The sequence below is a fragment of the Anopheles cruzii genome, chromosome 3, assembly GCF_943734635.1.
Source record: "Anopheles cruzii chromosome 3, idAnoCruzAS_RS32_06, whole genome shotgun sequence".
NCBI lineage: Eukaryota > Metazoa > Arthropoda > Insecta > Diptera > Culicidae > Anopheles > Anopheles cruzii.
The window spans coordinates 17,163,920-17,303,291 of record NC_069145.1 but is presented as its reverse complement, the minus strand read 5'-3'; the positions used below and the strand labels follow the sequence as shown (position 1 = coordinate 17,303,291).

Genomic DNA, 139,372 nt, shown 5'->3' with positions numbered 1-139,372 from the left:
TGTTCTTAGTTTAGTATTCTAACCGATCTCCTTTCCGCTTTATGATTCTTTTGTTGATGTTAAAAACGATCTAGTAGCTGTTGTTTGGGTGAAGTTTAGTATTAGACGACCCAACCACAGCTACCCTCAATTTATTGGTTAAATTACGGTCATTTCTCACACTTTGTGTTCTTTACTGTCTAAACCCAAGCCATCGTGTGCCTAAAAGTCCTTATAAAGTAACAGCATCCAATGCAGGCAGAAGAAAGTGGCAGATTTTAAAATGCTGATCAATTCCGAGCTGCCGACCGTAATCTGAGTCGAATGACGCATGCCGGCACCTGATTCGTGATAAAAAGCCGTAAAACGCCGAGAGAGCTGAAAGTGGCCGTTTAGAACATTTTCTGAACGCGTAATATCGTGTCCCACCATTGTGTTCGCGCGCTGGGAAAACTGCGAGCTCGGATCTTGCCAGGAACGCGGACGCGGGCTCGAAGTGGCACTTTCGGAGATGGCGGTGCACCAGCGCACGGAGCGATTCGATGGCGTAAATCAATATTGATGGGTGCATAAATTGCGATGTTGCAAGATAGGGCAGATCGGTTGGCCAACGGTGGGGTAATGTTGGGCGAAGCGAAGCAAACTTTCCATTCGCGCGTCCCGATTGTGTTGCTAGCATCCAGCGCCCGCCCCGCTAATGGGAACTCATTCCTCCGAATGACCCATTATATTGTGTGTAGAAAGAATGTGTAATTGCTTTAGGGAAGACGCGGGCGCGCAACTACCCGACAGGCAAAGGTTGATGACAGTGTTCGCCGGTGCATCCGGTTGCAGCGCTTAATTAGAAAAAACTGCGCGGAAAGGAGGCACAGAATTTGTAAAGAAAACCTCCGAATCTCGCAAAGATTGAGCTGTTTGTTAAAAAATAACCATTCTCTTCAACTCTGAGGTCCCAACTCATTTAACTTTATCGATAACAGAAAGTTAGTTTGGTTTCCCGGTTTTTTTGCCGACCCCTTATTGCCGCAAGTATCATCGCCGATAAGATGATGTAACGCGAATTTTGCTTATGCAGTTTGCAGTCGGGTCGGGTAGTTCCTCCATGGGAGGAAAAAGTGCCGACCGAGAGGTGGCTCCGAATTCGGTTTCCGTTACAACCACCAATCGCCGGCCGAAAACGGAACGTTGGCGGAAACTGTGCACTTCATCTTCTCATCACAATGGTGTGCCATTTTCCTATTGCTTTCGGCTGCAAACGAGTTGGGAGAAACCACAGAAAACGTTCGCGGTGGCGAAAGAAAAGGAAATTGCCAAAGAGAGAGAGACGGCGAGAGTCAAGCGACCACCGAGTTCCGGTGCACGCGGTGCAGATGAAATAACTCTTTCGGTTACGTTTGGGTGGGTGGCTCGGTGGGAAAGTTGGTAAAAGCGATGAAAAGCGCGCCCGCGCCCGTCGATGCTCCAGTCGAACCGAACCGAACCGCCGGCTGTTTGGGACCGCTTCTTGTGGTGCTTTTTTGTGAACTGCTCTAGAAGCGTGACGAGATCATGACGTAATGGGTGATGTAGCGGGAAGTTGGAAAATGGCCATTGGCCGTTGAATGGATGTTCTCGATTAATCGCATCGTTTCGGGGCATCTGGGCGCGCTTCGACGGAAGAACGGAAGAATAGTTCCATCCAAATCGTTTTCAGTCGATCAGACGAACGTCATTGTCGGTAAGTTCTGGTTCAATGATGTACGGAGCAGTGAGCAAGTCTTTAATGCTTATGGTGTAATATTCCACTTGAAGTTCAGCTTGCACTTGGCAATCGAACAGATTAGATGGAATAAAGCAATACGATTATTCAGCCAAACAGCCAAAGATTATGCACCAAAGATGGCAGCACTCTCTAAAACATGATCAACCTGTCTTTAGCTTCTTTGCATCCTCTTCCGGAATGGAATCCAATAAACCATCCTGAATTCAATTCCAACCACAAAAACCACTAACGAACAACAATAAACGTGAACGGGACGTTTCTTTCTCCGCAATTAAGCCCACATGCTGCCGCATGGAATCGCGACGCGGTCGCAGTGGCCATGTGTCAGTGATCTCTGCGCGTGCCGGGATGCCGACGCGATCGATGTCCTCCGACGTTGGGGACCGCAATTTCCGGAACCGGTTTGCCGATCTGGAGCCACATTGCAGCATTGGCCTTGGGGAACATTGGTGCGCCCTGCATCTAGGGCCGCTGGGTCGGACTAAATCATTTACGCAAATCGAGCGTGTGGTCACGATCGGCTTCGCGTTTTGGGTGAGATGTGTCGAAACAGGTTCCGGCGATGATTCCGAGATCGTTTGACGCAATTTCACCGCTTAGTGACTCACCAGCCTCCAAGTTGGGGGCCAACGATTGCTAATTCTTTCTGGTTTTAGGTTGCGGAATCGGATCAGAAATCAAGCGTTATAGCTGCCCGCTCTCGAATGTCTTTCATCGGTAAGCCGAAAGAATGTTTGGTCTCAGGCTCAGGTCTCAGTCATGTGATTCGTGCCTTCGCTTCGTTCTTTCGCAACCTCGAACCTTTTTTTTCGGGCGGCAGGACGGTGACGCTCAGCTTCCAGAACAGGTTCCGTTTCGATCGGAGCCGGAGTTTTACCGTGTTAAGGGGTCATCCATCGAAAGTACCGACGCGATTGGCGTATAAATCTACGGCTACGATCCGACGTGCCCACTATCTGGGGGGGCCCGTCGTCGTCGTCGTCGATGATGACGCGCGCTTGGAACAGTTGGGGCCGCGAGTCACATGACTTTTGGGGAACCGAATATTGGCCCATCACATGACATCCCCTCCGCGATGCGATGATTCATGCGGGAGAGAATTCGGAGCTGCCGTTCAATGGCTCTTTAGCGTCGTTGGGTTCAAGCCGAAGCATAACTGGCGCGGACCGGTTTTTGACTGGTTGCGGGACGATTTGCGGGATTGGCCGGGAATAAATTAAAGTTAACAAGGTGTACCGACTGCTGTCCACGCGTTGAGTGCGGATGCGAGTGCGTGTTTCCGCTAGCTAACGATCACTGAACTCACGCGATCGTGGGTCAGAGATTTGAGTTTTGATTCGACGAACTGGGAGTCGAAGTCTCGAAGGGATGTAGTTTTTTTTCATGTTTCAGAGAACAGTTTCCACTACTTCCAAGAATAACCTTGATTTTAATTGCGTTTAATTTGCATCACCTATGGCAAGTCCGTATCATTCTATGCCATATTTCAATCATCAAGAGCAACCAGAATCACGAACCAGTAAAAGGCAACCGTCCTAAAGCAGGTGACGTTGTTTACATTAGGAAGAGAAAAAGAGAGAGCGTCAGTCGAAAAAAACAGGCGCATGTGGGAGGAAATCTCGGAGGTCTTAAAAAATGGAAGATCGTTTACATCTTCTCACTGAATAACATACGCACCGAGCACCTTTTATCGTTGAAGTAGGTTGAAGGTTTTTTCCCGGCTAGTCTGCCAATGATTGGCCGACCAAGAGCATTACGACGATCGGGTGAATTGTTTATTTGCTAACCCGACGCTTCCACTCAATCTGGTGCTCGCTCTGTGGTAAGACTCGTACAGCACAGTGCAGGGCATTGATAAATGGCAATCGCAATAGCGTTCTCCGGTGTTTTTTTTTGCGAGTGTTGGATGAAAAAATTTTCGCTTCACCCACAGCATATGGCGGCGAGCAGCGCCCAAAAAAAAACCATGCTCCCAGAGCTCGCCGGCGGCATCTGGATTGGATCAAGCGCCTCTGACAGCCGGTCGTAGTATATATGATCTGCATCTGGCAAACCGCGGCCCGTATATTTCATGCTCCAGCGAGCGGTATGAGTCAATTAGTTGCTAATTTGTTTATTTAGCCAAAGATTTGCTCGGCGGAGATTGCGGATCCGCCTGGCGTTACCGGGTTTCGGTGAAGATGGAAGGGTTGCAGTGACGATCGCACTCAAGAAGCTCTCGGGCGGTTATCGCGGCTGAAAGCGGTCTTTAAATAGGTCTACCCATTTTGCATCAAAGACCTTGCCTTGTATCAACACTTCGTATCGAAAGTAGAGAAAGGCGAACGGTATTCAAACACCAATCGGGCGAGCATTCGGAACACTGACACCAACATGTTGGCGGCTTCTTTGCCTGTCGGCAGCATTTGGTTGATTAGCTACCCACAATAATATTGCATTTTTTATTGAGTTTCCGAAGCCGAGTGCCGCTTCTGTGGCTTCTTCTTCCCTTGAAGATCATGGCGCAAAACGTGTTCATTCGGGATACGAAACGAACTTAATAACTGGCCGACAGCAAGCACTACGCTGGTGGCCTTATTGCTGTATGTGTGTCTCCTGAATGATGAATGACTTTTCGGGACTAGACACGAGGACGCCGAAACCCACCAGATGGGTCGGCGAAAGGTTGCTTCAAGGTTCCTGGAACGATGGGACATGCAACCGTGCAACAAACCCAGTAGCTTGGCGCAATAATTCAAAAACACTTCAAGTCGACGAACGTCCTGTCCGGTCACTTCTATCCGGCTCTAGTTCTCTCATACTGCACCACGCACTGAACCGACTGATTAATGAAGTGCAAATGAAGGCACCAAAGTTTGGCCACCGCCACTGGCCTTATGTTGCGTGTCCTGCGATCCAGGTCTGCGAGTGGCGATGGCGGAAAATGTGTGAAAACGAAACGTTTCATCAAACTCCGCCCCGGCAGGCCCACCGAACGGACCTTGGGTGGACGATTGATTTGTGGTGGCGACAGCTACGGCGGCAAGCATCTTTGGCAAGCTAAATAAACTGCGAATAAATTGGCCGTTTGCCGTAAACTCACCACAAAATTTTTCTGCCAGTCGTTTTCGGCGGTGCGGCACGAAGTTGAGTCAATAAACAGAGCCGTGTTTCGATTCTTCGCAGACCTTTAAACTTTGCTTTTAAAAGTTAATGAATCTCAATTGTGGCCAGTGGAGGAAAGTTAGCAACAGAGAGACGACATGTTACGAGGAAAGGCCACCAACAGAAAAAGGCACCGGCAAGGTGATGCTTAATAATCCGTGTAGGCACACGACTCCAAACCGTGACCTTATCCCATCCTGGGTTGCCTGGAACGTTGCCTCCTCAATCACCTTGCCATTCCGACGGCAGCGCGCGTCGGTTGCCCCACTTACGCAAGATTGAAGGCCGACGCGAATAAACGGAAAAATGGTTCAATATCTCGCCCCCGATCGGCATCCGTCGAAAACCGGCCGGCCGAATCACGGGCCGGCCGGATCACGGGCCGGCCGAAACTGGGTTACCATTGCTCAACCCACCAACGACTACGACGACTACGTCTTCGCGGTGCCCGAGAATCGGAAATTTGTCACTCAACTGCTCAACGACCCACCGAGAACGACGAAATGCGACGCACGTAAACCATAAATCACTTGCACCTCTCGCGGGGAAGGTCGGTGGCAAGATTTACTCCTCACCCGCGTGTACTTTAGGGCGAGCAACGGATTACGGCCATCCCGCGCACATCCCCGTTTTTGGGAACGGAAGTGTAGTAATTTTATTTTGAAAAAATGGACCAACTTCGCGATGTGTGAATTTTCACGTCAATCGGCGTTGCGTCTACGCGATCAACGACCTTCAACCGTGCGGAGAACCGTTTTCCAGTTCAGCACCCGGAGGCCGCTTTGGGGCTCCGTCCACCCAAGCGAAACTGTCACCGAAGGCGCCGTCAAGTAAATCCTTTCCGATGCCATCCTTAACTCATGGTTTATAAATAAATGCACGCCATGTTTACGTGGCGGGCGGCCATTTTATCGGAGGATTTTCTCGTCCAACCAACCGGCTTGCGGAGTGGCTTCCGGGTTCCGTGCGCCACTCGGACCTCCGTGTGGGCTCCTCGGCGTGGGCTTTGCACTACACGATCCGCCGGTCCGCTATCGGTACTGAGTTGGCGAATTCCATCGCTTCTTTTTTTTCGGTGCCATTTGTAGTACGTGGCAATGTAAACATCAGTGGAACGGGGTGTAAAAAACATTGGTCAATGGTTTATGTATACACAGACCTGCACACATCACAAGCATGGCCGAAGCCCAACCTTGCGCACTATCGACGCCATGCGTTCGACCGGAACTCGGGTCGGGCGGCTGAGTGCGTCTGACTATTGACTCACGCCGTGCCGTGTGTGTTTACACTCTTCAATTGAACGATTCCGTTCCACTATTGGCACCCGGTGCTGCGGTGCTCGTCTGCCCATTTCCTCGGTTCAACGTTTCCAGGAAGGTGACGCGGTTCCGCTGTTCCACACGTAGCGTTTTTGGCGAGCGTGGAGCGGGGACCGTTTACGTTCATTCATCAATCGGAGGCCACCAGACGCGTGGCAGTGCTCGAGCTCGAGGGATCTCTTCCGTTTTTCGTAGCGCCAGCTTCTAATGTCTATACACGCCACACGTCCGTGTTTTGAATGGATTTGAAACCCCCAAAAACCGGGCTTTCCGGGACATTTCGGGACATCATTGATAAAGTGGCGTCAAAGTGTTGAAACGTGATCTGAAAGTATCGCATCGTTGTTGGATCCGCGATGACTCGCGATTTTTGGTATCATACGCAAAGTCCATGTCCCGCGTGATGTCACCGCGGCGACCCGCTGTCACTTTGTGGAGATGAAAATAATTGGCCGTGCCAGATGGGCGGTGTTGTTGACATTGCTTCCGTTTTGGATGTCGGACTCTGTCCTTTGGTTGGTGGGCTTCTTGGGTCGCACAAAAACACGCCACACTGACGCAAGTTCGAACGGCAGCATCGTCGAGGATCGGTTAGATTTTAAGTGCGTCGGCAGCGTTGTCCAAAAACCAATCACCCGGATGACACTTTGGCGACGAACTCGGCGCACGTGGGTGACGCGCCGATAAACGCGTCCGGGGCGCGTCAAGTCAAGCCCGTCGTTGCCTTGGGCGGGAAGTTTGCCGACAGATTACCACGCGGTTTTCGCGTTATGGAGACGATGAGTTTTACTTTTACTGGCTCCAGGGTCAATCGGGCAGAGAGCGCGGGGTATTTTTGGATGGCACGGTCACGGACTTGCATGGGTGGACGATCGATGAACGGACCGTGCGTGACTGAGAGAGGGAGAGAGTGCAGAGTCCTAAAACGAAAATAACAATTAGCACTTTATCGTGCCGCTGGCTAGCGATAGTCGAAGTGCCGTTCCCGGAAGCAGAAGCCATTCATCGGATGCCATGTGGTCGCCATCAACAGGAAGTCCGCCGAAGGTCACTTGTTTGCTTGTTGATGTTGGCGGAGTGCAAATAAACCAGGAATAGAAGTCACATTCTGGAAGAGCAGTAACGGATGGCCTTCCTTTTTGTTAAACTTTATTCAACAAATCTAAGGACACTGTCAACGATCCGGGACGGGTTGGTTGTCCAAAAAATAAAAATCCATAAAAAGGTTGAGAAAAAGGTCAACCGCATAGCGATTACAATTAATCCTGTTCGAAGAAACGTACACCCGAATGAGGCCAGCCGGCGGGAGGGCTCGACAAAAAGCATCTTTCTTGGACCAGTGGCCAAAGCCAGCCGCAGCCAGCCGGGACTGGATACGTTTCTTTCCCATCCGATCCGTCATTTTCCCGGGCCGTTTGCGGAAGGCAATTTGTTTGACTTTACCACCCCGGGAGGGCGCGCCGACGCGCCGAGACGTTGATTGGCCTTTTCAGTCGGCGCATCTCATCCTTTATAAATGTCATCCACTTCGTCATCATCGTGTCATTACTATCTCCGGTGACCCAGCGGTACGCAGCCACCGGAAGCACCGGAATCCAACCGGGACTGCCGGTGGACGCACCCCGCGGGCGGTTGGGTGGCAGCGTGGAATGAAAATAATTGTTCATTTTCCGTCTGAGCGCCGCTCGGACAGTGTCGGACAGTTTTCTTTCGGCCATGGGAGATGGGTCGGTGGCTTTTCACGTCGCCGTCGTCGTTGTGGATTTGGTGCTTTAATTTTAAGGCGAAAGCACGTGACATGCAGTCAGACGTCGGGACGCCGGGAGACACGGGCTCAAGGAATGCTCACCGAAAGGGCCCATTATGTTCCGGACAAGGGTCCAGCAAAGACAGCCGACAAGCAGCGGTAATTGAACACCAAAGTGGCCAATTCGAATGAATAATGGAATATTGTGGAATGCGCCAATGGATTGGTGCTTACGATTAAATGAGGTTTTGTTAGTAATAATAACTTTACGTGGTGTCTTCCGCACAAATTTACGAATTCCTCACACTTCACGTTTGATTAAGAATCATAAGTTCACTAACGACGTTAAATTCAGGGTAAATCGATTTCAGGTTTGATTCCACCGTTCGCCCCGTAATCTAATCGCCACGATTTCGATTTCTGCTTCTTCGGCAGCCCAGTATCATCAAATCCGCGTGACGATTCCTCACTCCAGTCCAAAAGCTGTTCATGGAACTCGCTCCTCTCGGCGTCAATTGACACTTTCCAATTCGGTGTCACGTTTTCACGAAATTGCTCGTAGCCCGAACGGTGGTGCCAAACCGTAGACGTCGCTAGGAATCAATAGGAAGACAATTTCCCGTTCAATGCCATAGCAGCCGGCGGGTTCTATTCAGAGCGCCCTGCATCCGTAGATCGCCCAGACCAATTTGTTTGTCTTAGTTCGCTGTGCGAAGGCATAAATTAATTACTCCTGAAGAATTCAATTAGGATTTACAGACCGAGTAGCGCGCGCCGGTGGCGATGAATTCTTTGGTCGAAGGTGGGCCACAAGATTCAAGGACTCCAGCCCAGGGTCACTTCTACGGGTGGGAAGACGATTCATGATGCTAATAAATCAGCGATGCACCTTCCGAGAGTGGGCCTGAATAGTGGTGCCCGTCTGCGCCCTTCCGTTACACCGTTCGAAGGCCGAGCAAACCGTTTTGAAACTCTCAGAAAGACCGACAAAGTGCATCGGTGGCCATCCCTTATTCTTGGGTGTCGTTAGAACTCTCGATTCAATCCGTTTCGAGTTTCGAGGCCGGTTTTTCTAGCTATTCCCGGGATTGGTTAGTTTATGGACTGCGAGAAGAAGCTAAAATCAACACTTTCCAAGTCTTTGTAAAAGGGAATTGAATGAAGAGCGGCGAACGAACAGTTTGAGCGATGGCATAACTTTTCGAAAGGACTGCGAGCGAGTGCTATTCGCTTCCTTCCAATCGGTCCCATCGGTCCAAAACCCCGGCTTAACCGGGATCAGTCGCGTTCGCCCTCGGACCTGAATCGGCTGCAAGAGAAACTAAAAATTAACGAAAATACGATGAGCGACTTTAGTTTATCTCTACACTTCGTTCACACCTGTCCTGGGGGACTGTCCAGCAAAAGGGTGCCCCAGCCTCAGGAAACCCGTAGCTGTCACCGAAGTAAAAAGGGCAAAACGGAAAAACTTTCTCATAGAAATGGAACCCCGTTCCGATCTTTTTCCATCGCGGGAGAACTGTCGTTAAAGGTAGTGACACTTTTCGGTCCCGAATGGTGGCGTCACTTCCATGAACCGGGTCCCGGGGTATTAGTTATGAGATTTCCACTCCACTCGAAGCATTTCGCACCTTCTTAATCCTACCAGCAAATAGCTATTCGGTGGCCGGCCATTCTTGGCACCTTCACGCCGCCTGCAGGAATCAATGGAAGCGGCTTAGCGATAATATCCACTTCATCAAACCGATTCCGTCGGTTCGCTCAGGTGTTTAGATTCCCGCTGAGAACCTATTTGCATATCAATCGAATTAGTTCTGGGTCGTTTTGTGCTTTAGCTTTAAGATTGGATCATAAATTCAAGAAATTATTGGTTCAAAAGGGTGAATATTTGGATTTTATTCCGTTGATTCAATTAACTCTTAATTCTGCTTCAAATAAAGTGGTCCGAGTAAATTTTTTTAGGATTACGAATGTAAGTTGTTGAAATGTCACAATCGTAACGGTTTATTTTGCGCCTCGGGGCTGACAGTCGCAGCTGTCTCGTGCGTCCTTCAGTTCAGCTGATTTTTGTTGATCTACCAGGCTGTTCAGTGGCTCCCATATTTGTCCCACAATAGTGGCAAACGGTGGTAGGTGGTGCACTCGTGGTCGTCCACCCTCCAGTGCGACGCACTGATTTTTTACGCAAGATCCCCAACATCGACAGCCGTGTTTTCCCCGAAGCACTACAAAAGTCGCACCGATAGCTGGCTGTAGTTGGCTCGCACTTGTAAAAGTAAAAAGAAAAAAATGGTACTTCGCATTAACGCATCGCACTGGCTGGGCGTCCTTGAGCGAACCTGTTCCAGTAAGGTTCGCAAGAAACGCCTTTGCGTCACGCCGCCGGCCCCGCTGCCAGGTGAATGGCTGCCTCCCCAGAGAACCGCGAACTGGTCCACAATGGTCCACAGAATGCAGCTACTCCGGGCGCGCCGGCCGCGGAGCTATTTCCTGTCACTAACCTGTGGCCGATCGTGGCGAAAAAGAAAACCGTTTTCGTTGCTTGCCTTTAAGTTCTACCCAGGAGCCCTAGAGGAAATCTGACAGTCGAACTCGCATTGATCGAAACCGAGCGATTGATCGAAAACCGTACCGCAACCCGTACAGTTTCCCGGTGGTGCAGGAGTTTGACGGCCATAAGTGAGTTTCAAAAGTTCCGAACGGGAAGGTGTCAATCATTGGCGGACAGGTTATGATTTGTTGAAACCAGTTCGCAACTCCACATTGTTTTACCTCCGGTGGCTGCCGGATTGATCGACTCATCACAAGACTGAACTGGTTGGGTACCTTAATAGAGATGTGAGCCGTGTGAAGAATTCGCTTTTGATGACCTTCAGAGTATGTGAACTAAATCGTGAGGCAAAACATGGCAAAAACATTAGTGTGCCCTTCTACAGCACTGTATTTAACACGTTCGGCCTCAGCTCAGTTATTTCTGTGCCGAACCGGTTTATTCCGGATTCTGGAACCCATGATCGGTAGAGTGCGAAATGGAGTAGAGTTCTGTTTCACAAATCTTTATGATTGTTAGACGTTAATTACCAGACAGAGCAGCATTTAAAATGCCTCAATTCTTGGTCCGACCCCCATCACAGGTTGGCTGCCAAAAAGTTTACCGAAATTAGTTTCCAATCATTGCATAACGATACATATTTCGATTAAATTCTACAGAATTGGAAAGCAAACACCCGATCCGGCCATTGATACCATTAAGGGTTGCGTCCGCCTAGTCGAATTGGGTGTGAAAAAGTATTGACTTAATTGGCACACTAATAACGTTTCCAAAAACGATGACATGTATTCAAATAACCTCACGTGGCCTCATACCACGGCGGAAACTCTCAATCCGATTTCCAGCGAGAAGGCCAGTGTTCGTTGAATTAAACTAATTACACCGCAGCTCCACTAAGGCACGGAATGGGCCACGAAAAAAGGGCCACTCTCAGTTCGGGACGTGCCTTGGAAGGCAAATTCAATTTGCACTGCACCGGTGTTATTGTGACCGGTGTTATTGGTCCCCAAAAAGCGATGGTGCCCCAAAAATGTTCACAAACATTTTGTGCGCAAATGTTTCAAATGAAATTATCTTGTCGTCGACGTTAAAAACGATGTCACATTGTTCCGCCATTGCTTCTCCGTTACAGCACCGTAGTCGTTCAAAAAGTGAGTCAATACTTTTCACACACCACCATTGTGCACTTCACGAGGACCCCGCCGGCAAAATGGGGCCAAAAATCGTGAGCGCGGCGTGCGTACCGCCGAACGGTTATGAAAAGTAAATTATATTTTATTTTTAGCGCGATCATCCGGTGCAAAATGGTGCGTCGCCGATTTTTTGTTCATAGTTCCGCTCCGAGTGTGCGTCATCTAGCCGCGCTTGAGCAATCGTTTGTGGTGGGGTGGGGTCGGAAAAAGCGGCCAAAGAAAAACTGAACCGGATGATCAGTTTCAATCGTTTTCGAATAGAAAATCCAAAAACGGGGTCAGTCACGGGTTCAAGGGAATTGAGCTTCGTCCGAGGGGGAAAACCCTTTCGCCATTTCGCCGCTCGCTGCGGTTGCGTAAATTTCCGGTCAGGAAATGCAGTTGTGGCTTGATGAAGTGCTTCGCGGTCCATGAGCGAAGCCGTCAGGGCCGTACTCGCCGTCCATCTTCGGAGGTACTTCGAAGCATTAAGCAATTACAGAGAGAACACACATCCGGTTAATGTTGGCGCAATGTCTTGCATTTCTATTTAAATTTAGTTCTCCAATGTAGTGAGAAATATTTGTTTTACTTTTAAATTCTTAACTCGATCCTTATGTTGTAACACATGCAAACCAGCAAACTTCCGGCGACCAACGGGCTAGGAAGCTGCCCTTAATGTGACTTAAAATGAACCCCTTCCGGAACGGGGAAAAAAAATCGGATTCTTTCACAAAATTCGCCTTCGGCTTTTGGAACTTGCATAAGCCGAGCCGAGCATAAACCACAACAAAACACTCACCGTCGTGCTGCAGGTCAACTTTTCAACCCCGTCTTCCGGGCGCTGGGTTGAATTTCCGGCACCACCACCACCTTCCGGAACCACTCGGCACGTGCACAAAGTTGTCGTCTTCGGTACAGCCCTTTTTTGTACTCCCAAACACGCACACACAGAGAGGGAGACGAATTTTTTAATACCTCACCGGGAACTTGGGAACTTCAAACACTTTGGGTCCAGGGCGTGACCACGGATCGCTCCACTCACTTCCTGTTGCGGCGACCGGGCCAACTTGCACCACCTTTTTGGCGCGTACGTCTGACTCTGTGGCTCACTGCTGCTGCTGCTGCTGCTGGTCGGTCTGTACTAAGCCGGAGGTGGTAAACGACCCTAAGCGCAGCTGTATCTCCGTTACACTGTATATCACTAACGCAAAGAAATTCAAAGCAAGAGAAAAGAGGGAGTTAAAGCCCAACATCAAACATAATCCGGACACAAAGGGGACCGGCGGAGAGAAAGTGCCCGCATTCCGCATATCCTGCAGAGCAGAATGCTTAGCGCTCCCGGTTCCACAAAGCCACCGAGACTGTCCACCGTTGCATGCTGTTGAACTTTCGAAGAGGAGCAACAATTCCCCGCCGTACCGGCACCCCGCTTCGTCGCTGCCATGCCGAGGATTAATGCAATTTTAACTGCAACTGCGCTCCGCAGATCCGATTATCCTTCCCGATCCGGCGTATGCACTGGCGCTTGATTGATTTTATGCTCACCGCAACGCAACAACAGCATCCGAACTGAATGGCGCGAACCGTTTGGATGCAAATGGAGCCACGGACACATTCTTAGCAGCTTCACACTTCAACGTCCGAGTTGCCGTAGGATTCCTTGACGCTCCATTTTTTTTTGCTGTGCTGTTGCCTTTCGCCTTTCGCAACGAGCACATTTCGTCCCACGCGAAACTTTTCATCGCCCAGAACGTGGCACATGAGCGTGGCAACATAAGCCACCCACAGACCACACCACAGGCTGGTGCTGGTTTGATACGACGTTCCAACATTTAATTTCCATCCCGCGGAGTGACACATTTCGGTGTCTGGGTGCCCTGCGTGGTGGCGGCCGACGAGTTGCCGGGTTATGTTCTGTCCCGGCCCCCGGTGTATGTGTGGGCGCTATTAATAGCCCTCGTCTAGTGTGCGAACGAAGGAACGACAGGATGTGCCAAGCGCACCGCCATTAACATCATCATGATCACCATCGTGAAGAAGCGGAACCCTGCCAATCCATGGGCCACGTCTTCTAAGACCACCCGGGGGCCACTTCTCGTCCAGCGTCCGTTCGCCGAGACGTCTTCGCTGGCAAGGCCGTCCTTGGGCCCTATGGGGAAGATTTCCACTGCCCATTGGCACTTTGGAAATTATTATATTTAGTCCGGACCTCCGGCGGGGGGTGGGGGGAGTGAATATTTTTCACTCTACTGCAAGCAACCCGCGGAAAACCGCGTACCCTGCGTAACCCTGCGTGGACGGCCGCTCTTGACCCGTATTTTAATTTCTCTGATTGATTGATAGCCCCGGGGCTGAATATTTTGGTCCCAAGTGCACCGCTGCTGCTGCCGATGGCGAGTTGCACTTGAAGAGAATTTCCCGGACTTTTCTTTCAGTGAGTGGCGTGGCACGGACGTGTGTGGCATTGTGGCGGAATGGCGATCGCAACCGCGGAAGGACACGGCCGCGACGTACGATTTGGCATGCAACTCGCGGCTGTCAATTACGATGCAAATGGGCGCGTTGACGAAATCGGTGTGCCCCATTTCAAGAGACAGTGTCGAGCGGCTTGTCGCTTGGGCGCTTCTTTGATAAAAGCCACCTTTACGGGGGGCCGCCACCACCGTTCAAACAATCATAAACCAGTGGCCAGAATGCACGTTGCCACGTTGCATGCACCGCGAACGAACGAACCACCCAACAGTAAATACAGCAAAATAGGTCTCGCTGCGCCAAGCGTCGTAACCAAAACAAACAACAACACAACCCCGCAAACGTCAAAGAATAAAAAACAACAAACGAAACATGGCATAACAGCAAACTGACCCGTTCCCCCCCGTGAGATCGCGAGTGCTACCTGGCTCTGGACGATGCTTATGCGAAGGTTGATCGTACGCACCACGATCCAAGCGTGACCACCGGCACGAACACACTCACTCAGCCACACAAACGCGCACGCACCGAAAGGGCCACATCGCCACATCTAATCGTGCCAACCACCGGTGCGGCCCCATTTCGGTGGCCCCACCGTGTTGTTGTTTATTTTTGGCTCACTCACTGTGGCTCACTATCGGGTGCGCATCTCACTGCATGGCGCGGCTCTCATCTCACGCTGAGCGTAGCTAAGCAACGGTCGCGGGAGAAAAAGAGCCGTCCGATTCCTTCTGATGCAACGCACACCACGCTCGCTTGGAAACGGGGCCACCAACGGGATGGGAGTCCCGGTAGGGTCCGAAAATTCGACTACTTGACAGACCCAGATCCAATCTCGAGACCCTCAATTCACTACACACCTGACATTCACCACGGTGGCTGGGCCGTTTCTCACTCAGCTCAGCTCACCGCTCACTGATCACTGCTCACTAGTGCGTCTTCGTAGCTCTGTCTTTCTCCGCGCGGACACAACGCGCACCGTTTGCTGCTGCTGCTGATCGTGGGGCTTCTTCCACGGTTGCGACGAAAACGCAGACTGACGACGGTGCGCGGTCGTTGGAGTTTTCTTCGCGCGCGCGTTTCGGGAGAGTGCAGTGCGGAAAATCCCCTTCTTCTGGCCACACTCTGTCGGTGTGTTGGTTGGTTGGGTGCAATCGCTGCGTCGCTGAGCCACGATCGCGTGACCGAGATCGCGGTGGCACGTGCGTGTGGCACCGTCGACGGTGATCTCTTTCACCGGCCAACGGTGATGGTGATGCTGCTGCTGGGCGACACAGAAATGGCCGTAAGCCTGGAGCTAATGGAGAGAGCAAATAGTGCCACCTACCACCACCACCACCACGAACGTGTCGCTGCTCTCGATCACGGTGGTCGGCACGATCGGCACGATCCGCCGGAGAAAGGGACGCCTTTCGTGCGGTGCGCGAAAGAGATCGTGAGCGCGTTAATAACAGATTTCTGGCCACAAAAAATCGCACCAACGCCGGGTACTACAAAGGCGCGAGAAAGAGAAAGATGGATGGCCAAAGAAAGGGAAAGCGATTGGCCGTTCCGATTCGATCCGATCGTGGCACAACCGTGCGTGCAATGGAAAGAGAGGACCGAGTTGCCTCGAGGTCACCTTTCGCCGATTACGATGGTGGCCAACGTTACTACTACTAATACTACTAGCAGCCTAGTGGCCAAACGGGGGAAAAAATGTGATAAAATTGCACGAAGGCCCGTGGGGGTCCGTGAGAAATCACGGCATGGAACGCGACACGCGACATTGCCGCGATCTTCGGTGATGGTGTGACTTTTGACACACACACACACACCTGGCTTATTGCTTCACTTTATCGATCGTTGTTTGTCAGCATTTAAGTTTATTTACAAATGCTTTGGAATGGCACTAAATAAGGGTAAGGCCGACTTTAGAGTTGAATCGATTTCATGGCACGATTTTTGCATTTTAGCAGAAACATTTGACTATTGAACCCATTTCGAACCGAGGCACGGTTTACCGTAACACGAAAGGAGAAAACAGAGCAAACCGGAACCGGCTGTGTGGGCAAAAACGTTACATCAAAAACGTGGAATCGGCCGCATTAAAAAGTGAGCTCAATCGGAACCATCACCCTATTAGCTGGCGCTGGGCGAAAGCCAAGAAATAGGCCAGGAGGCCGCATCCGACTACCTGTGCTCGGTTCGTTTGAAGTGGCCACCGTGAGACAAGTTTACGTGTAGGTGATGAAAGATTTATAACTTATCTCCCCGGTCGATGAAAAATTCATCGGATTTCTAAATAGTTAAGGTTGGAATTTAATTTAAGTTTTTCTTCGATGTCTTCCTTTTTAGGTAAACCTTAGAATGAGGGAACGTCAACTCTCACCAAACATGGTGGACCTCCGCTAGCTTTAAACCTCATTAGCCGCGAAACGGTGCACCGTTTGTGAATCTTTTTACGTGCACAAAGCACGACGGTCGTCTTCGCCCGTGCAGGCATCACGACTTTAGCACGTGCACCGTAGCGGAAGGATCAGTGTGACAGGCGCAATTACCGCGCCATCCCTAAAACTGCATTTGGCTGCGTTCGGCTGCATGCGGCACGATGTTTACATTAATTTTCATCAACCGCCGGGCAAACGCGGGCGAGACAGCCAGGCGAGTGCATCTTTGCCGTTTTTCCCGCTTCCATCACCGGGGCGCATTCAGGATCCACGGAGAGGAGAACAGCAAAAGACGTGGTCGTGACTTGTGCAATTTTTCTCTCTTTGGCCCCGCATCGCCAACCGAACCAACCAACACCCCGGAACGTGTCAGCCGAGAGCCGGAATGGAGTCGCCGGCCGGGTGTCCTTCGGCCGACACGTGGCGACCCGGGAGTCCGGGAGTCAGAAGTCAACCCGGAGTCGGAGGGTGTCAGTAATGAGATGGAAACCGGGTGGGAACCCTATCGTCGGCCATCTTTTTTTTTTGCTGTTGTTGAAACTTTCGTTGAGCACGTTGGTGGCCGCGGGTACGGCACACTCGTACGGCTGCGATTTGTTGGCAGCGGGCCCCGGAAAGACCACGAGTCCGCGGTCCGTCCCGGTCGATTCGGACGGCCAGATTTTTCTGGGTCAAGTTCGACCGCTTTCTCGTGCACGCGAATCGTGAGCCCGCGGCGGGCTTGCGTACGCTAGGCAAGGCGCCCTCTTGGGCTACCTCTTGGGTTCTGGTTTTGTACCGGGCCCGCCATCGCTTGGCGTTGGTCCGATGTGTGTACGGCGGGCCAGTGCTTCCTTATTACCTTTCAAGGAGTGTGAAGTCTTGGTCGGCTGGCTTTTACACGAATCATTCATTGTGAACGCGCCGGACTTCCACAAACCGGTGGCTTATGGTTCGGATAGTGTCCCGTAAGCTAATTTCTTTTTTACATTCGAATGGCCTTTGTTTATCGGACAAAACGTAAAAAAGGCTGAAAAGGTTATGCTAAGATAACCAAGGTTAATAATCTACTGATAAACTGATATGATAAACAATGCATTATGAATCCAACGAGCTGCAGGAATAACTCAACAATTTTAAGTGCCTTTCAAATGTTCATGAAGCGGCACAGATCTTCGTCGCTTTCTGGTCTGAGAATCGACGAACATCTCACTCGTCTGCGGCCCAGAAACACAACTTTAGGCCGATGTTTGCGCGGTCGGGTAGCAATAATGATTATGGAAAAGGCCTTCCAGTTCGCCTCGTCACCCGTGCCCGACGTGGAGACAAATTATCTACTTCCTACATACATACGCCCGCAACGGCCACAGCCGCTGGGCGTTTCTTTATTTCCTGCGCCCCAACAAATAGATAGAATCGTAAAGCATTCTCCTGCACTTACATCATCCGAGCGATCGATCGATCGACCTGACACCTTTTCTACGATTGGTGTGTCGGAACCCGAGCCGGGAACCTCGGCTGTGACCGCAATTGCAACAGATGCCATCGAAACTGGAATGTACGCCCCGAGGGGGCCCGGCGAGTGGCGAACAGCGCCTCGATGACTCCTTCGAATACGTATGAGGTGCTGAGGTTGAAACGATACCACTCGATCGGCCGCGGGCCGGTTGAATTTGATTAACGTTCGATTCGGTACCGCGCGGTTCTACCGGCTCTGAAGTGGTAATCGGTGGCCATCGAGAGTGGAATTTGTGTGTTAGTGGTGCCTCCGATAACCGCCTTCGTTCTAATCGATGCGGTGAACAAATGTCACCGCTGATGAATGCTGATTAGAGGGCCGGCTACACGTACGCACCGGTTGTTGAGGTTACCGTGCTGAGGGGTACGCCACCGCCGGTGACGCTGATGACGCAAATCGACCCCAATAAAGGTACTGCACTGGGCACGGCACGGGACAGTTTTCTGCTTTACTTTTGTGCTTTACCGGATCAAAACGTTAAAGGGGATCGTTAAAGGTCGGGATGAACGGTCGAATGCTTTTGCAACCAATAAAAATAATTCGTAGCGATCTCTAGTCAACGTCGTTAAAGAATTAAACGTCAACTGTCACTTGTTCACCCGCCCTTCGAAACGAACCATTATGTCACCTGACCAAAGCGTGCTCATCAGTAACATCTGTACCAGGCCCTGCTTCCGGCGGAAGAAGAAAAGACGCCAAACAACGCCAACGAGCTGTGATCGTGTTCAAGGCGGCCAGAAAAAGCCGTTGTAAAGTGAATCCCAGGATGACCGCCCCTTGGCGTCTGTCTACGCCAGCTCTACGCTCGACAAGGTGCATCCCACACTTGAACCAGCTCGAAAACATGGCACACAAAACAACAAATTAAAGCATGCGCCCAGCGCGCCGGCCATCGAGTGCCGGCACATCGCAAGTGCACGCCAGCAAGTGAACAAAGCAATCAATGTTGATGTTTTTCTTTCATAACTTTCAAGAAAACACCGGTTACGGCTACGGCAGCCATCAGGGGCCCTGCCAGACGGGCAGCTGGTGGCTGGTGGTCGAGCGCCTCACGGAGCGTGTCAATGTCCAGGGTTAACCCAGGCAAAAAACAACAAAGTACCAGCGTAGCTCCGTATCGAGCCGTTCGATTACTTACGATGTAGTCTCAAGTTGAGCAAACTTTGGTGGCCGTGCTCTTTACTTCGTCGTAGTCCCCACGCCGTTACAGTGTGCTACTCGAAACAGCGACACGCGCCGTGGGCTGCGGCAACGGATCCTGGAGGGTTTCTGGAAAAGCCTGGTACGATATGCATCTGGTCATTGGATTTATGGAGTTTTTGAATTGTTTTCTTAAAAAAAAAGCTCACAGCCACCGAAACTGCTCGAATTTATTCTTGCAGCATGATTGCAAAACGAGGAAAAAGGTAACAATATACTAAAGAAATGTGTAAAGTACATTTCAACAAAAAAAGAATGTATAAAGACAGTATTAAGGAGCAAAAGGCCAATTGTGCAGCCAGCAGTGTGCGCGTGGGTCTTTGCAACAGCTGAGAACCGCACGATCTCACTTTCCCGAAGGACACCGGTCTTCCTGGCCCTGCGCCGGTCATCCATCCAGCCATGCCGCACCCACCTGGTTCCTCGGCCGGTCACGGAATCCAACGGATGCGCCAAACATAAACCAGCCAGCGAGTCTGTTTACAAACCCTCGAGTCACTTCGTCGGTCACTCGCCGGCCGCTGGCTCACCGGCTCGATATTGATTCGCCCGGTTGTTGTTGTCACTCCGGCACCGTGTTGCTCACTTTTTTTTCTCACACGCCTGAAGGTCTAGTGCACGGTCCCGGAAACACGTACCGGAACTCGCCGGCGTCTCGCTGATGCAGCGCCCGCCCGGCTAGACCCCAAAACCCCCTTCGATTCGCTAGAAAAAAGCCGGGAGCAGGGTAAAAACACTCCACGGGAACGGCTCTGGAGTGGACTGGAGCGCCGGCCGGAGGATGCGACTGTTTCCGGTTTCGGTGCCGAAGCCGCGTTGGCACCGATCCGATTCTGCGCAGCCCACCGCGGCTGCATTTGAAAATCCATTCATATTAGCTCATCGTTACGTAAAACGGAAGGCGCCCGAAACGGTGCCTCCGATCCGACGGTCTCTTCCGGATGGTGGCGGTTAAGACTGCTTGGCTTGCCTAACACCATCTTGGCGCGTGTCTTGTACCCCAAAGGGGGCTTTTCTCACGCATTTGGAGATTATGCAATCCACCCCAACCACGTGGGATCGGCTTCGGTATGGCACCCCGACACAGGTGTCGGTTGTTGTGGCCCTAGGTGGCGGGCCAACACCCCACCGCGGGAAGTGACGACCGCGAACGGCGAAAACATGTTTCCATCAGTCACGGAATCGGAAGAAGCCGCATGGCCGGCCAACGGCATTACCTAAACTCGGTCGGTTGCGGTTGACATTCAAAATACGACCTAAACCGGTTTGTGCGCCACAGTGGATTCCATTCCGAACCATTCCGTCGATCGATCGGAATGGGTGCACGCTTCCGCGGTTGCCTTCGGCGTTCCCAACAGCTGTCGTCTGCTGTTGTGTCGGTTACAAAATAACCGAGCGCATGGCGATGATCGTGATGCTGGGGTGACACTGTTATGTAGCCGCGTGCGGTGGCGCATAACAAATCGATTATTATGTGATTAATCTGTTGTTCGGTCGGTTGGACTGTACGCTTTGTTTGATTGCTCTCAAATTATCGCTGAATAACAATAACAATAATCAATTTGTAGCCAACGGTTAATGCTGTCCGAATTCGTTTTCCTGTTTCTCCTACACCGTCATGTTTTACATGTAAATCGAAAACGTCAATCATCAAATTGTGCCTCAATTATCTCGATCGATCAATACTGTCTCTACAGTCGTGAGGGCTGGACTTTCATCATGTAGGATTAATGTTACGTTCACGATGCGAGGGATTCGATCTCTTTCTGGTCGGTTGCCATTTCCTCCAATGGCAGCTGATGATTTAATGCCTCATGTCAGATGAAGTGTAGTGCTTCACCGAAGCGTTCGCTTGGCATTGTTACCGAAAGCCTACCCCAAATGATAAGCATGAAACGACAATAAACATTTGTACAAAAGTCGTGTAGATTTTATTAACGAATGAGGATTAGCATCTTCATCGCAGGATGTCGCGTGTGTTGCGACTCACAACTTCCCAAGTGACAACATTATCGTTAATGATTGGACAATTTTCGAACCGAGCGCCGTTTTTTCTGTCAATTTAACTCCACAAGTAATTTTCCATCAGCCCCGCCCGGCATTATCCCAGATCGCACCATTAGCCGCGCTAATGGCCGAAACATAATGGAATGTCAAGTAGCGAGATCGCAGAAGTAAGCTGAGTTATTACTCCCGAAGCCGGCCCTTGCACCACTCACGAGGCGGCTTCGCTTGAAGTGTGTGTACGGATGAGTTAATGCTTCCCGGTATCCCCGCGGCTATGTGCGGGTAGATGTGCGACCCGGACCAGGACCTTCGCTAGCATACTTTCCCTGTCACAGCAGATTACTCTCCACTCTTCCCTGCCGACACCTTGCCGCCTGGCGTGGCGATGGCACAGTCTTGAACCATCAGCGCAGACCGACAAAATTGGATACCGCCATCGTACCCAAAGTGATTTCCGATAATCTGGCCGCTCGACAACGGCGTGGCCGGTTGCTCGCTCGGCAAAATAAACCACCCGTCAGTAAAGTATCACACCCTCTTGACATCTTGAAGGTATTGCCCTGCGAGCTGCGACAATCGACGTTTCACGAAGGGCTCACGAGCGAACGGGGGCAGAAATTGGCACAACCTTCCTCGCAAACCGACCATTAAAACTCGATAATTCATCTGTTGCGCCACGCCAGCCAGCAGTGTTCGTCGGCGACAAAACACCTTCTCGGTGCTGGAACTAAATTTAGCACCATGAGAGCGAGCGGAGCGAGTCATGGGCTAAAAATAGGACCAGGTGAGCTGTTGGCTGGGCACAACTATCGCTTTCAAGTCATTGCCCGCTCCAGGAGCATCGGCCCGAGGCATCGCCCCGTTCGGACCCAAGTGAAATGCTGTGTTTTGAATTTTGGCCATCACTTTCTCCACAGTGCTCGGTTTCTAGTAAAGGCGGTCCTACAAGGCGGTTCGTGTGGTTCGCACAGTCCCCCATAAATCCTATTCTTGGTAGTACCAACATACGACTTCATGATTCACGAAGAAAAAGGTTCCACTGGCCCCGGCGTCGTGACACCGACGAACCGTTGCAGAGACGGTTGGAACACCGTTGACCATCAACCGTAACAAATCAGTCTGGGGCAAGCGAACAGGGATCTGTAGAGTACAATTTAATTACGCCATCTTTCTTGAGCTCTAGTTTCGAGGTCCGCGACGCAAGATGGACAACATCCTCGAAACCTTGAACGGGCGCGTTCGAAAGGGCGGTCAATTTTGCTTCCAAGAAAGTTCGCCTCTAACGCCTGGTTGGCTTACTGGCTACTTCTTTCGATGCTCGTGACTGACCCTCATCACTGTATAGACGCGCGACCGCGTTGATAGAGCCAATTAGTGCGAATTTAGTCAACCAACAGTAACCTGCTGACCTGCGATGATACTCCTCTTGGAAAAACAGGGCGCGTAAGTGCAACACAGCCGTGAATCAGGACCAGGTTTTGGGGTCGCTCGTTGGTAGCACATTCAACGCACTCACCCACAGATCCGTTTACTCCTGTCACGTGACGGCAAAGATTAAGGGAGCGGAAAAAGTGAGCCACTCGGTGGTACAGTTCTTGCGTTGCGTGATAGGGAAAACATAACATACAAAAGAACGCTTCCCGGACTGCCAGACTGTGGCGGCGGCCTGGAAGGTTGGCTCCCAAGAGCTCAATTTGCCCGGCGTGTTCAGTGGGAAAAAGAGACCCATTTAACACACCCCCCAGCTTCCCGAAGCAGGCAAATTGAATATGCCAAACCTGGGTTCCTACAACGGCAAGGTACGAATGGTACGGTACATTTCGCAATCGCATCTTTTTTGTGAAGCACCAGGCGTCTCCTTATTGCAAGGAGAAGATTTCGTGGTCGTTTTTGGCTCCGTTACTTCGTTTTTTTTTCGGCTTGCGCCACCGCCCGGAACCACGGTGGATTGTAAGTTTTGCATGCAATTTAATATTTCAACAGCTGCAGGGTGCCGGCACGAGTGCGAGTGCTGGTTTCGGCCCTGAAAATGGCACCCTCCGTCAGGCGGCACCAGGCGTCCCCATCGGCGGAGCACTAAGCGCCGAAAGCCCCCGAAAGTTTACAATCATTGAAGTTAAATGATTTGCCCGCTGGAGGCACCCCGTGTTGCAAGTGTTGTTTACTGTAGTTGTGTGGGTAGACCATTTTGCCAGCACAGCACGCGAACGCGGAGTGGTAATTGCGAGGTAAATGGTTTACCGAAACTTTAACGAAAGCACTTCGCTTCGCGAAAGAAACTCATTATGAGGCGCATAGTTTGATGCTTACCTTTCGCCCCGGATTGGTTCCGGTAAAACTTTGGCTACAAACTACTACTGCGACTCGTAAAGCAAACATCTGTTTGCAAAATCTGTTGAAGCTGTTTTCGGATAAGTCGGCCGGTCGGATGGCCGGTCGCGTTTTCACCGATTTTTGGAGCCAGAATCGTTGATCCCGCCTTACTGCTACATTTGCCTAAACCCACACACACAGGCTTAAGGCTTATCACGCTACCCTGTAGGTAGCAAAGTACGGGAATGCATAATTCATGTATTCATAATTCACCATCATTGCCATCGCCCCGTGACGTGACGTGACGCGGCTTGGAGCATACTCCGGTGTTCCGGTGCGATAAACGAATCCACTATCATGGCGTTCTTGATGATGAAATCGGTGTCATGAACTGGCTAATGCAATTACGAATGGAGTAACACGGCACGTGCGAAAGAACTTCAAAGGCAGAGCTTAATCCAACGACTAGAACGCCGTTTCGGTGAGCGATTCTGCCCCTTAGTAGTTGGATTAAAGTAGCATGTGACTCCCTTTAGTAACGCACTGACATTATTCTGGTTGTAAAATGATTTGTAAATATTCAAATTTAAGCAACAATAAATCTAAGCAAAAGTTTGGTCAATGGAACCATCAATCTGGGCCCGAACTGTCCTTTTCATTGTGCCATTTCCCGACGCTGGGCTAGGCTGGGATGGAATTGATGACCCATCGGTGGTGATGATTGACGTTTGTCGTCCCAAAAAAAAGGATACGAACCCGTAACCGACTGTTTGGCATTCCAGTAAGGCATGGCACGCACGCCCGCCACGCTAACAAATGGTTTCAAATTACATGAGCATGATTGAAAAATCACAATCCCCATCGAGATACGGAGATCGCCACGCGGAATATTAATGACAGCAGGACTCGGATTTCCGGTGCTCGTGTCTCATGCATAGAAAATGTTGCCACTTGCCATGGTTTCATGTACTTAACTCTTTTTGACTAGGAAATTTGACCCAGCAAAATGTTCGGCTCCAAAGGGCTTCATCACGGTGCGTTCAGGTCTAGCTGCATCCACCGTGTAATGATCGCTGGTGTACGTGTGTCAGGAAAGACATTTTCAATGGGTTCCAATTACGTGATGCACTGACGGCCCCAGGATTGACTGGCAACGTGGTTGCGCGAACCTATCACATGCCGGGGGGCTGACCTTTTCACAGCGAACCCACAGCGTTGTGCAATGGCGCTGCTTCACAGTCGGCTGCCGGTTAAATAACCAGCATCCTAACGTGTTGCGCATTGTCTATAATTTGGGACCCAATTTCCATGAACGCCAACAGGCGCTCTCTCTTCATAATGCGGCAGACGTTGAACGAACGTGGCTGCCTGACGTTGAATATTCTAAAGCCAAGACGAACGCAAAGTAAAACATCACACAGTTCCGTGGCTGTCAAGCCAATTTTTTAGCATCGCACAAAATGAGAATGCAAATCAAAACCCACCCAGAAATGGCTGCCGAAGGGCGGGAGCTTGTTGCGTGTACCTCTCGAGGCGCAGCAAGGAAAAGAGCGAGCCGTGACGTGTTCGTGTCCTCCCTCGCTGTCCTCCCGGACCCGGACCATGATGCAAACGCGACGTAGGACGCGACCAAATCACCCCCGCACAGGATTGGGAGATAGAAATAGGAGGCAAATTATATTTACAGAAACCCACATTGCGTTCGCCGTGCGCCGTGGGGCGTCCCTGCGGTACACGCTCGCCGCTCGTCGCAGGAACGAACATTTTCCGATTACATTTTCCTTTCCGCCGCAGCCGGTGCGGGTTATCAAATGAGAAAAATATGATTTGCTTTCGTAACCAGTGCAGTGGACGGTGCAGGACGCGCCATTTTAGGGCCGTCGCTCCTATTGCGCGTTCCTATTGCATATCGACCCACTGCAATCGGGGAATTAATATTTACTGTCCCGGTGTGGCCGTTCACCGTCAAACCGTTACACATCAAAGCCCCCTCGGGAATGATGATCCCGAACGGAACAATCGATAACGGGGGATTTAAATGATTGGTGACGTGGCCGTGGCATGATCCGTGGTCAACTGTACCTTATCCTAGTTTGATTAGAAATCGAAACCATCGTCATCATCGGGGAAGCTAAAGATAGTTAGCGAATATGAGATTTCAATGTCAAAACCCTGGAACAAAGCCACTGGCCGGCAGACTGTACCGTGAGTCCGCGACAGCCCTGCGTCCGTGTAAGTCCCATCAATCATTCAAATGTGAACTTTTGCACACCTTCTGGTGGTGGTGGTCCGGGGCCAGCCGGTGGCGAAGGTTAGCTATTTGCTCGCTCGCCGGTTACAGTCGGACTTCGTTTCACCTCGGCCAGTACAGCGGGCCGGAAGAAGTTCATGGAAAACGGAAAACCACTTTTGAGATTGCTCGCCATTGATGTTGTTGCTCCCAGTCTGTGTGCAGTGCGCAATGAATAATACAGAGCTTCAATGAGGGATCCATTTGTCTTTAAAATTAGTTTTCCGAGACTTCCTTCCTCCTGTACGTGTGTGTGTGTGTGTTGGCCACTGGCGTCTAGCGACGCAAATAATTGGTTTGAAAAACTACATTCCAACTCGTTTGCTGGATGTCACAACGGTTACACTTTGGATCCTGCTTCGATTGTGGAATCCTGAGTTAAGTTGTGACCGCTTAACGGTTAGCCACCTGAACATTCGAATGAGGCAAAACATAAGGATCTAGAACAACATCGAAAGCTTTTTTGATGCTTGTTGCTCTCGGAAATGGTTGCAACTTTTCAATTGCATCTGATTGGGGAAGAATTTTATTGAAATTCGCAAAAACATCGGGTGCGATAATAGGAAAAAGATAGGGTTCAGCCAATTTATCGTAACCAGAAGCATTCTTTTTGTATAGTAATTCGTGTTACGGCTGAGCCTTCTCGCACACCATTGATTGTTCCTGCGAAGTATCAATCATCGCGCCGACCGCGGATTATTTTTCAACAAATTTGTCGCCCACTGGACTGTGAGTTTATAAATATAGCGACCGGTGTATTATCATTAGTTCTACGGCGAAACTGTCAACGTGAATTCCCGTAACGGCGCAGTAGCCTGCAAAAATGATTAATATTATGCAATTACTCTTCGGACTGTCAGGGAGTATCAGTTCGGCCCAGCACGACGTGTGGATTTAAAACAAAGTGGCCGCCTCCGGGAGTCAGCAACGAGCAGTGAATTAAAAACCGGTCCATCTTTCGCCCCACAATTTACTGATCACGCACACCACCACGGTATCAGCTTTCCCGGTTGCCGGTTTGGCATCATCGGTGCAATAATTGGACTCTTAATTTGTCATTGCAATATATCCTAGCTCCAGGAAGGCTTCGAAGCCACCGTTGGCCCGGTGGTAGCGGAATATTTCATCATCATTCACGGCGGACGGTGTTTGAAGTACTCGGTTTTTGTAACCGACCCGAGAACGGGCTGGCTCCCGGAGGTGAATTAATATTTAATTGTTATCGACCCACTGGAAAGTAAAATTAATTTTACATTTTCATCTGTTCACCGGCCATCGCCCTTTGGATTGGGCGCCACGGTTGGGGGGAGCCGTTGTTCGCGTGGCGTAAGTTCATCATCGTTCGTTCGGTAACCTTCGCAATTCTCGTTTCGCAATAAAATAATCATCGTACCTTAATTTGCTTGATCTCAATTACGAATATGTTTGTGCAGTCGCAACACATTGATTGATTGGTTGGGAAACGAACAATTAGTTTCACTCGGTGAATTCCTTTCCGTTTTCGTTCAATTACGTTCATGTTCGGATGAAAGTAAAATTAACTGATAATTAAACAAACACACATATGCAAATGATTTTTTCCCACTATTCTCAAATTACATTTTATTGTAACATTACACGATACGCTTAATTTGCCCACAGTCCACCATCGACTGGTACTGGCGGTTTTAGTTGTGTTGTGTCTGATATCTGCAGTCAGATGATGCAATTAACGGTAACACCACGTGCCACTTCCGTTCTCTTAACGATCCAACGATCCGATTAAACTAGGGCTCTTTAACTTATACAGAACAAATAACACACAGCAACAGACAATTGTAATTTGCGTGTGTTTCGTTTGACGATTGGTTTGACCGGAGCACCGGAGAAGCGTATCGGAGCTCGGCGGTCATCCGCCACCGTCCGGGCAGCAGTCGAAATGCCACAGCTTACTAACCTACGGTGAAGTTGGTAGAAAGCGCCACCCGAAAGCCCCGTACAGGACGACGGAACCGACGAGCCCCAAACGGTGCATCTCCGGTGCGTTGGTACTCTACACATCGCTAGGAAGGTTAGGTCTCCTATGGCTTCAGCTACGCTCTAAACCTTCGATGAATTATCACCCCGCTATGAAGTGTGGGTGTATGTAATATATTTGTATTATACTTTTGTTTGGTTTTTGATTGGTTGCAACAACTTTAGCACGGGAATCTAGCGAAGCCGGGATATAGTGTCTCTAGGATTCAGTTCTTAACGCAACCAAAATGAGAACGGAAGGAAATCAGGAACGTGCCGGAACGTCGGCGGAGGAAACCACACACACATGAAACCATTCGGCCTAGCTTGGGCCTCCGTCCTGGCCTGGGCAAGCGGATCGGAAGCGGAACGACGGTGCGCGGAATCACTTTCGCTGTCCGGTGGTGTTGCTGCTTTGCATCCGCCGCTCCCAATATGGCCGCGAGAGTGTTTCACTGGCGGCGTGCTGGTGGTGGTGGTGGTGTTGGGGACGAGGGCGTACGATGAGGGACGAACGGGGCACTCCGGGGGGTGATGCAAGTTTATGTGGATGCAAGGAGCTCCGCCTTAGTAAGCGTGGTTGGCGACGAACAGACTGCCGGCACCAGCGGCACCCTGGACACCGCCGCCGTACTTGCCGAGAGCGGCATCGCTGTTGGCCTGCAAATGAAACAAAGCACAGGGGAACATTAACATTCGTGCGGGGCTCTTCAATTTGGGAAAGGAATGCAGGAATGCGTCAGAAATGCTGTGGCTTCGTCATTGGTCATTTTTCAAATTGAGTATTTACAGTAGCTGAGTAAAAGTCAATATTTCTAAGGCGATTGCTCTACACGGACAAACAACGTATTTCTAAGTAATTTCAGTCAAAACATCGAGTTCAAAATATTTTGATGGGGAACTTTATGCGATCAAACGATGCGATTTATTATTCATTCTTCGTACCAACGTGCCAGTGGCCGCGTTCCCAGCGTCGTCGATGAGCCGAACTCGTAAATATGAATGGTGCAACAATTTGGCACCCAAACTGCCCCGCGGACGGTTGCGAATTTCGTCGTAAATTGTAACGGCACGATCGGCCTCGCGTGTGTCAACGTGACCCACGCCCCCCGAGGACGTGTGGGTGCGTTGGGCATAAAAATGGGGCACGCTTACACTTTCGCCGGGACCACCAATCCACCGCTATGTCCAGTCAGCGACCGTGAACGTGATCTTTTGGTCAATGGAAAACCCAAACACAGCCGGCCCGGATGGTTCTCCCGGACGGGCAAAGGAGCGTGACACAGAACATGATTGCTGAATGATGCTAACGAACTGTTAATTGCAACCCAACCCGCGGGCACGTACTGGCCGGATCCCGAATTTCGATCCGAGCATTTGGAAACCGTCGTCTGCAAACCGGAAATCCAGTGCTTGCGATGAATGTCAATCGTCAACTACGTCCAGACTGAGACGGGGTTCCGCGGTTCGCACCTTTCTGGACGCGCGTCTGGCCCACGGAGCTCGATTTGGACCGGACGACATATTCAGAACCGTGATTCACCGTGCGACCAAAGAAACCCCAGCGCACGCGGCGTGGAAGTGGCCCTCGCGGCTTGGTTTGGCCGCGTTCTGGGTCGCGATTATGCAACGCACCAGAGAGCGTTGGTGGGGCAAGCGCGCGGTGCTTACCTTGGCCCCCATTTCTGCCGGCAGCGGCTGGCCGTGGGTTCGCACGGATGGTGCTGCCTATTATCGGCCCCCGTCGCTGAGTCTCTCGGAGAAACCATTGATATTGGCAATTCCGACGGCAGATAGAGGAAAGTGCATCGGCGCGTTTCCGGGAACGATCAAACTTCCGTGGGATGTCTTCCCTTTTCGGTAAGGGTATCTGGGCCGCCTGCAGGCTGGATTATTGACACAGCACAACAATCAACCGGCGGGCGGCGAGTGACATCGAGCGAGTTGTGGCTGTCGAAAATGCGATAAGGAGCTCGTGTGTATCACATCATTATGTTCACACAGTCCGCGGCCTAAGCCTATTAGCTTTGTTACTGCCGACACCGGCGAGTCTGTCACGAAACATGATATGTCTATCGGCTTGGCCACATGCTTGCGTGGCCCACCATTCCATTCGTGGAATCTGCCATTACGCGGTTCCCATGCCTCGGATAGGGATGCGGTGCTTGATTAGCATAAGCAGTTCTGCCGCCACACCAAACTTGTTTGCGAAATGTTGGACAGTATCTTCGAGTTTTCTAACCTTGAAAAATGATAAATCACGGGCTACGTAAGCTCCCATTACAACTATTAATTTATCGTTTAACCATCTTAAAGCCACTCGTAATAAGTCCCCCAATAATCTCGTGCCAACTATCTGGTGCTCAGCTTGACAGTTCTTTGTTCCAAAAGCTGCGGCCGATTCGAGTGGGTGTCCACGGGCCACTCTATAAAAGCGGACGGTTGGTGCCTTTTTCGGGTTCGCACAGTGGCAGGAACGGGGAAGCGGACGACTGATTGCAATTTTAATACAATTTAAACAATTCCACTTCCGCCTTTTTGGCGGCCGCACAATCACTCGTCCGGCACAGCACCGGACGTCGTCGTCGTCGTCGTGCGGCACCGATTTATCTCTCCGTTTTCTGGTTGGCTGACTGAATTAATTCCATTCTGCATCCATTTTCATCGGGGGAGAGGGGACTCCGTGTTGTTTCCTGACGTTGCGCCTGAAGAGAAGACGAAAGACACTTCCGGGCCGAACGGGGAAGAGTTCTTGTAATTTTCCCTTCTGTCTGCAAACTGGAAGCTAACCAAAGGACCATCCCGGTGCGATGCTGATGATGACGGCCCGGCGGTTCGTTTGGCAACCGGATGTGCACTAACCGAGAGCGCTCCGAGCGACCGAGATAATGGCGTAGATTAATATTCAAATGCCACCGTTGCACTGGACTGGTCCAGAAGATCAAGAGTCGTACCGTGTAGGACCACCATGTAGAATCGGCAACCAGGTCCGGGTTTGCGGTCAACGAATCGAACAGCATTGGCTTGCACTTCCTGGCGGGTGAACCGGTGCCGATACAACACACCGATGCCACCGAGCATCGTCATTGACCAGTGTCCGGAACCAATAGAGTCCCGGACACGTGGGGAACTTGAAACGATAAGGAGATGTAAGCGGCGGATGAAATCATGGAACACCTGAGGGAAGCTATGGCTTCCCGATGTCCGCTCCGCTGTCACGTAAGTAACTTGTCAATTTTCCCTACAGTCCAGAGCATAGCTTCGGTCTTGCATTATTTGACCATCAAGGTGTGAAGCTTGTTACACACGCCCTGCTTGCCTCAAATCCAAGAATTTCCCGAAAAGAGCAAAAAACTCAAAACTTTCCCATCGGAAAGCACATCAAAGAAACTCTTCACAAGATTCCGATTGCTCCCCGATGACCATAGATGGGCATTGGGTGTGGTGCTTGGCCCAACAGAAACTCGTAAGAAAAGCAATTTTTAAACAATTTGCTGCCCACCAAACTTGCTCACTCGAAGACGTGAACTTGAGCAGACGTGCCAGCCAATTCCGAAGAACTTGCACACGTCTGGTGCAGAAAAGTGTGTTGCGAGTAGCATTTGCTACAGCTCAGGCACGTGCCAGGTGCATCAACGCTTCCCGTGACTTGGACGAACTGGCCACTGACGATTGATGGAAACATGTGTTCCACGAAAGAAAATTCAAAAACTTATTAAATCATTTCAGATCGGTTGCAACGATTTTGGGCAATCGATCAGTGTGTCGGAGGCGAATCTCGGTTTATGGTTTTATTGTGGTCGGAATCGGAACGATTATTGGTTGTTGATAATAAACCGTTCGGCGCAAAACACGAAACACGGGTCCCGTTTAATTGTGCCGATCGATGGGTTCAGTTCGGCCAATTCGGCCAAAACATAACGCCTTGCTGTATGCAATAAAACCTAATCCTCGCACAACGGGAAACTCTGCGGGTTGTTGTTGCTGACCGGCAGGATATTGAACCAAGCCAGCCGGATTAAGGCGCTCTCCGACGGTGCAAAATCCCCCCAAAACCGTAATTGTGATGCAATTTTAATTGGCCGACCAACCTTGAACTTCACACGTCCCAGGGCGCGCGATTCGATTCCAATCACAGCACACACATATTTGAAATTATTCATATTTGCCGTGCCGCGGGGTACATGGCATCTGTGCTGTGGGGGGGTTCGTTAGGTTTTACTGCACCAACAACCTGCCGCCTGCCAAAAAACCGTGATGTGTGCGCTCTGTAACGGGAAAAACACGGCCGCCCAGACGACTTTCCGTCGGCCGCAGCATCGGTCGGTGTCGTTGTGCGGCGCGCGGTTTAATTAACCGGCCGCGTTGTCTTGTTTGTAGCAAGATTTAGGTCTTCCCGCCCGTACCCACGCGCGCACGGTCGTGGACTTTCTTCGCTGGCGATCGACATTCGAGCAACGCCTAGAATAAATCATCAGCAATGATTAATAGGCGACCACGTCCGGGCGAAAACCCGGGCAGCCAGTGAAGGAGACCAGCGGCGAGATGGTTCTAAATCATTCGCAATACTTCGCCACCGGCGGTCCGGTGCGGCTGTACGCAAATAAAACTCCCACGAGGAAACGCACGACGCAACAAACAACTGGAACAACACGGCGGCAACGGTGCCCATCAACAGGTTGCGTCTTGCACGCCCTTCGGTTTGTTCAGCATGGTGCAGCAGAGAAGTTGCGAGAAGTTCGTTTGCACTCACTATCGCATATCGCAACGTTGTCACGATCGTGATCGTGCCATTAATTGCGATGCGTGGCGCCATACCTTTCGCCAAGGCTATTCGCCAATCACCGGGAGGAGCATGATTTCGGACACGCGGGCGTACAGCCAATTAGAAAGCAATCGGATCGGTAGTGTTTACTGGCGCCAGACAGACAGCCTTCAGCAGGTTGCGATGAGGGGGATCGCTCGATTAAGTGCTTTCTTCCTCGAGACGGGCAGCACACGTTACGGATTTAATGGAATTCGGTGAACGGCGCAACTAGACACTGATTGTAAACATCCTGGCGGTGCGCCGATAGGGCCGTAACAGCAAACTACTTTTATCATTCCAACGCAAAAAAACGATCTAAACAATCATGGGAAAGCGAAATTGAAGCTGTGGCAAAATAATCTATGAATGTTAAAAGGTTAACACAACTTACAAACTAAACATACCATCCAAAAGACATAAAGTGTAGGGGAAAATAAAAAAGCAATCGTGCATTCTTCATTCTGGCAGCTCATTCTGGCGTGCGAATTTTGGCAAACGTTGAATTTATTGTTTTATTTTTACACTCCAATCGGTTGTTGTTGGTTCAGTTCTTTTAAGGCACGACGATCGTGGTATCACAGTGGTATCATAGGCCGTCTGAATCGGGTTCACATGGTTCTTGGGTGACTCTATTCAGTTTCGTTGCTGTAACTATTGAACTAGATAGTCTGCTGATACCACGCGCAGTTAATCGACGCAAAGATTAGCCACAAACACGCATAAAATGTGTAAAAAAATAACAAGAATTGGACATTCAAAAACTTTTTACAAATAGCAAATTAAGAACAATGTGTAATAAAAACTGCCCATTAAAACAATAAAATACATTCATAACAGTTGTGGTGTGTGTTGTGTGTGGTCACTAAGAGCATCGTGCCGATCGTGGGTCTCTCTCACGCTTTCTGCTACTACTTGGTGTGGTGTATCTATTGTGTATTGTGCGGATCTGACAATGTCTGCGCGGTTCGGTTATCGAGTCCCTCTTTCTCTCTCCAAGCGCGCGCCCGCGGAATGTCGTAGCTCTTTGCTTGTCGTGATGCGTGTGTGTTGGGCGTTTGTTGTGTTCCGTGCCGCGGTGTTCCTGAGATGATGTTGATGCCCCCGTCTCGTCTTCCGGCATCCCGCCTGACTAGAGGCTTCATATTGTTCCGCGGCAGCAACACCAAACGGCATCAGTGCTTAGTATGCGTGCGATTTCACGAACAAGCTGGCGTTCGCGGCGTACGAGGGAATCGAACCGGGGACATACTTTGCCTGGGAAGCCAATCCGTTTGCCTAGAAGTGTTGGGTGTCGGTGTGTTGGGTTTAATTTAGCATTCAATCAAATAGCGGTGCAAGTGTAACAGTAGTGTAGTGTACGTTAGTAGATAGCAGTTGGTGATGATTACAGTGAATGAAGCATGCGGACAAGCGAAACAACACACACCAGAACACATGCATAGCGAATGTGACAAATTCAAATCGACGAATAAATGATCACAGACCACTGCCTGCCCTCTTCTTGGGTAGACCCCCGGGCGGCCCGATTGGCAGCGGTTCAACTTGCCGCTTCTAAACAGCCGATAAATCAGAGCACAACGCCCTCACAAGGCACGCGGGCGATTTCAAGTGGCTGCTCCTCCACTGGTCAGCGGGTCCACAAGAGCGCAAGAACAACCGGCTGTTGCTGCTGCTGTGCGCAAGAAGGTCGCTCGCGTCGTCGGCGTCACCCTCAGCGAAGGACATTTCGTGGGACGTCGTTAAACGATACGAGCCGCATACGGTCATGTGAGCCGCCCCGCAGCAACAATGCCAATCCACAATGGCGCAACATCGCCGTCTCTCTACGCCATCACCATTAAGAATCGGTGTGTGCCATTGAACTTCACTCGCTCCTACCCCTAATGAGTGACATCAGAGAGCCTGGTTAGTTCGTGCCGTCGGCGCTCTATTATGTCACACTTACGGCCACGAGGCCGGAACTCTGCACAAGGTGGATCGAAAGTTGTCCTATCTTTCTTTGGAAAGGCCACTGACTGACATCGCGACAGTTTTGGCTGAACTTGGCCGCCGTAGGTTAAGCTACGCACTTCGGAAGTCGCAGCACTCAGAAGTTCAAGGTTGTTTGCATCATCGCGTTGTGGCCACCTGTGCAGTGTTGACACCAGAGGCACCCACGTGGACACAGGTGCATTCGAACGCGGATGAAGTCACAAGCCGCAGCAACATACTTCGCTCCGAGGGAGGAATCCCGGAACCGAGAATCTCGGCGCCTCGGCGGGGATCATATTATGGGCAATTTAAGGGAAATAAAAATGAAACAAGTGCCACATTGGGCCGCGAGCCAGGCTCTGGGAAAGTTTTGTTGACACTTGGACATCAGCGCGGAGAGTCCGGATCGTTAGACGACCCCCACACTTGGGGTGCTGGTTGTCACTTGGCACGATTCTCCTTTCGAAAACGATACGGAATGTGGTCGCGCGGAACGCTTTGGTCGCGCCAAACCAACGATCGAAGAGCAGCAGAGTGCACACAGCAGTAATGAGAGATAAATTATTGCAAATAGATTAACCCACGACGTTCGCTGCGCCGCCGGTCGTCGAACGTCGCCCTAGTGGCGACACTGTCTCGTCGTCGTCATCATCGTCGCACACACAAAAAATGCGCTCCTCTACGGCGAGTGAAAGGGGGAACCATTTTTCACTTCCGATAGAATGGAAATCGATACCAAACGTCTGCGGGCCGAGAGTTTCCAGACACAGGCGTCGGGTGACATCAGCCCCCGAGGAGACTGCACCCGAGCGCCATCGAGGTTAGTGAAACGAAGTGAAAGAAAAAATAATGAACGCACGAAAAAACGACGGAGCGACAGCGATTTTATCGATTCTGAGTCGGGCCGGCCCGGGAAAAAGGAAGGAATTATTTAATGATCAACAATTTGATTCATTACAACAGCCCGGTGCAATCTGAGTTGTGGTGGACTTATCAACGCCGAGAACAAGGATGCCGTTAATTAATTGATTACTCGAGTATCGCTATGTGTCCACTCTTTCTAAGCACTGTTTTACAGGAAGGATTCATTGGCCCAGAAAGATGCCCAGAGTGGGAAGCAGTGGTGTAAGCATAGTAAAGATTTACCCATTTGACGCATTTGAACCTCGCACCGAATGGGACACACCGATACAGTGAAGTAAGCGAACACTTACCTTCGCACGCTTAATCAGCTCCTCCTGAGCGGCCTTCACGTTCTCCTTCTTGCCACCCCAGGCACGCAGGACGGAGGCCTGCAGGGCGCGACCGTACGAGAAGGTCAGGGCCCACGGTCTCGTCAGCGGCACCTGGTTGATGACGCTCAGGTTAACGGAGGCTTCCTCCTCCGACTGGCCACCGGACAGGAAGGTGACGCCGGGCACTGCCGGTGGCACGGTACGACGCAGAGCCGTGACGGTGGCCACGGCAATCTCCTGTGCGGACGGCTTCTTGGCGCAGCTCTGACCGGCGGTAACCATGTTCGGCTTCAGCAGCGTTCCCTCCAGGTACACGTGGTGATCGTTCAGCGCCTTGTACACGGCCGCCAGCACCGTCTCCGTGACCTTCTGGCAACGCTCCAGATCGTGATCACCGTCGGGGAGGATCTGTCCGAGAGAAGAATGAAACGGTCGCATTAGTCTGTTTGTCGCCACGGTACGGCTAATGGCAACTTACCTCAGGCTCAACGATCGGGACGATACGCTGCGACTGGCAGACGGAAGCGTAACGGGCCAGCACGTTGGCGTTTTCCAAGATGGACTGGTAGCTCGGGATGTTCTTGCCGATCTTCAGCACGCAACGCCACTTGGCGAAGTCGCAACCATCCTTCTTGTACTGGGCACAACGCGCGCCGAGATCGTCCAGACCTGAAGAAGCAACGGAACGGGTGGTATTGCGGATGATTAGCTTCGAGTGTGGCGTACGATAAGAGCTTAATTACTTTCTGACTTCTTCACCGTCTCAACCGATTGATTCTATTTGCTTCATCCGATCCAAGACACTTGCATTGGGGAGATAAATGCAGCCCTGTAACCGTTCAATAGCAACAGTTCCGTGAAACGCTTTCCCATACAACCTAGAGTACGGGGAAATGCACTTTCTCGCCCCCGTTTTGCTCGTGGTAATCCGATTTACCACCGCTTGGCACAGTTCCAATGCAATAAACTGAAGCAAAATAAATCAATCTTCCACACAGCACAGCACACAATACCATTAGTGGCGCGCTTCGGGACGAACGGCAACTAACCGGGCGGGTGGAGCGCAAAAAAAAAAACTGCACCAGGAAATGCACGGAACCGGAATAACGCTGGGTGGTTACCGATAGAGGCGAGGCCAATGTTGACATCCGAGAGGATCAAGCCCGGAAAGTGTCCCGCACAGAGAGAGCTGTTGCCGCAGATGAAGCGAAACGAGATTTGCAACCCGAACAAACAGCTTTTCACTTTCTGGCGGGCTGCATCTGACCAGGCCACACCGAGGAACAAGTGCACTCGTTCGGAGGGGAGATAAAGCGTTCCTCAAGAAAGTTTCAAGGGTTCAAGGGAATAACGACGTTATTTGCCGCCTGGGGAGCGTTTGATTGCTTCAAAAAACAACAACGAAGATTTGTTATACGCTTCACTGTGTTTATAGAAAGTACCTTCTCCGAAGTACAGTGGCAAAAAAGCGGAACTTTATGTGTGTAACTAGTACTTGCCTCGCTCTCGCAAGACATGTGCCTCGTGCACACGCTGACCCACTTGCAAGCATCGTATCTCATCCGTTGAGATTAATTGCTGTGACACCGCGGAGCCGGACGGAGCGAGCGAGCAAGGCAGATAAGAGAGCCAGATCCAGCATAAACACGCCCCAGCGGCACCGGAAGGCGGAACTCACCCCCTGTTCGTCCGCGACATGGGGTAGCAAGAAATGCAATAAAGGAAACCGTTACGATTACGGTGCGAGGAAATTGCTCCGCAGAAGGAGCTCTCTGGGCCAAAATCCATCGTCCGTGTTTGTGCAGCGCTCGTGGGTGAGACATGTTTTTAATTGAAATTTGAAGATATTCTTCAACACGCAAGATAACGCTCGCGCAACGTTTGCGTAAATCCTCGAGTCGTGGCGTTGAAAATGAAGTTGACGCGCCAGCTAAGCACAGAACTGCAACAGCGGCATTTTACTGCGTTGTGTCTCGACGTCTGGGAGCAGGAAAAAGGATGATCCGCCGAGACCATCCAGTGGAACGGAAAATTCCTCCTCGAACGCGTCGCGGCGGGCAAATGAGCACCATTTCGCAGGCCAACACTGGTTGGTATTCGCTGCGCCATACCGATGCACTTTCGCACTGCGCCACAGTGCACCACAGTGTGTGTGCACAGAGAATTCTCTTTAATTAACCCACTTCTGTTTGCTTCAGTTGCATTTCCCGACCATCGTTAGGGGTTTCCCGTTAGCCGTCCAATCGGGCCACGTTAACACAGTTGCTCGGCTACAACATCCTGACCTCAATAATGTTGATTTCCGCTGCCGCCCTTGCAATTCAATCGTCCGCTGCCTCCGCCGCTCAGACCGCATTTGCTGGTCACTGGGTCGGAAATAAAGCATCGTGTCACCTTCAATGCGCAACACCGGAAAATTGCTCATCCTTTATTCGCGCGCCCTGCTTCCGCCCTGGCCACCGCTCCGGGCTCGAGTGGAAAATCATTTCCAGCGGAAGTGGGATGATGTTGACTCACTTAGCGAGTGTCCTCCTTTTTTTCTTCTTTACTATTTTCTCGCCTCCGCGTTCATTGAGCGTCACTCAAGTGGATAATGGGGTAGAGAGCGTGGGCTTGTATTGGCTTCGCTACACAAACAACTTCTGCCCGGGCTTTCCTTAATAAAGCCTTCCTGACTGACCGCCGGGGCCTGTCCAGGACAGCGAAGGATGGGCCGTTCATTCATCTTAATTAAATTTTGCTGCAAAAGAGAGTGGTGACAACGGGCGGGTCCCGGCGCGTCCAGGCGCCGCGTCTTCCCTCGGCGCCGTTCCGTTGCTGGTTATTGTTTGTAAACGGCAAAGGATACTTTAATTAACGCCGGCCTCGGATTCTGTATCCCGGTGGCACCCGGCTCGAAAGCAGCATGCCGGCGACTAATTTTCCTTTTCCTGCACGCCTTTCGTCCGCAAGCACCCGAATTAGCGCCATCATTTACGCCTTCAAGACTCACCCTGAGTGGTGCATTCGCCTTCCGAGCCCATCAGATCGACGACACCCTTGTCGACCTTGATGCCGGACAGAATGCCCTTGTTGGCCAGCAGCTTCGGCAGCGGCGTACCATCCTCGCCCTTCTGGTACAGCGTCTCGTGGAACAGGATCACACCGGAGATGTGCTCCTGCAGACGCTGGTCGGCGGTGAACAGCAGCTGACGGTAGGCGCGACGGTTGTCCTCGCTGTTCTCAACCCCGATGTCCTGCAAAAAGGAGCAGCGTTCGAGGGGCATTATTGCATCAGAAGGCAGACCAGGTGTGAAGAACTTTGCGTACTTACAGCGAAACGCTTGCCACAGGTGGCCGTGGACTCATCGGCAGCCAAAATACCCTTACCGGGAGCAACAATCTGCTTGGCGATGCGGGCCAGCTCCTCCTGCACATCCTTGGGTGGGTAGTTGAAGTAGGTGGTCATGTTGCTTGAGGTAAGTTGGGTAACGTTCAAGCTGTAAAGCAAAAAAGCATTTATTACACTACTTTTGTCATACACTGTGTTGAAAGCGCACAATGTGTCTCGGCTAAATGAAACAGTGCACTGCTGGCGCCATCTATCGACACCAGACCGAACATCATCGTTGCAAGCAATTGCGTCACAATCTTTCGTCATCGCATGAAAGTTGTCGCAGGGTCGGTTGTTTGTTTTGACCCACCATTTTAAGTGTTTGAGTTTGATAGTTTGCAACTTTCCCTCAATTGGCCATTGTTTTCTACGTCATGGTGCAGAGATTATCCGGACGTGCCCAAGCAATCGTTGCCCAATAAATCTCTACTTGTAGGACGCACTTTACAACGTGACAACTCACTCCGCGCTATCAGTGAACGATGCACGGGGCAGAAGAGCATGATAAGAAGATCAAATTTTGGACCGAGCTCCGTTACCAACAGCCCCGTCACTCGGTGACCGTTATCGGCAGGAGACATGCGGAGACGAGCCTCTCGTAGATTTACGCGCCAGTAATTGCCGCTCACAGCTGATAACTAGCACAGTTGGCGGCCGTTCTCGAGACCCTCTCGAGGTGGCCTTTGAACGGGAAACGGAAAGGTTATCCCGGGGTCACTATCAGGCCATGAGGCACAGCAAGCTTGAACTTGAACGACACATCGTTCGCTTCGTGCGTTGTACAGCGATTTGAGCGGAACACGACATGACGCAAGTGCTGCACTTTGTTGCCGTGTGAGCTGAAATTTCATCAAATTCGAACCGATTACAACGTCTCAGAAAGTGGCCCAAAATGTGACGATTTCAATCAATCAGTTCCACAGTGTGCGCCAGAAGGCTACCCGTTGCTACAGGATCACGCCCTTATCACCCCGCTTTCTCTAGTTCTTTTGCCTGTGAGTTCTATTTTTGTGCAAAACACGCCACACAGCGATCAGAGCCACACGGCGTTCGAGATCGAGAGGCTCATTAAAAATAAGAGAATGAAACACAGGCCACATGCTCGCGGTTACGTAACGGCAAATTGTAAACACTGAAAGCGAAAGCGCCCTTGAACTTGGGCCAAAGATTACTGTCGTGCGTGATAGCGGCCACGCACCGGAATGGGGACGACGTCTGCGCAACTGAAACCAATATAATTGCTCGATGTAACATCCGACGCGAATTGTGCAACTATCGTTTGTCCATGGGGCAAACCACAAAAGCCTCGATTTCAAGTGTCGCGGATTTCGTTGACCCGAGTACGACTACTGCGCAATTGCATCCCCGGCCAGAAGACGGAGTGCATTTAAACGATTCCGAAACGACCGAAAAGAAAATTCGGCTCGCCCACAGCTCCTTGACACGTGAATGACCTTCAGACTCGGCCGCTTTGGGTCAAAGAATTGTGGCGATCGGTGCAAGGATCACATTCCCTGGCGTTCGCGGTATTTGAAAGTCAAAGCACGATGCCGATCGGTGAGTTCTGCGACTGAACCTCACGCGATAAGGCTGCAACATCGCAAGCATTCGTCCCGGCAATGATTAAGGCGTAGCTTGCGCCAAACTACACGTGCTCGGAGGTCACCGGATTACTATGTACGTTTGTCGCTTAATTTTAGCATCGCTCGCTAGCGCCTTCACAAGCCAGTCGGTGTCGATGACTGGTCAAGGCTCAAGGCACGTCCAAAAGTGAAGAGCAGTAGCAAGAAAATAGAAGGAAGCGGATGCATTCAACCGTCATGCGCAGCACAGCCCATGGACAAATGGCGTCCCGAAAGATCATGCAGAGGTCGCAGAGATGGGCTGCCATTTCAGCGCCACCACATTCGAATTCTTGAACGAGAAGAACGAAATTAAAAATGTAAATTGGGAAGAAGTTCCAAACTGGTTTCGTTCCCTCTTCGCCGCACGGACCGAACGATGGAGCGGATGAATGAGGATTCGCGATGGCGGTTCGAGGTCATTTCAAAGATGTGAGGTTACTGACACTTTCACTATCCGTTCGGGCCCCATCTCAGACCCGGCCAATGGCCACGGAAGGAGTCACCCCCGCCTGGCAGTCCTTTCGCAGATCCTGGCCTTTCGTTTTCACTCTGCCCATCAAAACAACGGCAGCTTCTCGGAGCGATATCCATTTCGTGACGGATATCACATGTAGGGAAGAAATTTCTTCCCTCCGCAAAGGTTATTTCAAAGTCGTCCGGACTGGTTGTGCAACTGTTACCGAGCGGCGGCCACTCGCCGGAAGCGCCACACGCGTTTACCGAATTGATGCAGCGGTGCAGGAACAAACTAATGCACCACCTCGATTATTCCTCTTATTCGTACTATGAAGCCGACTATCTATGGCTTTAATCTTATCACCACCCCCGCAAAGAATGGCCACTAACGGAGCAAAAAATCACACACACTAAACACTGCACTTTTCGCCGAAAAAACTCGTGCCACTGGCGAGAAAGGGTACTTTTCCACGCCGCAAACATTGCGCTGATTATTGAACAATATCGGGCAGTGTTGGGTGATAGCAATACTCACTAGAAACCGAACCGGCTTTGGCTGAGAACTTCTGCGACTTTACTGGAAGGCGTGCACACACAATTTAAGCCAACTCGCAGCGCGATTTTGAGACGGTATCGAAACGTCAAAGATTCAATGTTGAATGAAGGTCGAATCGTAACGCTCCCAGTAACGCTCTCAATGACAGCGCAAACGTAACGCTTCGGAAATTCAAAATGAGTTTCGCGGAACAAAATAGCCGTTTGGGAAGGCACAAGAAACACTTTTTGCTGCAAATTGTTGGTTAGTTGTGCGCATTCTTGTGGAAATAATCTGCAAACTATTCGCTTAACGATTTTGCAAGATGGGGAACCTTAAGATACATTTGTGACGCAATAATCAGTCACCATGAAAAGCTGACGGATGACGAAATCGATGGCGAAATTTGACTCAACACAGGTAGACGCACTTTTAACAAGTTCAGTAAAATAGCAATAAATATTGTTTAAAGAGTGAGGATAAAGATGATAATACGTCGGCTTTTAAAGACGAAACTGTGTGTTGTTTGTAAAATTGTTTTAAAAACTGTTCTTTTCATACTTTAATCTGTTCACTCATTCGGCATTTGTAATAAAGAGTCGAGTTACGTTTCTCCATTGTCGTAGCTTTATTTTCATTTGTTTTCGAACCCTACCATTGCTTGATTGATTATAATCGATAACATAGTTTTATCCGTTCTCAGTCGCTTTCTTTCCTTCAAAGTCATGTTCATAACTACACGATGTTTCGCTAACACAATTCATAACTACAGTCGTTCTGCGCTGGCCCGATATCTGGACCAAACAAGAATTCATTAGCATAAGCGGATGGAAAATTAAGTCGACCAGTTAGAGGCAGTACTGGTAGGTTCGAATAATTAGCAAAAGCGATTTGGTTGAGCCACGCATTCCATTGCGCTAGTTTATGCGGGAACACTCGGTCGGAGGCCTTTTGGCTTGCTTGAAGTAGTTCAATTAGTGTTCTTATCACATTTGTTTTGGTGAAACAATGAAATATCTAATTTTTTTTAAAGGGAACAGACGTTACTTTCGGGCACTAATATGTTGATATCTTCTTAGATGGGGAGTGAAATCGCAGTGAGTAAGAAGGAAAGCCTATCTGAAATCACATTAAGTCACTTATGACCAGCTATGCTACCATTTATGTACATGGAAATGCACATTGGTACAACTGCCGACACTAGCAAATTACATCGCTCTAATGCTACCCCGAAACGAACTATCTATCTGGATTCGAACGGCAACCAAACAAGCTCGGCGCATGTATTCAACATAAACAATCGAATCAGCTAACGGCCCGATCCGATCGCCCTAAAAACGTTAACAATGTAAACCTGATGCCTTAGCAACAATTCGGAAATGGTCGGCGCTTCCCGTAACCATCTCAAGTGTGGTGCGCAAGCGAAGCCACTAAAACCAAGCCGAAGCAAAACACTCTATTGTGCAACCGTTAATTGTTTCAGTATTTTGTGAACACATACACACGCCTAGACACCTATAAACTGCCCACCATCAATACCGAGGTGCTACTGTATAACGTTATATTTATTGTCTATTTTGGTTTAAATCACGCTAAACTGTAAGTGTATGTGTCTTTTGTACAACGGATGCAATACGGTCTACTGACGGAGGTCTTAGGTATTTCGAATACGGCTTTGGTAACGGGTTTCCGGTACATTGAGGTTCAGGGGTCGGCGTGCCCGATTCTGGTTTTCTATGGTTAGTAATACACTCGTAGCTGAACACAAGGTTCGTTACTTTCGCAAAGATTCAATAAAATCTCTCTCTCCCTTGAACTCTTCGTGATGCTGCCTCTAGTCCCATGCCACTGATAGGAAAATGTGTCTACTGTGTGCTTATTTTTCCAATTTTAACATCGATACGGTCAGTTAGCCCCATTAGCCAACCACGGTTACGTTCTATTTACAACCCATATATGAACAATGCCCGAGAGACTGGATCATGATGAAGATCTGTTGAGTGTCGCCAAAGTACATCCTCGGCCGGCCCCGAAACCGACTCGAACTGACGGCAATCTAAAGGGTAGAACGGACATGGACTGCAGCCTTCGGACTCTGGACATGATTTCGGCAGTCAGCCGCTTTGGAGGGAACCTCCAGTTCAGCTACTACTAGAGTATTGTGCAACGATTTTTTGACCTAATCGACTGCGAGAACTCTAGCTTCGGAGCGGTCCCACCGACCGGGTAGCCCATCAATTCTTTGAAAATATCACCAATCTTGTAGTTGTATCTGCAAAAAGATAAAGTTGATGGGAAAGGAAATCAAATTAGATGAAATCACCGAGAGCCGCTCGATCGAGTTTGAATTACTTTGCCGAACACTCCACATAGCCACAACGCCAATGCTTCCGGACCAGGGTCGAGATGTCCTTTAGTTCCTGCAGTAAACAGAGGGTTCGTGAGGGTGAGCCTACGGAACACGGAACGGGAACAGCGGGAAACTAACCTGAGTGTGAGGGTTCGATGCCCTGTCGAATTTGTTGCCCACAACCATTATTTTAAAATCACGATGATTGAAACTTTCTAAAATTTGATCACGCATGTTACGACAGTACTGGAAGTAGTGCGAAAGGAAGCTTATAACACGACGGCTCAACAAGTACCTGCCCAGTTCGATATTACCTGGAAGGATTCCAGATTCCCCATATCGTACACCAACACGTACGTGTGCACGGTTCGCAGCCCGAGCGGATGGCCATTATTCCACTCGGCCAGATTATCCACCGGGAAGTACTTCTGCGGAGGCACATCCAACACCATTAGCTCCCGTATGCAGGTATCACAGACCAGGCAGCTTCGGTAGACGTTCCGCTTTGCGGTGCGAATATGTTGCCTCGGGAAGTCGTGCTTGAAGAATTGCTGCGGAGTGAAGATTGCTGGCGTAAGTGGTGGGCTGGTGGCCGGAAGCGGCAGCAGCAGTTACCTGTAGGATACTGGTGCGCCCAACGCCGGAGGCCCCCAGAAACGCCACCTTGAGGGGGCCTTGCATCCAGGGGGGATCCGGGCCTTCCAGAGTGATACGCTATGCTGAAATACACTTATTCTGTATTCGAATTTCCATGTCGATGGACAGAATCTTATTGAGCTTATTGCTAGTGGTGGAGGCGGATTTGGTGGTTTTGGTGGTGGTGGCTGTGGGGGTGATGTTGGTGGTGGTTTTGGCTGTACAGGCGTTTGCAGTGATAGAAGAGTTGGAAGAAAGAGATGAAACTCTAGCGGCGATAGCACCGGAAGTGGAGGCACTAGCTGCACCGGCGATAGCAGCACAAATAGAAGAAGAAGTAGAAGTATTGGTGGTGGTGTTCTTGTTGGGTGGTGACCAGTTTGGGTGGGATCGGGTTGCCGGCGCGCTCGCTCTGGCCGATTTCGACAATCGGCCCTTATCCGAGGACTTACTGTTATGACTGATTTTGTGAGAGTTATTGCAATGATCATTACCATTATCGTGCAACAGTCTATTGGAATTGTTGGGCGAAAGACGGTTCCACATTTTAATGGCTAGCTTGAGCAGACTAATGGCAAACACTTTTCCTTGGCTTAGTTATCCGCGGCTAACCGCGCAATGGTTCAGCCCACTCGACACAGCCTCCGAGCCACTACAGTCCTCCAGTTACTGCCGGTGCCGCTGTGCCTCGATGCCTCGAGTGCTTTACGGCGATGTCCCAGAGACTGTCTGGCAGTGCACACAATGGCTCTCGCCCAGGATTATCTCTGACGACCGGGCGACCGGCTGCGGAACATGTCGTCCTGCAGAAGGCGGCTTATGATGGGGCGGCTCGGACGGGCAATGTGCAACTAAAAATCGTATCAGAGCACAACACACTCGGCAAACTACTCTAATTATCACTAGTCCACTGCAAACACGTTATTGTGCGCCAAAACCATTACTATAGCGCTACATTATGCGCTAGCGTTGGGCACGTCAGTTCGCTTCCCGTCACGATGCATCCGGTGCTGCTGGCCTGCTGGCTGGTCATCCTGCACACGTGGACTCCTCGCGCTGACTGGCTGACGCTGGACGGCCGACGGCTAGAGGGCAAAGAAGAGAGAAGTGTAAGGACGGAAGTGGTTTTTGAAATAGGAGACAGGACAATTTTTATAATGGCCCAAGACTGCTCGCCGACAACCGTCGAGAGGCCACTCCCGACCAAGGATAATACTTTCAAGCTTCCTCGACGCTTCCGAAGGCTCGGCCGAACCCGTGCTCCGTCCGTTCGCAACGGTAAGCCAACCGAACCCCAAAGCTAGCCAGACAGTGTCTGTTAGCTGTAAGCTAAGTAAGTGGTTTGCAAGGCGATGTTAATCTCCGACATTTGTTTACAACAAAAGCAAGAGGAATCCCGTAGCTTCTTTCTTCTATGACTAACTGCAGCTCAGTACGGTTCTATTCTTCTCAGCCAAAACACTACTAAAACCATGCATATGAAGCGCATATTTTTGTTGCGCATTTTAGCAACGACACCGGCAACGGTAATAAACTATCGATTGGAACTGACGTGTAAAATTTTCCCTAGAAATGGAAACATTCTTGTCACGAACCACGTTCGACCGAGACGGTCGAATCAACAGAGTATAAACCTTTCCGAGACAGTCACGGGGTCTGCATGTCCTGCCGTCTGCTAACGCTGCCGGGCGTCGCACCTTCACGAGCAGCGAGACAGCGTGTACGGCTGGAAATATGTTTACGTGCCTGAAAGGACCTGACCACTCCTAGGTCCGTCCCGTAAGTCATCGTCACTCGGCTCGGTAACGAGCTGGTGCACCATTTATGCACCGGTGGCCTAAAAATACGACGTCGGGACGTCCTTCCGACGCTCCCGAAGGAGCGAGACTTCAATAGTGGCCGCCACACGCCCCTTCACCTGCTCTAGTAATCCGCTCCCCAGGAGATGGTACACGGATTGGTTCGTTGAGCCACTCAGGGGTGATAAAATGGTCGAGCTGAGTGCCGGTCCGTGGCTTTCGCTAATGGTGGCTCGAAGCCGTACCGGGCTGCTTGAAAGTGAAAGGAGGTCATTGCGAATCGGTCGTCCTCTGGATGCTCTACGATTGCGAGAGGGCTGACACCAAACCGAACCGGGGATGTAGCTCAGATGGTAGAGCGCTCGCTTAGCATGTGAGAGGTACCGGGATCGATACCCGACATCTCCAATGTTTTTTTTGTATGCTCCACAATAAGCTGCATGGCAACCTAGCAAATTGTTAAAATACGCCAAAAGTACATGAGGTAATTGCGGTACAGATAGTAGCTCCAGCACGAAATAAAAACCTCTTCTGAAACGGTAATGCAAGATCCCGACCGACCTGCGATAACTTTCCTTTTTCTAAAACTCCGTCAAGGGTCGCCGGAACGAGGCGACCGGTAAGTACCGGTAAGTCTAATAAACCGACTAATGAGGCGAATTTCCATATTTCTCATATTTACATATTCGCAAGGTCCTTTTGGTCTCTTTCACTCAACGCTTTCAACTCAACGCGGGTTTTCATATGGATATGGTTCAAAAACCTACACATTTTTCCCACCAACCAATTGAAAGGCGTTCTTCGCTGGTCAATTTTTCGGTCGGTGGCCGGAACAACGGACATTCTCTGCGTCGATGAGCCGAACAGGGTAAAAATAGAATGAGTAATGAAAAATCGATCACCCCTCCGAAAAGTGACTTCATAAAATGTCACAAACGGCTCCGGGGCTTCGGCGGCACTTTTGATCGTGCTTTCGATTGCTACCCCGTGGCAGAGGCAGCCCTAGAGGTTCGTATTTTTGCAAAGGTTTGCAATATTTTATCCACTACGCGTTCCGCGGCGATACGGTAAAAATGATGCCACTCAATAGCTGTTCTATTTGCGGAGCTCGCATAAGTTTTCCTCACTCGGGGGAGAAACTTCTTTCGGTGTGTTTTCGTGCTTTTCAGAGCATTGGGGATATTTTCAGATTGATACTATTTCGTCAAAGTTTCAATAAATCTATTCCCACAGACCATACTCGATCGATAACAATAAAATATATTCTTTATAAACAGTTATATAAAAAGGTGTGAGCTACATCGAGCGAAAACAGCATTGAAAATACGTAGCTGGCATCTTTAACTCAAAGCTTTGGCTGCAAATTGGCCAGCAAATTCTTGATTTCCATGCATCACTAGAATCACTAGAATCAATATCCACGCGCCAAACAGTGAAAAACGATTACCACGATTTTTTAAACGTGCTTCCCCCAGCATCTGATAGTAAAGAAAATTTCAAATTGCTCCTGATTGCTTGACCATTTAGCTGTTTGGAGTACATACTAGAGTCCAGCGCTAATACGTCAGGGTAATTCCAGAGCGTGTGTGTGTGTGTGTGTGTTGCTCCATCAAACGATTATGAATATTGCTCTACAAATATTGATAGTATTGGGTGATTAGATGGAGTGATACCTTCGTCCCGCTCGTGCCAAGGTTTGCAGTGAGGTCTAAAGCAGGGGATTCAATTTTCCTCAAATGTGTCGATGGTACAACCGAGAGCAGGGAGAGCGGGAACACGTGGGTCATTGATTGAGGGGTGAGTTTAGTAAAGTAATCAGCAGGGTACACAGCGCTGATTGCAAAATACATCCGCACGACGATGATTAGATGAAAGGATTTCCTGGCCTTTCCCGGGCGGACATTGATTCGCTTCGCCCCAGTGCGGTCGAGAGCCTGGCCGAGGTACGCTCCTTCGGTTCGCTACCTTTACTTTCCGGTCTGTGAAAACGTTCAACCGATCAGCCCGGCTGCACATGGCTATGTCGGGCAGCATCGTCTGGGACCGGGGTGTTCCACCGACCCGGGTAAGTAGATCATAGCGTATGAAGCCATTGGCATCGGTCAACACACACACACACACTGCAGATAAAGGCGGGTTATTTAATGTACGATGCGAACGTTGCGAAAGTATCTGCATTGCACGTAAAGGATGCACCATCCGCAAGGAGTGGCATGTTAGGTGGCTGCACTTCAAACACGAGACGAACCCGCTCACATTTGCATGAATGAAATGTGGGCGGCGTCCCCGAAGACCGTCGTGCGGGGAATTCTTTTTAGTACACGACGGCGGGCGGTTCAGGTAGGTAAGCTATTTGCGAATTATTCTTAAGCAAGTGCAGTGCAGTGCTAGGAATGCATGAGCTTGCCTTCATCAGAGAAACACTTTGCACATCCATTACGGGGATGAGAATGTTTATTGTTAAATATCCATGGCGCTGTGCTTGCCATTGTATCTGTCACGGTTGTTTAGGATTGCAGCATTCCCCAGAAACTGAGGACTCACTATTGACAGATGTAAATTATGTACTCGTTGTTGAATCGTTACCTTGGCAGCACTGCGATAGGTCTTGGTTCCGGACGAAGAAGATGCTGTGCGCAATTACAAATAAAATTACTTCATTCATGAATAGCAGGATCATTTCCTGTTCCTTTTGCCGTTCCCAGAAACTGTCACTCTGTATACAGTATCTAACTACCTTTTTAGGCAATTTTCAATCGGCCTTTGTTTAATGTTATAATTTTTATGGTCCAAGGAAGGTGGTCCAAAGATAACTCCGGAACAAAACAAGCAGCATAGCACAGAGATAAAACCTGGTTTAAGTGGTTAAATATGAATCATGCAAGTTTACTGGTGATGGTAAACTCACGTTTCACAAAAAAATGTAAAGAGGGTAGCACCGAGCGGGCCGCCAGCTAAATTGATTTGTCATTAACCAAGATGTCGCCGATTCGGAACCGTTCGGTGTTACAATGGTCATCCATGTTTGACCCCACCCCGTTCATCTACATCATTTCCATGTGTTTCCGACGACTTTTAATGAAAAAATGGGCTTTGGGAGGTTGACCCAAAGTTTCGCCCAAAATTGGTTCATAAATACGTTTTCTTTATTAGGATTAACGCATCCCTTTCACGGATTCGCGGAAAAGAGCCAGACACGGAGCAAGGAAAATCACGAAACCTAATCAACCCACGATTATCACCCACCACCGGGGTTTATGATTAATAATGCCAAGCCTGGGCTAGATAATCCCGCCGATCAGCGCTAAAATTTACTTCCCCACCACCGACCGTGGTCAGCTTCCGGTGGACAACGTAGGCGTCGGCAATGCAGTGTTTATGCTTGATTAAAGCCCAATGCGAGTGCGAAGAACGGTAGCGGCAGCGAACGCTGATAATAGACTTTATCATTCGTTACGTTTGTGGCAATTTGCGGCGAAAAAACATTGTGGCCCCAAAAAGCCGCCAGCCGCCCAGGCTGGCGGGCTGGCACACCGCACACCGGCGTACCGAGTGAGGTGGCCGCAAACCCTTACGTGCGGGAACCTCCCTCTACGGAAAACTATCGTTGTGGAAGGTGCTCGAAGGAAGAAAAAAAAGGATTGAAAAAAAAAACACTGCCCCACAATCACAATCCGTGCCGAGACTAGTTTGATTGCATAACACAGTCGGGCGAAACTCTTGCTGCTTAGCTTCGAAGTACACATCCTTTCGCATCGAACATCGGTGAGTGCCGAATCGGGGAACTCACGAAGCTCGTGGAATTTCCCCTTTCGGCCGTTCGGTGGCTTCGGCAGAGCCAGACACCGCCAAGCAACGGCCTTTTGTGTCAACGGCCACCGACCGTGTCGGGAGGCCAAATTTGGCCAACATCCCGAGGACACGTTCCGGCGCCCGGGAGTTTATTGTTGTTCGCTCGCGCCCCACCGCGAGCATAATCTCTGTGACTGGGCCCGGTGGGAAGTGAAAGTGCGTTCGAATGGATGGCGAGAAAAAAAAAGAAAGGCAGAACCACATCAAAGACAGCACGTGTTCCGGGGCGACGATGGCCGTGATTGGCTGGCCATAACGAATAAGCGGATTAGTTCGACTGCACCGCACGCGAATGGCGCTATCAACTGGCGGGGGCTGAACATGATTTCTTGAGCAAAACCATCAACCCATTGTCCGATTAATTAGATTGTTATTCCACCGGCCCCTGGGGAACGTGCACTACGCACGCTTTACTTGCGATGCGACTTCTTCTCAATTTTCCAGCACCGGCCCCGAGACAGTCGCGGGGTGTTTATTTACTTTAGCTTGATCCTCTTTGCGATGGGACGTGCGGCACTCCTTCACGACGGCAAACTCGCTACACCACCTCGCTAGGTCGGAGTATCCTTCCGAACGGCGAACGACTGGCTGGCAAGCGGTTCGCTAGTTCGACGGCGGCACTCCCATGTTGGACTCTTCTCGACAAACAATCACTCCTGGCGAAAACAATAGCACGTGCGAAGTGCACTGTGTCGCGCGGTACACTAACACACACACAGCCAGCACCGAGGGACTCCGGGTCGCCTTACACACCGACACCGCAAACCGGGCGCGCCGTCAAACACCATGCGCCTCCACCGGGCTCGTTGATGCGGTTGACCACGTTCTGGGTTCCGTGGTTTGCATTTGAATCCTACACACACACACACACGCACACTCTAACACGCACCCATCGAACGGCCCTTGGGCCTCCTTTTCGTTTCACTTTTCGCCGGGCACTTTTGGTAGGCAGAGGAAAGTAGTTAATCGGGCCGGGCTTTCGGCAACGGCCGTCACGTTGGTGTGAGTGTGTTTGTTTGGGTGCGTGCGTGCGTAGTGTAGGTGTGTGCTTCGCAAGCGGTCGACTGCACGGGGACTGCGCGGCGGATCAGCTTCCGTTCGGGGTGGAAGTTCCAGTTCGACTGACTCACGCTGCTCACGGCTCACGGTGTTCGGGCCGGTTCTGGGAGAACCGGAAGCGAACGTTTGGTCTCGCTGGCGTGTCGGAGCGTTGTCCAGCATCCGACAGCGACGCGAGAGTGTGCCACGGTGAGTGCGCCCCGTGAATCATTAGTGCCTGGGGCGAAAGCGGCTCACCCGAGCGCGGGAACTCAGCATCCCGAGCCAAGCATAGAAAGAGAGTAAACCAGTGAATTAGAGAGAGAGTGCGCTTATCGGGAAAGCATCGGCTCTCTAGGGGGGAGGCCACATTATCAGGTGAAGATGCTTTCGCAGCGAGTGGTGCTTCGAGATACTGTGTACAAACAAAAAATCCACTCAAACGATTCCCGGAAAACAGCTGAGTAAAGCAAGCGTCTGCGGTCGCCGCGATGATCGGCCGGCGGTTGGCGGCGGTTTGGTTGTGTCCGGTTTGGTCGCTTTGGCAAGTGACGGGCTCAAGTCGTGCTGATTTGACAAAAAATCGACCATAAATATTCGGATGGTGTACGCCCTGACACATCATATTGTTTTTACAACACGCTCCAGGCGATGCGTGCCTTTTAGGAAAGGACTTTCTTTTCTGTATTCCGTATGTTTAGTGGTAGTTCCGAGATGAATATGGAATTTTACCTTTTACCAATAATAGAGTTAACTTCAAAACAGAGAACCTTGTGCTATCCGCGTTGCATACTTCTAGGGGTCTTACGTAAAAGAAAGCAGCCGAAGAAACATTACTTGGAAAAATGTTTGCATAAAGGACGAGGCAAGTAGAATATTTAATCCAGCTCAGATTGCACCGAAATTTTCCAATTCCGAATCCCCAACCAACCAAAGGGTAAAACCAACCAACCCAAGGGTGGTTAAGGGTTAATCAAAGCACTGTTCCTTTGAAGCGTGTCCATTGACCGGCCAACTATCAGCCGGATCCGTCCTGCACGGACCAGCAGCGTGGCAATATGAGTGGCCCCATTAATTGCATCGCGCCATGATTTTCCGCTGCCGCCGTCTGGGAAATCAATGTTGAATTTAATTAAATTGGAACCCTCACCCAAAAGGGTCGCGTAGGGAGGTGCTCCGGGTGCTTGCGTCGTTCCGATTGCCCGCACCTTCCGATTATCTCACCATTCCTTAGCTATTTACCTTAGCTCCGGCGATGCGACTCGGAGAACAGCCTCAAAGAATGATGAAAAACTATAGCGGATGCCTCCTGAGGGAGGCATTCGGGTTCTCAATCATCTTCTAATGGGGCAGAAAGAGTCGAGGCTACGAGGCTAGAGAGAGAGAGAGAGAGTTGGGTACGGGCTCATCCAGCGTAAGCCAGATGAAAGGATAATGCGCTTTGTTGGTGGCAAACGACCGGGAAGACGATAAAGGGACGGTACACCGCGCACCACTTTTGCCTATCCGACGTGTGGTAGTCACGGGTTTAGCGTTCAAGTGTCCCGTAAAACGAATGCGCCCTCGGGCCGTTTATGTGGCCGTTCAACCTGCAGCGGCACGCTCCCCGGGATCCGGGACCGTCGTAGGGAAAGTGAAAGTTGCACTGGAAGCATCCACACGAACGATTTCCACCGGGAAGTTTCTGTGATCTGTGACGCAACATAAAATGCGGGGCGCTTCACTACCAACCCCGGGCCGGATCCGGGCTTTCCACCGGGAAGGTGTATAAAATATGCTTATTTAAGCTCACGACAGCGCCCGGTGTCCGGTGTGAAGCCGGGCGACTGTGAAGGTCCTTTATTTTCTTGTCTCCACACTGTCACCGTCCCTATTGTCGCTCTCTCGGGCGGGTGGATGGGAAATGGTTGCGGGAGATGATAATTTAGTGGTCACGCCGTCAAGAGCTGGCCGGGCACGAGCACGTTGGGATGAATTATTTCAGGAAGTGGGCCCCGGATTTGCAGCATAATTACCATTCTGTCATCGTGGGAGCTTACGTTTGATTTAATTGCACGATGGCTCATCGGTCATCCCTGAAATTTCTCACCACAAATAACTTTTAGTGCATTTTTTTTCGAGAAGCCCTTAACCCAATGAGAGGTTCGAAGACTTTCGAAAATAAGGTCTAGGTTTCCAAGAAGGTTCCCAATGTGAACCAAAACAAATCAAAAGTAGACAAGGACACCGAACGCGTTACGCTTTCGTCCCCTCTGGCGGGTCGTTTACTGATATTAATATTTCATCGTGGGACCTCGAACCGATGACAAACGCAATCAAGCGTGGCAGAGCGAAGCGAAAATAATTGGGAGGAAAGTTTCATCACTTCACCGGTCCCGGTGCCGGTTCCGGTCCGGGAGATGGGCTACCTGCTGCCTGCGAGAATGCTGCACGCTTCAGTTTTACTTTTTTTCCATCTTTCCCCATCGACTCGTTCACTCAGTCTCTCTATCATTCTCTTTCCCTCTCTCTACCGATTATCGGTCAGATTAGGAGCGGTTGCTATCAATCATAATCTGGAAAAAGCATCGAGAAGCATAGTTTTCCGCCGTTCTGCCTGATGCAGCTGTTTCCGATGCAGATTTCATGAAAAGTGGAAATCCCAAAACAGTCTTTTTAATGATGCACTTGTCGTTCGGATGGGTCGTGAAGCGTGGGAAATGTACTGGCGGGGGAAAATCGATACAGTATTTTCATCGTTCGGCCTTCGGCCCGGAACCAATGTCACGCAGGGTGTGGCGTGAAGTCGGGGGTTGTGAAATCTTTTGAATAGAAAATTCTAAGCACACCCCTTCGCTCGCTGCGTGTGTGTGTGTGTGTGACAGTGTATAGTTTTCTTCCACCGCGTGGCACGGATCGTTAGCATAAAAGATTCATATGCTTAAAAACTCCCCACCCGGGGCCACATCTCGGTACGTTACAGCGGGTGCAACGTGTGTACGCGAGTAGGATGGTCGTGGATGGTGGGAAAATGTGTGTATTAGCGTGCGATGCGAAGCAGATGTTCCGCGTTCGGCAAGGCCCCCAAGATAGTCCGAAGACCCGTCGGTACAAGTGTACCGGCGAGCGTTGTGCTGTATGAGGCATCCTGGCGACCTTAGGCCACGTAAGCGCCAAGCGAGGACAATTATGAGCAATAGCCCCCCGGCTAGGGTTCGGACCCGTCACGGCACTACTCTTAAATCCGTTTCACGCGTCGGCCCGAAAGGATTGCTGCCAACCATCGTGTGGTGCTCGCCGTTAAACCAAAGGTCACTCGGTCCAGTGATGTGAGCCACCCAGTTTTTGAACATCTTCTTGGCATTACTACGGAAAAGTTGAAACGTTTTTCTTTCGGTCCAACGAATCGTGTAAATTGTGTGCGCCCGACGCTTAAGAACTTTCTGGAACTAGAACGGAGATAAGCTGGGCTACCGTTTGCCCGTCACCGCGTTCGAGGAGAGGAAAATTTGCTGAACCACGCGGCTTTTGAGGCCACTTCATCGGCAGTTGAGTGTTGGAAGTTTTAAAATTTATCCGCTATCGTTGCGCTTCGCTTCGGTGGATCCAACCGCTGGTTGGTGATTTGTGAAAATTCGTACAAGTTCGCTCTACTACTGCTGACCGTGTGTGCTGAGTTTGAGTGAGCAAGGCGTGGTAAAGGATCGCTTCAAAGTGAGTTATGGATGAGACGGGAACATTCTAGAGTTTGCCCTAATTAGACACTAGTTTTGAATTTGATTTGAGTCACTAAAGAAATAAATTAACCTAAGCCAAAATCAAAAACTCCAAACAGACATGTTGAGTCTCCGAGATTTGGGACAGTATTTAATGTTCTTTCGTTTATTTTAAAATTTACAAATTTTACAAAAAATATTTCACCATTGGATCGAAGGACCAGTTTTGAGCAGTTTTCTAGTTCACTTAAAGAAATAGTTTTTTTCCGCAAACCCATGAATTACGCAACGATTTGTTCGTCCAAGTTTTGGCCAGCTGCCCAGGACCTCTATCTAAAAAACTTACCCGGAGGTCGGCACTGGAACCATCATAAATCATGTTGCCCTGTGTACTGTGCTAAACGGATTTTACTGCCCTTCGGTGGACTATGTTTGAGTTAGGGATTTTCCATAAACTGCGCCAAGTATTTCGTTTTGCTTCCATTCGGCCCGCTTCGGGCCAAAGTCGATAAATCAATTAAAAACATCGAACACCAATGGTTCTATTTGTCCCGCACGCAGATGCAAGTGCAGCCCACCAAGTACGTCGGCCTGGTGGCCGACCTGATGCCAAACATCAAGCTGATGCAGGCGAGCGGCCATTTTCTGTTCCGCTACGTTACCGGGCCGATTCTGATCCGCAAACTGTACTCCTGGTGGACACTCATCATGGTGCTGATGCAGTTCTTCGCCATCCTCGGCAACCTGGCGACCACGGCGGACGACGTGAACGACCTGACGGCCAACACGATCACGGCGCTGTTTTTCACGCACTCGGTCACGAAGTTCATCTACTTCGCGGTGAACGCGGAGAACTTCTACCGGACGCTCGGGATCTGGAACCAGACCAACACGCATCCGCTGTTCGCAGAGTCGGACGCCCGCTACCACTCGATTGCGCTGGCCAAGATGCGGAAGCTGCTGGTGCTCGTCATGGGTACGACCGTGCTGGCGGTGGTCGGTAAGTTGTGGACGTCTTTATGTTACCCGCCCCCCGCCAGTAAAGCGGCGCCTAATCGGAGGGCCGGAACTTCCGTTTGATTAATCGCCTCGACAACGCGCCATCCCGTGGGTTGGATGAGTCGTTATGTTCCGTTTCGTTTCGTTCGCTCGGCCTCTAATCTCGCTCTCTACTCTACGGACCAACAGCCTGGGTCACGATAACGTTCTTCGGTGACAGCGTGAGAAATGTGCTCGATAAGGAAACCAACGAAACGTACACGATCGACATCCCGCGGCTCCCGATCAAGTCCTGGTACCCGTGGAACGCGATGAGTGGGCCGGCGTACATTTTCTCGTTCATCTACCAGGTAAGGCCAGGCCAAGAAGGGGAGAAGCCAGCCCCGAGTGTCATCGAGCGTCGGGTGCACTCGACCGCCCGGGAACGGAAGCAACGGAATTAAGACCACAGTTTGTAATTTGTCCCGATTTTTTGCTTGTTCTTCGGTCTCACCATTCACCATGTCCGACTGCCTAAGTCCCGGATGGGGTCGAGTGGGAGACAAAACGATTACGGAGATGTCGGAACCATCCGTACTTTGGTGGATTACTATTATTTCCGGTGCACAGTGGTTTCTTGTGCCCAACGCAGCCCTTGACGATGGCTTTCGAGAAGACATGTATATTAAAAGTCGTTTCTTTGATCGCTGGAAGCAATTACCGTACGTAGCTGAGGCCGTCGCCGCAAGCGAAGCTGGATACGATGCAGCATAGGACAATACATGAGCGACGGAATGAAACGCGGAATTCATGCGTGACATCTAGAGCACGACATTCGCGAGCAAAAGGACGTCATTATGGAGCTTTTGTTCAGTGTTACTTAGGAGGCGTTTTCTGGAATTCCCATTAAATTCTTTTGTTAAGAAATTGGAAAAAGTCCCAGTCCCTCAAAACATCTTCCTTTAAGTATGCTTAATTTTTCGTATTGAAACGCTTTACTGCAATTATTGTTTTCTCGTCAGTATGGGCTCATCTAGTTAATGTATTTAATCGATGGTGTTCAGTTGCTCCCAGCATCCATTATCGGATAATTCATTTATCAACTACGAAGTAAATTGTAATCGGTCTCTCAATAAGCGCTTAAACAAATGAGCCCATAAACTCAAACGCTTCCGGTGATTGCGTAGCCCCAGACCCCTATCTCGCCTCGCTTCGCCCACTTGGGCCTCCCACGGTTGGCATATTTGGCAAGGCCAAGCGCGTCCATTGCACAAACGGTTCCAATTACTCCGAAAGCCAACCCCAGGGCCAACCAGTTGCCCCGAGTGCACTCGGGAGCAAACCGAAACTTCCGGACGGCGGGCGTAATAAAGTTTGATGGGTGTTTTTAATTTTATCTCCTCTCATAAGCGCTTAATGGACTTTTCATGCTCGAGAAAGCGACCGCCAGCGTGGGCAGGATTCCGGGTTTTCGGGGATTCTTCGGAAGCTTTGCCACCCGATATTGCCTTCATCAATTCCAGAACCGCAGAAACTGTGCCACAATAATCCTGTGGGATGTCGCGTATCCTTAGGGCTTACCGTCGCGCGTTGCGTGCATTAGATGCTTCTCTGACCTTCGCTTTCCAATTCACAGATTTACTTCCTGCTATTCTCGATGGTCCAAAGCAATCTCGTTGATGTGATGTTCTGCTCATGGCTGCTGCTGGCCTGCGAGCAGCTGCAACATTTAAAGGTAATGGGGCGCGAAGCAGGGCACCCTAGTCTCGCCGTCCCGCCTGGACAGTGCCAGTGCAAACAGTCCAATTCTCACAGCAAAACGACGCGATGGCGAATAATTTTTCTTCCATCTTCCATCATCGTTCTTGGTGCTTTCGGTCGGACGCGCTCTGCGTTGGGATCGATTTTAATCGTCCCGTCCCGGTTCCGTTCCCGCGGCCAACGTAATGGTCCTCATCACTCGTCGGCGGCAAACAGGGAATTATGCGGCCCCTGATGGAGCTTTCTGCCTCGCTGGATACCTACCGGCCCAACTCGGCGGCCCTGTTCCGAGCAATTTCAGCCGGCTCCAAATCGGAGCTGATCCTCAACGAAGGTAGGTGATCCGCTGCGGTGTGCATTGATAACAGACAGACTGATGCGAACAGCTAGCCGGGCGGGGGAAAACATGGGAAAGACATTTCCGATGCTAAACTGTCAGGCGTTGATGAAACGACTTGTCTAGCCAGGCTAGCGCGCACGGAGTGGTGTGCTGGCCCCTAGACCCTAGATCCACCATCCCACAGGCTACAGGAACGACGCGAAAAAAGGAAACCGACAATGTAACCAACACTCATCAAACCGGGAAATGAAAACGAGAGCCATAGGAAGGCGCGAGCGATAAAACAACACTGAAGCCAGTCCTCCCCGGAGCCAGGCTCGGGGAAAACTTGAAGCCTGAAGCTAAACAAGCGAAGAAAAACAACCTATAAATTGAAGGTTAAAAATAGACTTTCCATACCGGACCGACGCGGCCCGGTTGCGGCTGTCAGCCACGGGTTGTAGGTTTTACCGTCCGCTCGGTGACAACAAACTCCGCTGTCGGCCACAGTAACGCGAAAGAATGTTGCATGTGAGATTTTTTTTTATCCATTTGGATTTTACTACGTGTGGCATCTGCAAAAAAGGACCACTAAATGATGGAACAAAAATTGTAACACATTTCGTCGCAGCTACCACAAACGTTTGCCGAGCGATGCGAAAGTTATGTTCGGAGGTGTAAAATTATTCAATTCACTCTGAGTACTAGGTCGTTGCGTTGAGATTCGGAATTTTGAAAAGATGGCTGTACCTGCCGATTGGGACTTCCCAGTTTTGTTGTTCATTCATCATTACCTTGTGTTGATATCCGGTAAATGATTTCAGGTCGAAGAAAAAAATATTTCGGTTTGCAACCCATCTTTGAAAGGGTTAAACTATGTCATTTTTTGTGCCTGAAAATGACGGTTTGCGGGGATTATAATTTTTCTGCCCCTGTTGAAGAAAACTACTTCGGAACCGCACCAAATGCTTGTCGGGACTTGTGTTTGGAAGATCGCAGTGCTTTGAGTGGTTTAAAAAGTTTCAAAATGGCGATTTTGACTTAACAAAAAAAAGCGTCGAAGGACTCCAAAAAACGGACTTTCTGGTCGGACAGAAAGGTGTGATGTTTCACAAGCTCCTAAAACCTGATGGAAACGTTAATTCCGATCGCTACTGATAACAAATGATCAATTTGAACCATGCATTGATCGAAAAACGACCAAAATGCAATTCTAGTGGGGGCGCCTGGTGGCCCGTGGCAACAAGCACCAGGCGCCCCAAAAAACAAAACTGTTTCAGGATACTATCAAATCACTTGGATGGGAGCTGCTATCCCTCCCCGCGTTATTCACCAGACTTGGTTCTTTCCGAATATCATTCATTTTCATCGATGGGACACGTATTGGCTGAGCAGCTCTTCGTTTTCTACGAGGAAGTCGAAATGGGAAGACTAATTAGTTTACTTAAAAAGTCGAAGAATTCTTTCATCTGGGAATCCATGATTTAGCAGAGAGATAGGAGAAATGTATAGCTAGCAATGGCACATACTTTGAACAATGTAGAAAATCGCATTCAAATTTTATAAACATTTTTGTGTGTCAAACAAATTCCGAATCTCAACGCAACGACCTAGTAAATCTCGGCTCGCCACGGCACACGACAGGCACCCCGGACGGTCGGGTTTGGGTTTTGCGGATGGTGCTTGGTTAGGAGCACTACGCGAAACGCATATTAAAAACCACCCGCTGCTATCTGCCCGACGGGGCGGAGCACTCCGGTTTCGGGGAGCAACGGGGAGTATTTTTTCCCGTTTCGCCGGCAACATGTGCTCTGTATCTTCCGCTTTGAAGAGCTGGTTGCGGATTTTAGAGTGGTTGTGGGTTGGCATGGGTTTTTTCCCTTCGTTTTGATTTTAATTTGCTTCGATTCGAGCTTAGCCTCCCCCTTTTAGCGTTGTTTGAACTTGTATCCCGCGCTAATAGAGCTAGTTTAACGGTGGCGCCGGTGTCGAACCGCACCAGTTTCGATCACGTAGCGCGTGAGAGGTGCCGGGATCGATACCCGGCCTCTCCAAGACCGCGCGAAAAAAAAGGATAACGTCGTCTCGTGGCCGATAAACAGATTTTTTCTTCACAGAACAGGACAGAGGACACTTCTTCTCATTTGCACCATCAGCACGGCTTTTGGGTGTTTGGCAGCTGGCTTGCTTGTAAATGATCTTCTCCGCTCTCGACTCCGTGTTTCCATTCGCAGAAAAAGAACCCGAGGTGAAGGACTTTGATCTGAGCGGAATCTACAGCTCGAAGGCGGACTGGGGCGCCCAGTTCCGGGCGCCGACGACCCTGCAAACGTTCGACGAGAACGGACGAAACGGAAATCCGAACGGGCTCAGTCGGAACCAGGAAATGATGGTTCGAAGCGCCATCAAGTATTGGGTGGAACGGCACAAGCACGTCGTACGGTAGGTGTTTCCACGCCAGCCAGACAGTCGAGGACTTGTTTTTCCCGCCGTAAGAATGCGACACTTTTGTAACCTTTTCTTTTTGTACTTCAACGTTCTTGAAGAAGCTCAATTGTTTTCAGTGTTTCCATTAAGGTCCTGTTCACTCCTGTTGCTTCCCGTCTTGAGTGTTGCTTCCCCCTTTGCCTTTAAGGACTCTCGCTCCGTAAGGGGCCGTTCACCGGGAAAACGGCAAAAGGACCCTTTTTGCTACATATTTTAATTCGTTTTTCTTTAAAGTAAACTCTTGAAGAATTGCTAAAGAAAAACTTTTAAAGGGAACTGTACGATTATGCGAACCATACTTAACACATCTTGACTTGAGTAATCCTATCGTGGCCCCCCAAAACAGCACAAACAAGGGCTAATGCCCAAAGGGCGAACAAATAATGCCACAAACTGTGTATCATCATGTACGTAAAATCCCCAAATCGTTTCATAAAGACTTCGGAATCCTATCGCTAGCATTCCACCAATCTGAAGTCCCTGCATCTCGACGCTCGACCCAACTCGGCTGGCTCGCAAAAGGGACAATAATCCCATTCCGTTCGATTGCGCCTCGGCACTGGATCGGTTCAAAAATGGATCGAATCAAATAAACGGGTACTCGGGACCGGGGTAGCTCAAACGGTCAAACGGCCGGAAGCGCCGGAAGGATGCTTCCATCGTTGCCCAGCGTTCCATAAATCGTACACGAGCTGGCAGCCGACGATGGGTGGTAATCGCTTAGATTCCCGACGGGCAAATTGAATCATCCGAACGCGTTGACTTGTCCGGGGTGTTATCTGACCCGGGATTACAGGCAACAGAGTCTGTTTCTGCCGATTCGGCTGTAAATTCTTGCCAGCCGTCTCGGGCTTGTCTTGATTTGCCAATATTTGACATGATGGGGCGACACGGGCGCGTTGTATCGCTTTCGAACCGTGACCGTGTGAGAGCCCTGCCTCGTCACTCGGTTTGCTCAAGAAAGACCGTCCGTTCAAATCGTTTTCAATCGCTCCGAAAACGAATTCGGTGTCGTGCCATGTGATACTTTTGCCGCTTCTCGCTGTGCGCCTACGGGGTATGCAATATGTTTGCATTGCTTTATTTTAAAATCATTAAAAACCGTTAGGAAACTCTGCAACTTTTTAGTGACACACTTCAGCCCTATTCATTTTGTTTACCGACGACATAACAAGACGCATCGCACTGGAGTGTCCTCCTCATCGAACAACAACCCGCGACCCGCGGTTCCGTACATTCTTTTTATGGCCCCGTTCAAAGTTCAGCCGCTAACAATACGAAATGTGAAATCAACCATCGACCGGATTCGAGCATGTTTGTCCTCTTCTCCGACCCGTCCCTTCTCCCAATACGCCTGTCACATGACACGTGATCAAACAGGGCGGCCGGAAAATGAGAGCGCTAAATGAAAAGAAAATCCGTCTCGAGTGGTGCCGGCTTTTCTTCTGGTGTCGTGGCGACGTCGACGATGAAGCAAACCGATTCCGACGCACAACGTCTGCGCTCGTGTCACCGACGTTTCCGCGTGTGCCTCCGGTTCCGTGCAGCCATTTCCATTCAAATGCCCGAGGTCCCGAATTTAGTGAAAAACTCACCATCACCAGCACCATTTTTCAGACCGTCAGAGAAAGAGAGAGAGGGAGAGAGAGCGACGAAAAACAGAATCAAATGGACTAGACGAACGTTTGGAAGCAAACATTATTTCATGTGTTTGTTTCCACGAGCCGTCTCTCTCTCTGCGTGGTTGGTTCAACTGTCGCCCGGTGCGGGAACCGTTTAACGGAAACAAGAAATCCGCCTGACGACCCAAAGGCTGACGTGTGACTGGGATTTGAAATGTCGCTTCGGTCGGTGAGTCGTCGGTGGCTGCAGGACGCTCTTCTTGTGTCCAAACGCTCCCAGCTCCTGGAGCGCTGCTCCAGGCATCGGGAGTTTGCCTTTATTTTTGCTCGGTCCTTGGAGCATTCATTCAGCGGTTTGAATTAACTGCTCCGGGCTGGTGTGGAGAAGCATATTCATGCCGCTTCCTATGCAAATCCGATCCCGGCCTCCGGTGGGATTCCTATGACATCTGGTCTCTGGCTGCCGTTGATGCGGGTTGTTTTGCACCGCAAACAGGCATTCAAATCAAACCGCCAGCGTGCCAGCGAGAATCCCGCTCAAGAGGTTTTAAGCACAGCAGACACCTACCGACCATTAGGGTACGAGAAAATGTCCCTTTCCTGTGTCTAATTCTCCAGTGCGTAAAGTGCGGTTCTTAAAGCAATAAATTTAATGTTTAATTACTGTCAACTACCATAAATATAGTAGCCAACAGTCCGATAAGCACACTGAACGCACGTCGATAGGCATTTTGCGTACTGCAGGCTTTCATTCCTTGGCCAAAGTGGAATTCCAATTTCCGCTTTTTAATTGAAATTTCAGTTCCAGTGGTGTGGTCGCAATAAGCTTTCCCAGAAGAGTACAGCGTTTTGTTTGGTACCGCCGAACAAAAGTTTCGCCAAAAGAGAATGCAAATTGGGTGCCCGGTTCCCGAAAATTGCTGGAAACAGATTGCTGGTGGCAGGTCGGACAGCAACGTAACATTCCAACAATGCATCGATTCTTTTATTAAAGAAGTTTTTTTTTTTTGGACGTAAGGACGTAACATAAGAAACGACAAATGGAATGATGGATGGCAGGCCGCCCGTAGTCAAATCCTGTGCATCTCGATTGATGATGCTTATCCCCAGCTGTTTACTTTGTCCTTCCTAAGTTCAATTGTGTTTCAAGTTGGCAGCCTGAAGGACCTATTAGGCAAAATGCAAATTCTCGCCAACTCTCTTGCAGGCTCGTGACGGCTATCGGGGATACGTACGGTCCTGCACTGCTGCTGCACATGTTAACGTCCACCATCAAGCTAACGCTGCTCGCCTATCAGGCCACCAAAATCGACGGCGTCAACGTGTACGGCCTGACGGTGATCGGCTATCTGTGCTACGCTCTGGCCCAAGTGTTCCTGTTCTGCATCTTCGGCAACCGGCTCATCGAGGAGGTAGGTCCGCGAGGACGAACGGCCCACTAGTTGGCCCACATCTGAAATCGCTTTTCGCTTTCGTCCGATTTAATTGCGCCCGTCCACCGGCACCCGCCGGATATCGATTTACACAGAGCTCGTCAGTGATGGAAGCGGCATACTCGTGCCATTGGTATGACGGTTCGGAGGAAGCGAAAACCTTCGTCCAGATCGTTTGTCAGCAGTGCCAGAAGGCGATGACCATATCCGGGGCTAAATTTTTCACCGTTTCGTTGGATCTGTTCGCCTCGGTAAGTGGCCGCCCCGGTGACCGGTCCCGTGCAATTCACCTTGAGTGCTTTCCCATCTGCCACGGGCTGGCCACGTCAATTCAAGTCACCGGGGCAAGCGCTCGGCTGGCAAACGCCATCGACAAATCAGCTTCTTTGAGGTTATGTTTCACATCCTCCGCTCCGGTTTCGTTTCAGGTTCTGGGAGCCGTTGTCACGTACTTTATGGTGTTAGTGCAGCTGAAGTAATCCACTCGAATCCTAGTGAATGCAGCACACAGCCTACCAACACACACACACTCGCAACAGGAACCATCACACATCAATCACCGAGGACGCGCTGTGCAAGGCGGCACACTACGGTTTTTTCGGGAGGGGCGAGCTTTACCTCCCTGGAATGCTGAACGGAAATAGAACCGAACGGCGTAGGACGTACGATAGATTGGCTCACATAAATCTGTACCTTTGAAGCTGTATTGCTGCGTAGTGACAAATAAAGACACGTATTTTTTGCTCGTGCACAAAGCCATGCAGTTCCAAATTCCGGAAGCTCCGGAAATAGCTCTCTAAACGCTAGAGAAACCTGGTTCAGAATAACGTACAACATCACCTGCATCGGCGTGAGTGTTTCCGTTTTTTCTTCCAAGGCCTGAACCCCATTGGCTGGATGGAAATCAATTAAAAGCGCCCAAAACAGCTAATTACGGCATTATTCAGTGCTGTCTCTGGACGAAAAATCCCCAACCCAGAATTCAAATAGTCGACCAGCCGGCCCCCAGCTCCCAGAGAGAAATTTCTTTCTCCGCACACCGAACGCGCGGAAGCGAATGAGGCGAACGGCGAAAATCAAATGCATAAATTAGCAAAATTTCGCTAACCGTAACCGGCGAGCATCGGAACGGGCGCGCGAACACTTCGCCCCAAAGAAACGCCACCACACCCCAAGACACCCCGTGCTCAACCCAAGGAGGAAGAAAACTTTTGGAAATCATTTTCTCACCCGTCCCAGCCGTCGGAGGTTGGCGATGTAATTGCAAAAATGTGCATCACCAATCGCTGCGCGCCAACATTACCAGCGCCATCATCATTGGGCGGCACCTTTTGGTGGCGTTACTTCCGCCGCTTTCGACGTCACCTTGTGAGTGCATTTGTCTCGTGGACTCGATTTTCTTTTCCTCCGCTCAATGTTGTTGGCTCGCGAAAGAAAGCTTCCGGAGATGGCAGCAGCGGCGTAGAGAAAAAGAAAGTGTAGAATAGTTTCCAAATAGAAAGGAACATAAAAGGATTATATGATCTTCATTTGAACGTATCTGAATTTGATCCCACTATATTACTTTAAAACGCTTTCAACGTTCGAATACTTATAAAAGCTTTCTTAGTCTACTAAATATTCGCTCGGAAAATTGCGCCCCAAGTTGCTTAGCACTCCATTCAATGTTTGACCGGATGCTGGCTGGTTATGCTGTCTTCTTCGTCTCGATGTCTCCGGTCCAGAGCCGGTCCAGTGCCGTTGAACGAGCGAAAGAATGCTCACCATGCTCGCACTCCGCTTGGCCTTGGTCTGTCTGGGACACTCCGTGTGATCCATCAACCTTGCCACGTGAAAAATCGATCCACTACGACGAGCAACACTGCCTACAGCACCGCGTCTACGGCGTCTCGAGCCTTATTACATCACATCCTCCGTCGGTTATGTTTATTTTCGCCGAGGATAGAAACCATCACACGCCGAGCCGAGCCGAGCCGTGCCGAGGCTGGGACGACGCCTCAGCTAATGAACAAATCATAAACATGTGTTATTTCAGGCACAGGGAATGAGTCATAATGACGCCGAGGAGAAGCTTTGGCGCGACTTTCGGTGCCCGCACCGGTCGCTGATGCTGGACGATTTCGCTGCGGCCCGCAACGTGCGCCGGTCGTTATGCTTTTCTTATGCTTGCCCCGTGGCCAGAGCAGAAGCTGCACAGCCAGCGTGGCACACGCACGGAGAGCGCACGGGTCCGGTTACGGCAGAGCTCCGGAGACAACCAGACCGTAACCAATGTTCCAGTATCGAGCATAATTATCTCGTTAGCAATGCGGAGCCCACGGGCCGCCGCGGGGGGGGCTCGATAAGAAATGTGATCTCGGTAGCGAGTGCAGAATAAGCTTCACCTGCTAATGTCACTGATGCCGCCAAATAACTGTTGGCAGACCCCGTTCTTCTAAGGACCTCGGGCAAACAACTGCTTTACGTTGCAAGTTCATGTCCTGCAATATCCGTTCTTCTTCGGCCGTGCTGTGTTATCAGCGCCTCTCTTAATGCCTCGACGCTTTCACCTTCAACCGCTCGACCCGCGTTTCCAGGGCCAATCGATCTAACGCCCGCCCGCCCTTGCAGCGCGGGATATGATGAGTTGCAATGGGTGAGGATGTTTTTGCGCCGTTTACCGCTCCATGCTCGAGCACACATAATGGTTGCCCTCTTACGCCTTAATGGCTAGCGTTTTATAAGGCATCAGCCAGCGATCGGCAGCGAACGAAAGTTCATGTGCCCCGGCGCAAGGTTGATGATGCCTCAACGCTTGCGATATTTCCTTCGCAAAACTCGTGCTCTGCGAAATGGGGAAATCAAAGCACGAAGAATAGAACCTTGCGAGGTAGAAGCTTCCAGTGGCACAGGAAACTCTGTGCAATCTAGAAGCGAATGAAGGAAACCCATTAGAGTAGAAAGCTGCATTGCTTGGTCCATCGGCGAATCGGCGAATTGATGGTGCTTCGATTCGAGCAGCCCTCAGTGCCACCGATTTATGCTGAACCCAGTTTAAATAACAAACTCAATCTCGATTGGCACCGATGATGGCCACTGATTACGGTGACGTCCACCAGCATAAATCAAAACACGAAACTCATGGCAGACTCATGACGGAGATGATCGCTCTCCACGAGCACCACCTGGCCATTTGAACCGTTTAAGCACCCTGCGCCGCGATCCGGTGTTAGTTACAGTTTGACAGTACATAAAAAGGGCAAGCATCCGTGACAAATCCTGCGTGGGTGCGAGAATAAATAAAACAATTTCACTTGCCCGGGCCGAACCAGAAGCTGTCGACGGCGGCGGCTGCCAACAAAATGGGCGGCTAGCGTGCTGTCGAGGCCCCGAAAAGAAAGCCCCATGTGTAGTTGCGAAACCGAATTGAACGAGCTCAAAATGAGGAGGCATAACATGTGAGCTGACATGCCACCGAATAAAACGCGGCAAGCCGAACGGCGAACACCCCACAGCACAGCACATAATAAAATAAAACGCAACGACCTGGGTCGGGCCAGGTTGAAAATGATACTGGAATTTTAATTGATAGCCGAGCAGCGCGCACATAAAGCTTTCGGCCTACAATTACCCAGCGGGTAAGTAATAATTCGTGAATTCCGCCCGCCGGTGGGCGCGTGTTTCATTCGGCGAACGAAATTGAAAAGCCAAATGTGGAAACGCACGGAAATCACCGCATTACGCGCGTGTGCTGGGGGCCTTTTTCCATCGACACTGCATATTGGCCTCCGCGAGTGTGATGTGAAAACATTGGGATTTTCCTCTTTAGTGAACTTGAATGAAACATGGATAGCATATTATGCGCCCATACAAAACCGGACCATCAGAAAAGGTCAGATCCCCAATGCTGGTGGGGAGAAGAATTTATGATTTTCCACCAACTGGACAACAGTTGGACACCCCCAGAGCATTCGGTGGCGGTAATTCGGTTGAAGGGTTACTTTCTCCGTCGGAATCACCTCGAGTGACACCGTCCAGCGAACGAGTGAACACCGTCGTAACCCGCACACGATCGATTTCCATCTTTTCCATCGGACGATGATCGGTACAATTTGCGCGGCTGGAGATACGCGGTGTTTCCGCTTCCTTACACGCGCGGGTGCTACAATTAACCGGTGTTGCGGTTCTGGGATGAGGCAGCTGAAGGTGTGTTGCATATGCGAAGCGAGCTGAGAGATCGATCCACCGTGATGATGGGTGTTGCATGTTTCACATTAACGCGCTGTGCCGTAACAGATGAATCGCTGCCTAAGTGCTTCCTACTTTGCTTATGAAATTCAGCTGTGGCTCTCTGGACAGATGTTCGTCTAGAAACGATGGACGTCTAGAAACCATTTTTTTGAGACCAACTTGTTGAGATAGCAATTCGTGGTGTTTCAATTCTGAGGCACAGCTCTGAAGAGAGACTGGACGAAATCCGTCAAGGAAAATTCGCTAATTTCTTACTTATTGTAATCCTGTAAATTAAAACCTGTCTTTTGTCAAAAATATCCTCCAGATTGAGTCGAATTTTGTGACGCGAAAGCAACATACCCGGTTACTTCAGCTTTTGGACGAAGTTTCTTTTTGCAAGCTGTTGATAGAGTCACCGTCCGGCCATCATGAGGTATGTCCTCCCCCCCGTGTTGTGGTCGACAGCATGTCGTGTGTAAAATTTAAACTGTTGATTACAAAAACCGACTCATTTTCGGAGAAAATGCACAAAATGTACAACCAAAACCGAAAGCTACGTAAGCGCAATTTCTCCAGCCGTGGACCCGTGTAGCTGCATTTGATTTGAGCTGTAAAACGGTGTTCGGTGTTATGAAAAGCCAAACATTATTCGGGTCTGAATGATTCATCAGCCGCTGTTGCCGCTGCCGAAGCCGAAAATCGCAACCATCGCCACTGTTGCAGCTACTCGGCCCCAGGGGTTAGCTGGACGATTGATAACGCAACTCGGCCCGAAATTAGCAATCCTTAACGATGGGCCACAGTGCACACCGGCCCAAGGGCCGCATCCGCATCGGGCGTAGGTAATGTTGTGTGTTTTTTCACGAATAAAATAGATAAACTAGACGCGCAGAAGGCGCTGCGAGCGTAAAATACATAAATCTACGATCAAGCGGATGCGTCGGGCGAAGTCGGGCGTTGGCTAACCGGCTGGTGTGCTGGTGTGTGAGAGCTTTTCTTGGTTTTCCTTCGGCCCCGAAATCACCCAAGTTCCGTTCGTTGGCAGCACCGTTGGAGGAGGAAGAAAAGCGAAAATAAAGCGTGCACGCGCCGAAAAGAGGCAACCATACACGCTTGGCTGGGTCACGACGAAATCCGCTCTATCCGAGCGGTGCATTAATTAATCGGTCCGCACGGTCCGCGAGCAATTCGGCGGGTACGACCCGAGCACACCCGGCCGCCGCACATAAAATCATCATTCCGCCACGTTTTCGTGCCACGTTTCGAAACGAAAGCTCGCCAGCCGCGCACCGGCGCTGAAGTCAATTAAATTTCTATCAAATTATTGCCCGTGTGCCGTTTTGCAGTCCTAGGCGTCGCTCGGAGTTGTAGAAACTCCCGGTTACCGCCGGCTCCCTATTTCACGCAGCAGCCGTCCTGCCGTCTCTCTTTCGCGGCGTGACAAAGTTTCATCCGTTCTGTGACAATGTATTCGGGGCGCAAGAATGGCTCGGAACCGGTTCCCCGTTTTTATGCACAAAAGTTGCTTCGAAGCTTCTGGAGGTGGTTAACATTTTTTTGTGTTGCACAATAAAGTCGACCGAAGCGGGCTGCTAATTGTTTTCCAACGTGGCGCAGATTATGGTTGGCGCAGGAAAAGTTTCAATCGAACAACTTACTTAACAAACAAATTTACAAATGTGTTTGGTTCGTTTCCCTCGATCATCTGATGCCATCAACTGTCGAACAAACAAACCAGTTGGCGGTAAAAGCCAGTCACTATCTAGAGAACAGCGTCCCGAAAACTGAAACAATTTCAAGAGCGCCATGATTAGAGACATTAATTAGTCGCCCAATTGGTGAGCTTCCTGCTCGAGCAGGAATACCTCAAAGCCAAACCACATTCGGCCACCATTGCGCGAGCTGCGTCGCTGCTCATTAGCCAACCCTCCCCGAGCGTCGGGACATTACAATCTGGTCTGGTACAACAATCCCTTAACACGCGCGCGTGCCGTTGTTTTCGTGCCTCAAGGAAATTGCACTGACGCCACCGACCCACAATCTGGGCTGCACTCTGCGCCCTCTGGCCCCCGGGCGGGATTCCGCAATTCCTCGGGCAATGCAACGCGCGCCGAGACCTCGCTCGCCACCATCACGCCATTTCCATGTCGGCGTGGCGTGGTGGTTGGGTTGCGTTTGGAAACATCCTTTCTTCGCTGCAACATAACCCTGGCACGCGACAGAACTATGGTTTGCCAGGGCCCCGCAAGACCGCGGTTGCCGAAAAGGCGTATCACGGAACCACGGGAGCCCACAATGGTCCTACGAAGGGAGCCACTCCAGAAAGGTACTGATGTCGGCCAGGTCTCAAAGTCGAAAATCGGATTGTGACATCAGATGGCTTTAGCTGTTAATTGGGTCCTTCTCACTATGCTTTTTTGGAAACATAGTGGTCCTCCTTGTTTTGACATCTGGCAAAGGATTTCTTTTCAAATGCTTGCCGAAGCCGAATGCTTGGAAGAGCACAAAAAAATCCAAACTAGACTTCAAACAATGTTCGAGGACGCAGAACTACAAGAACTTTTAGGAAGAAAATGACACGCGAATGCAACAACAACTCGTCCATCAGCAAAATGTGTTCCCATACGCCATATCTCTACGTTTGAAGGCCACGTGAAAGATTCACAGAAGATTGGAAGTGGGTGCCACATGAACTGAACGAAGGACAGCAGGAAAAACGAAAAACCAAATGTGAAATTCTGCTCGCAGGGTACAAAGCGAAGTCTTTTCTCCATCAGATCGTGAAAGGAAAGTGGATTCATTTGGAGAATCCTAAAATGAAAATAATAATGTGTCAGTCCGGGACAACCATAAACTTCGACTACAAACTGTGTCCGGTGGGACCAGAAAGGTGTGGTTTACCACCAGCTGCCAAAAATGAACCATTCTTTCGTCGGAGCATTCACAAATTACCAGATAAAAGAGAATCTATATCTAGCGATGGCACATACTTCGAATAAAATAGAGTATTGCATTTCAATGCAATAAACATGTAAATTCTTTGCAAAAAATCCGATTTTTTATCTTTGGACCTGTTTAGAGTGTCTGTGGCTGTTCAGTGGGTAGAATTCCTGAGATGCGTGCGATACACCCGCTAGCTGGCTGGCTGGCTGGCTGGCTGGCTGGAGATGGAGAAATGCTTCCGCTAGCTGCGCATGTCTGCGTGCGTGGGCCCCCACGGGTGTGACTCAGCGCCGGGTTTCGCGCACCCCGTTTGGCGCTTGGTTGCGTCTTTATGAATTTTTCGCGCATCGTTCGTGCCCCGCTCCAAGACTCCAAGCTAGACGCTGCGCCGGGGGAGAAATTCAACGCAACGTCCGAAACAACCGCTAAGCCATGGCCACCGCCGGTGATCTTCACGCTTTGCTGCTGGAACACGGTGCTGGATCCCCACCCGGGGGGCCGTGGCGGCGCCGGTTGTGGTATTGGTGAGCCGCGCGTACCGACGTAGCACCGCGGTGTGGTTGTGTGTGGCGGTTCTTTAAATATTACCTCCCGGCACACCGAACACCATCGTTCAGTTCGGTCCCAGTGGTGCCGCAGTGCAGAGCAGATCCAGCCCCAAGAGCTCTCTAACCCAGCGTTACCCAGCGTTAGGCTGCCGACACTGCCGATCCGCACACCCGTTACCCGGTGATCGCTGCCGCACAACCAAAGAGTGTTCGCGTACTTCGTGGTCACCGAGAAGTTCCAGCTCACAAGCCCAAGGTATATTCGGGGTGTCCGAGCCCGTTCGTGTGATCCGTGTGTACCGCGGAAGACGCAGTGAACGTCGTGCCCCGTTACTCCGTTGCACAATCCGTGGCCACAGTGATGTCGGGGCGTGAAAATGTGTATGGTCCCGTCTGCGATCGCGTGGCGGACCGGTTGGGATCGCGACACTTGCGACACACTCTCTCGTTAGCGCAAAAAGGGCTCCGGCAGAACACCCGAGACCCACGGCCGCATTGCGCAACGTTGACGAGAGCAAAGATTGTGCTGTGGTGGGGACTAAAACATGGACCTACGAGTGCCTCGACTGGTTTTCAGTGTGCTGTGTGCCCCAGACAAGATTTAGATCACTTTCGGATTAGAGCCCACCGCAGCTCTCGAGGAGCAGCCGGTTGGCCATCCCGTTTTTTGCCCAGTTCGATGGTGAAAGCAGCCGGAAAAGTTGGAAACTCGTTTCCGGCACGGAATGCCCACGGTTTCCCCCATCCCAATCGATTTTTGAAAGGCCACAGATTATGGCCACTGCAACTGTGCTTCCTACCTTTCTCTATTTTCCTTCACACTACTTCTCTATTCTAATCGATCATTTCTTCTCTTTCTACGCTGCGGCACCTCGCGAAACAACCTAGCCCAGGGTAGCGAAACCGCAAAAGATAGGCCCAAAAGTTCCAAAACCAAATACAAAACCCACCAAGTACAAGTCCCACGATGCCACCGACCGTGCACAAGGAGACCAATTTCTCCACCACAGACCTGAAGTGGAAGGTACGTTTTTGAACAGGCTCAGGCTGGAGGTTCACTGCATGTGCCACGTGCGTTTAACAACCCGCTTGCGGCCCGCAACGGTCGCGTGATGCGCCAGCCACGCACTTAGCGTCTAATACCGGGGGTCCGGGGGGTCCAAACATAACACCTTCGTCGGGATCGGTGCCATCTAATCGGTGTCGCATTCTAACACACTTCCCGGTTGGCCTTTGTTGCATGTGGCCACGGCACCCTCATGTCATGTCAGCTAACAATAATCGATAACAGCGAACGTAACGTTATGTATGTAATTGCTTCAGCCTCTCATTGTTCCCGGTGCTAATCATCATAACCACCATCATAACAGTCCAGCAACGGTAACGCTTCCTCCTAAACCGAAAAGAAAAACCTCGCAAAACTAATTGCCAATAACTTTCACGGCTGCCGGCATTAAACGCGGCCACCTTTGGTGCACCTTATCCAGGAGATGGGGCCGAGCGCAGGAGAAAGCGCAGCTTCTTCACGACGAGTTCCAGTTTTCCCGCGTGGCTTCGCGAATTATCGATCACGGGGCTCCGCGTGCTCCAGTTTGCGGTGTGCAAAAGTTTTCCGATTCGCTACACCATTTTCCGGACGGCACCGAAAAGCAACGCTTTTCGCCAGCTCCTCGGCCCATCCGGGCCTTTCACCGACCAGAGCGTGGCGGTGTTTGGAAAAACGGGGCCGAGTGCGAGTGTTCGCGTTTTCCAATTTTCTCCAACCACAGAGCAGATCGTTGACCCCTTTTGGGGCGCACGGTGGATATTGGAACGGAGCTTTCATATTTATGATCCGCGCGTGCCGACCGTTGGGCGGGTGGAATCGAAACGATGCTAACGTCTCTCGCACATAGGGATCATTAATTTGACCACCGCTAGGTGCGCCAGTGACCCCCGGGGGCTGGTGATGGGGCTTCATTTGCATCTGTTACCTTCGGCGCCGGGTCATTCCGGTCGAGGAAGCGAGTTCATATTCTGGACCCACGTCTCGGGCGGTTCATCATCCCAGTGCCGGGGTTATCGATTTCCGAACCCATGAGCCTGGGTTTGGCCTGGGTCGTAAATCTTTTGGCGGGTCGGTGACGTCAAAAAACCGCCTCCGCTGTGGTTGGTCTGTTGTGGAAAGTTCGCGGCTCGTGGCCAAACTTTTCGTCCGACGAACGAACGTCCCAAACTGCTGCTGCTGCAAATCGATCTGCTGGGTACGCCCCGGGTAACTATCATAAATTCTGAACGGCTACATCCGGTTCCGTTAAAAGTTGTTTACAACTTCGACGGTTGGCTTCCGGGGATCCCGGGTAAGTTTTGCCATCCGCTCCGCAGCCGGCGCTTCGGAGCTGGGTGGTTCGGACACTTGAGGCCTGTGTAAGACCACAAGCGGCCTGGAATGTAAATTTTACGAAACATCTCGCCCACCCTCGTAGGTCATAAATAACCAACTGTTAAGTGGCCCGGTAATGTGCCGTTGTGCCCAAACTTTTCCCTGAACGGATGGGCGCCGAGTGCTGCCAATTTACGGCTGCCATATTCTTTTGGGCCGATAATATGTGCCAACCTCTCCCGCCGGGAATCGGTACTTTTCGTTGTCGCTGATGGTTTGGATCACCGTTTTGTGGTCCTGAAATTCCCTTTGATCTCCCTGCGTGCTGACAAATTCCGTTCCGAACATCAAAGCCCTCCGGAAGGACACACTCATGCTGCCGGCACTAGGCAATGATGGCCGATGACTGTTGGTGATGCTGGATGCTTCATCATCACCGCGCTTGAAATGCGCCCTTTTCTCGATGCCTCGGACCCTCTCCACGAACCCGAGGCGCCCCCCACCGAACGGGTGGATCGTTCGTTTGCAAATAGGGTCATGAAGTGGTTACCAAACGAGTCGTGTGCTGGGCCGGGCAGCATAGCGAGCGAGCCAATGCTGCTTCGGTCGATCTCGGCGTAGCTTTTCGACACCGGCTTAGGCTCGGCTAGGCCGATGTAGCAAAGAGCAACACGCTGTGGAGTGTCTGTTGCATAACTTTCGCTAGCATACGGCCTACAGCATAACTCGGTGCGGTTGCGACCCTGCTTCGAGATGGCGACGTCGAGGCCTCCCGTTCGTCGTTATAATCGAGCGGTACGCGGTGCAATTGCGAAAGACTTGCAATTGCTTTTGTGTGCTGCCAGCCGCAATACCTGCGACGGATTCTGGGGTTTCGGTCCGGCCGCTCGTTGGAGAGCACCTTCGGAGCAACACATGCTGGCCTTCAGCACTTGGCCAGCCGCTGAGATGGAATAGAGAGAGCGAGCGAGCGGTGCGACCGAAATTGTCAAACATGCTCGATCCGGTGTCCGTTAGGCTCGGGACGTGCCCCGGGTCCCATTGGGAAGATTTATGAAGAACATTCGTTTCCGTTCGAGCGTCCTTCCGGGACGTGGGGAATTGCATGAAAAGGCGGCACCGACGAATCGAGGGTTATCCTTATTTTATTTCCTTTCAAATAAGCGCCCCGGCCCGGAGTCCGGAAGAATAAGCATTTTAAATATTCATGGGATTGGCTGTGGAAAATGCCAGCCTTTTCCTTTGCTGGGTCGGTCTCAGCGGGCCCCGCTTGGGTGGGTTTTTTACCCAAGAAATAGAGAAAACATTTTCCATTCCGAACCGGAATTCCCACTCGACTGATTGTGCGCCCAAACTCGCCCCCGCGCGGGAGGCTTTGTTGTGGCCCGGTTCGGCCCCAAAATCTTGTGGCACAAAGAAAAGCGGGAAAACACTTCGGCTAGCAAGGGGTTTCACCGGTCGCCGATCGAATCGCTTCAAGATAGTTTCCCGGTCAACGAAGCCACGGCCAAAAACCGCACATCCACTCCAATTTGGTTGCGGTGCCGTTGCGGGAAGTTAGTCCACAGATTATTCTTTCGCCACCCTTGCTAGAGCTAGAAAAACCCTCCGGACTCCGGACGGATGGCGACTAATGGATCGTCGAAGGGCAGCCAGCCAGCCAGGGCAACGGTCCACTTAGTGGCACGGGGGAAGCGTAAAAAGAAGCATCAAGAGGACCACTTCCCGAGAGTGTTAATTAGGAAGTGAATTGTGTTGTGGCCCGGCTCCGGAAGGCCAAGAGCATAGGTTGAAGTACCGGAGAAAAAATCTTTCTTCGTCGGCCGCAACTTTGTGCAGCAAAATGGACCGGAATGGAGCGTGTCTCAAATTTGGCGTAAAAATTTAATTGCTTGCGCTTGAAAGTTGCGCCGTCCAAACGTGATGATTGGGCTGTGCAATCGAACTATGGGCTTATAGATTTGAAATTCCACTTTAGACGACCACCGAGAGATGGAGGCATTACGCAACTCTAGTGGCAATGCAACAAATTGTTCAACAATCTCCCAGTCCACCACAGAGTGTGGCATTTACGGCATCCATCTCTACGCTCTCCGGTCAGGTTAGGTATAAATCTTCGTTGAACCACTATTCCCAGCGTCACTTCTGTGTCGCGACGTCCAGACGGGTGCACATCATTTGGCGCCGAATGATGAGAAATAACACGGCATTAATGATGATTCAGTTTCGGAGCAGACGGCCCAGTCGGTGTGACGTCAAACCGAAAAGGCCCACGGGCGCAGCAAGGTCGGGTGTCTGTCCATCGTCTTCGTGTTGGCCGAAACTTTTTCCCGCCGAAAACTGGCGTAGGCAAACAACTGCAGCAAGGTTGTGCTGGCTGGACTTGCGGCTGGACCACGGCGAAAACCCGACCGATGTTGACATTGATTTAATAATCCAATTTACGCAACAACTCTGCGCGATGGATGAAATAAAAACTCCATCCTTTACTTTCGCCCGAATGTTTGATGATCGACCCTGGAGTGCGACAGGGGGCAGCCCGGGAGCCCCGCGGGCCTTGGCAACGCGTTCGCCTAAATTATTCAATCACATTTACTCTGCGCGTCAACGGCGCCCCCGAAGTCAATGTCAGCGTCATTTCGGTGGCTGACAGTTACACTCGGCTAGGCCCAAGGGCGCGAACGTGGGGACGGGGACGACCCCCTTTCGCCCGCGACGACTGTTTGCTAAGCCGGCAATGAGAACTTAATAAAATCCCGAGAGGCCTGAGAAAAAAACGGGTGGCGCACGGTGGTTGGGTCTGGTCACGGTCCTCCGTTTGACGTTTGCAAACGAAAACAAAGTTAACCTTCAGCAGTGCGTCTGAGCCAGCCCATAGTGGGAAAGCTCGCGGATGGCAGCAACTGGGTTGTTCAATAAGTGTTGCGATTCCATAAGCAAAACACAATTTCATGGTTTGAAACACAGTCTTCTATTCGGTATGGTCTCCCGGAACATCAAAATACTTGATCCAATCCCGAGATTCCAGTTTATGAATTCCATCCCTGAAGTGAGAAACTGGAAGGACTGCTCCAACAATTCGTGCTGAGACAAGGTGCATTGACCTGATAAAAAAGAATTTTTTCTCCAGGAAACCGGGACTTTTGTTACAACATTTTTCCTTCAGCTGGTCTAGTTTGAAAGTAATCCACAAACAAAATTCCCTCCCCATCCCAAAGAAACTGCTTCCGATTTCTGGACATGATCTGATTTCAGGGCCGAAGAACCAGGTTCACGCCACTCTTTAGCCGCTTGTTTTTACTCAGAATCAGAATCTAAGCATCGATGCACAAAATCCACTTTATCCTTTCGAAAACGCTCTAAATATTACCGAGAAAGTTGCAGTCGAATGCGTTTTATTCCATGGTTAGGATTGAAGGGTTGGTGCTGATTTTGGACGTCCTTGACGTGAATCGTCTTCATTCAACATTCGTTCATAAATTTCCTTTGCTTTTAAACTGTTGGCTTTGGAAACTTCCAACATAACAACACTTTTTGAACAACCTGGTATGTCGCAGTCGCCGTTCGCCGTATCCATGAACTCGCGCTGGCCTCGCATCTTCTGGCCACGTTGCAACAGTTGTTGGCGCTTCGCGGCAGGTGCTCATTATGGCCATTATTCGGGTTGCTTCATAGCTCAATTTCACATACATCGGTGTTGTTTCTTGGTTTGCTTCGCTCCCTGCCTCCACGCTCTCTCTCTCTCTATTGGTCCGGTGATGATGGGGGCCTTTGTTTCCAGCGGACCACAACATTGGCAACATTGATTCGGTGGGGATTGAAGCGCGGCTCGCGCACATTGCATAAGCGCATGGCGTGGCCGGATGGTTTGTTTGGATGCACACCACTGTTGATTGAAGCCTCCCTACTCCCTGGTCTCGTTGCCCGACGGTTTCGTTCCAGTGAACGCGCGGCGTGGCTCGATCCGCAAGACGTCCGAAGCACGCAGTACACGGTGCCAGTAATCACACGAAGCATGACGGAGCGCACGATAAGAGCGCACGGCGACGACTGCTGGCCGCTGGTTGCTACCTAGCCTTAGTGCCTAATTGGACCATTCTGGGCCGATGTGGGTTTTCCCCACGGAAGGGTTTCCACGTTGCCGTTGGCCAGGCCCTCATAATTAGTGGTGTCGGGAAAGCGTACGCCAGACGCGCCGAGTGTCTGGAGCGAGTCGCGTGATGGGCCGATTGTTCCGGATCCGGGGGCTCTAGCGAGCGAACCAGCTGGAAGTCAATGTTTACCGAAACTCGTTCCCCTTCTGGCAAACCTTGCCACGGCGTATCGTGTTGCCTGATGAAGGCCGACGCCATCACAGACGCCAACTTTCATCCCAACTCCGCTTCGAGCTCCGCCATAAATCTTACTAGCTCAAGGTTGCTGGGTGGTTTTAACACCGGCCACAGGCCACAAACACTCACAGGTTGCGACTTTTTGATCGACCAAACTGACCACCACCGCTCCTGCTCCGTGTTCACTGCAGATGACTCTCGTCCAGCCGTCCGGAGAGCTGAGCGCCAAGATCAAGGAGGAGCTGCGCGAGCCCGCGAACCCGGCCGACATCGAGCGCGATATCGGCATCATCCGCGAGTGGCTCAGCAAGCAGCCGCACCTGCCGAAGGATATGGACGATGCCCGCCTTCGCACCTTCCTGCGGGGCTGCAAGTTCAGCCTGGAGCGCGTCAAGCAGAAGCTGGACATGTACTACACCATGCGCAACGCCGTGCCGGAGTTCTTCACCGAGCGTGACGTTAACCGCGCGGAGATGACCGAGGTCCTGAACGTTATGTAAGTCATGTCCCCAGCACTAATTAGATGACCGGCTAATCTGTGTGTCCTTTCCCCCGATAGTCACATGCCACCGCTGCCGGGTCTGACGCCGAACGGGTGCCGTGTGGTGATGCTGCGCGGTACGGAGAAGGACATCGCCACGCCGAACGTGGTCGAGTCGATGAAGGCCACGCTGATGATCGGCGACATCCGCCTGTCGGAGGAGTCGGTCGGGGTGGCCGGCGACGTGTACGTGCTGGACGCGAGCGTCGCCACGCCGACGCACTTCGCCAAGTTCACGCCGGCGCTGGTGAAGAAGTTCCTGATCTGCGTCCAGGAGGCCTACCCGGTGAAGCTGAAGGAGGTGCACGTGATCAACGTGTCGCCGATCGTCGACACGATCGTCAACTTCGTGAAGCCGTTCCTGAAGGAGAAGATCCGCGAGCGCATCCACATCCACAGCAACATCGAGGACCTGTACAAGTTCGTGCCGAAGGAGATGCTGCCGAGCGAGTACGGTGGCAGTGCCGGATCGGCGAAGGAACTGAACGATCAATGGCGCACCAAGATGGCCGAGTACACCGGCTGGTTCAAGGAGCAGGAAGCCTCCAAGGCAAACGAGTCGCTCAGACCGGGCGCCCCCAAGACGGCGGACGAACTGTTCGGCATGGACGGAACCTTCCGGCAGCTGACCATCGACTAGGGCACCACCGCGGAGAGCCCCTCACCACCACAACCACCACATTCCCATCATACCATCATCCGGTGCGCGCCCCTTTCGATCCGGCCGGCTCCGGCTACGCGACCTCCGGGACCGGGGATCGGAATGGGCACACCCAGCGAAAAACCAAAAAAAAAAACAAATCATAATCCCATCTTTCCATCTTCCACGCTAGTGGGCGGGTCAGGCGGCCCATGTTTCGCTCCTTCATCCCTAGGCACCGTACTAGCAACACTACTATCGTATTGTGTTTTTTTTGCGTGTAGCGTTAGTACCGAAAAAATCGTAGCTCTCAGCGTCAGGCTTCGCGAAGGTTGACCATGTTTTCGGTTTCGGAGAAATGGCTAAAGATTTCAGTGACTTATAAAGTCGTCTACCATCACCACCACCACCACCGGCAAAGAGAACGCAGCGAATCCAGCGCAGCGCGAAAGTGGAGCTGAAACAACGGCCCGGCAGAGTGATAAGACAAGATTCTGCCATCGGGGTCCTTCTTTGGCTCCGGCGTTGGCGCTGGGAAGCGCACTCTGCTTTCGTACGTTCTTGAACGAGAATTGAGATTTTTCCTGTTTACTCATTAATATAAGCAAAAAAAGAGTCAATTTTGTTACAGTTTGTTGTATTGCGTATTGCTATTAAAGACTTTCTTGTTTAAAAGGACCCCGTCGGCCCGAGTTTTACTTGCGAGAAAGAAAACGAATCATGCGGGCTTCATTTTACGGACAGGGAATAGAGTAAAACCGTAGATTCTGATTCGTAGGCGACATTGATATTGAGCACCCTGGTGCCTCCCGAACCGGATGAGATCTTTGTCAATCTTCATTTAGAATGTCGATCGCCATCAACATCAATTTCGCTATTCAGTTATTAACTAAATATGACAATGAATGACAGTCAAAATTTATGTGAAAATACTTCAAACAAGTATCAAGGATGATTATCATCGGATATGTTTTGATGAAAAATGAAGCGATCGTCATCGGAATGCAAAGGTTATGGCCTCGATATTTTGGGATGTGCGTGGTGCAATATTCATCGACCATCTTGAGAAGTGAAATACCATCAACAGTGAATATTATATAGTTTTATTGGAAAAAACATTCTGTCAGAACTAAATGAAATGTTCATTGGTGAGAAATTTCGCTCGAATGAAGATCGCTGAGGCTGAGGCCTAACTGAGGCCTATTTTGAAGCAAACAAGATAAATCGTTCTACAAAAGTTGTATTGAAATGTTGGAGCGGTACTGGAATGATTTTGTGGTTCTTGAAGGAGATTGCGTTGAAGCTTTTTTTCAGCTTTTTTTGGCAAAAACTCGCATTTAGGCCCGAGACTTTTAAGCTCACGTGTTAAAAGTTTTTCAATTATTTTTGGCCATACTTTTGCTTTCCACAGTGAGTTAGTTTAAAACAGTGACAGTTGGTGATAAATCATTCAAAACTTTGCCTCGTTTCAACGTGATAAAATAATCATAACGACAGTAAAAGTCACCACGTTACGTTACGCTTTCGTTGCCGAGTGTTTAAATTAGTCATTGTTTTGCGCGGTTACCGGATCCGCCCCGGTAATGCGCCCGAAAGGTAGGAACCCGTTTAATTGGACCCCTAAACCATGGCTGTCCATTAATTCGTCTTCGTCACCTTTTTGGGGATTTCAAATTTCACACCGGCACAACCTTTTGAACCGAAAGTCGTTCCGTTCCGTTCCACGAACAGGCCTGAATGGCCACGAATCAACCACTCGACCGCACACTCGAGTAGTTGCTCAATCATTTATACTTAATTTGGCAATTAACTCGCCCGAAAGCCCGAAGCGTCACTCGCCAATAGTGGTGATGGCGTTGAATAATTTGTTTCCAACCATTTTCGTTCCGTGGGTCCCATTCCCACGGCCCGTTTGATAAAAGGGTTCTCCGTGGGCGGTGTGTTGGTCTTTTGCGTGGAGCGCACCCAACCGGAAACCGGAAACTTCGTGAACCCGACCCGACAAGATGCTCAAACCGAGCAGTGAGGAGGATGGCACGATCGAGCTGAACTTTCGGTTGCTCGAGCGGATGCTACGGTTCATTGCCGTGTGGCCGACCGACTACAACCCGTACCTGCCGCGGGTCCTGCGCGGACGGTACCTGCACCTGTCGCGCACCCTGGACGCCCTGTACCAACTGTTCTGGTGCTTCATCTGCGTGCACATCGCGGCGTTCCACCTGATCACGACCGTCACCACGAGCCTGAGCTACGACGAGCTGTTCCTGGCGCTGATCACCACCAGCATCTACTCGATCCTGGTCCCCCTGTACGTGTACCTGCGGCTGTACGAGCCGAAGGTGCGCCGCCTGTACCACTACTCGCGGCGTTACTTCCGCAAACGGTCCGCGATCGGGGTGTACTATCTGTCGATTAGTTCCTGCTATCGCTTTGCCAACCGGTGCCTCTTCTGGTGGATGATACTCTGCATGCTCGGCGCCATGCACTGGGCCATCTATCCGATCCTGTCGCAGCAACGGACGCTACCGTTTCCCTGCTGGTACCCGGTCGATGTCCACCGCTCGCCGATGTACGAGCTGGCGTACATCTGCCAGGTCCTGGGGCAGCTACAGGTTAGCCTGGTGTTCGGGCTGGCCGGAGCCCTCTTCATGGTGTTCGTGTTTGTGGCGTGCAATCAGTTCGACCTGCTGTGCTGCAGTCTGCTGAACGTACGCCAAACGGCCATGCTGCTGAACGGTGGCCACGGAGCCGAACTACGGAACGCTCAGCGGCGGAACTGTACAATCGAAACGCGCGGTGACTACTTGCTGCGGGAGATCTTCCTCGAGGATCTCGACACGGTCCGCCCGACGGTAGCGACCGTTCGGGCTACGAATTCCCTGCCGACATCGCAACGCTATCTGACGGAGCTATCGGCGGAGCTGACCACCGCCTTGGACGACTGCATACGGCACCATCTGGTGGTGCTTCGATACTGCGAACTCCTGGAGGACTGTTACCACCCGTACGTGCTGCTGAAATTGTTTCACATTGTCCTGCTACTGTGCTTTCTCGCCTTCATGGCCACGGTGGTAAGTTACGGCCCTAGGGTGCCCTCCCTTCACACTACACGCTACGGACGCTCCTTTTTTTTGCAGGAAAGTTTGTCGACAATGAAGCTAATCAATGTGCTCGAGTACTTCATTTTGACTATGTCGGAGCTCTATCTGTACTGCTTCCTCGGGCAGATCCTGCAGAACCAGGTACGTTGGTGGATTGATGCCTAGCTTTCGATTGCCTTGGTGCCTTCTGCTGTTGCTTCCCTGCAGGCCTTCAAGGTTGGCGATGCCCTCTGGAACTCACCCTGGCAGCAGTGCGGGGCCCTGTACCGCCGCCGAATGCTCATCGTCCTGATGAACGCCCAGCGGCCGGTCCGGCTGACGGGAATGAAGCTGTACGAGCTGAACCTGGAAACCTACTACACCGTAAGGCGCTTCGTGGGCCGTGGGTTGTTGGCCGGCCATTTTCCGTTAGGTTCCGTTTTCCTCCTTTCAGGTTCTAAAGGCGTCCTTTTCGTACTATACGATCATCAAAAAGTTCCGCTAAAATCGATGGCCGGTGCCGTCGTGTCGTGTAACTGAATTCATTCAATCAACAGTTGCCGGATTCAAATAAATCAAATATGACACCTACTGACCGCCTGGCATACACTCCCGAGGCGTGACAGTTTTACTTAACCAAACGCATCAATCATCCCATTTCAGTTGAGAGACAGAGAGCAGGAAAATCGATTTTCCATCAGTCACGCACCGCATAGCTACCGCACCAGCGGCTTAATGGCCCATTTATTTCAATCTCTGCCCGCAGCAAAACCCACCCTAGGACACTAGGCTACTAGGGCTGGGTTCGGACTGGTTTTAATAATAAAGCGTTCAGCAGACAGCCACACACACAGCACGCAAAAAGGACACGAGGTTTGCGAAGTTTCAGCCCCCGGCAAGAACATCATCCATCGTTTCTTTATCCATTTCGGGCCCTTCTTAGACAAGAACGTGGCGCCGTTCGCTGTATCGGAAAACCGGAACACACAGCGGACCGTGGCGTCGCGACGCGTTCGCATGATGTCTACATTAGCCCGAAGCGGAGTTTTTTGGTAGGAGTTTGTAGCGAAGGCTGCGAAAGCCAAGCCAGCCGTTCGAGGTCGGTCGTACGTATTTCGGGCACGCTGCAAGATTTTCGTGGTCGAACCGAGAACCGGCAAGTCTCTTGCCGGCTGCGATTAGAGAACGGAAAGGAGTCAAATGCTCGTCGAATGGCACGCTATAACGGAGAAAGCTCCGTGTTAATTAAATTAAGCTAAAATTTTGCTCCCATCGGATGTTTTTCGGTTTTTCGACATATCCTTTCGGGGAACTTCAAACGGAACCAAACGATGATCTTTAAATGGGGCAAATAAAACGGCCAGGTTTAGGTTGGCTTTAAGGTTAGGTTATGTTTTAAACAGAGCCGCGCGAAGAATGGGAACATAATTTTGTGACCCCCTTATTGCCCCTTCCGAAACGTCCTTGGTGCAAACGCAAGTTCTCCTCCAGGCAGCCACCGACATATTCCGCACGGTTTCACGATGTTGCGAAAGCTTTTATGTGCTGCTATTTTATGTTTGCCGTTTGTCCCGTGTCCTGAATTTCTGGACCCCGCATCCGGCGTTTGTAGCTGCTGAAAAGGAACTGCGCTCAGTGCGCTCGGTGCCTTTTTTATGATTGAACAGTAACCGGAACCGTTTCATAACCTGCCCGGGGAATGGGAACAATGCCAGCGAGACGATGAAAACTGTGCGAACTTCCAGCGTCTTTTGTCGGTCGACCAAGATGCTGTGCGCCTTAGAATGTTGCCTCCGTTGGTGCCTTGGCATTGCATTGTTCGTGTACAAACAACGGTTTCGCTTTTTGACATTTCTTTTTCGGTTGAGTACCACAAGCCACATTACAAGCGGGCCCGGCAATATGTTTCCGACGGAGCAGAAAGGTTGGGACGCAACGGTGAAGGATAATAAAAACATCGGCTCATCGGTGGCATTGTGACACGATCGGTGATGTGGCCCTTTGTCGTATCCGTTGGCGCCTCCACCGGAAACTTGCACAACTTCCAGTCGCCCTTTAATTTGCGCTAATGGGAAACTATTTCGCTCCGAAGCGAATTTATCACGTCGCCTCTATTTATCATCTCGCTCCCCCCGCAGGGAGACGCCATTTAGCTGAATAAATTGTTCAGAAAATATTTGCCCAATACCCTCGTTAGTCCGGGCGCCCGGCTCGTGTCGTCGTTGTGTTGTTTTTGCCGAGCACATCCGGCCACGTGGCATAGCCTGTGCTGGACCTCCAGAGGCGCGTTCCGTTCCGTTCGCCATACTTTCGGGTGGGCCACGATTTTCCGGGCCGGTTAATTCGGTGCGTTAATTTCGGTGTACACTCGCAGTCCTTCCGGCTCGGGCCGGAAGCCAGTGGTCCTTACGCAGAATGATATGCAAATCTTGTTTAGAACCCGTCCAGCCGGCTCACTGGAGACTTTGGTTGGAGTCTCCGGTGGCGCCGGTATCTAGCAACGTCACGTCAAGCCAGAAACAGCAGACAGCTGGACGCCGCTTATTATGTTTCATAAAATGCCTAACACGCCCGCCGACGGTTGATACTCAATTCCCATCCCAGACCCAAGCTCAGCAAATAAAACTTTCACTCAACGCAGGGCCCGTATCCTGGGCGACTCCGTTCGCTCCGTTTCCGAGTTGGAATTCCGAACTTAAAGTTTAATTAGAAGGAGAGAAAATTTGCGGCCAGGACTGGCTCCCCCGTGACAGGGGCCCCCCTCTTTCGCTTGGAATCTCCGCCGCCGAAATGGGCCGTTAGCGGGCGTGGCGCTGCTTAGGACGCTCGCTGGTCTGGCCGCCTCGTAATAACGATGAATTATTAAAGCCGATTAATTAATTTCCATTCTGCTCGGGGGAAGTTTGCAGCGACCACGCAGCACCGCACCGACCGGGCGCCGCCGGGGGAATGGGAATTAAATGAAACCGTCGCCACCCCCGGGGAAAGGAGTCCGCAGCAGCAGCGAGCAGGTTGTGCCGCCATACTTGTCATTCTAGCATGAAGGTAATTTATATCAGCGAAAGCATAAATTAATTTGCAACATTTATCAGCATCGGGTAAGGACGAACCAAATGAGGACGCGTTCAAGCGAGTGTGTGCGTGTGTCGTGAAAATAGAAGTGCCTAATTCCTATCCTAGCGGAAGGAAACGGCACTATGGGGAAAAGGCGATCATAAACCAACTTTAAAAAGTGAGGATTGTAGTTATATTTTCCTAAACTACTGGTAGATAAGTTATCTATGACCAATCCGAAGTTTTAACCTTCTGCATTGCGTAAATTCCGAGAGTTCTCCTGTCAAAGTCGAAAGAGTGATAAAAATTACTCTTTAAAACCAACTTTTAGCAGCTACTTTAACACAATCGTTAGCATAGTTTTGCACTGTTCCTGTACCTATATTTATTTTAAGAAAACAATTTCCTGATGCAAGAGGCGCCTGGTCTCTAGCAGTCTATGAAGTCGCCATACAAAACATATTGCCTTCATGAGCTTTATGTCTGATCTAATGTTTAATTAATTTAAAATCAAATTCCCACCAACGCAATGAGTAAAGCTCCTCAATCTTTTTATATCCTCTTTTACACTCATAAAGAATTAGATAAGATAGGCAGATAAGATAGACTTTTCTCGACGTTTTTGTTTTCTTTGCATGTATTTTGATTAAATTCAACATTTTGTGTTTTTTGTTTTTTTTTATGTGTGGCTTTTACCATAAATACCCGAAGGGATAAGAAATTTCTATTCATTTTTGTTTTGTAAATTAAATCACTTTTTGCTGCAACGCCTAAAAGTATGCAAACGGGGAACTACGTGAGCTTCATGCTTTTTCACTATGGGATGGTAATTGAACGAAGGAAAGCCAAAAGTATGATTTATTTTAATGTGATCAAAAAGAAATATACTTGACACTCCCTTTGATCCTAATTACAAATGGAGAAATAATTAATTATGAGTATTGCGATTCAGATTACATCAATGATGGACGCTAATTTAAACAAATTATTACTCCGAACGAGTATTGAGCTGTTGCCCGCGGTCGTTATTGATCTGTTGCCATCGTAAAGATCGAGTACTTTTGCTAGATCCGATTAACAATGTTTAACTTCATACATCATACTGAAAACTCTACCGACTCTACTCTAATCTTACGGAGATAACGATTCTAATCGACCGCCCATTTGTTCCTGTTTACCTGTAAATCACAAGCGCTACTCGTGACTGAAAGTCGTAATATTGAAAAGTGTTAATTACTGTGTGAAGCATATATATTGACTGGTTCCGGTGGCTTCCACCCTAAACAAACCAAAGCTAACAAGAATCCTAATCTGCACGAAAAATCCGTTCCGTGTTTTGCTCGTTTCCAGTCACGACGGGCCAATCAAAATCAAACATACGATCGGAAATATCCGCCGTTGCGAGCGGTAGGCGATTGCTGCAAAATCCCGTCTCCAGGAATTCCCGGTCTGCCGGTTACGGGCGCCGCCGTACCCCACCGGTGACCCACGTGAGGTCACGTTGGCAGAGATTGTCTACGAATTGATAACGAAATTCCCACTGCCGAGTGGCGCGCATACGTTGCACGAAGCCACCTCGGTCCAGGGCTCCCTGGTGGAGCATCCGCACACGAGACCCACCCCCGGGTGCATGTTGATTAAACAAATGCAAGCTGCATCTTGACGACGCGGTACCCGCCATTGTACCACCACCCGCCGGGCGGTTGTGTGTGCAGAAATACTCCCAAACGTGTTGCAAATCCTTGCTTCCAGCCACTGCTGATTGCCGATGCTTGAGCCAATAGCTGAAACCGATCTGAGATGCGTGCCCGTTTTGATGGCGCTTTTCTCCTGAGGCAGCCCTGAGGCGGGCCGGTTGCGGCCACACTTTTGATAGCCCGCAACTGAAACCAGTCACTGGAGTTTGGTAATGAGATTCGTCATCATCTCCTCCAGCCCGGGCCCAGTGTGGGAAAAACGGTGTGGGCTGTGTGGTAGCTCGCTTCTCTTGTCAGAAATTAAAAATCAACCCTGGGGGGCCAAGCGTAAAATTGACAGTCCGCGGTTTGATCCAAACTTTCAGCGCTCGCAATGGTATCACGAAAGTGGCTGCGTAGCTCACCGATTCGCGGAATGTCTTAATTAATCATCTCGTTTGACTTTTGTACCGAAGAAGCCGAGGTGACCATCGTTACGGTGTCCTGCAGTTCTCACAATCCCGCGACTCGGAAGCGGGTGCGTGGATTTGTTTTTGGGGAAATCGAAGAAACAGCCAGCCAATTTATGGGGTGACGCAACGAGATTGCCATGGAAAGCCAAAATGCTGCCGCCAAGACCGTAAAACGACTGCTTTTAATTGCCGCCATGTAATAAACACCATTATCGCATTCGGGAGCCCGAACTGCAAACTGGCTGGAAGCGGTGACAACGATGGAACTGTCGCACGGTCTGCGGGATTGATTCGATTATTAATTTATTGCTCCGCTATCGTCCCATTAATTATCAGGTGATCCATCCGCGTTATGTCAACCCATTTAAAGACGATTTGTAAATATTTCTTCAAACATTATTTTCGGTTGGATCTTCGTATTTTTGTATACTTTAAGCTAACGAGCAAGTGGCCTGGGACATAGTTTTCAAGGGTTTCAGAACCCAAGGATTGACATGGTCCTAACGCCCAAAGTACGCCGACTAGAAATCGTCAGAAGCCTCCGCTATTGGCTACCAAACGATTAAATTCCTTCAGACACTCACTTAGCATTCCTTAGGCCTAATTTCTAAAACCTGTCCCACTTAAGCCTCGCGTATAAATGACTTTCTTAAAGAAAACCGGCCAAAGAAAGTGTTGGTTCTGCAATGAGGACAGAACGTGAATGAAGAATTGGGTCACATCAGCGATCCTTCATTAATCAAAACCGTCCCGAGACACTAGTTGGTCTGCTGGCCGTCTACCTTATCAACAATCCGGCCACAGAAAATGTGTAGGCCGGATCGACGAACCTCCGGCTCGAGGCAGCCAACGATCGGTTGAGATACCGATAGCCAAGGGTTTTGTTGCGGCAACACGTTTCCATCCAGAATACGTGCAATACGTGGTTCGCGATCTTGGCCCGCCCGCCCAAAACTGAACTCCCCAGAAGTAACTCCAGCCAAGCGCCTTCGCGCAGTGAACCGGAGCCCCGTCGGTGTCGATCGCGCGATCTCCCGGGTCACGCCGCGACGGCAGGCAACCCCCGGCCACACTCGGTCTCTTTCTCCGATCGGCTCCCGCACCGACTCGGTACCCGGGAGGGGCCTCTATCTGTCCCGTTCTTCGTGATAATGCGTTGCGAAAACGGCACCTCGACTCTTTGCAGCCTCCGCGCGCGACGCCGAGGTTTCTGCAGATCGCGTGAAACCTCCCCGAAGGCTGCGGGCGTGCGAGCGAGACAGCGGAGCTTTGGCACAGCATAGAACGGGGGCCCGGTGGGTGAAGACCGCCAGCCAGCCAGCCAGCCAGAAGACCAGGCCGCGCAGCAGTAATTGTTAAGAAACCGCGCAAAGAAAACTACAACGCACTAATAAGCCACCAGTCAGTCGCTGTCCAAAGCTCGCCGGAGTAGGTTGTGCGATCGGTCTTGCCCAGAGCCCACGGCCCACTGCCAGTGTTCCCTTTGGTCTCTCTTTCTCTCCCTCTCTATCTGCCTGTGGTTCCAGTCCGTCGGTGGAACCGGACTGCAAGCGTGTGGTGATCGGTTCTGGAGAAGATCCGGACTGTTGGCCCTGGTTCCGGAGCCTTCCGTTCGGAACGATCAGTCGATCGGGTGTAGCCAAGCGGATCGGTACTGTGGTCGATGCGGCCCTCATCTCACGAGAACTAGCTGCGTGTGTGTGTGTGCTCGTGTGTGTGTGTGTGCGGGAGTGTGTCTGGGTTTATGGACTGTGCCGCTGTGCCATAGAACTGACCGCAGGACCTCCAGAACTCGGTGAAGCAAATCGATCGTGAGTGCCAAGTGCTGTTAGGGCAAAAAAAAAGCCTGAAACTATACGAAGCGTATCAGCACCGCGGGTGACATAAAGTTCGCGAAGTGCGATAACCGTTGTTGCGCTCGGCGACGTTTCGCCACCTTGACACCGGACCGAGACGATTCGCCCGCGTGATTTCTGGTGCGGCCACAGCCGGAAGAAGCAGAAAGACAGTGAAGCAGGTGAATTTTCCATCATAATTCCGGGCTCCGTTTGTTTTTTTTTTTTGCACTGCTTTCTATGCTAACGTGGCCCAGCCAGCAAAGGGGTGGCGGCTTCCTCGGCGGGCTTGCTGGAAGGCATTTTTCGGATTCCCTTTCGCCGCGAGCCGCGAGCAATGCAAAACACACGCCGTGGCGCCGCCGTTACCGAACTAATTAGCAAACCACGGAGCGGGCGGCACGGCACTATTGTTTTTTTTTGTGGTGCTGTGTGTCGCATTTCCCACTTCCTTTACTAACACAGTGGAAAAAACACACAGACAACGCTAGAAAGGGATGGCACCGCACGCGCCCGTGTGCGGTGCCCAGTGTTTGGATTAATAATTTCATGCCTTCCAAGTGCCGCCTAATGCGTGTAGCCATCCGATAAGCAGGAGCACCGGTGGGAGGTGGGAGACGAAATTAAAACACCACTTGAAAATTCAAACAACCCTTTCCCGGTGCGTCACCCAACGGCACGGACGGATTGGGTTAGGTTAGGTTCGCCAGCCATTTCCCGCTTCAAATTGTTTCACATTTTAGGGGCCCCCGTTGGAGTTCGGTAGGCGGAAAAGGCAGTCAACATGCGGGGCTGGGAATGGTGGGCACGCGAAATGGAAATTTTCGTTATGAACGATTGGTTCGCTCAAGACACAATGCCCGATGATATCAGACGAAGACGATCTTCTCGAAAACGATCCGGAAACCGGTGGGACCTGTGGGGAGATGGCCTTTTCCGAAACAACACAATCGAAAGCCCCTTCCTGGCCTGGTCGTGGTCGAAGGTCGGATGGCACTCTCGAGGATGACGTCGGATGAAAGCGGAAGATACAGGGTGGTTAATACGTGCCGAAACGGCACCCTTTTCTAAGTCACGAACTGTGGCGTTCCACTTGGAATGTTACATGGAGATTCGGGTAACAAAAGTCAAAAACATGTTTCATGTTAATCGACTGAAAGAGACGTGACTCGAATTAGTTCCAACCCTTTAAAGTACTTAGTATAGGGCTTAGTTACTTTTACCTGATCTTGATAAACCAAAACAAACTGCTTATTTTTTTTTGTATTTGCGGCCAAAACTGCTCGAATCTTACGAATTAGTTTATGATAGTATATTTAAAACGTATATACTATTTTAAAAGATACAATATAATCTGAGCTATACTAATGTGGAAAAACATGTTGGGAATTCTATAAGCGAATTCGAATCAAAAATTCTTTATTAATTCCTCTAAATCTATGTCATTTAAATAATCCCGACTCTATGCAATACATCTATGGCTAAATTTGCACCAATTTTCGACACCGCCCGAGAAGTTCATTTTAGGAATAGCCTTCAACACATTCTCCATTTCGACTACTATCTCCACGGCTCGGCTCTAAACGGTATCCATGGAGCGGCCTCTTTAGTTTAGCGAATAACCAGAGGTCACATGATGCTAAGTCGCGGGCGAAGGCTGACTACGGTCTGGTGTGTAACTACGGAACGATCTGAATCGAGTTTGAGTCGAAATGATCACGAAACGATCTCGAAAATGTGATGCAAAAACCTCGCTTCTAGAAACGAAAAACTAAGATTTGTTTCTCCACAAATCGAGTCTCTTTTGACGCACAGAATTACGCAAACGTTTCGTTTTTGTTGTTGACAGTTTGTGCCATTTGGAAGGATTTCATGACGCACCACGAAAGTCAAAGATCTCTGTTTCCTATTATTTTTTTATTACAGTACTATAATGTCATCAAAGATCCAACGATTATCATTTTTGAGATGAAATGTAAGTTCGCTTGAAAAAGAAATGGACTTCCACCAAAAGACATTATCTTGACGTGTGCGTTTTGACGTGATGCACGTAATAAAATATCAGAGGGCGTCTATCGTCGCGATTGTGACAGCATTTGAATTGAATTGTTGCAAAAGAAACAATTACTTCACCAAATTTTCGACCAAGTGCCGAGATATATTTTCCACACCGTAGAAATTAACGACAAATCCCCGTGGCACGACTCCAAGAATGGGTTTTAGTATACCAAACAACAGCATACCGATCATAGCAGACCCGGCCCGGCCCGTGCGAGAAAGTGAATTTCGTGCCGCATCCCGGAAGGTTGGGGCGAGTTTCCCGCATTTCCCGCCGTTTACTTATAATTCAGGCCGCGCAACCGGTGACGTTTGCCGTGCCAGCGACAGTTCCATCCCTCCACGCAGCCCGTGGGAATCGGATGTTGTCCGGGGCGGGGGGCGCGTAAAAACACTTTCTGGCGGAGGGTGTCTGTTTTCGGAAAGCATCTCTAACGAGCCCAATGGCAATTTACATTTTGTTTTTTAATCATCTCCCCACGATGACGACGAAGACGATGACGGCGACGAGCATTCACTCCGGGGATCGCCGCACTACCGCACGCTGACTCCGGACGATCCGCGCAGATGATGCGCATGATTTATGCTAGCCGGCGGAAGGCGGAAAGAAATGGAGCATGCGGGGCTGATTATGGGGGCCTTTGTTTGCTGGTTACGAGACGCACCAGGTCGCCACCGTCGCTCGGTGAGGTGTAATTCTGCCTGCCTGCCTTGCGAAACGGTGGCCGACGATCAATTCCGACATTCCGCGGGCGGGCTGACCTCCCGTTTTCTAAACGGCCCGATCGCCTAATAAGTGCGCAGCGCGCCGGCCGACCGCTTAGGTAACCGACGTGGCGTGGCGACGAGGAATGCTAATTTTCCGACATCGAGAAGCTGGCCGGGGGAGGCCCAGACCACAACAGCCCAGAAGGGCAATTGTTTTGGAAAATTATTCTTCTTCACCGTGGAGCCGGACCGAAAATCCCTTCGGCATTTCGTAAGCCCCACGCTGGGGCTAACCTGGGAATCGGTTTATTTACAAACAAAACCTCCCACTGGCCTCGGGCCGGGAGGGTGTGGGAGGGGGCAGGAGCAGGATCCGGGGAGACCCTTGGCCCTGCCCGCGCAGACGGAAGATCGCGGTGTCATCAATGGGTGGGTGGGTTGTCCAAAGGCTAGACTTAGATAATGAAACGAAAAAACATCATTCCAGCGGGCAGCGGTCTATGATTTTCTCGACTTCTCGTCGGGAAATTATGGGCCCTCCGCGAGGGCCGGAGTGGGTGGCCCAGTGAATCTGCCCGTGTTCGAGTTTATGTTTGAATGTTGTGAACAGCATTAATGGCACTTTTATTGCCCCGTTACGTAAGCCGGCCTGAAGTGATCCGCTGTCCGATTTGTCAGTGACACCGCACCGGAGCGTTACAATGTCCTCTCGAGTTTGAAGAACTCCCAGATTAGCCACACCGAGCGTCGAGATCCCTACAAACTAAGATGTAATCGCAGTTTAGACACCTTCCTTAACTCAGGTTCCTTACTGCCCGCAGCGTGCACAATCCACGCCTCGAAGTGTAGTTATTATTTTATCTTTACCGACTTTTACTGACCATTTTATGCACGCCGGTGCCACATCATCATCATCATCGCAGCGCTTTCCAGCCACGGCAACCGTGTGGCAGTGCGAAACTTTCCTTTGCTCAACGTTTCAACTTTACCGATAAAACTTCGTTTGCTTCGTTACTGTCCCGGTGCTCGTCCCAGGTTGCTGGTGTTGGATTTCATTGCGCCACCAGGACATCGTTCGCATCGGGTGGGAGCTCTTATAGGGCAACGACAACTGTCACGGAGGACGACAAAAGTTGTGCTTAAAGCTGTCCTCTTCCGGTCTGTGGCCCAGAACTCAGAGCGGCAGCCGATGTTGGTCTCTGAGTGCCGCATGGACGTCCGGTCCGGTGAGATCTGGACACGTATCCCGAGCGGTACACTTAATTATAGCCCTTTCGAGCTCTCGGATAGCCGCGCCAGGATGTCCTCGTCTAATGAATTCCCGGTACAGTGACTGAAGTCAGTGACCGAGGGTAACGCCCAACTTGTGCTCATTAACGTCGGAAAAGTCGCGACAGGTTAGCCAAAGTCGAAACCTAACCTAATTACGATGACCGATTCGTGATGAATCCAGTCTGGCTCCGGATTTTCCCCTCGTTCTGTTCTATTTGCTGACCCACCAACGTGACAGCGTCAGCGATGAACGTGACGGGGACCAGGGAACCTAGCAACCAGGGTAGCATGCAATAATTGCGATCCGATGACCAAACCCTAGTGACCTTATGTAATCCGTGCCGTGGATTGCAGTGGCAGCATCATTTTTTTGTCTCGCCAAAGGTGAGACTTTGACAGAGGAATCGCAAAAAATACGGGTGACTGCAACAAGAGTAATCACTGATCATTAGCGGTCTGTCGATGATGGGTAAGCAAAAAAAAACGATGTCGGACAAAGAATGATAAATTGCACGGCGCTACCGATAGCGCGGGCGCGCTCCGTACAAATTGAGTGTCATGTTCCGTGTGGGGCCGGGACTGTAAAACAATCCATCATGCCGATCATTATCGGGTATGTTGCCGCGTGGCGTTCTAGAACGGCCAGAAAAAAACAAGAACCGGCCCGACTTTTGCATTGATTGAATCTATTTCGGGGTTCTTTTTCATCCGTTTCATAATTGAAACCGGAGGCCTGGTCGTTTGATGTGGAGCTTAAAAGGATGTTCCAACAACTTAATCACTCCGGATCCGGTAGCCGGGATGATAAAACGTTAACGGTGCTGTTTGACGTTGTTTAAAGCCCGCGCTCTGCGGTCGATTTGCGGATGGTTCGGTTTTAATGTCGGAACGGAAGGCAGATAACCACCCGGCACCCGAGACTGTACCCAGGTGTCTTAATTCTATTCGCATTAGTTACCGACAGGCCGGCAAATGATTTGGCATTTTGTGCTCGTGTTTGACGTGTTTTGATTAAAATGGGAATCACCTTTCGCTAACCTCCAAAAGACTTTGCCCTCGCGGAACTGCCACATTTCCGGAACGTGCTTGAAGAATTTAATAAATTCCTAATCGAATCGAAAGAAGCGCCGAACTTTCTCTCTCGCTCGGGCTACGAATTGAATTTCGTCAATTTACGGCGACAAAGTTTCGAAAAGTCGGCACCCAAAGTTCCATCATCTAGACACACTCGGCACAACGTAAACAAAACTTTCCTTCCGAAAGCGAATCGACCCACTTTCGAGGCTAGGGCGGCTAGGAAAGGAACCCGGCCGACTCTAGGCGCCAGATCGATGAATATGCAAAAGGTGTTTGGCGATTTTTCCTAACCGATAAGCGGTTCTCTGCTGCCGTCGTCTGCCGGACACTTCTGTAGGTCACTAGCCCCCATCGGCTGTTGCTTATGTCGGTCTGGAGTTTAGAAAAAATATCCACGTCCAGGTCTTAAAATAGCGACGACGTCATTCACGCCAACCGACGGGCGGAACGACACGGTAAACGCTAATCCCATCTCGGCACCCCATGTCGGCCCATGACCAGCGACAGAAGTGTTTGCTCGGAAACACGAAACCAAAGTGCAGACATTAAAATAATTAGCCGACATCCGTTAGGCAAACAATATTTGACTCTCGGAGCGCCGCGACCAGTTTGGGCGCCGCATTTGACTGTACTCGACCCGTACGCTGGTGGAAACGCTGAGCGATACTCACCAGAAACCTGTCTCCGGAAAGTGCAGAACATCTCGAAAGGAACGAGCTGGTGATGCTGCTAAAAAAAAGACACCCAACCCAACACCCAGCACGGTATGCGAGAACAGTTATCCGTGGAGGCTGTGCCTGGGGAGAAACTTCCATCGGCTGCAGGTCCCCGAGACGGTCATTTCGCGGCCGTGCAACCACACCGCCCGTCGACGAGAAGCAATAATGTATTGAAAGCGGCAAAGATGTGGACAGAGTGCTTTCCTCTTCGCCTTCGGACAGGTTGTCGTTTCGGATGACCTCGATCGGGGACAGAAAAAGGGTTCGTCTGTGTAAGCTCTGACCACCAGCTCTGGCAGGTTGCACGGGACCGCTATAAAGATTCGTCGCCAGCTGATGGTTGAGGTCAAGATTAGACAGAAACCCGCGGCATGGACCTCAGTGGGTTTTTTTTTCGACGAACAGCGATGGGTTTTCCCACTCCCGTCGATGAGTGACAAATTGTTGCACGCTTGAATGCTGATGAATCTACTCGGTCTGACCTGAAACGATGTCCTCCAAATGACCGAGACTAGTTCACCTGGCCCGGTCCGATTGCGATACGACTGATGACACCTTATCATCCTTGTGAAAAGTGTCACTAGAGGTTGAGGACCCCCACCGGGGGATCCGAAAGCTCATTAGGCCAACCTTGAACTTGGAAAACCCGAACCCAGCGTAGATCGCGTGTCTTGTGCCAGCTGCGCCCCGGTAACCGGTTGCGGTGCCGAACACGGGGTTTGTCCGGACCGCGGTTCGCCAAAAACCGGTTACGGCTGTTGGGGTTGCGTTGCGGTCAGGGAAATGACCGGTTAGGCAGGAAGTGGGCAGCTAGTGGGCAGAAGCACCGCCACGTCATCGGCCGATAATCAACGGCTTCAGATAATGAACCATCCGGCGCATACCTTCACGCACACCGGGGTTGATCTCGTTTATCATCGTCCATCAGTGTCATCTTTATCGACACGCCACACGGCTTTGACCCCCGGCGAAGGCACCGTCACGGAACGGCAAGGTTTCGGAGGCTCGCCCTCGGCACCGTGCGCCAATGGAAGTACAAGGACCGACCCCATGCGGAGACACGTGGCGAACCGGTCGACGAGGTCTCGACCCGGAAGGGGACGGAAGTGGAAACCGACCCCATCGCCGGGTGCGATTCGCGTCGAATCGCGAGCTTCCGGTGACGGTGGTTTGGCTTTGTTTTTCACACCGGAACCAGACCGGCCACAAGGAGCATTAGAACTTCACCGTGCGGCGCGCCAATCAAACTGTGCGTTAGAAATCGCTCATCGAAACGAAACGGTGACTTTATCTCGCGAAGTGTTAACCACCGGAACGGATCGGCCTAATGGGATCGGCTCAATGAAAGGCTTGTTTCGGTTGCATAACCACGGCGAGAGCCACGGCTTCGCCATTGGCACTGCGAAGGCGTGCCAATCAAAGTGATTAACTTTTCGTGTTTATGATTAAATTATGAGCATGGATGAGCTCCGTACTCGGCAATGCGAAAAATTGGGCGTAGCTAATTGCAGTTTTCTAATAGTTTTCACCTAAAAGACCTAAACAGTTGATAAGAACTTGATAATGCAGAGAAACACATCTTCCGTTAACTGCTCTCAATTCTCTTTCTTTCTTCGATTGCTTTTTTCTATTTGATTTTGTCTAAAGAATTAAACTAATGTGGAAAATACAGTCAAATTTCAATAAATATTATTATCTATTAACAACACACTTTCTTTACTAAAAATTCTTTACACCTAACAATAATTTATTTTAGTTTCCCCAGCTACAAGAACCATTTTATAGATCCCGCAACGTGTTCGTCTTATTGTCGTTGTCCAATGTGAATGTCCCTGAAAACCGCGAATAACAGAAACCTAAAGTGCATCATGAAAACTCACCTTCAATGTCGCGGTACCCGTTCCCCCGACCTTTCGGCGACAAAAACACTGATGCTCCTGGCCACGCTGCACTGGCCACTGGAAACACAAAAATCAAGGCCCCAAAGCGAGAATCGCGAGCGAACCAAAAAGCTGGCTCATTTTTAGCAGCCAGTCGGCCGGTGACTTTCACCATGGCATCGCCGTCTTCGGTGGCTTCGGCTTCTTTCGGCCACACAAATGTCAAGTAGCAAGGGCAGACCGGGGTTCCGAAAAACCGGTTCGCATGACTTTTATGCACTCCCCCGAAAAGTGCATTCCGTGGCCGCTCCGTGGTTACCGGAATTTCCAGCTTCTCCCCTTCGCAACCTGTTGCCCGTCCGTCCGCCCGTCCATCCGTCCGGTGACTTCGGGCGTCGGTCACGCCGTGCTCGTCACCGTTGATTGGTGTTTGCGTTTGCGTTGAACGCGAAACTCCCGGGCCCGGCGGTCCATTCTGCGCGGTGCCGGTGATTACCTTTTTTCCCATGGGCGGCCCCAGTCTCAGAGTCGTGGTCCGTCGACTTGGCCCCAATTCTCGGCACTACGACTTGCGTTTGCCGACGCGTCGATAGTGATCGATTGCGTAAGCAGCTCACGTCTTCCCGGGGGCCATATGCGCGTTCGCAAGTTTCTCTCCGTCTCTCCGTCTATTGTTCTTCAGCCGGGCCGCTGCGTGGAACATCACACATGTGGCAAAAAAGTTTCCTCTTACTCGGTCTCGGGCGTGAGTTTACAGTCCGTAAGCGCAACGAAAATCGCTCATTCGATTAAGATTCTATATATCTTGCTGAAACTTCAACTATTTTTCTTTCCGACAACCACGAATCTGGTAGGCCGGATGGTTGTTTAGCAGCCACACCCGACATCACTTGGTAAACTTGAGATCTCCACCGACACCACCACGGCGGGGTTACCATCCATATAAAGTACGGACCCCGGGGGATGCAATAACATTAATCCGATTACGGTGCTGGCGGCGTTGAACTTTTTGATTTATATTCCCCGCCCGTTTTACGTTTGCAAAAGAAAAAGATGGCCGCCGATACCGGTTGGGATGCGAAGAAAGTAAGTAATAAACTCGAATGTGGAAGGTGGTGTGACCCGCCGGAGCTCGCACCTTATCCGAAGTGCTGCGACTGTCGCTGGCCGAGACAAAGAGTTCTCCGAAGATCTCATCACACACACACCGAGGAAAGCCGAAATGAAGGTTGCAAGTTCAACCGATATCTTATCCGATTGTCCGCCGCCATCCGGGGAGACTAAGCCACAACACTCGCCCGTCCAACGCGCGCACACGATTTTCCGTTTTACGATCCGCAAACACGCCCGCCGGCAAGCGTCGGGAAGGATTCTGATACATCCTTGCAGTGCACGCCCCTGGACGTGCCAGCGCCGGTGATGCCATCAAACACTGGGGATGGGGCAAAAAAAAACCGGAGCCCGTCGCCTTCGGATCCAGATTGATGCTTTTCGAGCGAAAGAAAATCCTCGCTCCTCGTCCTCGCGCTGAAGATGAAATGAAAAGTTAAACATAAATCTTTTCTCTTCGGATTTCAGCGCTCATTGGTATGCGAACGGTTTGCCGTCGGAGTGCTCGGTACGGATTGTCCGCGTTCGGTCGAGGACTCTCTTTTTTGGGTGGATGCGTTCGCTCCACTTCACGCCCGATCGGAGTGGATCGGATCGTGTGGCAAATAGGTTGGTCTCGAGCCCTGGTCCCGAGCCATAAGCGAGTGCATAATGAGACCAGCGAAGCAAACGAATGGAATGTATGTGTGCTACATAAACACAGGAAACGGATATAACACCAGGAAGGACCGGTCGCGTTTGGGAACGTTTCTAGCGACAAACGACGACAGAAAGAGAATCCTTGCCAACTGCCGGGAAGCACGCAAAACAAACACAGACCGTAAGCGGGTGGTTCCTTTTTGGGGCGTTTTTACTGCAAGCAAAATTTACATTTAAGGCATGCTATTACATTGCAGCGGCGCACCAAAAAGCGCATCAAGAATGGCAGTGAAAGGAGTAGAACTCTGCGTGAGATTAAACTATATATTGTGTGACATTCTTTCATCGAATTCAAGCCATAACTCCTCAGGTTGCAGGAGCGGCCAGAGACCTGCATCTGGCGACTCCAAAACTTATATTAGTTTAACCGATATCAATCAAGAAACTTGTACGAAGGACTATTTGCGAACCAGACGGCGATAAACAGCAACAGCTCCAAAGCATGGTCGTTGCGGTTTTGTAGCGGAAATTGATTTTCCATCATCGTCCCTGGCATGCTCGGGAATTGCTTTCAGCCCCCGATGCCTTCCAACCCTCCGGGGCTCTCGACGATGGATTATAAGGTGTAAACCACCTCTAAGGCCGATGTCAACACGTTCTAACCGGAAGGTTCGTAGGTCGAAGGTAGACCGAGAAGCGCCGTGGCACGCAGTTGGCTTCCGGTGACACCCATCAAGCGCCGGCTTGGTGGCGGTCGTGGGTGCGACTTGCAGGGTCTTATCGAAGAACATTCCCGTAAACGTTACGACGGCATGTCAGGTGTTGCTGCTCCATCTTGCCGAGCCGGCAGCGTTAATCTTGCTTCGTGCTACGCGCTTCGAGCCACCGACCGAATCAATCGAATCGAGCTGGCGGTTCCATCGTCGACGTTGACGGGCAGATGGTCTCAGACCGTTTCGGTGGTTTGGATGTTCCAGCCGAAGGTCCAGACTGTGGAACCACCCGAGGGAGATGCTCGATGCACCCAACCGACCGGTCAATTTGTGGTGGCAATCTACAACTCTATTTGAAATCACGGACCATGGCGCATCTCGCGGTGTCAGCGGATGAGGTGAAGCACAAACTCCAGAAGCCGTAATTGGTAGTTCCAATAGCCCAAGTGCAACCTCGGTTCAATGCACGGCCATCCACTGCTAGCTACCAGAATGAAAGCATGGCCCTCGGGTTCGACTTTCTATCTCTTCCTCGAGGCGCAACCTCGCTCCGGCAGGGTAATGCTATCCATCGTTTTAATGAACGCTCGCTGCTCGATATTCTGGTAGCATCCCGGGCTCGAGGCAGTAGCACCGGCAGCAATGCAGCTCAATTACTTGTCCCACGGTGGATTACGGTGCGCCCAGACTACGGGCCTGGGAGCAACAGCCGGGAAATCGATAGCCTACCGAGCGTCATCCTACGCCCGGATCACCCGGATGAGCTCGAAAGGGAATTACTCCCAAAGTAATTAATAAAGGGGGCGGATTTTATTTCGCGCCGATGCAATTTAGCCCGCCGGGGTCCGGAACCGCTCGGAGTTTGTCGTGTGGATCTCAGCCCACAGAGCCACGGAGCCACGGAGCCACGGAGCGTTTAAAGCCTCTCGAAAGATTTATTGGGTCTAATAGCTAGCGTACTTAGAGGAGCGCAGTCGGTCTGAAAATAGCTAATTCAATTGAGCCAATATAAGCTCCCGGAGCGAGCTTAGCGTAATAGAGTTCAACAGACCACCGCTATGCTGCCGGCTTCGGATTCCCAAGCATATCGGCATACGTTAAATTTTCGGATCACCAATCTCGGAATAATAAAGCATAAATTTACATTTCATTCGCCAAACTTGCGAAGCTTGCGCCTTATCAGCCGCCGATGCCTATCGCCTTGAGCCACGGTTCACGCACAGCCAGCAAAAGTTCTCAGGCCTCCCATCCCGGCCATCTCGGGCCAGAGTCTCACGTCTTCAGCGATAGTTTCACCACCGCGCGCATTGGCGTTACGCAAACTTCTTCCCCAACGACGACCACTGGCCTCGGCCTCGGCAAATCATCGGTGGCGTTCCTCTCCGGCCGTGAGCCACAACTTCGGATGCCCGTGCCCCGAAACCGGCAATTTTATCAAATCTTTCAATTACGGACCCCGGCCGCATCGTGGAGCACGGCAGAACATTTTCCATCGCCGAACGCAACCCGCAACGTCATCGGAACCGCCGCCCCGGCTGATGCACACCGCCGCCCAGGTCCAGACCCCTCTTGTTAGCAGTCATGTTGCTGCATTATCGCTATTATTTTCCATGCAGGCCCAATTTATTTCTTCCGGCAAACCGGTACACCGCCGGATGGCGAGGTTATGTTCTTCGTGTTTCTTTTTTAGTTTTGAGTTTCGTGATGTTTTTCCAACCGTTCGCCGGTTTTCCGGCTCCGGCTCTGGCTCTTTCCCCATCCGCTGGCCGCAGCATCTTCTCGGCGCGCCGGCTGTGCCTGTGTCGATTTCCACATCTCGCGTTCGCGGAAACGACCGCGGCCGTTTCCGCGAACCGAGCCACCGAACCGAGCGCGCTGCAATGTCGGCGCCGTTGTTGCGGCAAATATGACGAGATTGATCGATGATGGGCCGATTGGGAGATTGCCGCGCTTTCGGATGCACTTCGGATGCAATCGAGAACGCCGCCCCCCGGGGGCGGGTGGCATCGAGTGTTTTCTCCACCGTCATTCGCCCACCGCTGGAACCCGTGGTCATGGATCGGCATCGGAATAGCTTGTTTCTGTGTCGTGTTAATCGTTCGCCCCTCGGGGACGATGTGTCTTTTGTACTGCTTTTCAGGGGATTTATTTTACGATTTTTGTTTTGGGTTATACAATCTCTCTTTATTTAACGGACCAACAAACAAAAGTATATTTGTTTCTCTTCGCCGCAACTTTGCCATAATTTCGACTGGATTTCTGATTAAATGAGTAATTCAACCCAATTCAATATTCGATGATTGACTACTGTTACTAGTGATACGTTTTATTTATCTGGAGATTGTGTCGTATGGCGTTAAACTATAATTTTTTTATTTTAGAACATAAAAACATCAGAAAAGCGAACATAAGAATGCTAAACTTGAACCTCAACGAATGTTTCCTCCATTAAACATTGGAGCGAATATAATTGACCTACCGACAAACCGCACAATTTTAAATACTATGACTGACTAAAAGTTAAATAACAAGTATAGGATGTTCCTTCTAGTGTTTGGATTTCAAACTACCGATTTCTTTACTTTTAGAACGTCAAACTTATTTGCAACCTAAACTGTACGAAAATTGAAATACGTAAAATTGAAATTGAAAATCGTCTTCACATTTTATTTTCAAATATGAAGATGAGTTCGAAAGTTCATTAATAATTTAATTTAAAAAATTAATGATATTTTATTTTGAAGATGAAACACATCTCTACATCTTCTGCATTGGATTAAGAATGACGGTTGGCAAACGTGACGAAATGAAAAAAAAACACAATTAATAAAAAAGCATTTGACTTCTTAAATACCGATCAGAATGTTGTTTAATATTTTAAGAACAGTCAATACCTCAGTCAGACAATACCCATAACACAAATAAAAATCAAAATTAACAATCAACGCACATTATTCAAAGATCTGTCCGCCATGGTGCCGTGACTACACACTGACGGTTCCGATGTGGCCATTTACTTGCCGTTCGCCACTCATCTACATTCAACACCGAACACGGGTCATCAGTAAAATCTCACACTCGGCAGACCATATTCGAGTGTGGCCCGTACTTAGCGTATGCGGCATGCTCGAAGCGGCATCGGCAAGGCTCAGGCCGCCTTTCGTTTCCGTGATGCAATGTGGTGTGTTCAGCCATCTTCGGAGTCGCGGAGGATGATCGCCAGTCACTCGCTCGGTCGTTCGTCCTTGCTCCGATTATTACCTCTCACACGGCGCACCGATCGGTTTGGCACCGATCCAACTCCGAAAGTGTGTGTGTGTGGCGTCAGGGGTCAACCCGCATTCCCCGGCCGAAAGTAACCACGTGTCTGTCTTATGCTTTCAGAACTCATCCATAGCCACGATGTCTACCTGTGCGTGTCCGATGTCGAGCCCGGTCGGGGCCACCCTGGCCGCACTCTGTGGCGGCCCGCAGTACATGCTGTTTATGGGGCTGCTGGAGGTGTTCATTAGGTCGCAGTGCGACCTGGAGGACCCATGTGGCCGCATGAAGGTAGGCCACAGACGCACGACGATCAGGGACGATCGACACCGCAGCGGGCGCTCCATTTTTTTCCTTATCGATCTCCCGGCAGGCAAAGTCTACGCGCGGTGTCGACTACGAGTACGATTTCATTGTCGTCGGTGGCGGATCGGGTGGCTCGGTGATTGCGTCACGGTTGTCGGAAATCAAGAACTGGAAGGTACTCCTGATCGAGGCAGGTAAGTACACCCCGTTACGCCATGGCATCGTTGGTGACGCCGAAAAGCGAACCATTTACGCAAACGCTCGGCACGGTTGGCTGACCTCGGCCGAGCATATTCTAAGCCCTCTTCACTCTTCAGTCGCGCCAGCAGACGACGAGCAAGGCATCGTGTCCATTCACGCGAACGCCAATTTTCTTTCCCCCCAGGGGGCCCTCAACAAGATGTTGCAGAAGTGGGAGCGCTTGGCCTCGCACTTTTGCACGACGGCCCGTCCAGTAATGTTTTGGTCACGATTAGCTTTCGGTTGCCCAACGCGCGTCGCTTCGATTATTAGCGGAATCGGAATGGAATTAAAACACCGATTCGGGCGAACGGGTAGTTTCGGTGCGAGCAGAACGATTAGCATACCCCGAGACCGAGGCTAGAGCGTTACACAAACACAATGGCCAAGTTACGAAAATTGGTGCGACTCGATTTTTAGGCTCTGCAGCCAACGAGGCTCACAGCACGGAAATCCGTTGACGACCGGTTCAAGTGATTCTATTAGGAAAGCCCCACGAAGCCCCAACACCTTACACGGGCCGACCTAGGCCCGGACCATGTAACGAGACCGAAGGTGTCAATACCTAATCCATCACCGGCAGGCCGTTCCGAGGGCCGCTTGCTCCGTGGAAGGAAAGTTGTGAAGATGATACGAGCCCGATTCGGGCCGAGTCTATTTAACATTCAGACTCTGACTCGATTTGCACCATCCACATTAGCCCTACCGGTTGGCATTTAGATCCCCATTTGAGCTGGGCCACCCGGATCCGAACCGGAGCTACCAGAGGCTCTGCGTGCGCGAACGATGCACCAACGAATGCGTGACACGTGGCTGAAATGGTGCCTTTGGCCTTTCTGCTCGTCGTCGCCGTCACGACCCCACATTCTCGGATGACCGTTGGGATTTTCGAATTGCATCCAACATGCATGGAGCGTGGGTCCACGACATTTATGCGGTGCCAAATCCCCACCCCCCAGCGCAGCTCTTAAGCTGCGGAACATGCAAGCCCAAGGAAAAAAACACATTTTTTCGGGGTCGTTACCTTCTCCGGCTTTTATTTCATTCGCTCGTTGAGTGTCGAAAAGTCGCCGAGTGTCGAGTTACCCCGAAAACATGACATGGTCAAGGGTTCCTCCGGGCGCTCCTGATGCACACGGGGGCCGAAGACAGGAAAGTAGTTGAACTTAACACGGGACCAACGCGACGACGCGGTAAACCTGAAATACCGGAATCGGCGACAAGTTGGGAATTCTGGTTTCGGGAAGGATTATCGATTTTTCCCTGGACCACTGCCTGGACCAGTGGGTGAAGTGAACTTAAATGTCACCATTCCGCCACAGCCGCGCAGGTCATGCTAATACCATGGTCAGCGCTCCGAATAGGATTTGAAAAGGTGGCCCGTCTATTTGTTTACCGTGGTTCGTCGTAGTCGTCGTTGATGGCAGTCTGATGGTCGCTGGAGTGCAATAAAGGCTTGAAAAATGTGAGCCGCGTCGCTTTCTAGTCGCACTTCTCCTTAATGATGTGACCAAACCGCGGGCATCTAGCGTGGGACCTGGCCTCTGGGGTCGTCTATTCTATAACTCGTCTTTTAACTTTTCTTTCACTCACCCTTTTGCCAAGTACTGTGTAGAGTAGAGTACCTTTTGAAGGTACACCCTTTGGGGACCCGCCTCGCGTTAGGCTATTCCGTTAAATGTATTTTCTAATCAACCCGAACCGTTTCATTATACCAACCAACGGTCGCCGGGCTGCCACGTGCCGGTTTCGCGTTTCACACCGTTTCTCTCAAATTTGCCCAAGGCTGTGATTCCTCTCGGGGCGCCATTATGCGTTTGGTACAATTATCGTGTTACTGCAGCACCGCTGTGGACCGCTCCACCCGACCTTGACCCGGAACCGAAACTGAATGCGCAACATCAAACGGCGAACGGCGCCGCCTCCCCGTCATTTTATGCTTTGATGTTTTTCACCGGCCAACAACCGGCCATTTGCCCACCGGATTACAAAGCCCCGCGCTGAAGCTAATTCGCGAAAGGTGTTCACTCTCGCAAGATGCAGTTCCAGAGGAACCCTACCGAATCACTTCCTTCCATCGGAAGGAACCACTCGGCACGCCAGGCCAGGCATACAATGTGACCACCGTGTTCACGTCGAATAAACGTGGCCCAGTCGCGGGTTGACTAATCGAAGCGCATCTCGTGCAACAGACGGTCACTCCAACGGTGGCCTTCCTCCAGGCCAAACAGCTGGCCCGGAGAGTCGATCGGATCGATCCGACACGATAGGAACCGCGTTCGGCCATTGGCCGTTGCGCAGCGAGGCGAGCACATGAGCACTGAGAACTAGGTCGACTGGCCGGCCGGCGCACAATTACGGCTAGTCCCGGTACTACGGACCCGCGGCCAACTCGCTGCATTGCACAAACGCTTTTCACGACTTTCACGATTTTAGACGATTGATTTGAGTGCAGAAGAAGAGGAAGCAAAGCAAAGCGGCCCCACTCACGGTCGCACTGTGACCGTTCCATTATTCATTCGCAATCGGAACGGTGTGAAGTTATGCGCCGCGATTTGTGCAGCCTCCGGTTCGGTTCGGTTCGGGAATTGCAATCGATTTTGTGTGTTGGTTTACGATCGACCCCACTTGTCAACCGGTGCGGTCCGTGGCACGGGCCGATTTCCAACCAGTTTTGCGTTAATGGACAGTTTAATTGATTTTATGAGTCGAGTCGCGAAAATGGAAAATTTGTCTCACGACTCCCATTACACGGGGCGCATGGTCGCATGGTTCCGGTGATTTCATGGTGATTACATTGATACTGATCATTTCTCGTATCGGTTCGTTATCTCACGTTGATTATGTTGTCCTGTTTTGAAATGATAAATTAGATGGTAATTTACAGTCTCAATTTTCGTATCTAATTGAGCTTTTGCCACCCTTCGTTTAAACGATAGGCACCTAAATGCCACGGCCAAGTGCTTTCGTTACTCAACATCTGTAACAACTTTAATTTGGTTGGAGGACGTAATGTAAAACTAACACATGGGCTGAAAAGTCCCGAACCTAAGATGGGAAACGCGGCTTTATTGGTCACAGGTTAGAGATCTCCTTCAAGAGCTACACACAATCATTCCAGCGCCGCTCCAATATATCAATACCACTTTTGTAGAACGATTTATCTTGTCTTGCATGATAGATTTTCTTCTGATAAAGCTATATAACATTCACTGTTATTGGTATTGCCCTTCTCAAGATAGTGGATGAATATTACACCTCGCACATCACAAGATTCCGAGGCCATAGCCTTTCCCGCCAATTGTTGCGATTTCTGGCGCTTTGGACAAGGTTCACCAGTTGCATTCCACACATATCGACATGGCCAAACACTGCTCAGAATCATCCAGACGTTGTTGGTTTTGATACCTGATACGTTCTATTTGACATCTTTACAATGTCAGCTAACTGACGCAACTTCATTTTTCGATTATTCAAAACGATGTTGTGGTTTTTTTTTCAATGTTTCTCTGGCGTTACTGACTTTATTTGGACGTCCACAGCGCTCTGCATCATCGGTGTTTCTCAGCATCATCGTTTAAAATCAGCAAACCAACGTTTGCATTGTGGTTTCTGATGGAACGGAGTCCTTATAACACGTTTCAATCCATTGCTTCGCTTGAACGGTATTTTTTCCCACCAAGAAGCAGTGCAACATTAAAACACGAAAGTCTTTTGGATCCATTGTTATGAAAATAACATAGCACAATAACTCGAAAACTTATGAGTAATTTTAACAGCTTCCTTTTGAAGGTTAACTGCTAACTGAGAAAGCGATCAATGCAACAAAACTAGTGCCATTTATGGGTTAGGCCCGGTGCTTTTCAGCCCATGTGGTATGCAAATAACGCTCTGTCAAACCAGCAGCGATCCAGGGAATGGCCGGTGATTGTACAAACACAATAGATTGCAAATATTGTTCAATTCCCGTTTTAATTACGTTTAACAACTCAGCAATGCACTGAGCGCCCCCCTCAAAACAGCTTGGACCGAAAGTGGTTAAAACGAACCGTTTGCGCGATTCGTCTGTCTAATGGATCGTGCTCTGGTTTTTACTCATTTCACCCCATTTTGGTCTACAGACGGTACATTTATTGTGGCCGGTGCAAAACCGCCAACGGAGAAGTTGCGCGGAACGAAAAATGAAGCAAAATGGACGCCACGTCAGACTCAGCTCAGCATTGTGGTCGACGCTGACTGATTCCGGTTAACCCGCGGCGCTTTGCGGTGTGGATGCTGTATCGTCCTTGATGTTAAATGATGTTCAACCCGTTTACAACTACTGTCTGTTGTGTTTATCAGATTAACATTTGAGCATGTTCAAAATGCCACTCAAACACCGCCCAAACGCTCGTTACCAAAGAGCGTACATCGCTGGCTTGAGCCAGCGGCCCAAGGTGACGGTGATGAAATTACGAAAAATAATCTAATTAACGCCGCAGAGCACGGTCTCACGGGTTGCCACAGCTCAGCCAGGTCGGAGATAGAACTGGAATGTAGTTTGCATCTTGATGAGCGGCACTGTTTGCCCCAGAAAAAATAACCTATCAATTGCGCATTGCAGCCCGCCGGGCGAACGATGGATGTTGTGGAACGTTAGCATCCGTCACTTTGACGAAAACCTCATTAAACGTTTGGCAATTAAATGTGGCTGTGGCCGCGTGAATAATCAGCGATTGGCAAAGCGTCACAGAACGCGGTATTTAGGACTTTAAACCAACCGACGCGTCAATTGAAATTCAATTTAAACAATATGCGTAAAGATGCGCGCATACCGCAAATGATCCGCACAGCAAGCATTGCGGTCCAGTTCCTGGTCCTAGTTTATGATGGCCCCCAAGACACGGTCCAGACCATACTCCCGCCATAGAATGTGTGAGTACAAATGGAGCCTCAAATCGCTAGCATGAAGTGGCACAAATCCGCCCGTGTGTGTGCTCCGTATCGCTGCCACCGATCTCCACGTCGAACCACTCCGGGCGGTGAGTTTGTTCGATGCAGTTCTCCTACTTCGGTTCGGGATGCACCGCGGCACACAATCGAAAAGTAAATCTCTTGGAAAATTCTTCATCAATTGCAAAAATCCCACCCAACGCCTGGCCCGGCCCGGCCGCCGAAGATGCGGAGAAACCTTTTTGTACCGATTACTTCACACCACCGCGCACCGCTGTACGCCATGCCATGCCATGTCTGGCGTTTCCAAACCACAAACACACACACACACACGTGTATCACAAATATTGGTTCACGTCGATCTCCGCCGTTGCATCTGCATTCTCTGGGGGGCTCGCGGGGTCTTGGGTTTCCCGCGATGGCCGCGGATGGTTTCAGCAATGTTGCGCCGAGCGCGCAGACATCGATTGTTCCCCTTTCGTATCACTTTAATCGCTCGCAACCGCTAATTGGGTTGGTAGTTGGCTAATGGACTTCGCTGACGTCGCTATGCTGCTCTGTGTGTTGCAGGACCCGACGAACCGACCGGTGCGCAGATCCCGTCCATGTTCCTGAACTACCTCGGCAGTGACATCGACTGGAAGTACAACACGGAACCGGAGCAGCACGGGTGCCTTGGGTCGCCGGAGCAGCGCTGCTACTGGCCCCGCGGTAAGGTGCTCGGTGGTACGTCCGTCCTGAACGGCATGATGTACATCCGGGGCAACCCGCAGGACTACGACGACTGGGAAGCTCAGGGCAACGCCGGCTGGAAGTGGAAGGACGTGCTGCCGTACTTCATGAAGTCCGAGGACAATCAGCAGATCAACGAGGTCGACTCGAAGTACCACTCGACCGGTGGCATGCTCCCGGTCGGTCGCTTCCCGTACAATCCGCCGTTCTCGCACTCGGTACTGAAGGCCGGCGAGGAGCTCGGCTACCAGGTGCAGGATCTGAACGGGGCCAACACGACCGGGTTTATGATCGCGCAGATGACCAACCGGAATGGCATCCGGTACAGTGCCGCTCGGTCGTTCCTGCGGCCGGCCGTCAATCGGCCCAACCTGCACATCCTCCTGAACACCACCGTCACCAAGGTGCTGGTTCATCCGACCTCCAAGACGGCGCACGGTGTCGAGATCGTCGATGAGGATGCGCACATGCGCAAGATCCTCGTCAAGAAAGAGGTGATCGTGGCCGGTGGGGCCGTAAACTCGCCGCAGATTCTCCTGCTCAGTGGCATCGGACCGAAGACCCACCTGGAGAAGGTTGGCGTGCGGCAGCTTCACGAGCTGCCCGGAGTCGGTCACAATCTGCACAATCACGTGGCGTACTTTATTAACTTCTTCCTGAACGACACCAACACGGCGCCGCTGAACTGGGCCACCGCCATGGAGTATCTGCTGTTCCGCGATGGGCTCATGTCCGGCACAGGGGTATCGGCCGTAACGGCGAAGATCAGCTCCCGGTATGCGGAGAGGGCCGACGATCCCGATCTGCAGTTCTACTTCGGAGGCTACCTGGCCGACTGCGCCAAGACGGGTCAGGTCGGCGAGCTGCTCAGTAACGATTCGCGCGCGGTCCAGATCTTTCCGGCCGTCCTGCATCCGAAGAGCCGCGGCTACATCGAGCTGAAGTCGAACGATCCGCTCGAGCATCCGAGGATCGTGGTGAACTACCTGCAGGAAGATCACGACGTGAAGGTGCTGGTGGAGGGCATCAAGTTTGCCGTGCGTCTCTCGGAAACCGAAGCCCTGCAAGCGTACGGTATGGTCCTGGACCGGACGCCCGTCAAGGCGTGCCAGGAGTTCGACTTTGGAACACAGGTACGTACGCAAAAGTCGGCCCATTCGGCCTTCGACTCACTCACTCGTTCCGGAATTGTTTTCAGGAGTACTGGGAGTGTGCCGTTCGGCAAAACACGGGCGCCGAGAACCATCAGGCGGGCTCGTGCAAGATGGGACCCACCAGCGACCCGATGGCCGTCGTGGACCACGAGCTGCGGGTGCACGGCGTGCGGAACCTCCGGGTGGTCGATGCGTCCGTCATGCCGAAGGTCACGTCCGGCAACACGAACGCGCCGGTCATCATGATCGCCGAGAAGGGCGCCCATCTCATCCGCAGAGCGTGGGGAGCCCGCTAGGCGTCGGGGTGGCGGGCCTCTCCGCGCATTTACCGTATGGGATAGGATTCATCTACAAGGTTAAGCTTCGCGTTTAGAGTCGGTTTTCTTCCTTTCCCTCGAATTCGCGCAGGATCCGACTATCGATCCGATAGCACCGATTCCGGAGAGCCCCGAGATGCTCCTCATGTCTGTTATTATCACCGCTTCAACCCACCCCTATCCAGCGACCGGATAGGGTCTAGCGTCTAGAAAGGAAGGTGGAAATGTTGAGTTTCGCACCAACTGGTGCCGATCGATCGAGAAAAGTCCCGCTCAAAATGTGTTAATGTAAAGTTAAATTATGAATATCAATAAACGCGTCAAAGGTACAGAACTGAATCCGCATCCAGGGTATTAGTCTTTTTATTTTGGAAGTGGTAGTCTGAAAGGAACAATAAGGAAACGAGTCCTCCATCCTCGTTGATGGCAGTTACTATACTCTCAATACGCATATCATTTCACGGTCCATCAGTAGCCGTATGCCACTCGTTACAAGTCCAAGAAGAGTCTAGAGTTTAGTGGTTGTTGATTTTGTTGCGGTTGCGGATGCTGTTGCCGATTCGGTTCGGGAGTCCACTGCCGATGTTGGACGGCATGGTTGCGTTCTCGGCTCCACCGACTCCACCGGCCGGGTTCTCGGGGACTCCACCGGCCGGATTCTCGGGCACTCCACCGGCCGGGGCCTCCGGGACGGTCATGTTCAGGTTGTTGGTCAGATCACCCGGGTTCGTTTGGTTCCCTCCGACCGGCATCTCACCCACGGACGGTGCTGTCATGCCTCCGGGCAACTGGTCAAACTGCGGCGCAGCATTGATGATGGCTACGGGGACAGAGGAATACATTAGTATTACTCACAGCATTAAGACTCGGCCCGGAGGCAGATGATGGACACTTGCTGCTGGCTGTCACACCGCATCAACAAGTAGTTCGCCCCCCCGACATCGACAGCGACTTACCGGCAACGACCAGCAGAGCAGCAACGGCAGCAAGCTTGAAAGCCATTTCTGAGAAGGTTTCGTTTTGGTTCGGTCTGTTCGTTGAGCGTCGGAAGGTCTGACTGTTCTGTTGACGCAAGGGTTAGGTTTTATACCATACCGAAGGCACCGGAGGCACACCGAGAAGTGAACGATAGCTCGTCGTGCAACCGACCCATTGGCCATGTTTAATAACGATAAGGCGAAGGAATATTAATTATGCTTTCCCGGGGCTGTCATGCTGCGGATAATGGGGCGTGCTACTTCAACTTCACATTAACCCAAATTATTTGACGTTTAATTAAATGCTTGATTGAACATTCATTTCCCAGATTTCGGTTAATTGAAAACGAGTCCACGGGCACTTTTTGGGATGATCCAGCACTCCAATAATTCAGTGATCAGGATCGTCTTAAAAAGTGATGAAGAAATAATTTAATGTTGATGTGCTTAAATTCGCACCAACACTCCATAAAAAACGACCGTAACGGGAATCGGTTTTCATTCACAAAATGTGTACTTAACATAGCGCCATTATCGCGAAAAAGGAATTTACGGTGACAGATAAAAAAGGAATGAAATTTACACCTCGCAGCGAAGCGTAATGTAACGCCGGTTGGTGCAACGTGCAGTGGCCAGAACCAGAGGCGCCACTCATAAAAAAGTTTACCGATGAACTACTGTTTTAAACAACTTGTAGCAGATAGCCGTTGACTAATTACGTCGCTATCATGAATTGTGCACCCCGCGGGGACGCCAGTTGGTAGAAAGTTTCAACTATAAAAACGGCACGCTGGTCCCAAGCCGGTACACAGCACCCGTTGGCAGCGAACCATCCGTAGAATCTGCACAGGATATTAAAAATGGCATTCAAAGTTGTGGCTCTCGCCGTCCTGCTGGTCATCGTGGGTAAGTATCCGAGAGACTTCGCCTTGCACTACAATGTCTGACGCTCTCTGTACAACTTTTCGTCGCTCGCCAGCCATCAATGCTACGCCGCAGTTTGACCAGCTGCCCGGAGGTATGACAGCACCGTCCGTGGGTGAGATGCCGGTCGGAGGGAACCAAACGAACCCGGGTGATCTGACCAACAACCTGAACATGACCGTCCCGGAGGCCCCGGCCGGTGGAGTGCCCGAGAACCCGGCCGGTGGGGTCCCCGAGAACCCGGCCGGTGGAGTCGGTGGAGCCGAGAACGCTACTATGCCGTCCAACATCGGCAGTGGACTCCCGAACCGAATCGGCAACAGCATCCGCAACCGCAACAGCAACCGAAACAAAGGTCACTAGGATGTGACGGAGGAGGATAGTCGACTTTATGGAACGGATTTGTGGACGGCGCTCGTGGTGCCACCTGGACCGAGTGTTGGTTGGACAATAAATTGAATCTGGTCATAGCAGCACAACGTCGTCTGGATTCCATTCTCATCCATCATCACTTCGGGGATAATTATTTCCACCTTCGTAATTGAGCGGCAAACCACCGCCCTGGACCGGGTCCTGTGCCGGCGAAAAGGACCTCCAGAAAGCGTTCGAAGCAATCTGGCTGACCCTCTTATTCTAAGCTCGATAACCGACTGCCACGGCATTTGCAAATTGCTGTTAACATTCCTTGTCGTCCGCGACCGTTCCGGCCCAAAAGGACTGTTTTAAAATTTATACCATGATGTAGTTCCTCCTCACACACACAAAGACCGAGCGTGAAACGGTACATGTCGAGCCCTTTTAATGTGACAACAAAATTGAATTCCTCGCCATCCGCCACGCTGCGAGAGCCACTCAAATGGTGGCGCTGGGGGATTTTCTTGGAACAGAGCGTTCGTCGACTTAGTTGGAATTCGGCGCTCCGTTGGCGATGGAAATTCCAGGTACAGTGGGACGGGGAAAATCGTTGGTCCTTTGAGTCGCTCCGCCATGTACGCCATTCTGTCCCCCTACGGCTAGACTTTGGCGGACAAGATCTCGAAATTGCTGCGCGACTACTTCCGTGTTCCGTGCTCGTTGTACCGTTTCTTAATATGCGTGTCGAGGGAAATTAACTTCTTTAAAAGATCGCGAGGAAAACGTGAGCACGAGAAACTCCGGCCCCTTTGAACAACGCATTCAATAACGTTCCCGGGAGTAATAGTTGTCACCCGTCGTCATATGGCGGCCATATTCGTAGAAATAAAAAAAAGCTCACGTCAAATAATTCAATTGCTTGCGTTGCTACAATTGTTCATTCAACTTTGATGACACGTCAGCTAAGTGGATGCAAATAATGTCAGACAAATTGCAACAGAACCGACGCGACGTGGTGCAACGGTTAGATGTCGGAAGTTGGGTCGCTCGTAGGTCATCGTAATTCGATCAAATTGTCCATCATAACAGACCGCCGGCCGCTGGGCGATTGCTAAGGGAGGAAACGCAACTAAGCTTCGCGACGGTTCCGGATCGGATATTCTCGTATAAATTCGAGTTCCATTCAACGGGGCAACTTAGTGCATCCGACGCGCTGGCTCTGAGCTAAACATTGTAGTAATCGAAAAGTGTTTCAAGTGACTGTTGAAGTGAAAAGTAAGTTTAGGAAGTGTGTTCTTCGTACATTATCAAAATGGATTACTGTGGAATACATCTAGATCTGTGATTTTGAACATGTTGAAACAGATTTATTCATTTAGATTTTCACACCTATTACAAGAGTTTGGTACTGTTCAACTCAAATATGAATTGAACATCAAAACCAATAGATGCCCTACCCGATCTAGCCGATTTGATTTAGTTCAACATTCCTTTCTTGAACTATGAATTTACGGTCATGCTGCCTTAAGTCCAAACGGCTCCAAACTCCAGGAAGGTAGTGCAACACGATACCTACAGGATGGTCCCAGGATAAATAAAAAAAACCACTTCATCACACCCACTGCATTTGGGCCATTTTGTTATTCCTTCCGGGAAAATTGCTCGTTTTGAATATTTTCTTCGATTCGTGCTATGCAGATTGCCTGCCCCACAGGCGTAAAACAGAAGAGCTCCAACCGGAGAAGCAAAATGACGGCCAATCGATTGCCGATTGTTTGCCGAAAAGCCCATCCACCGGATACCAAACGTTGGCACATTGCCTGGGAACAGCCTCCATAATTGATTGCTGGTTCTTCGTGTGATTTACATGTGCTTACTCATGTATCACTGGTAGCCGGGCTCGTGTGTAAGAAGATCTTAGGCTCCAATCGGATTTTGCATGTGTTTGCGAATCGCCAGGAGCATAAATTATCCTTAGAACGCTCGGTGGCGTGAGCTACTGGCGGCAACCACATAACTGGGCACGGTTGTTGCATTGAGGCGTGATCAGTTCCTGCATTGGCATTCGGGCGAGTCTCGAGACTTGAATGACTTGCTTCGATGATTGAAGCTGACTGCCAGTTGGGAGTGATAGAGCATGTAATTTGTATTCGACATTCATATCCTGGCATAGCGGAACATCAGCATCAAGCTTACTGCCATTCAATGATGCGTTTCATTCCTACAAGCGTAAATTTATACTAGTTTACCAATGTGTGAGTTACAAACCATTGCATTTCGGTTGGCCAGCTCGGGCAGTTTCATTGGCAATTTTCACTTTTCGACAAATGGCCACCATCTGCCAAGCCGAGCTTGTAATGCAAATTCACTCCCGATAAAGTGTCGCCTATTACGCCGTAGAGCCTTCGAAGACGCCGGGAGACAAATGTTTTCGCCAGAACACCTGGCGCCATTGCCCCGAAGCGGTTGGCTTCTCGCAAAACAGAAAAGACCGTAGATATTGTTTTCGCTAAGCCAGAATGGCTGGAAGCAAACTTTGGCGAACGCATTTTGCTGTCGTCGTCGACAAAAACAATCGGGCGGAATTCGAGCAAAGTTCTTAGGATTCATGTTGCGCAAGTTCCGGTCACCGCATCCCCCAACATCGGCCGCCCACCGGCGGCACGAATCATGCACGCCACATTTAGTGCCACCGCGCGGTCGGGGACGGAAATTCGCGATGCTCATCCCGTGAAATTGATACCACTTCCTTTTATCATATTTTCCGCACCAAACGCCCACCCAGGCCGGTCGCAAATCGAGTTTCCACGGTTTTACATAGCCAAGGATAACAACGCAAGCCGTTCGAACGGAGCGGACGGGGGACGGGGGATAATAATTTTTTTTAAATCGCTCCGGTAGAAGCAGTTCGTTTTTGCGTGCCTTTGTGCGTGGCGCTATTTTCGCTTTCCTTTCTAATGCAAATGGATACGCCCGTTTTCCCGCTTTTCCGACCGATCTGCTGCCTCGTTACGCTCCGTCTAGCGGAATCATATTTTTGCACGCCTGGGCGTGGGTATCTTGGGCACCGTCGGTCTGGCCAAACCTGAGTGGACCTGAGAGGGCTCACTTGCTGACCGGGGGATTGTTTACGATACCCTAGGATTGCTTGGCTGATCTATGCCCTTCGCGGTCTATGGTCGACTTCGCATTTTGGGCCGAGTCCTCGAAAAGCTGCCAGCCAAACAATGGAACGGAATGGCAAATTATTTTGCTTCAACAAGTCGATCGTTGGCATCGAGAGTGCTGCTTCCGTTTCATATTTAGAATTATGGTTCCAACAGTGCGGCAAGCTAGAAATGTAGCATGCCGAAGGAAAATGGAAGTGGACCGATTCGTTGGAAAATTCGCTCCGGACTGTTGTGTGCCCACCAATCCGTCGGCGTTCACGCTTCAATGGCTGCCGGGGGGGGGGGCTTCATTTTCACTTTCTATCCCCGTTTAAAGTTGAATAATTGCGGTGGAAAATTCAATTAACAATATTATTGAACGATTTTGAAGCTCGAAGCTCGAAGCTCTAATTGCAAAATAAGTGGCGTTTGTGAAGCGAGCAAACCGATGCCAGGTTTGGGTTTAAATTAAATTGTTTCGTACAGCGTGTTACTATAGCCGTTTGCCCCGGGTCCGCTCACAAAGCGCACACTTTATCTAGAGATGGCCCGGCAGCGATGGCAAGAAAAGACCGCCCGAAACAAATTACAACTGCCAAGTCCGAGCGATGGGCCCATGACTTTCGTTCGCTTCATTCCGCTCCGCTCCATCTCCACGCCACACTAATTGCAGTCTTGCACGACATCGAGCACAATGTCTTGAAGGCCGAAGCTTTTCCCGACCCGACAACAAAACCCTCCCCATCCCGACGAAAGCGAAAACTGTCGGCCATTCTTTGATCCGCCGGCAGCTCGGTCGACCCTGTCAACGATCGAAAAACTATCTGCATATTAATGGTCTGTTTTTGCGCGAAGAGCCCCGAGCCGCACCGAGGAAAAACGGGTCACAGCAGCAAAGTACGGACTTGCGTTTTCTTCGCGCAATGCAGTCCCGGTTCGGCCTCCTGCTGGCCGTCGCCCTGGGGGCAGCCGTCGGTTGCAGCACGCTGAACAACGACAACGCGGAACAGCGCATCGGGCTGCTCGCCGATCCGGCCACCGCCAAGAAGGTGCCCGAGATGTCGGCCCAAGAAGCGGTGACGGAGTGCAACCGAACGTTCATCATCACGACCGAGTACTGGAACGAGCTGAACGAGACCGGAAGCTTCCCGGACGAAACGGACCGGATACCGCCGGTGGGTTAAGGGATAGGGGACGCTTCCAGGCGAACGGGCGAAACTCACGGCTATCTTCGACGGGTAATCGATTTTCATTTCCACGAAACTTTTCCCACCACCGGACGGGCAGTGTTTTATCCGGTGCTATCTGAAGGCGCTCGGCATCCTGACGGAGGACGATAGAGTCAACAAGGAGCAAGCGCTGGCACTGAACTGGGCCAGCGGTGCCGAGACGATCGACGAGTGCCTGAATGAGATGAGTAAGTGTAGAACGTCGCGCGAGTCCTGCGGTCCCCTTGGGAGACGTTCATCTTCTTCTTCCCTTACCCTTCCCTGTCTTCCGGCAGCCGGAACTACGTGCGAGAAAGCTTACTACCTCACGCGCTGCGTTATGACCCGAGCCTTGGTAGACGGCAGAAGCAAAGACAACAAATAGCTAGGCGCTGACGATGACGGCTTACATCGCTCGCACTCGCATCGATGCTAATTGTTTGCCCGATGTCCCGATGATTGAATCTGTAAATAAAAATAAGATGGCCCCCAGAGGATAGCAGCAAAACTCACTCGTCGACACAAATTAGCATTGTACTAACTAGAGGCACTGTTGCGCTAGCTTTATTAGCACCCATTTCCAGGGCTAAGGGCCCCCTAGTCCCGACGGTGCAACTGCACTTCGTGGGCAAATGCAAGGTTCAGAGAGATCTGGTACTGGTAGCGGATGTCTTCGTAACGCAACCGCGTGGTCAGCTCGTAGTTGCGCAAAATCGACGCCAGTAGTGCCTTCAGGCTCATCATCGCGTATCGGTAGCCGATACAACCGCGCGGACCACCACTGAACGGAAGGTGCGCATACGGATGGTACGGCGGTGCGGTCCGTGCAAACCGATCCGGATCAAACTCGTCCGCCGACGGGCCCCAGATATCCTTGCGCCGGTGCAAGGAGTAGAAGTTGAACAGTAGCATCGTCCCCTTCGGGATGCGGTGCCCGTCGAGCACGAGCTCGGTAAGGTTCTGCCGTCCGATGAGCGGAGCCACGGGCATCAGGCGCATCGCTTCCTTCAGTACCCGTTCGAGGTACACCAGGTCCTTCATCACTTCGATAGTGACCTCCTGGGCGCTGTCCGGGAGCAGCTCGTAAACCTCGGCGTACGCTTTCGCCTGCACGTCCGGGTGCATGGCCAGCAGCAGACAGGTGTGCGCTAATTGCGTCGCCGACGTCTCGTTGCCCTGCGAATTAACCGTCTTATGGCTGGGTAACGCAAACACTTGGCATCAACTTACCGCCACGATCATCGTGTAGATGTGATCCGAAATTTCATCGTCCGAAAAATGACGAGCGCCCGGTTGGGTGACCGGAATTTTCATCAGTTGGTCAATGAATATCTGAGGCTTCTTGTATGTCTCCTCGTTCGCGGTTGGGCCTTGCTGGATGCCGGTCTCGGCATCATCCGTAGCTCGACCAATTTCTTCCCGCTTGTCCTGGATTATCTGTCGGAACGGTAGTGGTAGTCGGAACCTGTCAGGTCCGTTCAGTCGAATCAGTCTACTCAATCGCGTGGGGTAGTACCTTTTTAGTGAAACGCTGGCACACGCCGATAGCTTTCATCTCGTTCCGGTACAGCTCGGTGAATTGATAGATGAAATCGATGTGCAGGAAGATATTGAATATCCGAATGCCTATCGTTTTCAGGGCGCTAATCCGTGCGGACAGAGGATAACTTGTTATTTGATTTTCACGGGAAAATCCCAGGTTATGGTAACGTAATTTTGATAATACATCCGAAAGGTCTTTTGCTACTCATCAGGATGTTGTCCCGAAATGGTTACAAAAAACTAGAGCATCTGTCCCAAATTGCACACGAACTCGAAATTGTGTCCCTTGTGTCTCTCGACACGATGTCGAGAGACTGTCGCGACAAAAATCATAGTACAATTATCAGATATCTAAAGAGAGATCCTTCATCCTTCATCTCTGTAGGAATCGGTACGGAAAAAGTCGCTCGATGAAAACCCGCCCTGATTGATTATGCTAAACAATTTAGACTGTTTGGAAAACCGCGCAATAAATTTCAGCTCCAATGACTGACATGTAATTATGCGCTGCACCCGCATTACACAATCACGATCAAGCCTCTAATTGAAACTACTATCTTCACTGGCCATAAATTTATGTGAGTTCCTGCAAAATCTCCGCCCACAATCACCACTGACGCAGAACACCATCCATCATGCGGGCACATTGTGACGGAATCGGGTACCTTTAATTGGGGACCGCGAACCGTTTGCAGTGAAAACGAAAGTTTCACAATTAGCAACCGCCACAACGTTTGAGTGCATGCTCCCGTGAGCAAACCACAGACCCCCAGTTTCAGCCCCGACACCCGGGGCCGGGTACCTTTCTTTTCAAACTCGAGCTAGGCCCCTGGGCAACACTTACACTTCCAAGTTGCTAATGAACTGCTCGGCCCCATCACGCTCGAGAACTTGGCCCCCCAGTGACGTCCGGCAGATCATTTCCAGCGTGCAGGCGGAAATGTACTCGAGGATGTTGCACGACCCTGCGCCAGGCCGAGCGTAGCGGTCCAGTCGCCCCACGAGCCGTCGTGTGCAATCGTTGAAGATCGGCACGAAGCTTTCCAGGATCCGGGCGTTGAAGGTTGAATTGAGCGTTTTGCGATGCATTTTCCACACATCATCTGGAACACGGCGGGAGAAATTATGGGCGTTATCTTCGCACCGCACCTCGGACATTGGACCGGTTGCTTACACTTTGCCGCCAAAAGCCCGTTCGGGAGGCGAACCACCTTGTAGACGTCCGATTTCGCTTGGCAGGCCGGGTGCGTTAGGACTTTCTGGACCAGCTCCGGGTGCGTGACGCCGATCGCGACCTGTGGCCCGAACCGGAACGTAAACAGTCGATCGTGCTGACGGAAGTGTCGATCGAGCAACAGAAACACTTCGCTCGGGCTTTTGCCCAAAAACTCGCGCAAATTTCCGAGCCACCGGTGGCAGGGTGTGGCACGCGGAATGCCGTCGGCCCAGCGAAGAAGCTGCGACCAGTACCAGGGGATCGTCACTGCCAGGAGGATCACCGCCACCAGCAAAAGCCCGGGAAGCATGATGCGACGACCACCGTTCACGCTCACAGGAATGCAACTGTGCCCACGGCTGAGCGATGCGCATGCACCAAGCGCCACGGCGAGCCATTTTCCAGCAATCGGTGGGCCATTCGCGTGCGGGAGTGCGTCATTTTCCGCGAGCCCAAGCGCACGGTGCGTGCATAATGGGCCGTGTCAGAGTGGGGTTTCGGCGGTGGACCGAGTAACGGAAGCATAAAAAATGCGTACCGCCGTATCACATAATTTATGCAATTATTTTTGCGACTTTCAGTGCGCGCCTATGCTGCCGCGACGTCGGTCCAGTATGTTGACGACCAGTAGGGCATAGTGGCGGTACATGTGGCGGGGATCATTGACTTGTACAAACTTTTCAGCTGACCAACAACGAGCAGCGACCAGACAGAAAAGCCCACTAACCTAGCGACGGACTACATCATAGGGTGCAGTTTAAGGTTTCCGATGAAAAAATGCATTCACGCCGGTCTGTGCAAATGAAGTGTTAACAGCAATGATAATCTCAGACATCGTTTCGTTGTTTTCAATTAAAGGGGATTATGCAAATGTTCAACAGAGAAACGAAACTTTTGCTTAGGAATTTAACATCCAAATCATAATCAGCCCCTTCGTCACAAGTCGTCACTTCGAAGCTCCTTAAAACCGAACGCGTTTTGTTTCTTTGAGTTCAATCCGTAGATTCGCTTTATCGGAATCGGAAGTCTTACGATAAAGGAATCATAGAACAGTTTTAGGAAATTGCCGTCGCATAAATAGCTTGAATGGGCAAAGGATTATTGTTGAAAGGAAAGGCACAAACGGAGCAACGGAGCATAATCCATTTAAGGACTTTTATGTTACACGCGCGCCATCACAAAAGCTTGGGTTCGAATGTTGAAGAAAGCTAGCGCCGAGCTTCGTAACGTTTCGTAACGCTTCGTAACGCTTTGCTGTTAGACAACCTGCTGTCAAAATTATGAAGCCATTTCGAACTGTCAAAACCAGGCAGCGTGTTGATCTTTTGCAGCCCTTTCGGAGATTCAGAAATATTATCATTCTGCAGTGTTTGTTATCCTTAAATTGCGAGAAACTTAAACGCTTGACGTTCTTGGTATAAAATTTATTGTTTCAAGAACGCCAGGGCGCCAGGTTTCTGCAAGAAAGCATCGCATCCCCGCCTCAGTGTAGCGTGCGCGTGTGTGAGTGTGTTTGCCGACCGTTCCAAGGCGTTTTCCGGATCGATCCGCGGCCTCTCATCCATTTTTGAATCGATTTTCTACCACCGACCGATGTGAGCAACACTCAATTTTGCCATGCAGTTTAGTGCCATACACTCCGCATAGGAAAGAAAGATTGATTTTGTTCATCATTGGCTGGTTGGGTAGAAAATTGCAAGCTTCGGTTGTTATCTGCTCCATTCACCGGAACCGTCCGGAACGGGTGTGCTGCGAGGTAGTGCGGGGACAGTGCGGGAACGTTGTCCCTTAGGTTAATGTTAAGACAAGTTCCGAAATGAGTGCAGAAAAGCAATTGAAAGAAGAGCTAACGGCGAACGCCTCGTCAGAGAGCGGACACGGTGCTCATGGATGTCCCATGGCTAAACGAATCAAACTAGAACCGGAATCCACTGCTGCTGACAACGATGGGACAGAACCCACGTGTGCCACGGAGAGAGCGGATGAAAATCTGCGCGAGTTCGATGTTCTGGACGAAGTCACTGGCGACAATTCGGATTGCGATTCGGATGGAGACGGTATGAAGACAATCTCTAAATTAATACATTTCGGTAACGGCTTTATTGATCTACCAAAACGTCTATCAGGTGGCGAAAGCGAAAACCACAGCTCCGAGGACTCAGATGTAAACTACGACGATATCGAGACCATGCTAGACGAAGGGCTGCCGGAAGAACTGCGCAACTCGAACAAGCGGCAACCGTATGAGGAACGCTTTAAGAAGGTACTCGACGAGAAGGGTCGCAATCATTTTGAGGTCCTACCGGAGGGTTGGGTTCAAGCGACGCATGTAAGCGGCATGCCACTGTATCTCCACAAAACGACACGCGTGTGTGTCGCGTCCCGGCCCTACTTTCTCGGTCCGGGAAGCGTAAGGGTAAGTTGAGGCGTCGCTCGGCGGGCATATGAGGCGGATGTTTACCAGTTGATATCTATTTCAGAAACATGAGATCCCTCTGAGCGCAATTCCTTGCCTCAACTATCGTAAAGCACTCGAAAAAGAAGAACAATTGAAGAAAGAACTTGCAGCGGCTACGGCAGCACGAGAAGCGGCAGCCAACGATGCTGCCAAGACTCCAATGGCTAACGGTGCCGGCAACGGTGAAGCATCGGACACTGGCGAAAACGGTGCAAATGAACCGCGAGCTGGAACCGTACGCCAGCTGCACAATCTGCAGCTGAGCAAGATGATCGCCGGCGCAACGACTGCGGCCGAAGCGCAAGCCAACGTAAAGTTACTTCCGCTGAAGGTGAGTGCCCAAATCGAAACCGTGACGGAAAATCTGAAAGCCCAATCGCTCACGGCGGACGCCGTGGTAGAGTACTGCGCTCAGCTATTCCACTTCAAAACGGTACGCGTGTTGCGATTCAAATCTTGGGCCGCACGCCGAAGGTTTACCAAGCACAGGAAACACATCAAGAATCTGCAACGGCCGACGCTGCCCGACGGTACGAAGCTGATCACGTTTCCGATGCTGAACATGGAAGACGAGCAGGGCAATCCGCATGCTCGGCCGAAGAAGGAGTGGATCATGAATCCGAACGGCAAAAGCTACGTCTGCATCCTGCACGAGTACGTGCAGCACGCATTGCGACGGCAACCGACGTACGAATTCAAGGAGCTGGAAAACGCGGCCACACCCTACTCGGCTACGGTCACCATTAACGACCTCAAGTACGGCACCGGTTACGGGACGAGCAAGAAGCAGGCCAAAAGCGAGGCCGCCCGCGAGACACTAGAAATCCTAATCCCTGACATGAAGGACAAAATCACCGGCAAGGAGGCCAAGAATGCCTCGAGTGTCGGTAGCTCGCTGTCACAGTCGGCCGACTTGCGGGAACTGTCCGTGTTCGATGAGATCAAAATAGAAGACCCACGCGTGGCGGAATTTTGTGCCAAGACGACGGAACCGTCACCGCATGCCATCCTGCTGACCTGTCTGCAGCGTAACTTTGGGCTCGGCGAGGTGCACATCAACTACGAGGTGAACACGATGAAGCACCGCAAAAACGAGTTCACCATGACGGTCGGCAAGCACACGGCGACGGTGGTGTGCAAGAACAAGCGCGACGGTAAGCAGCGCGCCTCGCAGGCCATTCTGCAGATTTTGCATCCACACATCAAAACCTGGGGCTCACTGTTGCGGCTGTACGGCAATCGATCGGTCAAGTCTTACAAAGAAAAGAAACAAGAAGAACAGGAGATTACCGTGCTACAGAGCAAGGCGGCCATTAACCAGCCCAACTTCGCCATCCTCGAAAAGCTACGCCAAGAGATGCATAAAAATTTCACCGAAAAACAAAACGTGCGTGTGATCGGTAAATTTTTCCCTCCGTCGGACGTCGAGTTGCCAAGCGGTTCCGCAGCGATTCTGAAAAACGTTGAACTCTAAAGTACTGACCGTTGGTTTCGAGAGGAGATGGTATCTCCTTAAAGTTTTATAATTTTGTCTTATCCAGGTGTGTATTTACCTACCGTACCCAGGTTTTTACAGTTTTTTTTCAGCTTAGACTAAGATTAGCTAATGTTACTCTACTAGCACGCCAACTGCCTATTGGCAAGGGTATTATTATTAGTGCAGATACAACCGAAACTTTCAACCTCCAGTGGTAACGACATGATTAAGATATTACCTCAATCTAAGATTTGATTTTCCGCTAGTCGTTTTCACGTGCATGCTTTCAATACCAAAAAGAGAGTACTTTGAGAATAACGTTCATAGTTTTAAGGCCCAACAATCTTACTTACGCTGTACCAGCAGTTCATCGTGTGACGGGTGTTGAAGAATGAATAATAAATGCTCTCCATTATCACCTTAAAGTATATTATAAACTACTAGGCAATCCAAGCGAGTTCCGTTTCCCCCAAAGTGTATTTTTTTAAATAAAAGCAAACGTTCAGTGTATTAGTAACTGTTTTTTTGATCGCGTTTCAGTTGAATTTTTGTTGAAGCTTGTTGTGCAAACTGTCGATGCCGATAGTAGCCGCATGCATTTGCGTTTGCAAAGAGTGAACCGAACCGAATCATGATGTTCGGACTATGCTGGCATGATGTACCGAAGAATCGAAACATAAAGAATAAAAATTGTATTTGTTAGGAAACATTTGTGTTTTATTCTCGTGAAATATGCTCTCTTTCTTCCTCTCACACGTGTTCACATCGATAGCTAGCTGAGTGATAATATTAATCTTTATTGGATAAGACTTCCCACCACCCAAGAATAAGACAAGTCCCGCCCAAGTGGCCGCTCTCTGGTTGGTCTCGTCGTGCGTTTTTGGTTAATTGCATACGTCTGCCGTACGTTAACAGCCAGCTAGGTCCATGCTCATGCGTCCTTCTATGTGGGACAATAATTTGTTGGTGCTTTGTAGTTTAAATGTACCGTATAATTCTTATGGCTTACTATTACAATTTAGGTAACAAACTTCATGGACCAATCCACCTACGCTGCTGCTAGTTCTTGTCTGCCAAGGCGCGCCCCGGGAGTGATAACCGACCATTGCATCGCTACTTAAATACGAAACTTTCCTACTTAAAGTTACTTTTGACGAAGGTGCCGTATGCGTATTTCAACGATCAATTTGATTGATAATGAATGAGTGCTACCGCTACCGCTGCTTTATCAATATGCGCTAACAGTACCATCGACTAGTGCGATTTTGTAGAATATGTATGTCAAACGGCAAGCTCCCTTCCAACATTTGCCCACTGTTTCAACGACGTTCCCTGAAGCCTAGTAGCAATCGCAACGGTGCACTGATTGCATGCCGACTATTGCATTGCTGCTTCTTGCTTTGGATATCACATTTAAGTATATTTGTATGTTTGCTGATCATTATGTACAGTTGATCATTTTGGTTTATTTATTTGCTTTACTATATTCGCTCCTGACTCCTGGTATTGAAAATAAAAACAAACAGGAATAAATGAACTCTGGTAGTGTAACTTTTGTGGGACCGTAGTTAGTTTGTTTGCTTCCTTTCCGAGTTTGTGCACCAAAGCGTGTCCATGCTGGTTTGCTTCGATTTTCAGTAGTTTAATTCGTACGTGTGCGTTATTTTATGAGTGATTGTAATAAGCTTTGTGCGATGTGAAGCCCTTTTATGTGTTAGATTTTCGATCAAAGTTCAATGCGTCCTTTAGGGTATAGTCGTTTTATTAGGCACTTATAATATACTTGAACGCTTTGCATACTAATTGTTTCTCCGGCAGCATGGTGAATTAGTTTCGAAATTGCCGATACGATTGCCAAACTTACAAATTGCCGATATATTCTCTTAGACACGTGCTGCCGTACTGTATTGTTGATGCTGCTTCTTCTTGTTTCGGACTAGCTATTGCTTGCGGAGAAGTTCTCGATGACCATCATTATCGCATCGCCTCCCGCAATCGCTCTGTGTGCTCTACTATACCACAAAAAGGCAACTTTAATTTAAATAAAAAACCTCACTTCCTTCGTTTGAAACCTTCATACCCTCGGTACCCGTCCAGCAGGGGGATGCACTAATCCGTAACACTACGTGTGATATTTTAGTATAATGTTTTTCACGTTATCGATAACATGTGGTGAAAATAAAAGAAAATAACTACTCGAGATCATCTTTACCACAACAACATACATACGCCTTTTCTAACCATTTTCATTATACTACGGGGTTACCAAAAAAGATAGAAGTTCTTCCGGAAGCATAATGACCCAGGAATCAAGATAATTTGGCAGCGTTGAAGCACGCTTTCGCTCACCAGCTATAACACCATTCGTAAGTAAGACCGTTAGAGGTGATGAACTAAGCCGCTCGAGCATAAGAAAGAATAACGAGAGAGGAAAGAAAGCAATAAAAACAATTCGATGAATACATAACCTTAAGAGTTGCGGTCGGTCCGGGGTTAACACGTAGCTAGGAACTGGATGAAGTAGTGCCGCCTGTAATCGGCTGGACTGCTTTTCAGCTGGGCGGTTTCTGGTCTGATTGTGGTTTTGAAAAGATGTTCACTGTTAATGGCAACAATAAGTAGAGTACATTGCGTATTCGATCAAGTAAATGATTCGCGCATCTTGTCAACGAGAAACTATTGAATTTCTACATTCTGTTCATAGCGAAGCATAGGTAAAATTGGTCCATCTCTTAGACTAACGAATCCTTGTCCTCCATTCGGCTCGGTTCGTTGGAAAACGACTTCGGGCATTGGGGAAAACCGGGGCCAACACCAGGCAGGAAACGATAGTTTTTGACTGGTTGGCCTTTATCCTAATAAAGTATCATATCATATGTGTTTGTGTGTGAGTTGTATCATTTCAATTCAATCTGCATTGCAAAGTCAGCGAATAGTGTGACCTTTACGTTAATTACGAAAACATTACGTTAAATCACCCGTCGTTCAGCACTGTTCTCTGTTTTCAATTTACAATTTGGTTTGCCTTTCATTGTTTTCGCGTATCCATTACTGAGCTTTTCCTGCTTGGAACCAAATAATAGTCGGCTCGATTAATGACTGGCACTGGTAGCGGTTTTTTTCCTTTTTGTTATTTTCCTCTAATCACTAGCTTACACTAATAATTGTATCTTGCACTCTAAACTTTCACGTGTTTTGATTTTTCCTCGATTATACGTTAGGTTGTAGCTAACGTTTGTTTATTTTGTCCACTTTCTTCCATTCTTGCCTATCAAGTTAAGTAGTTAAGCACCGCAGAAACCATCAGCAAAGCAAACTAACAAACGGTTTTTTTAAACCTACAGTGTTACAATGTCCTGCTTACGAGCCCGGTGTATTGAGAACTTCTACTTCACAATCGATTTGATCATCATGTTTGGTCATAGTTTTTGTGTTCTTTGCTAATTGAACGATATGCTACAAACATCGTTCCAGCCAAGTTTCTGGGTGCTGATAGCTATCGTTCCGTTGAGTGTAAAGCAAGAAAAGCAATGTTTTAATGAATTATATTCTGATGGACGCTTCTAGCTTTCTTCCTCACGTTGTTAGCTTCCGGTCGCGAGTAGACACTGGTTGGGAGTCTGCAATGACACGGACGTCCTTAGCAGCAACCCTACCGCCACGATACCAATCGTAAGCGATGACCAAAAAGCCACCGTTTGTCCGACCATCAGCCGTGAACCTCTGTTGCAGGCATCGGCATCGTTACAGCTCTGCAGACATCCGTGAACGTATCTGAAAAGTCGCACAATCCGACGTAAATATAAGTCAGTTCAAACAGGATTCCATCTGTGGAAAAGTGTTCGATTTTACGAAACCTTACCTATCATCGTAGTAGAAGCGGCCGCAGTGCGACATGCGAATGATTTCGGTATCCGTCGTCAGTGTGCCACTGTCGAGGGCGCAACCCCTCACGGTAATCGTTTCTCCGGTGTCATCTGGGCCAGAGAAAACGAACGTTTCATTTACAAATGCCACGGGTGTGTAAGAAAGCAAAAGACAAAGTACAACAAAATACTATGCAAAACTAAAACAGAGTTTCCCAAAACAAATGTTTATTGAATCAATCACACATTACATGTTCCAAGGCTTGATTTACGATGCAACAACATGAACATGCGCCGACGAGGTGATTGTAACATAGTTTCAATCACGTACTGTACCGCGCCCGTTCCGGACAGAAGCACGGTGCAGAAAGACCATCAATCTCACACCCAACAAGACACACGTTGTGCACTTCCGGCCAACGTGCAGCCAACGTCGGTCCTTCAGCAACAGAATGGCTGCAATTAATGCACGCTTGACCGTGCTTTGTCCAGCCCTATCGTTGTATCAGCAAAATGAGGTTTTTTTTTCCTTCGTTCCATATTTCGTTCTACACATTCTGCGTGCGTTGGTGGCACTTTGATGATGCGTGTGGAACGCGGCCCGAACATGGGTGCCAGACGCAGCAAAAGTCCCCCATCAATGACACACTACAAGCAAATAGACCTCGCAATAACCGATGGACATGGGCACGGACGACGCTGACGGCATCCTGTGCAGAATCTACTGAATCCTGTGTTGGCAGGAAGGCTGGACCATGTTCATCCGTGCTGCGGTTCTACGCTATCACTACGATGGATAGCTACGATGTATGGGAAAGTGATTGACTTTTTGTCGGAACTCAATCAATTCCGGGTTTTGCTTTGTCCTGACGGCCTCAACGGCCACGTGAACATGCACGGAGTGAATATGGCTTTTTAGGTCATTGTTCATTGCGGGGTTGGAAAAGCTCGTTTTCCTATATCTTTTCGTCGATAAAAAGAGGCGCGACCATATTGTTGAATACCTATTTCATCGCCATAACCGCGCCACAAAAAGTGCCGGGGCTTACACTGGCTGTTGATTGATTTCGAACACATTAATTGATTCGGGTGAATAGTTTAAATGGTCAAAGCATGCCATAAATAGGGCAGATTATCATATTCAGTTCGAGTTGCAAACGAGAGTCGAAGATGCTGCGAGATTCAAACGAGAGTCGAAGAAGGATGCAAACATCTAAAAAACATCATAGAAATCATAGAATAGAATCAAAATGGTACAATAGACAGAAAACATCGAAATCATGAACACATCCACAATAGACGATAAGCGAAAATGGTAAAATGAAACGATCTAAATCAAAGCGATCAGCAAATTGAGCCACCACCACGATACTCACCGTAATATCCGGCAATTTTAATGCACGATGTGGCCGGAAACAGTCCATCGCGGCCCTTGCGCCCGCCCATGCACGGTGACTCCAGGATGGCGGCCGAGTAATTGTTGTGGAACGGATCATCACACGCCTTGTTGGCACCGTTCATTGAGACGCACTTAAAGCAATCGATACCATCGACTGGAAAGCGTTGGGTGGGAAGTAATTTGTTTGCCGCATGGAAACGAGAGCAAATCGGATAAAACGAGCGGATGAGATGCAGAACGTAAAAAATATCATTGAAATCCCGCCATTGCTAAGCTCAGGGTCCAAAACATGAACGCATTGGGTTGGCAAAGAAAGCCCATAAATCAAATCATTCGACATCGAGCTGGCAAACTGTTGGCCCATTGTGTGTTGGTGAGTTTTTTTTTATTTTCTGGGACAACATATAATTCGCTTCCGGCCTGCATATATTTGGACGCCTCCCCCGTGGGACCGGAATACAATGTTACCCAATTTTCTGTCGTTAAATTGGATTCCTATTTTGCAATTATCTACGGCCATTTTGCTGGTGGGATTTGTTTTTCTTTTTGCGCTCCCTTTAAATATGTGGATGCGCTGAGTAGTGGGGGAAAGAAATGGAATCTCCTTACGCAAATAGCGAATGCTGTCGAAACGATTCACAACATTGTGCAGGTTATGCAAATTCAAGATTTACGTTAATTGGCTTATGAATAAAATATGTGCCCACCTTCCGGTTTCCAATCAGGTCCTGGCCAGCGCCGTCAACGTTCTGTTCTCTGGTCACAATCGAAATTGTGCCAGGCTTCATTCGATCGTTACTTGAGTGGAAGGCTTCCAATATGTGGCACGGTTGGATTAATTATGCATTTCTGTTTGCCCTGTCCGGTGGATAATCAATTCGGAAGCCGACGGCCACGTCCGGAGTTGTGGGAGGAATGGCCTCTCTTCGGGTGGATCAAAAATGCCGCTCCTCGGCTGCTATTATGATGGGCTCGTTTTAATGCTTTATCGCTTCGGGCGATGCGACACTCGAATCCCTTTCCGTGAATATGTGTAATGCTATGGCTCGCTAGTAGCAGATAGCCTAGCGCCTACCGCATGCTGTCTGCAGCAAGGTGCATCAGTACGGATCACCGGTGTGGTCTCGGGCTTCACCCAACGGTACACTCGGGCTTGGACGGAATGACATAAATTATGAACCCACGCCATCCAATGCTTGGGCATTTTGCCTACCGTGATGGAGGCGCATGGTGGTTTAGGCACGGCCATGGACGCGCCTGGTGGAGATTACTTACAAAGAGCGCACTAAAGCCGGCAGGGACACAAATTAAATTATTTGCTGTCATGTAGAACAATCATCGTTGGTCGGTGATGTCAGTCACCTACATTGTCCCAGCTGATTGGAGCCAGCCGGCTGTTCCAACGATACCCATTATTTTAAAAAGTCGATTTTTATTCTCTTCGAAATGGAATCTACGGACCAACCAAAGCCTAGGCCATTGGTTGATTGAAGCTACAGGCATAGCATTGACTGCACAGTACAGTCAGGCTGATTGCTATTGAAACAATCCATTTCAATGGCGTTCGTAACAATTCATTCTATTACGAACGAACATTATTATTCAACGTAAACGCATGCAAATAAGCATGGACTACACGTAAATCACGTAACGAAGCCCTGCCTGCCTGCTGGCTCCATTCACCGATTCGTTCACAAAAAGCAATTGAATTCCTTCCTCAGCATCGGCTGTAAATTTCGTTCTCTCGACATAACCACAAAAACGGAGAAGACTTGGGCTCTGGGCAACAAAAAAAAGGGGAAAACGTGGGAACGTGTGCCGCTCATGCAATATTCAATTCTCTTCCGGTCAGAGAATTTAAAAAAATTCCCGCACAGAAACCACGTAGCCGAAGGGCCCGGAACGGCACCCGGAGTGCTTTACTATTCAACCATCATTCAGCCATCAGACAGCCGGTGGAACGAACCGTGCGGCGGAAAGGACTAAATGTAAAAGCTTCATCAAAGGGTGAACTTTTTCTGCCGGGTGCCAATGAAAAGGGACAGGCCACTGGTAGAAAGGGAAAACGTGGAAAATTGCATTCTGTTCCGTTAATTGAGCGGCAATATTGATATATCCTTAAAGGAACATTGCAATTCGTATCAGAATCAATCTTTTGCAGCAATGCCAATTTGAACAGCATAAAACGAAATGTTTCTGGCAGGACTTTCGAGAAACTGGTTATGAGTTTGCTAGTTACTGACCCATCAGTATGTTGGCTTTATTGAATTTAATTTAAGCACAGGTGTATTTTGTGTCCCTTCTCAGAATGTTGCACGTGTTGGGAAGCCACTCTCACGTGTTAGTTTCTTAAAATACGAAACGTTTCCAGAAAAAAGCTCCCCATGAATCCGTACTGTTTCGTGTTCCATTCAAATAGAACCGACCACAGAAATGGTTACTTTCATTGGTGAATAGAGTTAGCCCAGCTGCCAACAACGAAAAACGCCGGCACTTCTCGAGAAATTCGTTGCTCGCTGCTTTTATTTGACACTGAAGGAAACTTTTTCAACGCATCGATTCGTTTTTTATGCTGCTCTTTGTGGTTCGTTTCACAGAAAGAATGTTTGCATCCGTGCCCGGTGAATGGCCAAAGCGTCGGAATTAAATCGCAAGCACCATTGGAATGGCACCATCCATTCCAATTCCATTCCATCGAGTCCCGCTGGGGTGTCCGTATGCATCTTTAACAGACGCTACCGAAGTAAGACGTCACTGCAGTCAACTGGGACGTGCAGTTCGATATTGCCAATTATTGCCACGGGATGTAGCTGCTCGTTTGCCCTGTTCCATCTGGGGCACTGGTTCAATGACTCCACTCGATCTATTATGGAAAATCGTATCATGCTGCCCTGCACAGCAGCATCACGAGGGGCATGTAAAATGTGGCTTCCATTTGCAGCAACCAGACACGGCAACCCTCGATTTGCAGCTTGTACCGAGGTTCGCCCTAGTTGAAGATTTAATTTACTTCTTCAACACTGTCGTGCCGCTCAGTACCTAGAAACTACCGGGCGGCTTAATGATGGATAACGTTGCCGGAGGAGTGCATTCGCAAGAAACCGGAAAAAACCTCCCTATCCGTGTCGAAGAAACGATCAACTTTCTCATTAAGTCTTTGTCAATTATTGTGACTGACGGAGCGACGGTGCACTCTAAAGGACCGTTCACTCGCATGGTCTTAGTTTCCTCGGCACGAGCTCCGAAGCAGCTCCGTTTTAGCTACGGTTTATTATGTTCGTGCAGCGACTGCAATATATCAACAGTTGTCGCGAAGGTTTCTTCCACTCGCTTGCCGAAGCACCATCCAATTCTGCGAAGCTCTTGTCAATATTTTCTGTACCCGCGTGCCCCGTCACGAGATACCGCGAGGCTTCTACTTACCCGGCTGGAACGGCACCGTAAGTAGGATTGTGATGAGCGCAAGATGAACGCAACCGTAACTGTTGATATGTTTAAAGATGGCCGCCGCCACTTCTTCCGTCGGGCCACGTGCCACGACAACGCGTGTGCCGTCACGGGGCATGGTTTCGGTCGCTTCGAACGTGTCTTCACGAGAAGCCGGGCCCAATTTTTAAGGTTCCTTTCGCGCCCCACACAGGTCGATGACAGGGGCTGCACTGCAGTCAACGGATAAAGTGCCCTTGGTGTAGCGAGCGGGACAAAAGGATCCACACCGAGGCTGCTCAAGGACGATGGACGAGGAGGATCGTAAAAAATTAATGTTTTAGCATAGTGTTTACTTTTCACCACGCCAGCACCACACTTCCGGTCTGAGTTCGGCCGTCGGGCCCTTCCGGCCGCACGCTGCGGCGTTCTGACAGACGGCGTCCCGATGGTTATTTGAAGTGGATCCCCACCGGGTGGGTTCCAGAAGGACGTACGGCTTATGGTATTTTCTAATTAAGGTGTGTTTGCATATCCCCACTTCCCGTGGACCGTCTCGGCTCCTAGCATCGTCGCTGGTGGCTTCTGTCACACCGCCGCCGCCCTGCTTTCAGTCACTCGACAAATGATATCAGAATCGCCAGTTAGGAAGGACTCCTTCGGTGACATTGAATCCCCTTCAAGTTGCTAACCGGGACACACGTGCCTCACGTCGCACGTTACTCTACACGCGACGCAAAACTGAACTACAATTGAACTGGCTTCCAAATCACTGCATTCCGGAGCAGGACCACAAACCGAATTGATTCGCTTGAGCCTGGCCGTTACGGCGGGCCTCGATTCTAGTGCTCATCAAACGGGTTGTGTCCTCCGCCGCTCCAGCTCGCACTTCACACCGCAAATGGGCCCTGCGGAGGCCCTAGGAGCAAGTTTCCGGATGTAAGAGGCTTTGTCATGTTCGCCGGTCGCTCCGATGAGGCTTCCGTTTGCTGAGCACTTCAAATCCCCGCACCCGAAGTGGGGTCTTTGGTTCTTTTGTTTTTATCTCCTCAACGACGGTCGATTCACTCGCTCCGTCCTTTAGCAACGTGCCGTTTGTTTCTTCTTTTGTACGCGCCACAAAGTTCTAGACGGTGTCCAGCGAAGTCGTAACCATTGCGAAGCCGGTCACCACCGCCGGTGTGTCCTGCTGTCCGTCGAGCCGGGTTTGCTTTTGATGAACTTGCTCTCTCCGCAGGCCGCTGGCGCTGTCAGTCACATGTCAGCCACTAACGGCACACTAACGACTCTCTCTGTGACTCCTTGCGGGGACTCCACCCCGAGCGACTATTATATATGTTGGCGCGCAATGTCGCCGTGCGCCAGCTGCTCACTGATCGTGAAAATTGGATTTGATGGTTGGATTCCTTCCACTCACCGCCCATAAACGAGCGAATGAATACGCATCGCAATTTTTATTCCACCGTCCCGTGTCCGCACGGGATCATAACTACCCGTCCTGGTTCGTGCTTTTTATGACCGTCTTATCGCTCGCGGCGCTACGGCAGGCGATGATGAATGATTATTCGTTCGTTTCAATTACTGCGCCGGTGGGTGGGTTTGCGTGCTCGTTGTCGGTTATTGAACTGTGGAATGGAAAATGGAAAAGTGTGAGAAAAATGTGTTAGTCAATTTGCGGGGTCTGCTGACAAAAAGCAGAAGCCTATTACTAGGGAGCGGAGCTGAAGTGAAATGTGTAGTGAAATTCTCGGAACGTGAAGCGGGAGGAGTTAAAAAAATTACCCTTCAAATGTAAGCACGAAAAGGTGGCTAACGCTACTTCCGAGAAACCGAGCGATGCGAATTGATGATGGCCGAGCATGATTAATATCCATTTATTCGGGGCAGGTTTAATTTTTATTTCCATCAACGTAGCCTGTCACAGCCGAACGGCTACACACTTTCTCACGATTGCATTTGCATACTAATTGGCCATTTCATTTTATTGACTGTAGAATGTTTAGAACTGAATTATCAGGTTTACAAATGTTCACGTTTTTCCCATCGCTCAGGCAAATTGTGGATTTGTTTCCAATATTCGTCGATCCATTTTTCGACATCTTTGTATTCGACGAAGTGCATGTCCCATTAAAGCAAAAAGGTGATCATCTGACGGCGGCAGGCCGGGAGAATACAGCTGAAGAATCAATCAGTTGAAGTCGATAGCGAGCTGTATTTCCCTCCTGGTTGGTTCAGCCGATACATTTTGGCAGACTTTTTGACGCTTAGAGTTCGTGAAATAGTCAGATTTGTGGTGTTTGAAGAAGCATTATACAAATTGTTTTGCGATGCTCCATTAGCATTTCGTTTAATTGATGTAGCATCCATTGTCGGAGCTTCTCGACCTTTCCCACGAATTTCAAGCATAGAGAAATCCCTCATATCGAAATCACCATTTTTGAATTACCGAAACCATCTCTCAAATGTTGTCACTGTCGGAGCATGTTCAATATAAGCATCAACAACCAAACGGTGTGCTTCGATCGCTTTTCCTATGAATAAAAAGGCAAAAGTAGCAGTTCCCGCAAGTGTCCTGTATCCGGAACGAAACTCGACATTTTGAATAAGCTGAAAAGCTAGTCACATTATTTTTTTGGGAATCCCACCAACATATTTTTCAATCCAAATGAAAAGAATGAAGTACATATAAAATTGAAGGAGTTCATAGAGCCCTTCCAGCAGCATCTAAAACATCAACCGGACAACTTCAACCCTGGCAAAAACTTTACGCAATGGGCTAATGAAACGCTGTCCGCGAAAACTTCCCGTACCGCTATAAATATATGCTAAACATAAATATAAATATAAAAACAGCATTTAAAACTGTAAACAAGAAAGGCCCAGCGGCTTGGCCTGTTCTACGTGGCGCCGCATGGCGGTCCGTGGATGAGTGGGCGCCATTTAATCTCTACCCGCTCGTAAACGTGCAAACCCAAAAATAAATCTTTTACGGCCATTCGGCCACCCCCGAGGAGCGGCCGGTGTCGGTGTCTTGTACGTACTTACGCCGGGACCGGACCGGACCACACCCGGTGTGGTCAATGGCATTTTCATCGCCTCTCAGGGGAGAGTGGATCATAAACAAAAAATCCCGGCCGAACATTTTACAACATGATGCTCATATTTTCTTCCTCTCGATTTAATCTCCACGTGGGGGCCCGTCACCGTGCAACTTCAAAGTTTCATTGCCTTCCGCAAGGATCGTCCGCTTGACCGCCACCGGAGAAGGTCATATGGTACGGTTTTATTGCGTAATTTTCGGCCATCCACCTTCGAAGTCGGAGCGGGACGGGGTTGAACAGTGTCTGCGGGTGTGACTGTGTTGTCGTCCGAGCCGAGCCTCGGACGAAGCGTCGTCCGGAATTAGACGAAAGTTCCCGTTTTATGACTGCTGCAGATTGCTGGTGTGTGGCGCAAAAAAACTGCCCGGCTTAATGGATGGTCCGGACCAGGTCCTGTCGCTTGATGCCTGCGTAGCCTGCGGTTCTTCGGTAGAAAGTTAATTTCTACCATCCAGTCAGGTGTAGAGTCCTGTCGCAGCTCAAAATTTAATCTATATTGAAATCATCCTCCTCACCAAACGATCCCCAATATCCACAACCATACGGCCCGATTCGGTGCCCCCGGGGGCCCGGCGACTGGCGAGTGAAAGCTAATCTAATTTCCTGTGTCGTCGTGCTCCGAGTGATTCGAGAACCTTAAGGGACTCGACCGCGACCGGGACGGCCGGCCCTTTGGAGATTGTGAAGGTTGCGCCGAAAGCGCACTCTCGAGCAGTCAGCAAAAGAAAAGCCACTCGCCCCATCGATGGCCGATCCACTCGAGATTCGAGGAGTCCCAATAGGACCCGAGTACCCGACCACCGGCCAACCCATCGAACGTCCTTTGTGGCGTACGTCCATGGCGAGTCCAAGTTGCTCACTTCGCTCCAGGCGCCGCCGCTCGGTGGGTGAATTTTTAAATTCGCTTGCGCTGAAACATTTAAACGTCCCGCAAAACTTGTTCTCTGTTTAAGGTTTCGGCCAAGAAGGATCAAGAACCGAAAAAGGTTACCCGTGTGGGACGCCACTCGAGTGCCCTAAACACACAGCGATTCGCTAAACAAAAGCAAACCGGAAACGTGTCCTCTCGGTCTGGGTGGTCAACGGTAGTTACCAACAAACATCCGAAATCAAGAGCCATTTGGAACGGCTATTTTGGGCACAGAACGTTAAGGGTTCCACTTGAAACACAATGTTCCAAAATGATCCTGACGGTCAAAAGAATTAACATCCTTATTATTGATCCAATCATTTGATGATTTTCGATCTGTAAAGAGCGTTAGCAAAGGAGTTTAAAATGTTTTACATTGTACGGAGATCATAACGAGATTTATTCTCCCAACAGAGTTGGCACCGAGTAAACAAGCAGATCGAAATCTAAATCATCTCGCCACTTTCATGGGGAGCTAAATTGTTCTGCAAATCAGCGAAAGTACACCACTTTCAGCGGCCACATCGTCCTTTGGTCGCCGCGTAAACAACCGTCGTCGGCTGATTTATCAAACCAAACCTCCCGATAAACGGGGGAGAGGTAGATTTAAGACTACTGTGAAAACGGTAGATACGAAAATCCGATTAGACGAAGAACTTTCCGGTGCCATTCTTCCCTCCAAAAACGGGCGATGGGCCTGGGCTGGGGCTAATCTGATTGGGTTTGAGAGAATGTTTTCGGGTTCGGAATGTTGAGCCGTAAATTTGTCAATTTCTGGTGCGCAGATTCTATTCGCCTTTTAGTTTTTCGCTTCTTTCGGACGCCGGCCCTTTGTCCGACCCCAAAAACCCGTGACTTCGTAGTCTTTGGTGACATCGTAAATTGAAGTATGCGACCAATTCCGGACCTTTGATTTCGGTTTGTGCTTCCATTGGCCAGCCCCGTAGCCGGATGAGATTAAAACGCTAAGCCCCAGCCAAAGCAAGTCACACGGAAAGGGCGAGAAAAGGGGAAAAGGCGTTTGCCATTCATGCGGTTTTTGCAACCCTGCGAGGTATTAAGTATTTAATGTAACAAATTTCGATTCGTTCGAGTTATGTCTACTCGTTTCAGTTGATGTAACGCTCCACGTAAAACAATGCAGGCTCAGTTTGGGCGCGACCTAAATTCAATCTAACGTAATAGATGCCATTATTGCTTTCTTAAGTAATCCAATTTGTTTTCATTTACCCTAATGCTGTCTTAAGGCCCATCCTTGGACCGGGCAGTGCTCGAGACACATAAAAAATTCAATTATGACGCCAATGTTTTAGGCCAACAGTTGCCGTGACCGCGCGACGCCGTAAAACAGCACGCCAGACACCGACGACACCAGGTCCTGGCTCCGCCTCAGCTAATATGGAGCCATTACGTTGGTGGTTAAAATTTAAATTTATCCCCCCCCAAAATCCACTCTCACCGGCTGCCATGCCTGTCACACTCCGGTGGAGTTTTCCGAGAAAAGCGCTAAGCGACGAAGACAAAGATCAAACTTACGAATGGTTCTATTTCCACACACCCACCCACCGAACGCACCATAAAGCAACAGTCATAAACGTTTCCGGTTTTCCCTGCTGCTCCCAGGACGGCGGGATGCGGGGCATGAAACGACGGAGGAACCTTACGACGAAAAGCGAAGCTTCACGGCCAAATGAAGCCCTCGTCAAGATATTTACGATTCATGAACTTATGGCCCATAAGGTTGACGACGGCACACGTGTGCCAACGAACGCGTAACGAAGGTCACGGCAGCGCCTTCGAGGCGTCGTCGTGGGGTCGTGTAAGAACCGCTTGGGCTGGCCCAAGGAACCACCTTGCAAGCTGTTTCCGACCAACACACACGCACGCGTGCTTAAACTGAATGCATTCATCAAACGGAGCGAACGTGTGTCATTCCGACTGAATAGGTAGCAACTTTGGCATTTCTGTCACACGTCTCGTCGACCAAAGGTGATGTCCGGGAGAACCAGTATTTGCCGGTTGGACTGAATCCACACACGTCGCTGGAGACATTGCGGACGTCCCCGAACGAAGGGCCGGCAGGGCTACGGGTGGAGTACGAATTTTCCGCATTTCAAATCCTATTTACGTGTCGATTTACTGTTTCGTGTGTTTTCGTGTGACTGACAGCAGCAACGCCAATGGCCGCAATTCGCAAGCGCAGCTCATCCGGCTGCCCGGCACGACCGGCCATTCACGGGACACATTTCCGTTCCCAGTGGGAACGCATAATTGGTCGCCGGTCAATTACGCCATCGTCCACCACTCGGAAGATGTGTCGCAATCGAATGTCCTTTATGTCCTTGCCACACAATCGGACATGCGAACACGGACTGACGGTAACAACCGTTAAACTATATTAATTTAACAGCATGTTTTGTGTCTTAATGTTATTTAACGTTTTACGAAACGCTCGGAAAATTACACGAAAATGCCATTATTTGTCTTGCGAAACCCCGTTGCTTTATTTATTCATACTTTCGATCCGTCACGCCCGAAATTAGGTTAACAGCGGGGCCCACTTCACAACAACTGCACGCCAAGTTGGGCTCATTTTCAACTCAACAACCGAAGCGCTGACCTCGAAGGTCTGACCCGGCCCCCGGTAGCTAGTCAGGAAAAGGATGAGTTAAGCTTTATGAAGTTGAACTTTTATGGAG

At 50.2% G+C, this 139,372-nt stretch overlaps 12 protein-coding genes across 14 annotated transcripts; 7 read left to right on the top strand and 5 right to left on the bottom strand.

The window, feature by feature from the left end:
• Window positions 1-27,449: 27,449 nt before the first annotated feature.
• On the bottom strand, window positions 27,450-41,972 carry LOC128274201 (fructose-bisphosphate aldolase). Of its 2 annotated transcripts, XM_053012311.1 has the most exons (8): window positions 41,884-41,972; window positions 39,208-39,373; window positions 38,887-39,130; window positions 36,373-36,563; window positions 35,874-36,302; window positions 33,877-33,963; window positions 28,728-28,733; window positions 27,450-28,541 (listed from the first exon to the last, which is right to left on the bottom strand). In XM_053012311.1, the coding sequence occupies exons 2-8, from the start codon at window positions 39,340-39,342 to the stop codon at window positions 28,449-28,451; spliced, it is 1,185 nt and encodes a 394-aa protein (XP_052868271.1). In that variant the 5' UTR covers window positions 39,343-39,373; window positions 41,884-41,972; the 3' UTR covers window positions 27,450-28,448. The 2 variants fall into 2 exon arrangements, with proteins under 2 accessions (XP_052868271.1, XP_052868272.1); XM_053012312.1 differs by lacking the exons at window positions 28,728-28,733; window positions 33,877-33,963.
• Window positions 41,973-44,034: 2,062 nt separating this feature from the next.
• Window positions 44,035-44,929, bottom strand: LOC128273713 (ras-like protein family member 10B). The gene is made up of 5 exons (XM_053011740.1): window positions 44,849-44,929; window positions 44,548-44,784; window positions 44,372-44,479; window positions 44,236-44,303; window positions 44,035-44,155 (listed from the first exon to the last, which is right to left on the bottom strand). Exons 1-5 carry the CDS (start codon window positions 44,912-44,914, stop codon window positions 44,035-44,037), a joined length of 600 nt encoding a protein of 199 aa, XP_052867700.1. The 5' UTR covers window positions 44,915-44,929.
• A 3,759-nt stretch (window positions 44,930-48,688) lies between these two features.
• Window positions 48,689-64,497, top strand: LOC128269732 (odorant receptor coreceptor). Its single transcript, XM_053007134.1, has 9 exons — window positions 48,689-48,733; window positions 55,815-56,253; window positions 56,442-56,602; window positions 57,868-57,966; window positions 58,209-58,326; window positions 60,546-60,753; window positions 63,628-63,832; window positions 63,949-64,104; window positions 64,282-64,497. The coding sequence occupies exons 1-9, from the start codon at window positions 48,689-48,691 to the stop codon at window positions 64,330-64,332; spliced, it is 1,482 nt and encodes a 493-aa protein (XP_052863094.1). The 3' UTR covers window positions 64,333-64,497.
• A 7,156-nt stretch (window positions 64,498-71,653) lies between these two features.
• Window positions 71,654-79,596, top strand: LOC128272575 (alpha-tocopherol transfer protein-like). Its single transcript, XM_053010404.1, has 4 exons — window positions 71,654-71,812; window positions 72,445-72,580; window positions 78,441-78,745; window positions 78,809-79,596. The coding sequence occupies exons 2-4, from the start codon at window positions 72,524-72,526 to the stop codon at window positions 79,428-79,430; spliced, it is 984 nt and encodes a 327-aa protein (XP_052866364.1). The 5' UTR covers window positions 71,654-71,812; window positions 72,445-72,523; the 3' UTR covers window positions 79,431-79,596.
• A 1,840-nt stretch (window positions 79,597-81,436) lies between these two features.
• On the top strand, window positions 81,437-83,015 carry LOC128269963 (odorant receptor 83a). Its single transcript, XM_053007366.1, has 4 exons — window positions 81,437-82,498; window positions 82,568-82,672; window positions 82,739-82,894; window positions 82,965-83,015. Exons 1-4 carry the CDS (start codon window positions 81,437-81,439, stop codon window positions 83,013-83,015), a joined length of 1,374 nt encoding a protein of 457 aa, XP_052863326.1.
• A 6,540-nt stretch (window positions 83,016-89,555) lies between these two features.
• Window positions 89,556-110,995, top strand: LOC128269670 (glucose dehydrogenase [FAD, quinone]). 2 transcript variants are annotated; one of them, XM_053007053.1, is made up of 5 exons: window positions 89,556-89,730; window positions 103,109-103,276; window positions 103,359-103,485; window positions 109,034-110,328; window positions 110,394-110,995. In XM_053007053.1, exons 2-5 carry the CDS (start codon window positions 103,127-103,129, stop codon window positions 110,643-110,645), a joined length of 1,824 nt encoding a protein of 607 aa, XP_052863013.1. In that variant the 5' UTR covers window positions 89,556-89,730; window positions 103,109-103,126; the 3' UTR covers window positions 110,646-110,995. The 2 variants fall into 2 exon arrangements, with proteins under 2 accessions (XP_052863013.1, XP_052863014.1); XM_053007054.1 differs by lacking the exon at window positions 89,556-89,730 and adding an exon at window positions 97,482-97,488 and having other exon boundaries at window positions 103,122-103,276.
• Window positions 110,996-111,181: 186 nt separating this feature from the next.
• On the bottom strand, window positions 111,182-111,668 carry LOC128274132 (uncharacterized). Its single transcript, XM_053012238.1, has 3 exons — window positions 111,623-111,668; window positions 111,350-111,486; window positions 111,182-111,301 (listed from the first exon to the last, which is right to left on the bottom strand). Exons 1-3 carry the CDS (start codon window positions 111,666-111,668, stop codon window positions 111,182-111,184), a joined length of 303 nt encoding a protein of 100 aa, XP_052868198.1.
• Window positions 111,669-112,503: 835 nt separating this feature from the next.
• On the top strand, window positions 112,504-112,930 carry LOC128274133 (uncharacterized). Its single transcript, XM_053012239.1, has 3 exons — window positions 112,504-112,549; window positions 112,623-112,756; window positions 112,805-112,930. Exons 1-3 carry the CDS (start codon window positions 112,504-112,506, stop codon window positions 112,928-112,930), a joined length of 306 nt encoding a protein of 101 aa, XP_052868199.1.
• Window positions 112,931-114,133: 1,203 nt separating this feature from the next.
• Window positions 114,134-117,762, top strand: LOC128271816 (general odorant-binding protein 84a). The gene is made up of 4 exons (XM_053009470.1): window positions 114,134-114,196; window positions 116,926-117,245; window positions 117,358-117,487; window positions 117,575-117,762. Exons 2-4 carry the CDS (start codon window positions 116,994-116,996, stop codon window positions 117,661-117,663), a joined length of 471 nt encoding a protein of 156 aa, XP_052865430.1. The 5' UTR covers window positions 114,134-114,196; window positions 116,926-116,993; the 3' UTR covers window positions 117,664-117,762.
• A 113-nt stretch (window positions 117,763-117,875) lies between these two features.
• LOC128269962 (cytochrome P450 4d1-like) lies at window positions 117,876-120,346 on the bottom strand. Its single transcript, XM_053007365.1, has 5 exons — window positions 119,995-120,346; window positions 119,665-119,923; window positions 118,795-118,921; window positions 118,509-118,715; window positions 117,876-118,454 (listed from the first exon to the last, which is right to left on the bottom strand). Exons 1-5 carry the CDS (start codon window positions 120,344-120,346, stop codon window positions 117,876-117,878), a joined length of 1,524 nt encoding a protein of 507 aa, XP_052863325.1.
• Window positions 120,347-121,852: 1,506 nt separating this feature from the next.
• On the top strand, window positions 121,853-123,968 carry LOC128275568 (microprocessor complex subunit DGCR8). The gene is made up of 3 exons (XM_053014119.1): window positions 121,853-122,093; window positions 122,163-122,452; window positions 122,517-123,968. Exons 1-3 carry the CDS (start codon window positions 121,853-121,855, stop codon window positions 123,966-123,968), a joined length of 1,983 nt encoding a protein of 660 aa, XP_052870079.1.
• A 3,587-nt stretch (window positions 123,969-127,555) lies between these two features.
• On the bottom strand, window positions 127,556-132,957 carry LOC128269961 (uncharacterized). Its single transcript, XM_053007364.1, has 4 exons — window positions 132,660-132,957; window positions 129,214-129,390; window positions 127,834-127,948; window positions 127,556-127,745 (listed from the first exon to the last, which is right to left on the bottom strand). The coding sequence occupies exons 1-4, from the start codon at window positions 132,799-132,801 to the stop codon at window positions 127,556-127,558; spliced, it is 624 nt and encodes a 207-aa protein (XP_052863324.1). The 5' UTR covers window positions 132,802-132,957.
• Window positions 132,958-139,372: the final 6,415 nt, after the last annotated feature.

Bases quoted from the DNA above. Each gene is read 5' to 3' on its own strand.
- LOC128274201 (XM_053012311.1), bottom strand. From the start codon at position 39,342: ATGACCACCTACTTCAACTACCCACCCAAGGATGTGCAGGAGGAGCTG. The intron at 36,303-36,372 runs GTAAGTTGCCAT...TCTCTCGGACAG, and splicing joins TCCCGATCGTTGAGCCTGAG to ATCCTCCCCGACGGTGATCA. The intron at 33,964-35,873 runs GTAAGTGTTCGC...CAACACTTCTAG, and splicing joins AGCTGATTAAGCGTGCGAAG to GCAAACGGATTGGCTTCCCA.
- LOC128273713 (XM_053011740.1), bottom strand. From the start codon at position 44,914: ATGCAAGGCCCCCTCAAGGTGGCGTTTCTGGGGGCCTCCGGCGTTGGG. The intron at 44,785-44,848 runs GTAACTGCTGCT...TTCACTCCGCAG, and splicing joins GGCGCACCAGTATCCTACAG to CAATTCTTCAAGCACGACTT. The intron at 44,480-44,547 runs GTAATATCGAAC...CACTACTTCCAG, and splicing joins GGAATCTGGAATCCTTCCAG to TACTGTCGTAACATGCGTGA.
- LOC128269732 (XM_053007134.1), top strand. From the start codon at position 48,689: ATGTCGGGCAGCATCGTCTGGGACCGGGGTGTTCCACCGACCCGG. The intron at 56,603-57,867 runs GTAAGGCCAGGC...TCCAATTCACAG, and splicing joins TTTTCTCGTTCATCTACCAG to ATTTACTTCCTGCTATTCTC. The intron at 64,105-64,281 runs GTAAGTGGCCGC...GTTTCGTTTCAG, and splicing joins CGTTGGATCTGTTCGCCTCG to GTTCTGGGAGCCGTTGTCAC.
- LOC128272575 (XM_053010404.1), top strand. From the start codon at position 72,524: ATGCCACCGACCGTGCACAAGGAGACCAATTTCTCCACCACAGACCTG. The intron at 72,581-78,440 runs GTACGTTTTTGA...TGTTCACTGCAG, and splicing joins CCACAGACCTGAAGTGGAAG to ATGACTCTCGTCCAGCCGTC. The intron at 78,746-78,808 runs GTAAGTCATGTC...TTCCCCCGATAG, and splicing joins ACCGAGGTCCTGAACGTTAT to TCACATGCCACCGCTGCCGG.
- LOC128269963 (XM_053007366.1), top strand. From the start codon at position 81,437: ATGCTCAAACCGAGCAGTGAGGAGGATGGCACGATCGAGCTGAACTTT. The intron at 82,499-82,567 runs GTGGTAAGTTAC...TTTTTTTTGCAG, and splicing joins TTCTCGCCTTCATGGCCACG to GAAAGTTTGTCGACAATGAA. The intron at 82,673-82,738 runs GTACGTTGGTGG...GCTTCCCTGCAG, and splicing joins GGCAGATCCTGCAGAACCAG to GCCTTCAAGGTTGGCGATGC.
- LOC128269670 (XM_053007054.1), top strand. The intron at 103,277-103,358 runs GTAGGCCACAGA...ATCTCCCGGCAG, and splicing joins ACCCATGTGGCCGCATGAAG to GCAAAGTCTACGCGCGGTGT. The intron at 110,329-110,393 runs GTACGTACGCAA...AATTGTTTTCAG, and splicing joins AGTTCGACTTTGGAACACAG to GAGTACTGGGAGTGTGCCGT.
- LOC128274132 (XM_053012238.1), bottom strand. From the start codon at position 111,668: ATGGCTTTCAAGCTTGCTGCCGTTGCTGCTCTGCTGGTCGTTGCCG. The intron at 111,487-111,622 runs GTAAGTCGCTGT...CTGTCCCCGTAG, and splicing joins TGCTCTGCTGGTCGTTGCCG to CCATCATCAATGCTGCGCCG. The intron at 111,302-111,349 runs GCCCCGGCCGGT...GGAGTCCCCGAG, and splicing joins TGAACATGACCGTCCCGGAG to AACCCGGCCGGTGGAGTCGG.
- LOC128274133 (XM_053012239.1), top strand. From the start codon at position 112,504: ATGGCATTCAAAGTTGTGGCTCTCGCCGTCCTGCTGGTCATCGTGG. The intron at 112,550-112,622 runs GTAAGTATCCGA...GTCGCTCGCCAG, and splicing joins CGTCCTGCTGGTCATCGTGG to CCATCAATGCTACGCCGCAG. The intron at 112,757-112,804 runs GCCCCGGCCGGT...GGGGTCCCCGAG, and splicing joins TGAACATGACCGTCCCGGAG to AACCCGGCCGGTGGAGTCGG.
- LOC128271816 (XM_053009470.1), top strand. From the start codon at position 116,994: ATGCAGTCCCGGTTCGGCCTCCTGCTGGCCGTCGCCCTGGGGGCAGCC. The intron at 117,246-117,357 runs GTGGGTTAAGGG...CCGGACGGGCAG, and splicing joins AAACGGACCGGATACCGCCG to TGTTTTATCCGGTGCTATCT. The intron at 117,488-117,574 runs GTAAGTGTAGAA...GTCTTCCGGCAG, and splicing joins CGAGTGCCTGAATGAGATGA to CCGGAACTACGTGCGAGAAA.
- LOC128269962 (XM_053007365.1), bottom strand. From the start codon at position 120,346: ATGCTTCCCGGGCTTTTGCTGGTGGCGGTGATCCTCCTGGCAGTGACG. The intron at 119,924-119,994 runs GTAAGCAACCGG...GCCGTGTTCCAG, and splicing joins CGGGCTTTTGGCGGCAAAGT to ATGATGTGTGGAAAATGCAT. The intron at 118,922-119,664 runs GTAAGTGTTGCC...CGCACGGATTAG, and splicing joins TTCATTAGCAACTTGGAAGT to CGCCCTGAAAACGATAGGCA.
- LOC128275568 (XM_053014119.1), top strand. From the start codon at position 121,853: ATGAGTGCAGAAAAGCAATTGAAAGAAGAGCTAACGGCGAACGCCTCG. The intron at 122,094-122,162 runs GTATGAAGACAA...AACGTCTATCAG, and splicing joins TTGCGATTCGGATGGAGACG to GTGGCGAAAGCGAAAACCAC. The intron at 122,453-122,516 runs GTAAGTTGAGGC...TATCTATTTCAG, and splicing joins TCGGTCCGGGAAGCGTAAGG to AAACATGAGATCCCTCTGAG.
- LOC128269961 (XM_053007364.1), bottom strand. From the start codon at position 132,801: ATGCCCCGTGACGGCACACGCGTTGTCGTGGCACGTGGCCCGACGGAA. The intron at 129,391-132,659 runs GTAAGTAGAAGC...AACGCTTTCCAG, and splicing joins TACGGTGCCGTTCCAGCCGG to TCGATGGTATCGATTGCTTT. The intron at 127,949-129,213 runs GTGAGTATCGTG...TCTCTGGCCCAG, and splicing joins TAAAATTGCCGGATATTACG to ATGACACCGGAGAAACGATT.